The sequence below is a fragment of the Callorhinchus milii genome, unplaced genomic scaffold (genome assembly GCF_018977255.1).
Source record: "Callorhinchus milii isolate IMCB2004 unplaced genomic scaffold, IMCB_Cmil_1.0 Scaffold9, whole genome shotgun sequence".
Lineage (NCBI taxonomy): Eukaryota > Metazoa > Chordata > Chondrichthyes > Chimaeriformes > Callorhinchidae > Callorhinchus > Callorhinchus milii.
This window is the reverse complement of record NW_024704750.1, coordinates 15953825-16098003: the sequence shown is the minus strand read 5'-3', so window position 1 is coordinate 16098003 and position 144179 is coordinate 15953825. Positions and strand designations below refer to the sequence as shown.

At 40.6% G+C, this 144179-nt stretch overlaps 4 protein-coding genes across 9 annotated transcripts; 2 read left to right on the top strand and 2 right to left on the bottom strand.

Annotated features, from left to right (window-relative positions):
* Positions 1–22874: 22874 nt before the first annotated feature.
* LOC103178497 (F-box only protein 34) lies at positions 22875–29044 on the top strand. 2 transcript variants are annotated; one of them, XM_007893279.2, is made up of 3 exons: positions 22973–23009; positions 24170–24233; positions 26293–29044. In XM_007893279.2, the coding sequence occupies exon 3, from the start codon at positions 26303–26305 to the stop codon at positions 28493–28495; it is 2193 nt and encodes a 730-aa protein (XP_007891470.1). In that variant the 5' UTR covers positions 22973–23009; positions 24170–24233; positions 26293–26302; the 3' UTR covers positions 28496–29044. The 2 variants fall into 2 exon arrangements, with proteins under 2 accessions (XP_007891471.1, XP_007891470.1); XM_007893280.2 differs by lacking the exon at positions 24170–24233 and having other exon boundaries at positions 22875–23009.
* Positions 29045–31944: 2900 nt separating this feature from the next.
* atg14 (autophagy related 14) lies at positions 31945–43800 on the bottom strand. The gene is made up of 10 exons (XM_007893281.2): positions 43559–43800; positions 41414–41476; positions 41161–41203; positions 39945–40026; positions 37922–38159; positions 37411–37640; positions 36481–36598; positions 35091–35181; positions 34208–34293; positions 31945–33732 (listed from the first exon to the last, which is right to left on the bottom strand). Exons 1-10 carry the CDS (start codon positions 43792–43794, stop codon positions 33420–33422), a joined length of 1500 nt encoding a protein of 499 aa, XP_007891472.2. The 5' UTR covers positions 43795–43800; the 3' UTR covers positions 31945–33419.
* A 1238-nt stretch (positions 43801–45038) lies between these two features.
* Positions 45039–54531, bottom strand: tbpl2 (TATA box binding protein like 2). Its single transcript, XM_007893283.2, has 7 exons — positions 54487–54531; positions 52010–52434; positions 50061–50148; positions 48836–48927; positions 48530–48697; positions 46974–47068; positions 45039–45183 (listed from the first exon to the last, which is right to left on the bottom strand). Exons 1-7 carry the CDS (start codon positions 54529–54531, stop codon positions 45104–45106), a joined length of 993 nt encoding a protein of 330 aa, XP_007891474.2. The 3' UTR covers positions 45039–45103.
* Positions 54532–61576: 7045 nt separating this feature from the next.
* Positions 61577–119840, top strand: ktn1 (kinectin 1). Of its 5 annotated transcripts, none has more exons than XM_007893286.2 (44): positions 61577–61643; positions 75292–75837; positions 81026–81184; positions 81303–81482; positions 82403–82530; positions 83404–83526; positions 84790–84933; positions 87939–88033; positions 88305–88449; positions 89583–89694; positions 90268–90455; positions 92864–92932; positions 94101–94138; positions 94732–94822; positions 96088–96156; positions 96957–96994; positions 97079–97169; positions 98031–98099; positions 98856–98893; positions 98975–99065; positions 99175–99243; positions 99994–100031; positions 100109–100199; positions 101758–101826; positions 102925–102953; positions 103042–103132; positions 103392–103460; positions 104714–104751; positions 104827–104917; positions 105018–105086; positions 106217–106254; positions 107445–107535; positions 109068–109154; positions 109799–109888; positions 110333–110410; positions 111427–111507; positions 111593–111685; positions 112695–112766; positions 114394–114477; positions 114750–114833; positions 115989–116072; positions 117143–117235; positions 118080–118223; positions 118886–119840. In XM_007893286.2, exons 2-44 carry the CDS (start codon positions 75318–75320, stop codon positions 118919–118921), a joined length of 4197 nt encoding a protein of 1398 aa, XP_007891477.2. In that variant the 5' UTR covers positions 61577–61643; positions 75292–75317; the 3' UTR covers positions 118922–119840. The 5 variants fall into 5 exon arrangements, with proteins under 5 accessions (XP_007891477.2, XP_007891479.2, XP_007891478.2 ...); XM_042337926.1 differs by lacking the exon at positions 61577–61643 and adding an exon at positions 61741–61752; XM_007893288.2 differs by lacking the exon at positions 109068–109154.
* The last annotated feature ends 24339 nt before the right edge of the window (positions 119841–144179 follow it).

Below are 144179 nucleotides of genomic sequence, written 5' to 3'. Positions count from 1 at the left end.
TCCATAGTGTGGGGGCAGAGAGGCTGAAAGCCCGGTCACCGATGGTAGGGCGGGTCGGACGGGAGACATGGAACAGGCCGGAGCCTGATGAGCAGAGGGAGCGGGCAGGTTGGTAGCGAGTCAGCAGGTCAGAGAGATAGGAGGGGGCAAGGCCATGGATGGCCTTAAAGATGACGAGGATCTTGAACTCAATCTGAGTAGCTCAGTCATTTGACCACTGGACATGAGACCAGAAGGCTCTGGGTTTGATTCCTAATTGATCCACTCAGTCATTTACAACAACACAACAACAACTTATATAGCGCCCTTCACGCAGGGTAGCATCTCAGAACACTTTCACCTTTTCTAGGTCAAAAAAGTCCTGCAGAATACACAGTATAGCGAATAGAAGCCCAAACTCTTACCTTTAAAACTCTTGCCTTAAAATTTAAGATCATGAATAACTTGTTGTTATCCTTAATATGGAAGCTTGTTCTTAAAAAGAACTACAGAAAATCTGCTTCCAAACTAAGACTTTTCAGAGATTCTACATGTTCTTAAATTTTAAGATAATGGTCTTAATGTTACATCCACAAGGCTTCAGGAGAGGGAAACCCTGACTGATTTTTTCCTCTCCTTAATTCATAACGCTGAGGCCAATTCGTAACTTCAATTTGCACTTAGTACTGCCAGGTTTGAGATCATCAAACTGAGTAGAGACCGGAGATGGAACCTGAGACTGTAAAGTTGGTTCTGTTTCACACTTGGCAGCAGTTTCCAACATAGTCATCATAGGAGTTCCACATTATGTAGACATCTGCTTCAAACCAGAACATTTCTCAGCAACCAAATGTTAAAACCGAACAATATGTGTATTCAGTGGCAATGCAAATAGACAAACCTGCTGGCTGTGTACGCCAGGGGGAATTTAACAAGTATAGACTACTGTGAATTGTTTTCAACCTGCTCAGACCAGTACACACACTAACAAAACCTTGTGCCAGAGATGTTTTGTACAGGACAGCACTCCCATCTTGCATCTTGGTAAGAGAGAGAGACTGATAGAGTCACGAGCAATGAATGAGGGAATTCACGTGACAAATGTGCACAGATTGGTTAAACTAATTTCAATCTACTTATAGTGAGGCCGCTTGTGATAACCTTATGCTGTATTTCCATTAGTCAACAAAACAAGCAGTCATTCCACTTTACAGTGTGTCCTGTGAAGTGCTTTGAGACGTCCTCCTGGCATGAAAAACGCTATAACAAAGACAGGGATTATTATTATTATTATTACCTTATAGTTCTGAGGATGATGGCAGCCCTGGCCTTATAGGGCAATTCTGTAAAGTACTTGCTTAATGTCTTGTTCATAACCTGGTGGCCTTTGAGTCCCATTTAAAGAGGTTTCTCTCACCCAGAGACAGTGCAGGGCCCAAGCACCTTTGCTAGCCATCAACACTTTATAATAATAATAATAATGATCCTTGCATTTGATATAGCGCCTTATCACGTTGTTGAGACATCTCAAAGCGCTTCACAGAATGTATTGTAAAGCGGATTGCCTGTGTATTTCGTGGGCGAAACGTGGCAGCCATCACGCACAGCAGTGTCTCAAAAACAGTCATGGAGTATGGACTGAGTAGCAAAATTATTATTTTGGCGAGGGGTGTTGAAGTTACCCCCAGAAAAGCGATCTGCCAATCAACTGTTATCCATGTTCCAACTTCCTGCTAGGTAAACAGAGGCGAGTGGAGTGAGGAAACTTGCCTAAGGTTTTGGCCTGCCGGGAATCAAACCCAGGTCCTCTTGCTTGGGAGGCGAGCACGCTAGCCACTCCTCTATGGGCCTCCAGTTATTCACTGAAATGTTCAAACTTTCTCCTAACTGCTGGTAATGTATGATGGCCAGAAACAACTCACGAAACATGCCTTACACACAGCAGTATCGCACTGGTGCATTCTTTTACTGTTCTTCCAGCTGTTGTAGAAATTGCCTTGTGACAGAGGCAGAACTGACTACCCTTGGGCTGCAATGCTGAACTATTTCTTTAAGGGGAAATAAGAGCCAGACTTCCTGCTCCTGATTGCTCCCAGTGATCCCTGTGGAAAATTGATGGGAATAAGAGAAAGCTAGTGAATGACAAAGATCTTACATCAAAATAGCAGTAAAATATATGTGGTCAGGGGAAAGAGCAGGTAAATGGGGACTGAAAGGATTGCTCTTTAAAAGAGACAGCACAAACATAAATGCCCTTCTTCTGTGATGTAAATTTCTATGGTTCTGTGGTAAGCACCTGAGAGACTAATGCTACGACTAGAACTATTCATTACAGCTAGAAGGATTGGGCTGGCCATGCCTCTTTAGAACAATAATCGTTGTGTCTAATATAGTGCCTTCAACATTGAAACTTCTTAAAGTGCTTCAAAGGTAATTTAACATCCATCTGAATGGAACCTTGGTTTAACATCGCAAGAACAGAACCACAGACAAGGTAAGTTGGGCTTCCTTAGTCCCTTAGTACTGCACTACTTGAGCATTAGCCTAGACAATGAGCTCAAAGTCCAGATGTGTGGCTTGACCTGCTGACTCAGAGATGTGAATGCTCCTGTCTGAGCCAGGCTGACAATGAGCAGGGCAAGCACCAGCCAAACAACACAACAATACGGGATCTATTGAACATATTCAAGACTGAGATAGATAGATTTCTTATTGCAAAATGGATTAAGGGATATGGGGATAAGGCAGAGTTATGGTATTAGCTGGAGTTAGATTAGAAGATCAGCCATGATTGAATGGCAGGGCAGGCTCGAAGGGCCAAATGGCCTACTCCTGCTCCTACATGTTATGTTGCTATATTTCTTAACAAATTTCTCAATAAGAGATGTGTAATTAGAGAATTTCAGCATTTCAGTTATAGTCATAGTTTTTGCTTACGTGGAGTATAAACACTGGCACGGACTAGTTGGTAAGTATCATTCTTCTGTAACTCACTTTGTCATGAATGGTCTGAAGAATGTGTTCTTCATCACATTTGATAATTTAGAAGTTTGGAGTCCAGGCTGATGCATTTACTAAACCGAGATCCTGGCTATTCAGAGGGATGCTAAATGATTCCGTGATGCTATTCTAAAAGGGAAGAAGGAACAGAGGAAGGAAGAGGACAGGAGGACAGAAAAGTGTGGAGTGAACGAGACAGCTGTAAGCAAGCATGAAAAAACACTGCAACTTGTAAAATGATGTATACCTAGGGGATGGGGTGGGAAAACAGAGGAGACAGCTGAGGTTCAGATTACAACCAGATGTGCACACAATGCAGAGTTCCACCTAAGGCTCATTTGGAAACCCCTGCCAAGTTGTTAAAGTCAACATTCAGGCCTACAGGCTGGAGTGTTCAAAAAGGGGTGCAGCTTCTCAAAGTTAGTGTTGGGCCTGGCGGGAGTGGTCAAGGATAAAGAGGTCAGTCTGTGTGGATGTCACTCAGTGGTTAGCGACAAAACCCGAGTTAAACCCGAGTTTGATTCCCGGGCAGGGCAAAACGTTGGGCAGGTTTCCTTACTCACACACATGCCTCTGTTTACCTATCAGTAAGCAGGAACACGCTTGTTAGTCGATTAGTGGCCAATTCTGGGGGTAATAATTGCTTTCCCAAAAAATAATAATAATAAATTGGTCACTCAATCCGTGACTGTTTGGGGGACACTGCTGTGCACAATTGGCTGCCACGTTTCGCCTACAAAATATAAAATCAATTCACTTTACAGTTTATTCTTTAAAGCACTTTAAGACATCTTGAAGATGCAAGGGTTATTATTATTATTGTTATGTTGGGCAGGGACAAGAACAGGGCTGTGAGATACTCCACGGTCAAACAGCTGCTGACACTCACTGTCTGGGCTCACACATGGAGAATAGCCATTTGGATGACATACAGCAGGCCTGATCTGCCTGTGGATTTCTATCCCAACAATGAGTCAGTACCTTGAGGAGATGAGCGGGGTTGTTTCTTTGGTCAGGAGGGAGTCTGACAAACATCCATTGCCATGTCTAAGCATATCCAAAACAGGTTTCCACACCCACACTGATAACTCGACACTGCCTTAACTTATCACTAATAATAATATTAATAATAATAATCCTGGCATTTGATATAGCACCTTATTACATTGTTGAGACGTCTCAAAGAGCTTCACTGAATATCTGTTAAAGTGGATTAGCTGTATATTTTGTGGGTGAAATAATAATAATAATAATCCTTGCATTTGATATAGCGCTTTTCACGTCTTCTAGACGTCCCAAAGTGCTTCACAGAATATACTGTAAAGTGAATTGACTGCATATTTGTGGGCGAATGCGGCAGCCAATTGCGCACAGCAATGTCCCACAAACAGTCATGGATTGAAAATGATCAATTTATTATTGTTTTGTTTTTTTGGAGGGATTATTATTAGGCGTATGGAGTAAGGAAACTTGCCCAAGGTTTCGCCCTGCCTGGAATTGAACTCAGAACTCAGGGCGAATGCGGCAGCCACCATCCTGTCAATATCCTGTTGGCCGCATTCAATTATGTTTTTATACCTATGCCTAATACCCCACTCCATATAATGCGTTACTGAGCCCCTTTCCCTTGGAGTGCTGAGTTATCAGGAGTTAACTGTATGCATATAAATGTCTCTGTGTCTGAAATGGACATTGTACTCTTCTCCCAGCGGGTGAGACACACTCACTTACCTAATTCTGTAAGTGTTGAGCCATTGCTGGACTTTAACGAACTGAAACTGCCATCTTAAACGCTATTTGGGAAACTTCCCACTGCTTGTCCAGCTAGGATTACCCTACCTATTGGGACTTTAGGGAACCAAGTGGGAACAATCCTTGCTCCCAATGATTGGTCTGCCCTTCCCAGTGCTGCCGATGAGTCAGGTTGGCATCGAAAGTGCATTTGAGTACTGTAAAACTGACTGGCTTAGGCATCAGACTACTTAGACTGACACAAAATATTGACTCGATTCCAGTATTCTATTGCCACGTCACCTCCGAGCCAGCTCAGCCCTGAAGAGACCACACGTATTTCTCACCAAGAGAACTGGAGGGCGAGTTGGAAAGGCAGACAGTGGGCTTGAAAGAGAAAGGAAGAATGAGCGACAAAGAGAGAACAAAGCAGATTGAAGGGGAGAGAAAAGGAGAAGAAATGGAGATAAAAAGGTCAAAATAGACAGAGAAGACAGAAATAATAATCCTTACATTTGGTTCAGTGATGATGATGTCATCCGCAGACACGGGGTTAACTTCCACATGTATGTGAATGACACTCAACTCTTCTTCTCCTCCAGCTGCGACCCCCAGTCCTCTGATGTTCTGTCAGCTTGTCTGACCGACATCAAGATCTGGATGAGTGCAAATTTCTTGCAGTTAAATGGCAACAAGCCCGAAGCCATACTCTTTGGCTCCTGTCGATGTCTTCTCTCCTGCGGTTCCGACCTCCTCAACCTACCCGATCTATCTTAAAACTCTCCGAACCTGTGCGCAACTCAAGCGTCAGGTTTGATCCCCAGTTATCCTTCCTCCACCACATCCAGTCCTTGACCAGGACCTCTTTTCTCCACCTCTGCCACATTGCCCGTCTCCGACTATACCTCACTCCACAAGCTGCCTAAACCTTTGTCCACGCCTTCGTCACCTCTCGGCTGGGCTACTCAAATATCCTCCTCACCGGTCTCCCCTCCTCCACTATTCACAAAATTCAACTCATCCAAAATTCCACCGTCCGCATTCTCACCCATACACCGATTACCCCAGTCCTTGCCAAACTCCACTGGCTCCCTGTCACAGAGGGGATCGACTTCAAGATGCTCACTCTTGTGTTTAAATCCCTCCATACCTTGGCACCACCCTATCTCTCCAACCTCCTCTCTCCTCAAAGCACTATCCGCTGACTCTGCTCTACTGGCTCCAGCATCCTCCTTGTGCCTCGAATCTTCCATTCCACCATTGGTGGTCATGCCTTTAGACAGTACCCACTGAAGCTATGGAACTCCCTCCCTCAATCTCTTCACCTTGCCCCTTCTTTCCCCATTTTCAGCTTGCGCCTGAAGACCTTTCTCTTGGACCGCACCTATGGTCACCGCACCTCAGGCGTCAGGTTTGATCCCCAGTTATCCTTCCTCCACCACATCCAGTCCTTGACCAGGACCACTTTTCTCCACCTCCGCCACATTGCCCGTCTGGCTCAGCATCGGGTGCTACCATTGTTAAGCTCTCTGGGATGCCACATGGTGTGGAGGGTGCTATATAAATGGAAGTTGTTGTTGTTGATTGTTGACCAGGTCAGTGGGAGAAACACGCTTTACTGAAATTCACTTGAGTGCCAATAAGAAAATGAGAGAAATTAAAGGGGAGAAACGTATCTGTTTTTGTTATCTATTGCAGTTCCTTGGGTACTGCTGGAGAATTTAAGTGCTGCCAGCATTTTTTAGGGGGAAAAAAATGTAAGAATTGTATACATTACAAGTACACAAGTGCAAATCTCTTGTTCCAGATGTCTGCATGTCTTGACCTGTGCTCAGTCGATTGATTTGCTTATTGTTTAACTTTGGTCTTCACAGGTCACTAATGTGCTGCGAACACATCTTTTGTCCTAGTTACTAACTGTTAACACTTAGCATTAAAACTTCCAATGAATCAAACTTATCACAAAAGGCCAGTCTAAAGAAACAGCAGACGCTCTGAACAAGACATTTCACACGCCAGGAACATTAATGTCATTGAAAGCCATTAAATGTCATTAAATTGTGTAATAAATTTAGAACAAAGCACCACTTTTGAGGCAGTTACTTGGAATTAACTGCCTAAAAAGTGGTGCTTTGCTCCAAATTAAAGACGTTGAGTTTTGTGTCGATTTTACATTGCTATGCCTGCAGCATGGACTTTGACTGAGTGGAGGCACTGACAGGCACTGCCTTTTGTGTGACTGCTGCCCTTAATTTTCATGCAATTAATAATAATAATAATCCTTGCATTTGAAATAGCATCATTGACACACCTCTTCTCAGAAATATATGTTGTAAAGTGGATCAACTGTATAATTTGGGGGTGAAACGCAGCAGCCAATTGCACACAGCAGTGACCAAATTTAAATTTTGAAGGGAGGGATTATTACTGCAAGGTAAACTGAGGTGTGTGGAGCAAGGAAATTTGCCTAATGTTTCGCCCTGCCTAGGAATCGAATCCAGGTCTCTCGCTTGCGAGGCGAGAGCTCTATCCAATATGCTACAGGACTCCACATGAAGCCTGAAATGGTCAATCAAGAGATTACCTCCCAGCTTTTCTGTCTGATTCCACAATGAGAAACTGAGAAAAGCGACCAATCCTGGCATTATGAATTTCCTGTAGATATTTAAAGCTCAATTCATAATTAGATATTCATAATTATAATACACAATATTATTCATAATTTGAGCACACAGGATAATGATGATTCAGCAATGCTGCAAACTAACCTTGAACCTAGGGAGAATCCTTGGTTTACAAGGAACGTCCTATATTTACTGAAGCAACTGTTATTATCATTCCTCAGCAACATGAAACCCACCTGCAGTGGTGATATAATAGAACCAAAGGAATAAAACTCCCCCGATGGCTCGTAACATAAACAAAGATATACCATGTGGTGTGGTACTGAATAGTACAGATCAGGGAGGGCCCAAGTTCATTTCAGCTTTGTGCTGAGTTACACAAGTTCCTTCTGGGGTGGTGGTGGGGCCAATACAGGGGACTCCCAGGGCCACTAAAATTCAAGGAGAGCTTCCACTCCTGGTCCACCATTCAGTGGCTCTTGATGGAAAGTGTAGACATTGGGTGAGGGTAGAATCAGGTTCAGCAAGTCACATCCCTCATGATCAAAACTAACACTCACAATCTACACTCATGCACAAAGGATGATTGCTTACGTTTGACAGTGGGTGTGGCCCAGTATCTGTAAAACTATGCGACAGCGTAAATCAGAGACAAAAAATCTTAGTAATAACAATAATCCTTGCATTTTATATAGTACCTTATCATGTCTTGGAGACGTCTCAAAGCAATTCCCAGAATATACATGTGGAGTACTGTAGCTCAGTGGTTAGAGCACTCGCCTTGCAAGTGAGACACCTGGGTTCAATTCCAGGCAGGCAAAACCTTGGGCAAGTTTCCTTATTCCACATGCCTAACAATAATCCCTTCAAAACAAAATAATAATAAATTGGTCATTTTCAATCCTCGACTATTTGTGGGACACTGCTGTGCGCAATTGGCTGCCGCGTTTCGCCCACAAATATATGGTCAATTCACTTTACAGTGAAGCGTTTTGAGACGTTGAGAAGACGTGAAAAGCGCTATATCAAATGCAAGGATTATTATTATTATACTGTAAAGGTTTCAGGTCCAATTCTCCATCTCTGCTAAGTTATATCGGATCTCAGCTGAGGAAGCAGTAGTTGAGGTACTATAATTGGCCTTGAACGACACTGGAAAGCAACTTTGCTGTGGCCTGTTTTCCGCTGCCCTTATTTAGGCAGATGGGTCAATGCTTTTCCACATTTCTCTGTGTGCGTAGTGATATGTGATATAAATACATGTGATATAAATATACCAACTAGCTGAGAACATAGCCATTGACCATTCAGATTCTGAATGTCGACTGTAGCCGGACAAGAGACATCCAGCTCAAAAGTCATTTAATCATCATTGACTGAAAATAGCTAATTTCCTATTAATAATTGCTGCATTTGATATAATGCCTTTCGCATTGAGAGGGCATATCAAAGTAGGATGCAGTAACTGTACTTTGTAGACAAACATGGACAATTTGCACCCAGCAATGACCAACAAACAGCTATGAAGCCAACCTGAAGCCTAAATCCCAGCAATAGTCTCATTTGATTTTCCACGGTCATTCTTCAATGATATCAAAGGCACTCACTCTTTAAATAGGAATACTTGTTGAAAGTCAAAATGGATATTAATGGTGAAATTCATTCTTTAAAGATACCCAAAAGATCCTTTTATCTGGAAAGATTAGATGTTATAGAATCTTAGTGTTAAAAGTGATAATTGGAAGAAGCAGAGACAAATTATTAGTGTGCAGGTTTTAACCATATACAGTAGCATTGATTCAAGTTCCTAAACATGCTCTCTATGGTTACATTTTCACCATGGAGCTCTGCTATTATTCCCTGAGCACATTTAGTTCTTAGTTGAATTTCCTTACAAGAAGCAACACATACCTTGCTATTGACGCACTATTTCCCTGGCTCCCAAATGAAGAATCCCAATGGAGGGGGAAGGGTGGAGAAAGGAGAAAGAAAGAAACATGTTCACTTATTTTAGCCAATGGAAAGCACATATCAAGAATGCACATTGCAAATAATTGTGACGAAATCCACAGGTTCCGTTCTAACAGTAGAGGATTCAGACATAATAAGGAATTAGGAAAAGGGAATACTGTAGCAGAGCCCTGTTGTATAGTGGTTAGAGCACTTGCCTCTCAAGCGAGAGGACCTGGTTTTTGTTCCTGGGCAAGATAAAACCTTAGGCAAGTTTATTTACTCCAAGCGCCTCTGTTTAGCTAACAGTAAGTAGGAACCTGATTGTTAGTCGATTGTGGATGGTTAACTGGGTTAACCGTTTTAATTTGGGTTAATAAGCCCTTTTTAAAAAAATTGATCCCTCAATCCACGACTGTTTGTGGGATACTGCTGTGCGCAATTGGCTTCCCCATTTCGCCCACAAAATATACAGTCAATTCACTTTACAATATATTTTGTGAAGGGCTTTGAGATGTCTCAACAACATGATATGGTGCTATATCAACAACAACAAGATTACATTTTTATAGCGCCTTTCACGTCGGGAGGACATCCCAAGGCGCTGGACAGAGTACAGCATATCAGACCCAAGCTGGGGTCAGGAGGGGAGAAGGGAGGGGAGGGGAAGGGTTGGCCGATAGCATGGTCAAAGAGGAGCGTCTTGAGGTGGGACTTGAAGGAGGCTAAGGAAGGTCGAGGCAGAGTGACTGTGGGATGGAATTCCAGAGGTTGGGGGAGAGTGGCTGAATATCAAAGGCAAGGATTATTATTATACAGCAGAGGGACGTCCCACTTACCCTATCTCTCTTTAGGCAAATTGATCTCTAATTGGAAATTGCCATGAGCCACTGACGTAAGAAGTTTTTGAAGTCCACACCCTTTGTCCTCTGACGGAATTTTTACTGCTGGAGACATCATATCATCTGACACAGTGGAAACGAAAAGCAAGGATAAACTTCATATCTCCATTTATATATGGCCTTTTCCATTATCTTTTTTTCACACATGAAGGTGCCCTGTTTATATTGTGAATTATATTTAGTGCCAGAGTTAAAACTCCACTTTGGAACAAATTGGCCAGTGTAAATCTCCTCACTGTAATGGTAGGATGATTTACACCTCCAGCTCAGATCTGTATTAGCACAGCCTGATTCCATGTCAGAGTAAGCCTTTGATCTCTCCCATCCCCAGACAACAGGGGGATGGTGTGTGTTTGTGTGTGTGTGAGCGATGCAATGGAATTTCTGGTCTGAGGTCTGCAGCAGTGTAAACACTACAGATCTCCAGCTGGTAAAGCCTTTGAATCTCTCTGGGTATCAATACAATACAAATATTGAATTTACATTTGCTGGGGTTAGACATCCCCCTCCCCCACCAATCGGACTAATGAAAAACAAGCACAAGACAATGTTACTGATGTTTTTCTTCATATCAAAAGGCTCTCAAAGGCATCACAATTATTATCTCCTCTTAGGTCTTGTAAAGAAAAACCTGCACCCCTCAGGTATAGAACAGTTCCATTATAAAATGATTTACTTATTTTGTTTCTTGCCAAACTGGAGAACTGGAAATAATGTGAGTATTAATCTAGAATAGTTTATTTCAGACCTTTTATTTTCTGGAAGATTTTTTTTATTCCCTGTGAGACATTCTCTCTCACACTTCACACCCATTATCTCTGCAGTCCTTTGAGATGTTTCAGCATGATAGGCCTGTAATCAAATAAGAACATAAGAATATAAGAAATAGGAGCACGAGGAGGCCATTCAGCCCCTCGAGCCTCCCCGCCATTTAATAAGATCATGGCTGATCTTCTAACCTAACTCCATTTACCCACCCTATCCCTATATCCCTTAATCCCATTAGTTTTTAAACATCTATTGATCTTAGATCGATGCCAGAATAATTTATTATTAGGAACGAAACACAGATATATTTAGTGCCCACCTTATGTTTTTTTTGTGATAATTAACCAAAAAGAGATGTTTAGGATTTGGAGGGGTGTAGCTTCATGTGGAGTATAAATATTGGCATAGACTAGTTGGGCTAAATAGCCTGTTTCAGTGCTGCACAGTCTATGTGATTCTGTGTTTAATCTACATCTGCACAAAGTAACAGACTGGCTCAATTGATAGAAATATTACCTCTAAATCAGGAGGTTGGGGTCAAGTTCCATGTTGGGACTTGGAAATCATATATGTCTAAGATGACACTCCAACCCAGTGCTGGGGTGTACTGCATCATTGAAGGTGCTATCCTATGGAAGGGAGGTTTTAATTGAGGATTTGTGTGTTCAAGGGGAACCTGGAGAGGAACCTCATGCCAACTGGATTTGTCCTGGCCAACAATCCTCTTCCAGCTAAATTGGTACCTCACCTCCTGGCTGTGCACAAATTACCTCATGTCCAGGGATTATCGGAAATTATAATACATTTGTAGCTGAATTCAACCAAATATTAGCCCCATAGGTAGCCCAATAATATAATAATAATCCATGCAATGGATATAGCGCCTTATCACGTCTTCGAGACTTCTCAAAGCGCTTCACAGAATATACGGTAAAGTGAACGCGGCAGCCAATTTCATGCATTGCCTCCTGCGGGTGCCAGACCGGCCCATTTAGGTTCGTGCTTTTGAAACTTCAAATGGGGAACTTTTTTTTTTGCAGATTTCAATCGTAAATGCAAAAAGTAGGCACCCGCCCAAAGCTGTTGTTTTATCACGCCCAGTACAGCAACAAAAAACGCCCAATTGGGCGTGAACCCGCCCCATCTGACCACGTGGCCTGGGAACTGATCAGCTGGTATGGCTGAACACTCGATCCACGATCGCGGGACTGAGGCTGCGCGAGCTGCTGTTGCACTCTGGGATACTGGCAGACCGGTTTGGTCTCCTCCCCCTCCTCCCCCCCCCCCCCCCCCCCCCCGAGAGAGTAGGAGGAGTGGCGGCCGCCGCGGCGGAGGAGACGTTAGAGTCGGAGCTCGAGCCGAACAGATCGGGACACGGGGCGAAGCTACGGGAAACCCCGGGCTGTTTCTCTCCGTCTCTTTTCACACATACGGGTTCACTCAGTCCCCCAGTGAGGACCGACCGCGCCCGGGCGGGGTGGTCGGGGGGGGCCGGGGGGGAGAGTGGAGGTAGGAGAGGAGAGCAGAGCAGGGAAGACATCCACTCGACGTCCGGTGTTTGGCGCAGGTAAAAGCCGCTTGTCCGTGGGTCTTGTCGGTTGGGTTCGGTTGCCGAGCGCCACATCCCGGTCTAACCCCCCGCCTGCCCTTTGCTCTACACCCTCGCGGGCTCGCTCTGTCGGTCGGAGGGGCTGAGGGAGCAGGCCTCTCCCTCTCTCCCTCCCTCTCCTCCCTCTCCTCCCTGCCCGGCAGCCTATCTCGGTCACTCCCTGCCCTGTCGGTCCGGTCCAGTCGGTCGGGCGAAGTTTCTGGAATAAGCAGCTGTTGGCGTTTAAAATTTAAAAAGAAAAACCCAACGGTTGCGGCCGCGGTGTGTGTGTGTGTGTGTGTGTGTGTGTGGTGGGAGGGGAAGGGAAGGGGAAGGGAGAGATGGGCCGCAGCCTCGAGCTTTCTTTCCTCGCAGCACCTGTGAAGCTGCCAGGACTGCGGGCGGGCGGGCGGGTTGCCGGGCGGGTTGACCGGTTCGCGAACAAGGACGTTTAAAACTGCTTTTTTTTTTCGGGCCTCATTTATTATTATTATTATTATTATTATTATCGTCGTTGTTGTTGTGCTCAATGCGGCAGATTGTAATAATGATTTTCGGGAAGAAAACTCGGACCCATTATTTTGCCCCGGGGTTCAGGCTCGGGACTTGGTATTATTATTGTTATCATTATTATTATTATTGTTATTATTATTGTTATTATTATTGCTCGCTCGTCCAGATCGCTTCCTCGGGATTCAATCGTGGACTAAAAAAAAAAAATATTTGCTGAAATCCTTTTTTTTTTTCCCTGACACCCCCATCGACCGCTGTCCAGGACTCTTCTCGGTCGCATTCCCCCCCACACCCCTCGGCTCACCTTACACGAAAGGTAACCGCTGACACTGCAGATAGGACCTGCAATCCTCTTCTCTCACCACCCGCCCCTCCTCTCTCTCTCCCTCTCTCTCTCTCTCTTCCCCCCCAAAACAACCAAAACAAACATTCACCTCAACGCCCTTCCAGTTCAGGTCATAAAATGCCACATCCTGGTTTCGGGCTAAACGTCTCTTTCTTTACTGCGTTGTCATACAGATTATGATTTTTTTTTTTTTCGGTGCTGCTTTGCCATCCCCCTCCCCACTTGTCAGCTCGCTTTTATTACATTTGTGCGATAAGCGCGCTGGAATCTGATGCATTTGTTGCGTGTGACAGTCCTTGCATTTGATAGAGCGTCTTCTGGCGTCTTCGAGAGTCTCAAAGCGCTTCACGGAATATACTGTAAAGTGAATCGACTATTTTGTGGGCGAAACAAAATTTCGGACCCTATGGTCACCTCCGTTTGTTGCACTTTAAGTCCTCAGTTGTTTAAACTGTTCGTTTTGCATTTTTGTATTTTTCCCCGTCTTCTGCTTGCGTGGGAAGGAATGTATCTCTTCCCAGTACGGACAGTTCAAGATTGAATTCACTCATGAATGGTTGGTTGTTTGGGGGGCTGTGAAGGTCATAAAAGTAGAGATTGTTCTTACTTTTTTTCCACAGCTCTGTTAATGGGAACCGCATTGATGGATAAACTGAATGTTCTCTACTGGTTAGTTTCTTTTGAGAGAGGTGCACACTTTTGTGTATTTTTTTAAAAAGGAAGGCTCATTTTACAATTTGTTCGGAACAATTCAGTTTGTCATGGGACATAACACTCGCAGAAGATAATGAAGTGTCAAATTACCTACTTTACTGTGATTGATAAAAGCTCTTTCCATAATTAGTCTTGGAATGTCAAAATGGGGAAAAAAACTTATATATTTAATTTTATTCTAGACTGAAAGTTTAGCTTTTGCTACTTGTGTGTGAAATGAGTTTCTGGTATTTTCAAGACCAATTCTGGTTAATGTGGCCTTCAGTATAAATTGAGAATTAACACAAGGTTGACTGAATTTTGCTGATTCCTCATCAATAGCTGTTGGTGTGTGAATTAAAAGGTGCAGTGTAATTCCATTCATTGGTTAATGTGATCGGGGACTTCTCAATTTTTTATTTACATGATTGTGACATTTAGATCTCTTGCTATAATGAGTTCACTACTGTGTTTTCTGCATATTATTTTAATGATTTTTTTCCTTTTAGCCCAGGTGCAGTGTTGCTAGTGTATGGGTGTCTCTGCAGGAGATGGGTATGGCTTGATGATAATAATAATAATCCTTGCATTTGATACAGTGCCTTAACGCATCTTCTAGATGTCTCAAAGCGCTTCACAGAATATCCTGTAAAGTGAATTGACTGTATATTTTGTGGGCAAAACGTGGCAGCCAATTGTGCACAGCAGTGTCCCACAAACAGTCGTGAATTGAAGTGACCAATTTACTTTTTTTTTGAAGGAATTATTACCCCGGAAAAGCGATCTACCAATCGACTAACAACTGGGTTCCTACTTACTGATAGGTAAACAGAGGCGTGTGGAGTAAGGAAACTTTTCACCCTGCCGGGAATCAAACCCAGGTCTCTTTGAGTGCTCTAAACACTGAGCTACAGGATTCTACGTGTGTGTAGTTGGGTATGCAAGTTTATAAAAGAATGTTTTTTGAGTATGCTTATTGGAACATTTAAATAAATTAGAACTTCTGAAACCATTGACATTTTATGACAGAAATACCTGTTTTTAACCTTTTGTTGTGGTTTCCTTCTAGTTGAATTGAGTAAGGTTGGGATGCTGAGCACTCTGCAGATGTGTGGACTTTTTTGTGTAAACTGAAAATGAGGATTGCTCTGAAAATGAACAGTGTTATATAATGCACACTGTTGGGTTTTACAGCAATTATTGGAGAACAATACTGAGTGTATGTTTGGTAACCAATGAACAACAGTGCATTACTCGGGCTTGCCCACTTGTGAATGGTTTATAGTGAGTGCCATATTATCTATGCTTATGTAATCATTTAAAATGGAGTTTTGTGAATTTGGCAGTACATAATTAAACATGTCAAGCAAGGTTACTAGTAATTGTCATTTTTTTCAGATGCTGTAAACAGCTTTACATATTGAATAGCTGTTGTAAACGGCTTTTGTGAATTCCGTGAACTTAGTAAGTTCAGTTTTGTGTAGTTTAGTACCATTGCACATTATTATGTTGTCTTGGATGTTACTTGAGCAACATATGAATTTGCACCACGTTTTCCTTGTGTGAAGGCGATCCCGTGTTGGGGTATAATTCTGGCTAGAGAAGTTAGAAGCTTTGAAACTCACTGTATGTCATTCTTCATGTATAAGATTGGACAGCGAGTACCAGGCAGCTCTTTGGTTGTGGAGACATCACAGCTGGCCTTGATCCCTATTCTTGCCTTGATCGTCCTCCCAATGTGAAAGGTGCTATATAAATGCAATTTGTTGTTGTAGTTGTTTGCACTTTAGAGAAGGAGAGATGTTCAGGAGCAGAAATGACCTTTTCTTGAGGTGTGTGCTACTTCCTTCTCAATTGTGGGCTACTGATTGTGTTGCTCTACTGCTGCCCTTCTAAGATTGACTGTCGCCACAGTCCAGTAGTCAAACCCTCAGACCTTTATTTTTATGCTCAGTACCTCAGTATATGGTGAATTTACTAATTTGAGAAAAAAATGGCAACTATCTCACCTAGAAACAAGGATAAACCTTTTATCCTTGTGGGCTGTCCCTGATGCTGTTACTTTTGGAGGTGGTGTGAAGACTTATGTTAAAGGTAGAGGCAATTGTTTAGTTAATGCAGTTAGCGAGAATAGCTTGACTGTTAGCTTGTGATCACAGAATAGTGTAAGAAAAGATAAATAATAATAATCCTTGTATTTGATATAGCCTCCAGCGCCTTGGGACGTCCTCCCAACATGAAAGGCGCTATACAAATGTAATGGTGTTGTTGTTACATCATTGAGACATCTCCCAGGATGTGCTGTAAGGTGGATTGACTGTTTTGTGGGCAAAAAGGGGTAGCCAGTTGCGCACAGCAATGTCCCATAAAGTGAGTGACCAATTTTATTTGGGGGACTCGTGGCTAGGACACTGGAAGAAACTCCTTTCTCTTTTCAAATAGAGCCATGGAATCTTTAACATCCACCTGAACAGGCAGATGGGATCTCGGTTTTTAACGTCTCACCCAAAGGATGGTTCGTCCAACAATGCGGCACACCCTCAGCACTGAATTGGAGTGTTACCATAGACGATGCGATTCTAAGTTTTGATGTGGGGCTTGAACCCACAACCTTCTGATTCAGAGGCAAGAGTGCTAACACTGTGCCAGACGGACACACATACGATTTAGTTCCTGGTAATGGATAGTTCAGTTACTGGAAAACATGACTATGACTTTTGTTATTTTTAACAAAACTTGATTTGCACAGCTTGATATTTTTACAATTTCCCTAAAGTTTACCATTATAGAAATTACAGCTCTTTATGGTGGATGATTCCCCCCCCATATTCTCATTTTCCCAGCTATAATGCCCCCCCACCACTGGGCTCCTGGCTGGGATCAGTTAACTCAGCACAGACTGGGGATTGTATTAAGATCTTCCTTAAATTTATTCTTCAATACTACATATTATTTATTTATCCATTGAGCTTTGGAAGAATGCAATAATAATATTTGCATTTATTCCAATCTTTCACATTGGGGGTCATCTCCTGGAGCTTCACAGATTACTATAAAGTGTGATCGCTATTTTTGTTGGTGAATAGTGAGTTGCACTTTACAACAAATCTAGAAATGGATAATACTAATAATCCTTGCGTTTAATACGGCCCTTTAACACGTCGTTGAGACGACTGAAAGTGCTTCACAGAATGTATGTAAAGTGGATTGACTGTATTTTGTGGGCAAAATACGGCAGCCAATTGTGCACACCAGTGTTCCATAAACAGCCGTGGATTGAGTGACTGAGTGTCTTGTATCATTTATAATGTCAGAAGTAGTCATAACAATAGATGTACTGATTTAGAGGAGATATCAATATACTAATATGTGGTATCTATCCAAAGAACGTATTGATGCATATTTGGTTTATACGTTGTTTAGTCATTTGTAAGTGAATTTAGATGTTATCAGCACCTTGTGCACTAGAATATTTAAAAGTTAATGTAGGCTGGTTGATTTGATGTTAAGGTAGCCTGAAGTAAGGTCATTGCATTCCAAATGTGATGAATTCTACATTGGTAGCAATATTTTATATAAAAGTGATATTTCTGTAGTGTTGCAGCTGTTCATGAAATATCATTTTGCGAGAGGAAATTTTGACAAGCCCATTGGAGCCTTGTAAAGACTAGAGTCATTTTACATCAGTTTGTTACTTCATCCTTGAATATTTAATAACTTGATGTTAAATGTTAATGAAGTTTGTGTGGTGTCACAGGATCCTAAAATTAACTGACTTGTGAAAGGCTACTTGCACTGAGCACAATGTTTATTTTAGTGCTGAATATAATTCAATTGCTTGGTATTTGTTTGACTGAAACGGAGATTCTGATCCATGCAAACTTTCCTAATCATGTGATTAGACTCTCTTCAGATAACTACACAAGTTTCCTTCACATTTGTTATCCATTCAAACAATTTTGTTTCAATCAATTTGCTAATCTCTGGGGGCCGAGAGATTTGGTGCGAATCTGGCTGGCTTTCACTTTGGAGTGAACTTCCCATTGCAAACTCTTCACATTCTTGTGCTAATGCTAAAACAATTTCACATTTCCTCTCTGTTCAACACCAGTAACACTGTTGTCTAAATCTTCATTTTTATATGGGTGCTCTTTTCCTAGCAACAGTGAATATCACCACAGTTTGAGATCCATTGACTAGATTTAGGGCTATTATAATAAGCGTTGTGAATCCTGGAACTTGATTCAGTTGTGTTCCAGTATTGAGGATATGTACCAGATAGTTTCCAGAAGATCATTTTCTGAATAACTTTAGCTTAGTTGATTTAATAGATACTGTGTTAGCAAGTATTGTGCATTTCTTCTTTATATTTCCTGACTGAGGTTTGTGCCACTTAATCTGAATGCAAACATGAAAGCAGTATTCTATTGGGTGTTTGGAGAATGTTGGGAAATAAAAATTGTTATTTCAAGTTGTTCGCCCTTCTCTCTCCAACTCTCTTCCCCCATCTCCCCCCCCCCCCCTCAATATATTGTCAGGTCATAGGTGACTAAACAGTTCATTTTTTAATTTCAGAATCTGATTTTAGTAAACACAAGATGTACTATCAGAATGTTTTGTTGGCACTGTTGGTACAGAATCACTGGATGAGTTCCAGCAGCCTAATTTCTGAAGCTATTATTCGTATTGAAATACTGGGGAAATATTGGTATAAACAGAAATAGTGTTTCTAGATTCTGAATATGAATCCTTAAATTCCCTTTTATTGTCTATATAGTTACAAGAATCGTTTGTTAAATGCTTCTGGAGTAGTGCAGAGTTGTGACTGCAAAGTGGAACCAATGTGATTTGCTTTTGTGCTCATAGAAATTAGGACCCCAAAGCATTTATATAGTGCCCTTCATGCAGGGTAGCACCTGAGTGCTGCATAGTGGCAGGGTTGGACACTGAGTAAAGGGGGAGATGATCATTGGCATGGAGAATGAGATGGGTCTTAAGATGGGATGTAAAGTTACACGAGGAGGCTATGAGGCGGAGGGATTGAACCAGCTAAAGCCAGTACAACGCACCAATGTGCTTTCAATTGCTTTTTCATCTTGGACCACCTTACCCATTCAGGCTTTTCTCTTTCGGTTTGCCCAGTTATTGCGAGCCAAGTGGAAAGGATTGGTGAAATGTCTCCTTTCAATTCCTATTCATGAGCCAGGCATCAATTGTGCCCTGGAGTGCTGTGAACTTTCCTACTGCAGAAATTAGAATGAAATAAAAGATTTTAAGGCATTACAGTGATTGATGGATTCTCTGCTGATGATATGATGGAATATGCTTTAGCCAAAGGCAAGAATTCATTTTCATGTGGACTTACTAATTGTAACGCCACTGTGTGGGAGGAGTTAGGCCAGGTGCTTGCTCTGAGCAAGGGAAGATCAGTGGGCAAATCATCCCAATACATGTTCTTGCTTCTCCAAGTAACTGGCTGAGGAGTGCCATTGGTGGAGCTGTTTGAGACGTATGCCCATCCTGTCACCTGGATGAATAATCTGGTGTGAAGTAATGCAATGTAAAATGAAGAGGAAGGGGATGGAATTGCATTCTATGCTTGGTACAAAATGAACTACTGTATATAATGAGATGTAGATTTTTAGATCTTTTAGAAAATGTAATATCCAGCTTGTCGTTTTTTGTTACACATTTTGGTTTTTCAACAGATCTGGCTAATTTGGGGTTATTACCCTTCCAATTTTCTGCTGTGTTTTTAAGGCATTGTGATTTTAAAGAAAACAGTTTCTACATTTATCTACAACTGTTAGTGTGGGGAATAGGTTAATTTAAACTTCTGCTGCGTTGGCACATTCCTGTATGCTGTGTAAGGATGAGAGTGAAAAGATTGGAAATCAAGCAGCTGTCATTTGTAATAACCTCCAAACAGCAAGGTTGCTCAGAATGATTATGGTGGGTGGGGGGGGGGGGTCTTTGGAAGTTGGTGAGCAACATATTGATGACAACAGGCATGATTGAAGTCCTGAAATTATTTGCTTGGGAGATGAATTAGGCTTTTGTTTTTTTGTTAAAAATCCTCATGTCGTGACTATACAATTTAAATGCTGAATGTGGATTACATAAAACTTCTGTTGACCTTGGAGAGAAAACAAAGTTGAATTATTTTTGACCCTCATCATATGATTGGTCAGTTATTCTATATCAATGACATACTTCTCGTTCCTTGACTGTTTGTGCGATATTGTTGTGCGCAACTTACTGGCTGCTGCATTTCTCTTAGTTTCTTCATAGCATTGCATGTTCAATTGCGACTGAATGGGTTAGAGGCTCTTCCACACCATCCCTGTCTTTATCACAATTTTAGATATGATATAGTAATAGGTTGTGAGTTAACATCAATTTTGCAACAAAGTTAATAACTTGGACAAACTGTATATCTTCTGGCAGTTGTGTAAAACTATCGAGTAAATCTGCTTTCAGTTGAAGCACTTTAGGGAAAACCTATTTGGAGTTCCAACAACTATTGCAGTGACTGTATTAAGATCCAGAACTTTCTAGGACTAGTGTGCTGTCAGGAAATGAGCTTGCGTACCAGGTTTCTAAATTTCAGCTGAGGAAGTTGCACAGTTGTTGTGAATTTGAAGATTTTTCATTTGGCAGGAGCTCAGTTCTATACATGTATAATGCTAGCTGCTGGTTCCCCATAGGCTGAAGAAAAAACAGTCCTTTTAACTAATGGTAAATATAGCAATACTTGAATAATCTTCTGTACTCTCGAGATAACATTTATATAATAATAATCCTTGCATTTGATATAGCGCTTTTCATAACTTCTAGATGTCTCAAAGCGCTTCACAGAATATACTGTAGAGTGAATTGAATGTATTTGTGGGCGAAACGCAGCAGCCAATTGCACACAACACTGTCCCACAAACAGTCGTGGATTGAAGTGACCAATTTATTATTGTTTTTTTTCTTGAGGGAGGGGTGTGTGGACTAAGGAAACTTGCCCAAGGTTTCGCCCTGCCGGGAATTGAACCCAGGTCTGTCGCTTGAGAGGCGAGTGCTTTAACCACTGAGCTACAGGACTCCACGTTTTATATAGAAGTTGCAGACGATTGCAGCTAATAAGTAATATGTGAGAAGTTGCTCTTTGTTTTTAGTAATCCCCCACCCACCTGTACTTTAAGCTTAAAGACAGAGAAATAAAATCACCTATGACCTGTGATCGCTACCCAGTGAATTTATGCTGGAAAGTATAAATGCCAGTTGTGAAAAGGATCAGGCTTGACCATGAAGTTCCCACTGATGACAGATGCTGCCACATTCACATCAAGATAGGATACTTGTTTTTGGATTTTGATGGGGAAAGAAAAGCTTAAAGTTGATTCAAAACAGAATAAAAATATATTATTTTTGATTCCACTTTTTCAGACAGATTAGTATAAATTATGCGGCAAATATTAAAACTATCAAAGATTAAAGCTAATAGAAAATACTCAAACTGCTACAGGTACACACAACTAATGACAGTTTTAATATTACTCTGAAATGTTTCCAGTTTATCCCTTTATTTTATCGTTTTTTTTCCCAATACTTTAGTAGGTTGGTTAGGTGAGCAAGCAGTTAATGGTGCCTTGCTTTGAGACCCATCTGACAAAGAAGTTAATCTCCTGTCATCAGCTGAGGGTTACACCTAAAGCAAATAGCTTGCCAACAGTCTGTAGGTTTGGACCTTCATTTATCAGTTGACTATTGCTGCTGAGAAATTCCAGACCCAGAGGCCTGCCTATTTTTGTAGAGCTGTGGGTGGAGTGGCAAGAATGTAATCAGCATCCTGGGAGGCTGTCACTTTGTTCACAAGCAAGCTGAGCCGTATATAGTCATGCAGTGTTTGATTGGATACATTCAGGCATATGACTGTCAATCTTGACTGAATGTGTCTGCAGATATCTCTTTAAGGTGAGTGCTTGTATGTGTGCTTGCTGCAGAGCGATTAATGTTGGACTACAGAGGTGTTGCAACGCCTGGGGTGTAGAAGCAAGCGAGTAGAATGTGTTTTTGTCGAGAATCTGCACTGAATTTAAATTGAGACCCAAAGTCTTGTATAATATTGAGTAGTGTAGCATTCCTTTACTCTTGTTGTGAAATGCAGTGCTGGTCTCTAGGTCTCCAGAGAGTGCAGTATAAAACAATGTGCTGGCAATTTGTGCTCTAGTAACTGAGCCTTTAAAGAGTGTTTGTACTGCTTTTATCATCCTGCCTACGTATATTTTCGTTAGCAAGAGGGTAATGGGGGCTGATTAGCTTTCTAAAGGCTTTGTTGGTTTTGTTTAATTTTGACCGCAAGCTATTTTTAACCATTAAACAGTTAGATCATTTGGAACCGTGTTTGGCTATGTTGTAGCTGTGGATTTTCCCAGATTATGCTTTAACTCTTTGGTCTTCCCTAGGGATTGAAGGAGAGTGTCTTGTTTCCTTCCAGTATAAATAAATTAGTAGTGGTGATAAAACTTTTATTCCTATCCTGACAACCTTTATTACCTGTCTACAGATATAAGAAGCGATAGACAGGGAAAAATATGAAAGAATTAACAGCTGTGTGTAGCAGCTGAATTTAGTTTTATATTTCAGAGATTTTCTTCCCTCCCCCTTCTCCCCCAGGCGGGACAGTGTTGTAATGTTCTTTTCTTTTTTTTCAGTTTATCTCTGAAGATGATACAGCAAGATGTCGGGGTGATATAGTGGTCAGAAGTCATGCCAGGTTTCAGAATGTAGGAAATAGTGAAGCAACTGACAGTGTGCCTTACATTGGAATTGTCTCTGGCAAGGACTTCAATAAAATCCACCTATAGAGGAGCAGTAACAAACGGAGCAACAACAAAAAGTGCATCCAATTTCACTAAAGCTAAACTGTAAGTAACTGAATATTTAATTCATAGGATGCCAGAGTGGAAATACAAAAAGCTTTTGTGGTAGCTGATTGATGCACAATTGTTACAAGTAACAGTGTTCAGCAATAGTGAATGTCTGGAACACCTTCTGATTAATGAATATTATTCTTTCCACTCACAATAAAAGTGTTGGGTTATGGTCACAGGAAGTTGTGTTAACTTGGGTCTGTTACCATACAGGTTTTAAAGTGTAAGTGGGGCTAGGAGGGCTGTCTCTTGCTCGTATATGCTTTCACTGCATGTACAGCCACAGCAGTGATATTTAATCTAGAAATGCATTGGGTTATAAGAAGTTATGTATTGTAGGCATGAAAGAAGGAAATTCGAGGGGGAAATGAGTTCATTATCATGGTTTCTATTTTCAATTAAATTCAGTGGTCCAAATCCTGCCTTCTGTTATTATCCACCTGAGGTTACAGGCAGTACCTGTGTGATGTGTTGCTAAACAATCAATCCTCTGACCTAAATAGAGAAAAAAATCAAATGTTGAAATATCAACATCCAGGCTGATAACAAAATGGATTTGGATGAAGTTCTTTCAGCCCAGTGATATCTTCCTTCCAGAATTGTCATGTTATTGTCTTCCCAATATAGCATCAAGCTATTTCTTCAGAGTCCAACATTCTGGCTGCAGCATCATTTCTAGTAACCCTGTTCCAGTTTTTAATTACCCTCTGTGTAAAGAAATCTTTTGCGGTGTATGTCCTGAAATTGCTATTTGCAACACTGACCTATGCCCTCTTAATAAAGTGTTAATTGACTGTTTTTTTAAAAAAAAACTAGTAGCATTCATTTAGAGGTTAAAAGGATAGATACAAACTGAGAAACAAATAATCAGTTAAAGGTTGAAAGCTGTGCTTCAGTAGTGGAGATGAATACTTGTGAAGTATCTATGCAGAATTTCCTCCAGACAGTGAGTTGGGTGAACAACAACAAAAACTTGCCTTTATATAGTCACCTTTACACATAGTGGAGAGTTTGGAACAAATAAGTAGTACATTTTGTGTAGCCTATGGAAAAACTAACTATTTTATGGTATAAAAGTATACTTGGATTGTACTAGATTGAAAATGGTCAACTTGCTACTAGTGAATCTTTTTCCCCCTATTTTTTCTAACCAGGTACACTCAATTCCCCTTATACAAGTTGCTCCACTTTATCCAAGGATCCAAAAGAGACATGAAGGTGTGATTTGCACTGGATTTTACTGTAAACAGTGACAGTTTAAAAACATTGGTATACTGTAATGTGATTTAATCTGTTTATTGGTTTTGCTTTGTTGAAAAGCAACAGGAATGGAAATGCACATATTTCAAAAATATTTTTTTGATCTATTCGACTACATTGTTAGTTTTAAAGTGGGGGACTGTATGGACCGGATAATATCGGATGTGACAAGAGAGTTGTGTTGAAAGATGCAATCCTTAAAGAAACTGTTCAAACTGCCCTCGATTTCCTTCTTCCTCCCTGAGTAAGAGGGCACTAATATAATAATAATAATCCTTGCATTTAACATGGTGCTTTTCACGTCTTCTCAAACTCTCAAAGCGCTTCACAGAATATACTGTAAAGTGAATTGACTGTATATTTGTGGGTGAAATATAATTTTTCAGGTAAAGTACAATTCAGTTAATATTTTTTGAGTTCCGTTTCCAACTGAAGAGAAAGCTTCCTTAGATTTTTTGGGGTGGTGGACTAGACTGAACAGAATACATTTTATTCACAGATGTGAAGAATTAGTTATTAGATAGGAGTACAACAATCTTGATGGATTTGTGGCTTAACATGTAACTGGCACATGGTTCATATTCCAGATGAATAGATCACAATTTCCAATATATATAATTGTTGTGTTCCAGTAATACAGGACCACATCAACCACCAGCTTCCTCAGGGCATTCCAGGATTCTACAAGCGAAGGACATGGTTGCCTTGGTGCATTTGAGTGGCAGCTTGCGCTGCTGGAGCTATTGCACTTTATGGAATCCTTCCAATTCAATTCAGTCTGATCTACATTAAGAGAGTGTCCACAGATAAGTACATCTGTTGCACATTAAGATGCTAGGAGTCTTTCTGTAATGCAGCATTTTACAGTCATAAGTCCATGGCTGCTTCAGTGTAGACAGACCTAACCTTTGGCTCTGGATCCAAGCTTTTCAGGGATAAAACCTGTTTATGCCAAATCTAGTAAAGAAAAATGCTCTCACAATAAGCTCTTGAATTCTCTAGGGAAATTCTTCTGGGATTTTAAATCCTGGATGGTGGAGCTTGGAAATGTGCCATGTTAATTATCTGGGGTGGGCCATTCAGCTGCCAGATAGTATTTGTGGGTGCATTACCAGACCCCAATTTAATAGATTAGCAAATGTTTTATAAATGCCATAGTAAGATGGTGATTGTAGCAGAGCTTCATTCCAATAAGATGTCCTTTTAGAGTATTTTTTTGAAATCATCTCAAAAACGTTGGGTAAAAATGTTTTTCAAGCACTAGGAAGTTTGACCAAATAAACTTCAACAAGATGCTTGAATACAGATACAACCCAAAAAGATTTCAAGGAATACAAAACTGCCATTGGTGTTGTATGAATTCTGATGCAAAGTGATACAAAGTGACAGTAAATTTAACTAAGTAAAGTGAAGGTTGATTCAATAATTGTTTCTTGTTGCCTCAGATTTTCCAAATTGTATCATAGTTACTAGATTGTTCTGAATATTTAAATTACTTTATAAGGAACACTAGCCCCCACCACCACTAACATAAATTTTCATAGTAGTATTTGAAAAGGGGGAGTAAAAGTTGTAATGTGGTCAGTATAAAGTCAATAAAAATGTTTTGTATAAATAATAACGATCTGACTATCTCTTCCCCCCCCACCCACCATGGGTTCACTTGATTTGCAATACCAGCAAAAAAATCAAAGTTGGAAAAGGTGCACATTACATGATTAACTACATAGAAATTGCATCTCTTGGGCATAAGTCCACAACTTTACAATTCTTATCCCTGGATTTTTTTTATTGGCATCCAGCAGCCCCTGTGGCATACTCCGTTTTTGCTTAGTTGGTGATTGTAGGGTAAGTGACAATTTTGAAAATGTCATTTAAGGCAAAAACAAAATCGCCTTGCGTTCAGAACAATGCAGTATTAAGTCTGAAAGTGTTACAGTGTATCTGGTCCTTGATTTTTAAAATATAAAATCAAGTTTCCAACTATACAATAACTATTCCCCATTTTTACCTATAGGTTGGCCACTATGCACCTTAAGCCGTATCCAAAGCTTCCAAAGAAAGATGTCTCTCTAGAACCAAGCCAACAATCTTTTGGAGGCCTTCATTCAAGCCAACATGCGACAGTAAGAGTTGAAAGATGTCAGGCCACCTACACCAAACAGTCCTCTTGTGAATCCATTACAGTTAACACTGTGGCATCTCACATCAGTTTATGGTGCCCAAGACCCTTTGGTATCAACTCTCAAAATAAAATGTGCAATATGAAGAATCCATCCGATAATGCTACCTTTAAGGGAAGGAAGAAACGAATGTCCAAAATTACTTTGCCTCCTTCGATTCATCAGGAAGAAGGGGAGGTTCTACTAGATATTTGGGCCGTAATAAAACCTGGTAACACTAAGGAGAAAATTGCATTCTTTGCAGCACAGCAAAGTAACAGGACAGGATCTGTGAAAATAAAAGGCAATTGGGATACAGATGTCACAACAGCCAAACGTCGAAAGAAATCTGTTGATTTGGAGAAAATAAAAGTTCAACCAAATAGAGTAAAGGAGAATGGAAAGGAAGGTGACAGAAAGTCACCTCCAACAACCAGTAGTAGTGAGGAGAATGCATCAATAAATAGTGATGGGTTGTGTCATAGTAGCTCCCTTTCTGTAGCAGAAATGGTGGCTCTTCTAGAACAAAGAGCAAATGCTCTCCTCCCAGACTGTACCAAAATCTTAAACTCCAATATTAACATGCCAAGTATTGGGCATTCGACAGGAACATCCCCATCTCCAGAAGCCATTTCAGCCGCAGGATCAGATTTTTGTTTCAACCACAAAAGGCCCACTGAGAATAAGACGCAGGGTGAGTGTGTGCGAGTTATAGAAGTTATAGCTAGACTTGAATCCGAATGTTTGAAAAACCAGCATGAAAGGAATGGAGAGAGTCTGTCGAGGAACAACAGCTTCCGCAGAGGGGTGGGAAGGGTTTTGCTGACTGGTCCACAACAGTCAGAGCAGAAACCCAGCAGCGACGAGGTGGTTAGAACTTCCCCTGAGGTATCCAGATTCTCCAATGATCTTGTTGAAAGTAATGAACGACACCACAGCTGTATAAGCATGAGCCATACCTCCACTGCTTGCACTGAATCCTGCAAGGACATTGCACATGCTCTGGGTATTAATCTTTCTGGTGCTATGTTGGATCTTCCTAATAAAGTTACTCCAACTTGCAAAGAAACAAAACCATTCCGGAAGCGCACCAAAGGAGTTTCCAGTAATGATGGGATGCAAATGGAATATTGTAGCATGCCCTCCTTTTGTTGGGAAATGGACAATAGGTTTGTATCAAACTGTATTTTGCCAGGGATTAGTGTTGGCGAGTATCCGAATGATTTTCGTGTAAATAAAGAGTTGGTATCTAGTGTGGTGGATGAAGACGTTGCTATGAGACTGAATGAAGAGGCGGAATTTACATCAGTAACTGGATCTTGCCCGGAAGAGATTAGTTCCTGTGAGGAACCGCCTCCAGGAGAATTGTTTTTCACACTTGCACAGTCCCATGTTGAAAACTTGGATTCAAATGAAAAAACTACTGAAGAAATCCAGGAGGTTGCACAGGACAAATATGACACTCTGCCTGCTAATAAAAGAGCCTTTGAGGGTGCCGGTTTCCTGGAAGAGAGCTGCCCTAGTTTGTACTCATCTGTTGAAACCTCAAGCCCTTTATTTACAGAAACCTTTCCTCTAAGAAGGCAGGTATCTCATGAGTTCTTGGAAATGCGTTTCAAAATCCAGCAGCTTCTTGAGCCTCGGCAGTACATGGCCTTTTTGCCTCACCACATTATGGTGAAGATTTTCATGTTCCTCCCTACCAGGACCCTGGCAGCTCTTAAATGCACGTGCCATTACTTTAAGTTCATTATAGAAAACTATGGCATTCGAGCAACAGATTCCCTCTGGGTCCGTGACCCACGATACAAAGACGACCCATGCAAGCAGTGTAGAAAGCATTACTCCAAAGGGGATGTGTCCCCATGTCGGTGGCACTCGAAACCCTACTACAAAGTCTTACCTTATGGACGCTCATACTGGATGTGTTGCTGGCAAGCAGAGAAAGATTCACCTGGGTGTAAAATTGGACTTCATGATAATAATTGGGTGCAGTCTTGTAATCACATTCAACAAATATGTGAAAAGGTAAAGAAGAAGAATGGAGAGGGAGTGTGACTTTTTTTAAATGGTAGATCTGCTTTAGCCTGACCTGAGCTTGAGAGAATTCCTGTTGGATCTTCTGCTTCCTGTAGAAATTGGAATATTTTGTCAGTCCTGCACTGTTTACATTGTACAGTATGATCATATTGGCTTATGAGCCCGCATGTACAGAACTTTAGCAGCCGTAAGCTGTGAGGGAAGCGCAGTATTTGCTATATCATGTGTTTTATCGGTTTATAGTTTTGTGCTGTTAAATGTAGTTGGCACAACAACTGAACCACTAGAGCACAGCTATGTTAGTGTGGCAGTTAGTCAGTTTTGAATGTCGGTCTTTCTTTTGAATCGTTTGTAAATGCCACGTAAAATTACATTTGAATGAAAATGCAAAATCTTTTTGGTGAGGAGGAAAAACCCTTATCCTTGTACATCCTATAAAATGGACTATCTGGACAGTTTTAGAATTAAAGTAGTGAATTCTTGCTATGTGATGTCAAGGCAAGTGAATACATGCAATAAATAGCAGATACATTTTATTAGCAATGTAAAATTACAAGTTATGAAAAACATGGAATTGCTTGAAATTTTTTTCAATAACGTGGTTTGAGTGTTCAATTTCGTCTGAGTGTACAGCAGCACTGTTTGCTTTGGATTGATGTGTCACAAAGCTATTTGGGAGTCGTCACTTAGCCCTGGTAGAAGATCACTCAGTGGAATGCATTTTCTTTCATCTGTCCATTTCATAAATCTTATTTGGAGTAACAGATGGCTATTAAAAATTCACTGTGTACTGAGTGTTTTCAACAGGTAGAAACAGATACAGTAAACTCCTGATAACTCCACTGTGGCTCAACTTATCACTACCACTTAAGACATCATGCTGTCAACATCCCAGCCACATTCATTTATGTATTTATACATATGCGTAACCCACCACTCCAGATAACTCGTCACTGACTTCCCCTCCACCCCTTTTCTCCCTTGGAGTGACAAGTTATGAGGAAGTTTACTGTATTTTGCTTAATGCAAGTATTTCTACTTGGTACATAGGCCCTTTGGTTTCTTAAAAGTACATCAAGCACTTCTGTACCAATTGTATTTATTCAACAAATGACCACATCTGTTTAATACTCATTTAAATTGAAACAATTTTAGTATCAGAATTGTGCACCTTTTGTTCTAAAGCAGTTATGAGGTGGATGTTTTAATAAGATTAACCCATGTTCATACCTAACTAGATTGGAGTCCAGCTTCCAGATATATTAACATTAGACTGTGTAAAAGTATGTTTGCATTCAGCTGTATTTAGCATCATGGATTTTTTTGCTGGACAGGAACAAAACTCATTTTCTACAAAAAAAGCCATACCTCGGCTTGGTATTCTAAAATGTTTAAGGTGCAAAAAGATCTGGTTCTCTTTCCGCCCCCACCCCCACCCACCTTCCGTAATTGTTTTTAAACCTTGATCAAGAAAGATATCTGAGCAAAACTTTAAAACCACAGCCCAGTGGTTTTATCCTTTGAGTCACAATCGTGAGCCCCATGTGAATTTGAAAATCAGTTTTAAAAAATGTTTTCCTGTTTCCTTTCTCTTTTTCTATCCCTTTTTTAAAAAAAAAAGCACCTGCCCGATGACTGCATTTGATTGCATAGCATGATTCATGGGTAAACATTTTTAAAAAATCAGTGGTGATTCGTTTAGATCAACAAATCTATCTAAATTTAAGACCAAGGTACGAGAGGCTTATTTTTTTGGTGAGATCCCGAGGGAGAACAGCAGATTGTTTTTTTTAAAAAAATATTGTACTCTAACTGCATTTATTGAACATGTCTTAAAAATTTAAACAAATGGTGGTGGTCAAGATGATTATTGAGCCTATTTATCCTGTACAAAGAATGGTGCCTCTTCCTTTTAAAGGTTGTGGTTTCTTTACTGTTTCCAGAAGGCAACAGGATTGTTGGATGTATTTGTTCCTTTTGCAAAACAAGTCTTTAGAACTCCCTAAATGCTATCTTTAAAAGCTTGAGATACATGACTGACGAGTCAAAGTACACACCAAGTATGTTCCTGATGAGTGCAACTAAGGTTTTCTTTTTGCAATTGATATTTTCCTATGTCACTTTAAAATTAATAAATTATAGGAAAATATTAATTTAAATGCAGTAAATTGTAATGGAGACCTGCTTTTTTTTTAAACCACCTTTTGGTCACCAGTGCACTTAAATGTTTTTGAGATAGTGCCTAAAAATGCTCACCTGGTTGCTGCAGATTCTCGGTAACTTGTATGTCTGCACCTAGTTTTGCTCCAGAATGCGTCTCTTAAATAAGTTTGCTTCTTACTCCCAAACAAACTTTGAGAGCTGGATAATACAAGCATCTCTCTAAATCTGAACAGTTACTATACAGTTGCATAGCTGTTGTCATGTACTTTAACTTACAATTTTATAGTTTCAAATGTGAAATTGTAAAATCAAAGGCTTATAAATATCCCTGGTTGTAAATGGTTTGGTACCTATTATAGAAGTTCATTGTACCCCTCTTCTGGATTAGAAGTTTCAGTAGCCTTTCTTTCCAGGAAACGTTTATCAATATTGTGTTGGAAGCTGTATCAGACTCCAAATATTCCCTTTGTTAATAAAGAGTTGATTACAGTTTACTTTTCACTACAGCATTGACTTCATCTTTTGTTTTTTTTCCACCCATTTTTCATTCAGTTATATCCTGAAATGTGCTGCTAATCTTTTGAACATTTCTCACATAGCTGCACCTTGCCTAAAGCTATAATGAAGTCCAAAATGTGGCTATACGCCAGTAACCTACAGGAATTCTAAGTGATCGTGCTCTACTGCAGTTCCTGTGTGATGGATTTATGGTATCAGCACTACATGATGTATATTTTGGACCAGTATTGCCCTTTTATTTTGACACTAGGGTTGTTTTGCCTTCTTGGTGATGTTTTGTGGAAAGCACTTAATATTAAATGAATTCGTTTCCAATATGCAACAATAACATGAGTAGGTAGAGATTTTTGTAAGAGTAGTGATGTTCTAATTGTGCTCTTCAAAAGATGCCCAATACCCCACCCACAGCTGAGTGACTAATGAATTTGCTATTTTTTGAGGGCCTAGATTATTACTCATCTAACAATGCTAAAGGTTGAACTTTCCTATTAATTTTAGATTTAGATCAACTTCCACATGTATGCGGATGAAACCCAACTCTTATCTCTCTGTCTCCACTTTGACTCCCAAGACCACTGTCAGACGTTCAAGTGCTGGATGAGAGCTAACTTTCTACAGTTGAACATCAACAAGACTGAGGACCTCCTGATTGGCTCTGAGGCACTGACAGCATCACTATCCAAGGATGCACACTCCACTGAGCCAGTCCGGTACCTTGCCCTTGTAACTCAACTGTCCTTTCTACCCCACATCTGTGCCATGACCAGCAATATTCCCCAGCTCTGCCACTGCCTCACCCCTCAGGCCACCGAAACCCTCATCCACGCCTAGGCTCCACTACTCCAACTCTTCTCCACAAGCTGCAGATCATCCAGAACTGTATTGTATTGTTAGCATCTTTGCCATGTGATCTACAGGTTGGCTGTCTTCACTTGAAAGTAACTCCTGTGAAGTAATGATACTTTTTCCACTGGATAACATGGCGTTATATCAAATGCAAGAATTATAATAATTTATATTACAGTAGTAATTTAACTGGAATGCACACAAAGATCATTCCCCCTTAGCAGTCCATTACAACAACTGATACTTGATGAAAAAGAAAAACACATTGAAATAACCCTGCATGATGTGCAGTCTGATCCAAAAGTTATAAAAGGAGTGAAATCACAACACAAAATACTGAAATTCCAAGTCCTGGTGATGCCAGTATTATCTGGCTCTCCATTTTTCTGGTCATCTGCCCTTAAGTAAGCTGACTAGTGGAGACACTTACAAACAGCCAACCATTTAATGGCAGATTGGTTGCTGGATAAACTTTGGATTTTACAAGGTTTCTAATAAATTTAATTGTTTTCCCCATGTAAAACAAAACACCATTGAAATTAGATTACATATCAACCAAAGATTAAAAATTGTGAAAAATTGTCCACATTGATATTTTATCATAGCGGTGCCAAAAATCTAAAACAACCCAATTGATTATTTCAAATACAATATTCCCAAGTTTAGTTTTTTAAAACCAGCTCTTAATCAAGTTTATTTTACAGCACTTAGTCAAACAACGTGTAGGATTGTAACAAGTGAAGACTAATGGTATAGACCACAGAATCTCTTAAAGCTTTACTAAGGCCTGTCACTTGGCCACACAGCATTGTGAAGCTCCTTGTAACTACAGTACATGATTTGGGATTTATTAATGTCTGACAGCAAAATTGTCAACTCTCCTATTGCTGAAATTTAAATTAGGGAAACACTTTTGAGGAAACGGTATTTTGCTAGTCTACACAGCCGTCATTTAAAAATATATATATAAAAAAAATCAAAAAAGGCAATTTACTCAAAACTTCAACCAACTCCCACCACTGTAGTCTAAGTAAACTGACCCAGCAAAGTGGACAGTGGTAAAGTGGAACTTGACTCATCCGTGCAGGCAAGTCTGTAAAGTGTACTTAGCAGCCAGCATATAAGTTCAGCTTGGAAGAAAATACATAGAGCTTCACATTACAATTGATAATGTAACATGTATGCTGGGCAGGTCTGAATATCAAACACAACCTGGGGTTGCTTTACAAATAGAAGTTTTTCTTATACTGAAACAAAACCTGGACAAATGTTGCAGCTTTCAGTAGTTTTATGCTCATTCTGATCAGTATAAGCACAACAGTCTTTTTTGCTGCTGATTAAGTTAGGCAGTGCTCAAACAAGTGTTCTTCCCAGGTGTCTTGGTTTCATGTTTATATTCCACAGCAGCAGACGATCAGCGGTGGCCATAGTATTGTTTCCACCATGATGTAACTGATGCTGCCGCAGAAGATATCATACCACCTGTGCTGCTGGTGCTGGCGCTGATGGGTTGCGACGCCTGCATGGCCTGACTCTGCAACACTTCCACTGGCTGAGATGGGATGTCATAAAATCTGGGACTTGGCACAGTCTCCCAGTCTGTTCCCAAATCAGTCTCTTCGTCAGTCATATGTTCATCACCACTCTCATCCGTCTGACCAGCAATGCTCGGGTCCACCAGTTCCATTGAGTCTTCAAGATCAGTGCTGATTTCAAAAGGCCCAGATCTAAATGTTAAAACAATCAAGTCAATTTAGATTACTCAATAGGGTACAAGGAATACATTTACCAATCAACAACAGAGTGCTGACTGCACATTTTTGATCACTGGAAAACACAGCAGTCCAATGTGCAAATAATGATTTCCTTATTTCCCACACTTTCTGTTCAAAGTACCTGACCAAGCTGAAGAGCAAACCATCCACCAGTAATGCGAATCTCACTTTACATAGTTGCAGCAGCCTTCTCTATTACTAACATTCTCCAATGACCCATGTGTTACAGGTCAGGACAGAACAGAGTAGATGTTCAAGAATTACCCTTAATTAGACTGGGCACCACAGATAGGCTAATCCAGAGCCCCTAGTCCAGGAAAAAATGGCATTGCTTAGTGTACCTTGCTAATTAAATTACAGCCCTTTGGTAAATGTTTCCTCAAACAGACTTGCTCTTTAATCCTAAAACTACAGAGGTCCTGCTTACCTGCCCAGATTGCTATTTCCAGGACTGACCAGATGCATAATATTCCGGAGCGTGTGCAAAGGATGCAACAGCTCAGGGTTAACATGCTGTGTGTGATAAACAAAACATTACAAAACATCAGTTCATGTAAATTCACCATAGCTTTCACACCTCTAGATTTTCACACCTAAAAATAGTGTTATAAACTGATTTGCAAAGAACCATATTCAGTATAATACAGTACTTGCATTTGATAATAAATTAAACTCCCGATAACTTAACCCTTGTTTAACTTCTCACTACCATTACAGTCAACTTGCTGTCAATATTCCAGCTGTATTTATACCTCTGCCTAACTCAGCATTCTGGATAACTCGCCACTGAGCCCTTTTCCCTCGGAGCGACGAGTTATCAGGAGTTTACTGAAGTTAGTGTCTTATTATATTGGTGAGACATCTCAAAGCTCTCCCCAGACAGTAAATTGTAGTGACTATTTGAAGGCAAAAGCGGCAGCTTATTTGTGCATAATAATAATAATCCTTGTATTTAATTTAGCACCTTGCTGTCTTCAAGACGTTTGGAAGAGCTGCACAGCATATATTGTAAAGTGTAGTTACTGTATTTTGTGAGCAAAATGTTCACAAAGTGTCCCACAGACACTTGGGATTGTTAGCTGGAACACCTGGAAAAACTCCCATCTATTCTCAAAACAGTCTCACAGGACCTTTAACATCTACCAGCATTTATATAGCACCTCGATTTGCATTTATATAACGCCTTTCACATCGGGAAGATGTCCCAAGGCAGTCGGAAGCAGGTAAATCAAATCAGTTAACAACATTATTTTCAGTAACAAGCTATTTGAGTTAACATTCAGCCTATTTCATATTGAATGGTGTGGTACCTGGGAAAAGCAAAGGTGTAGGATGTTTGCATTCAGTTTATTCACTGCCCGAATAAACTTCTTCCTGCTCATATTCTCTTCACAAAACTCGCTGCAGATGGCAAAAACATGTCAGAAACATAAAACTAATAAGTGCTACAAGTGCTCACAACTATTTATAGTGGTTATAATAATAACAGTCCTTGCATTTGATTCTCCGACTGTACCTCACCCCAAATGCAGTAGAAATCCTCTTGCATGCGTTTGTCACCTCCCGCCTGGATTACTTAAGCACACTCTTCACCGGTCCCCAGCTCCACTATTCAAAACATCCAGCTCATTCAGAGCTCTGTTGGCCGCATACCTACCGAGACCAATCTCTGTACCCCCATCTCACCAGTTCTAGCCAGGCTTTACTGGCTCCCCATCACCGAACGGATCGACTTCAAGATCCTCGCACTCATTTTCAAATCCCTTCACTGCCTGGCACCACCCTACCTCTCCGACCTCCTCACTCCCCAATCCACCACCAGTCGCCTCCGCTCAACTGGCACCGGTCTAGTCTGAAAACCTTCCTTTTCGACTGCTTACGTTCACCTTCCCTCGCCCCTCTCCCCAAATGGCTTGGATTCAGGCTCCGTCACTGTTAAGCGAGTGGAGCGTGCTACACAAGTGCACGTTGTTGTTGATATAGTGCCTTATCATGTCGAGACGTCTCAAAGTACTTCAGAGAATATACTTTAAAGTGAATTGACTGTATATTTTGTGTGCACATAAGTACAAGGATAGAGTGCTCAGGACAAGGATGTTCCAAAGAGGATTTTAATTACTAAGAAAGAAAATTAAAAAAAAGCAACATCTGAAACAAAACTGAAAATGCTGGATGAAAAAAACACAGTAGGTGATATTGTAACGCCAGTGTCTGAAGGGTCAGAATGGAAACATTAACTACCCTTCCTCTTTCAGACCCAGCATTTTCTGGATTTGGAGCCAATTAACGAGTTTGCTAACTTTGAGTCTTCACTGTATTTAAAACCAGCCAACAGCATTGCACCAGCCAAGACTGGGTCACAATCTAGATTTGTGGATAAAGAAAAATAACCTTGACAAGACGCTGAAGAGCTGCCAGGGCCCCTTTCAGCAGAATTGAGAAGATTAAAGAATTCCACACACATTTGATTCAGTGCCATGGTTAACCTATGCCCATTTCATAAATTGTACATCCTAAACATCCACCATCTAATCCTGTTATCCTAAACAGCCATTATTTAATCCTGATTTCAGACCACAATTTCAAGGATTTTTAGGAAATTAGAACGAACGAAACTGGATAGCATTTTATCCAATATGGAATTCCATCTATATCTGAAGGTCTATCACAGTTTTTAATCGTTCACTTTTGGATACTTGCCTGTTGTAAAGTCTTTTGGGAAGATTTACATCCAGAATATGAGAAAGCGTATTTGCCAGTTGTGTGGCGTAGCACAGTGCCGCACTGATGGTATACGCGGGGTTACTCTGCTCCACGTCTGTATGTAAAAAGGCAACATAAAGCAGGGTTACAGATTGAATTGGGTTGACAAATACACATCCAAAAACCTTTGATGTCATACAAGAAACAAAAAATGAAACATTTGTTAAAACATCCTGCGATAAAATAAAATTCAATTGAACAATATATGCCAGCCTGAGCTGTGAAGCAATTATAAATTTTGTTTCAGACTGTCCTGTTCAAACAAGTGAATATTTAATAACATCAGGAATGAGCATCGGTTACATTGTTAACCATGTACTTTAAACAAATCATAACATAGAACAGACAATAAAAAGCATTAGGCCAAGACAATCCAATTGCAAACTGTTAAACATTACTTTCTTATTGTCCAGGGATGAAAGATTATGTAGCAGTAATCATCCCCGCATTTTATATCGTGTCTTTAACATCTCAAAGTGCTGCACAGGTAGTTTTGGTCAAGTGTATTAGCGTTAACTGTATTTGCAGCTAACGTGTGCAGAGCAAGGTCCCACAAACAGCCATGAAGCTCATGACCAATTTATCTGGTGGGCTGTTGAACAAGGCACAAGGAGAAACTTTCTTCTCTTTTCAAATAATGCCATGGGATCTATTTGGTACTCTTCATACCAAAATAAAGAGTTTGATATGAAGAATTTTCTTTACACATTTATTCACTCTCCCTTTACCTGTCCTGCAATGACAGCTCAATTCTCAATGCCTCCTCAAAAAGTTAGTGAATTATAGACGTTACTGCATCGTAACCTATGCAAGCGTATTTAACACCATTAAACAATGCTATGCACTTGAACTGTGCAGGAAACTCACCGGGTCCCTGGGCAGTCTTTTTCTCTTCCACCCAGTTATAATATGATGAGTAATCCCCATTGCTGGGAAGGTATATCCAAGAGCCTGTGATGCTTATATTCGTTTCCCCGTTATTGTCATCACAGATCCACCTGCCAGAGAGATAAGTTGTCCTCCTAGCCTCTGCCAGCTCGCTCACAGTACTTGAGGTCATACTGCTGTCGGATTCCAAGGCTGTATCTGCCGGATCCCTGGCAGTGCCAATGAAAGACAACCAAATACAAGTTGAATAATATTGCACACCGGCAGTGTCAAGGCATGAATTAAAATAATAATCTTTACATTTGATATTGTGTCATCCTGTTCTCGAGGCGCTTCACAGAATTTATTGTGAAGTGTAGTAACTGGATATTTTGGAGGTGAACGTGGCAGCCGATTTGTACACGATAATGTCTTACAAACAGCCATGAAGTGAATGAACTCTAAGGATTAGGTGGTTTGGTGAACATTTCTTAAAAATAATCCTTCCTACCTCACACTCGTTTTCACCTCTTGGAGTGGGAAAATCACACTGGTTAGCTCCAGGATATTTGACCAGCGATTGCCGGCCAACAGTTCGTGTCGATTGCAAAGGTCAGCATTTTTCTTCTCGACCAGATCCCCAAGTTTACGGATGTGTCTTTGAATCTTGTCCTTTTTGTCTTGATGTCGCTGAGCTCGCCGCTGCAGCTTTACATTGTCATCCTGATTTCTAAGCACTAATTCAGTATCTAATTTGGACACAAAATTAGATGTTAGTTGCACCAGTTTTTTTTCTCTCACTCTTTCCCCACACTTTTAATGACAAAAGAAGATGTCCTACACAAAACATCCACTGCCTTTAACCAACAGTTCTAAAGAATCACATTTATGGATTGACTGACAGATACCTGCATAGATACACAAGCAGAACTTCATAATAAGGTGGATCTTTTTAAAGCAGATTTATTTATATGACAGAGTTCTGCTTGTACCCAAGGACTTCCTGGTCATCAGATCGTTGTTGAAGTCACACAGGAAGAGATGTCAGTAGTGATCTGATCACCCAGAAGTCGGCAATTATTAATATGTGGGAAAACAGGTCAGTCCACACACTGAAATCAACAGGGTACCCGTCTTCTAAGAAAACCTGCCTTATAATAGGGTTTTACTGTATTTGGTCATCTGTTTCTACTATCCATTTATATGGAAACATATAATATTGTCCTTTTAAAGTTTTGATATAAAGACAATTGCTTTAAACTGTTTCTCTCCAACCAGTCACACTAGCACAATATCATTAACTATGGATAAACTCTGCCCCACCTTTTTTAAAAAAACTGTTTGAACAGAAACACATGTTTAACACATTGTGGGTTCTGCTCCCTAACCATTAACAACAACTGACTTAAGTCACGACTGGTTGAAAAGCAATCTAACCTCCATACTGTTCTCTCCATTAGTGTAAAATACAGAGGAGACATGACTAATAAAGCCTGTCAATATCCAAGGCAAGGTTAATCAGCCTAGTTTGGCTCAACAAGACCTGAGATGTCAACATGCTCCTAACTTTGCAAGCCAAAGCTTCAACAGACTCATGATCCTAACTGAACAAGTGCCTTACAACTAACCAATGGTATGCTACTCTTAGCTCAAAACATTACATCTTGTTTTAATAAACTTATTAAACAAGAAATAAACAAGAAATAGTGTTTTGAGTTAATGTTTTCATAAACAATGAATTAAACAAGAAATAAAGTTTTGAGCTAAGAGTAGCACACCAATGTAAACACTGATATGTACAGAAGATCCAACATACAAACGTATAAAATTGTAGTTTCCAATAACATTTGTGGAGCTTTTATACCAGCTCTCTGCAGTTTCCTGTGACCCACCCAAATGACATCATTTGCATTACTTAAGAGTGAGTTCATTAAGGCTGGGTTTCATCGAGGTATGAGTCACAATTTATGTAGTTTCAAACCGGGGGAGAAAAAAAACAGGTCAATTGAGGTAGCCTTAGCAAAGACCATAAACAGGCACGAAACATATAAATCTTAAATGGAACGAGTTTACGGTACAGGAATGAAAGGAACAAGGTACCACTGAGATTTAGACACCTGCTGCATCAACAGCTTTTCAACTTCAGGATAATAAGTTAAAAAAAAACAAGATAGAATTTCAGGGTGACCTGATGATGCAGCAGGTTATATCTCTGGCTAATGGCTAATCCATGCTGTTCAGAATTCCCCACGTGCGATTTCCAATCCCAGCCGTGCCAAAGTGAAAGAGGTTGCGAGTGGAAACTCGATGAACAGCAACTCATGCTACTCTCATACACCTCCCAGTGGTTGCTTATAAACAGCACTGGCTGAAAACTAGGATGAGATCGCTAGGCCTGCTTTCATCCTAGGAAGGTCCATGTACAGAGAGAGAAACAATACAAACAATGACTAAGTTTTCAAAGATTCCTATCAGAATTTCACCAAATGGATAAACTATTGTTAACCCATTTTAGCTCACTTAAGTTCTTGTACCTCTTTGGACGTCATCATTTCCAGAGGAAATCGCCTCCTTCAGCTGTTCAATCCTCATTTGGCAAGACATAATCTTCCATTTCTAAAAATAAAATAATTGGAATACAAGGCTTTCAAACAGAATTAATTGGAAGGTTAACATACAGAGCAAAAGTATTTTTACTCAAAGTGAATTGACTGTATATTTTGTGGGCAAAACGTAGCAGCCAATTGCACACAGTAATATCCCACAAACAGTCTTGGATTGACTGACCAAATTATTTTTATTTATTTTGAAGGAATTATTACCCCTGGAAAAGCGATCCGCCAATAGATTAACAACCAGGTTCCTACTTACTGCTAAGTAAACAGAGGCATGTGGAGTAAAGAAACTTGTCCAACCTTTCGCCCCGGGTCCTCGCTTGCGAGGCGAGCGTTCTAACCACTGAGCTACAAGATTCCACAATGTAGTATCTTATCATGCCGAAGAGACGTCTCAAAACCCTTCACGTTGTAAAGTCAAGTGACTGTGTATTTTGTAGGTTTTAGTTCATTTCACACAGGGTTTATTGCAACCTATGGTAACTGATGCATTATTTATCCCGAAAGTCTTTCTACGTCTTTTGATAATGAATCATTGTGCGGAAACTGTGTGGTGAAGCAGCTAATGTTTTGACACTGATAAATATTTCATAAAGGCAACTAACACAAATGCACTCACACAAACATTGAGTGAAATGCTCTTTCTTTCATCTCGAAGGAAGGTGCATCGCTCACTTTTGCTTTTATATTTCAAACCACTGAGGTCATGTGACTTCAAAGAAATTTGGCTGCAAGAATAAATGATGGATTTCTGCCACAAACAGCTTAAATAAATCACATAATTTTACAAAATTGGCTTTGGCTAATAAAAATATTTGAAAACCCAACTGGTTCTACATCCAACAGAGTAATTCATCATCAAGCTTTTCCGTTACCATAAACTGATTACAGTACAATGCTGAAAGGAAGAAATATCCAAATGTTTAAGATTAGATGAAACTGACAGATAACAGGTGGAATTGGCTTTTATACAACAACAAATTACACTTGTATAACGTCTTTCACATCAGGAGGACATCCCAAGGCACTGGACAGTCTGTGATCCACACTGGACAGGCAGAGTACGATGACAGAAGGGATACAAAATGTGAATATGGCACAAACCCTATTAAGCAATAAATAATAGATAACTCACCAACTCATCAGCTTTCCACTTTCCTTCAATAGCTTTGATAACTCTACAAAGTAAGATGAAAGGAACTGAAGCATAGTCTAGTCACCCAAACATGCATATATAATATACATGTAGAATATATACACTCTCATCCACACGGAAAACAGTTCCAAACAGCATATGAAAACATTGGCTGGTAATGAAGAAAACAGTAAAATTTTAGCCACACAATGAAAGCAAAATGTAAACTATAGATGAACAGTATAACTCTTACTGTTGCTGGTATTCATCTTTTTCATTTCTCAAGCATTTTAGCCGGTCCAGCTTGTCTGCATACCTGCACAGAAATAATAAACCTTAATGATGAAAAAACACAATTTTGCTTTAGGAAGAAAATAATGGATTACTGCAGTCTTATTGCATATTATGGAGACTGTCCCACCATAATAGAAGACAACAACCTGTGCTCAAGTGTTTTTGTAGGTCACTCACTTGTTCACACCAGAAGAATGGGGAATAAGCCTGATGTGATCATAGTAAGTTTAATCTAAAAGGTGAAAATGCTGTGAATTTGAAGATGCCACAAAAATACAAGTCCACCGTCACCCGAAAGAGGTGATTTTAGGCATCACTCTTCACCAGAAGAGTTCTGCCTTTCAAATACTGATTGACAGGGATCACTTGACAGCATTTTCTGTTTTCAATTGAATGACATACAGTAAATATACAACACAATCTCTCTAGTTCGAATAATGGAATGGGGGCGGAGGGGGGGAAAGGAGTGAGGAAAATCTAATTTTCATTCATAGTTCCATTATTCCAGTCTAAAGTGGGGAGGGTTGAAAGGTAGACAAGAACAATGGTGGTTTTTGAGAAGTAATTTCATATTGAGATTCTGCCGAAAAAGGCCCTTCCAGAATACCAACCCTATCTTCACTGATATAGAGCATCATAGTCTTTTAAATGAATCTTGGCCTCTAACACACTTCTTAGTAACATATTCCAGCTGTTGATTACTCTCTATGTAAAGAAACTCCTGGTGGCTGTCCTGAAATTGCCTTTTGCAACTCTGAACATGTGCCCTCCTGTCCTGCTCCCTGGCACAACTGAAAGTATTGTTCTAGATTTCTTTTATCTCATTTAGCATCGGGGTTTCACAAAGCTCATTCCTCTGATACCAGGAATCATTCTTATTGCTATCCTCCGCACATCTCCAGGGCTCAAGGACTCACTGTACCCCTTAGGCATGACTTCAGGTGACTCAACTAAACTCAACTCTATCTGTCAAAGTAGCCAAACATCCCATTGTTCAGATGTGAAGTTAAACTGCGATCCCGTCTGCCTTTCAGGTGGACACTACAGATCACAGGGCACCGCTCAAAATGAGAAGCGAGTTTCTCCTAATGTCCTGGCCAGCAATCCCCCCAGATAAAACCGGCCATTCACCTCATGCCTGTTTTGTGGGGGCATCACTATTGTCGTGCGCAAACTGGCCGCCATGTTCACTCACAAAAAACACACAGTTGCTGCATTTGACGGTACAGCCTGCGAAACGCTGAGCCGCTTTGACAACGTGAAAAGGTGGCCCCACCGAAAGCAAGGATCATTAATTCTACCCGTTCGGCTTCAGTTAGCTCCGACTCACATTGTTTGGGTACGAGGTGAGCAACTAACAACAACAATTTACACCTGCACGGGGCCCTTCGTCGGGAGGACCTCCCGATAGATGCGTTAGTTGTGGGATGGGATCTTTAAACAGGCAGACGGGACCTCGATTTAACGTCTCATCTGAAGAATGGCACCTCTGACAATGCAACGCCACCAACCCCACCCCCCCCCCCAACCACCCCCCACCCCCAACCACCACCCACCCCCAACTACCACCCCCAACTACCACCCCCCCCCCCCCCCCCCCCCAACTACCACCCCCCCCCAACTACCACCCCCCCCCAACTACCACCCCCCCAACTACCACCCCCCCCCAACTACCACCCCCCCCAACTACCCCCTCCCAACTACCACCCCTCCCAACTACCACCCCTCCCAACTACCACCCCCCCCAACTACCACCCCAGATCTCTGCCCTGGAGAGGGAGGCGAGGGAAGGAAGCGAGATGACAGGCTCTGAGCAGCTCTCTGTCTACTTCCCAAGTGCGTCTGTCTCTGACCGTCTGTTTCTTGGAACCTATGAAGTTGAAGGCTGACTTTTAACCAGAACTTTGTCCGTTCCCTCCGCGACATCAGCTCCTGTGGTGGCGGGTTGGAGGGGTAACGACCCCGACCTGGCTTGTCGGGGGCCTGACCCGGCCCGCGGGCCGGCTGGCACCCACCAACCCGTTTCCTCCCCGTTTTAGCGGACCTGGCGGGCTGTTATTCATCCTTATTATCATACACATACATTATAACACATATATATTACCTCTCCGAGTTCCTGCCGTCGAAGTACACGAAGTCCCCGGCCAGGATGCACTTGGCGCACGTCAGGCGCCTCCTGGCCGTGTTACAGAGCGGGCAGCGCTCCACGGCCACGTACAGACCCTCGGCGTCGTCCACCGAGTCGAGGAGCGGCAGGGCGAGCGGCAGGAGCGGCGGGAGGAGCGGCGGGGGCGGCGGCGGTACCGGCTGAGCTGCCCGCGGCCCGGGCGCCGACGCCATCGCGCTGCCCGCCGCCAGGTCACGTGTCTTTGTTGTTGACCCGGTGCATTGTGGGAAGCTCCCCCCCCCCCTCTCTCCCTCTCTCGGTGTCTAAGGGAACGTCCGTCAATCACTGCCACAGCCCCAGGCGCAAAATACTAAATAAAACGCCCCCCTCCCTGTACACCCCCAACCACACCCACACACCCCCCCCACCCCCCAAAAAAAAGCATTGGCTGACACAATATGTTTGATGCACTGCATTTGATTTTTTTTCTGGCCGCCCGGTGCCCGACCCGTACAGAAACCCATCCCCGTGCGAAAGAGGGGTCCAAACCCAACTGAGAATTCCGTGCATCCCACCTACACGCGGAAATCCCAGAGACGGGTTGTTGGAATGGAACGCGCACTCTCTCTCTCTCTCTCTCTCTCTCGCTCTCTCTCCCTGGAGGGACACCTCCTGCTTACCTAATTCTGGAAAGTATCAGGCGGCAGGTTGGCAAGAGCCAAGGCTCGGGGGACCCCGGAACCCGCGTTGAGGTCTCATCCCCCCAAATAACATTAGCCACTCACTCCACAGCTGTTTGTGGGACATGGCTGTGCACAAATTAGCCTCTGCATTTCACCCACAAAATGCAAAGTTAATTTACTTTATAGTATATCCTGTGAAGTGCCTCGAGTCATCTCAACGATAAGGTGATAAGGTGCTATATCAAATGCAAGTCATTATTATTGCACCAAATATAAGAGTTATTGTTATTTTTTATTAACAAGTCACTCAGAAATTCGATAGCATGGAGGTCAATTGTGAGTTTCTCCAGTATTTGTGCTCTCAGTACACACCCAATAATATCAAATAACAACCTTAATATAATATCAGTCTTTAGGCTAAGGAATATCTTCATAGAGGCTCCTGTGAACTGTTAGCCAGTGTCATCCACAGTGTGGAATAAAGGGTCCAGACAGATTGCTCAGTGCAAACATTCATATTTTACTTTACAGTTTAACCCCAAGAGACATCACATACACCATGAATGCAATTTAATTGCAACATTTTCAAAGAAATGTTTTTTTCTTCTACCAAAGAACATTCACAACGTCCTATAACAGAGGGCAAAATCAGAAGCTGAATGCGCTGGTGAGTACATATTTCCAAGAGTAGGTTTGAAATATAAAGCATATGATTGGAAAGCCATTGTGTTATTGAGGATACAGTGATCAGACATATTTATATGTGCGACTAGGGACAGATGTCATAGTGAAGTGGATCCTATCCTGATGTTTTAGCAATGGCACTTAGCTTACTGATACTGATGGTGGTTCCTTTTTGCTAGCATGCCTTCTTAAAGCCCTTTAAGATGGGATAAATGTTTTCAAAAGCTTCGTAGATCTCTGACCGGAATTTGGCACCTACAGAAAGAAAGAAAGTTTTTTTTGTTCAGAAAATGCATTGAGGGTGGGACTCATGCATCATATAAACACATATAACAACAACAAGATTACATTTGTATAGCGCCTTTCACGTCGGGAGGACGTCCCAAGGCACTGAACAGTGTACAGCATTTCAGACCCGAGCTGGGGTCGGGGGTGGGGGGGAGGAAGGGAGGGGAGGGGAAGGGGGGTGACCGATGGCATGGTCAAAGAGGAGGATTTTGAGGCAGGACTTGAAGGAGGCTAAGGAGGAGGAGTGATTGGGGGATGGAATTCCAGAGGTTGTGGCTCTGGAACAGTGGCTGAAGGCTTTCCCGCCAATGGCGGGGCCGGTGGGCCAGGGGACGTAGAGCAGGCCAGAGCCAGTTGAGCGGAGGGAGGGGGCGGGTTGGTAGGGAGGTTGGTAGGGTAGGGTAAGGCCATGGAGGGCTTTGTATGTGAGGACCAGGATCTTGAACTGGATCCTCTGAAGGATGGGGAGCCAGTGGAGTCGGGCGAGAATGGGGGAGATGGGGTCACAGAGTTTGGTGCGGGAGAGGAAATTGGCTGCAGAGTTCTGGATTATCTGCAGCCTGTGGAGGGAGGAGTTTGGAAGGCCGACAAGCAGGGCGTTTGCATAGTCGAGCCTGGAGGTGATGAAGGTATGAACAAGAGTTTTAGAGGCCTGAGGGGTGAGGTAGTGGCAGAGTCGGGCGATGTTACGGAGGTGAGGGACGGCAGAGCGGGTCATGGCTTGAATGTGGGAGAGAAAAGACAGTTGAGGGTCGAACAAGACACCTAGGTTCCTGACTGGCTTGGTGAGTTGAAGTGTGCAACCATGGAGGTTGATGCTGCCAAAGCCTGAGGTGCGGAGGCGCTGGCGCGAGCCAATCAGGAGGGCCTCAGTCTTGTTCACATTCAACTGTAGGAAATTTGCCCTCATCCAGGACTTGATGTCCGACAAGCAGTCTGTCAGAACAGCAGTGGTCCTGGAGTTGAGGGTGGAGGCAGAAAGATAGAGTTGGTTGTCATCCGCATACATATGGAAGTTGACCCCATGATGTTACCAAGGCGGAGCAACATACATGGGAGCTCACACACATCAAAACAATAAAATGCTATAACTAGAATGAAACAGCTCAGTTGAGTTTTGAAGACATTTTCCAATCTCCATCAATCTCTTTTACAACTCTAAACATGGAGTGATCTGCCTATTACAATCGTGAATAATTCCACGTTTTTAACATTTAGAAAATGATTTTCCTAGAATTAAAAGAAAAAGGGTGCAGAACTGAAAACTATTTCTGAGCCAAAACAGCCAAAGTTTGGAATTTATTGATTAACATCCCGGTTTATATTCCTGTCCTAATTTAAATTCTATTCCCAAATTCAAATGAATTGGCTCCTCATCTCATTGTTAATGGAACGTATCTGGCTTAGATCATCTGCTGTGTTTGCCAAAATAAAAACATCCACTTCATTTCTAAATCATTAATATTTTGAGAGGTTTATTTTTACGTGACAGGCGTTATATAAATGAAGTTTTTTTTGCTAGATAGGTCGCAAAGATTATTTACCTGAGGCTTACTGTTGCTTTCCTAATTCTGGCTGAGATTGGGAGTTGAGGTCAGACCAAGAAACTTCCATATCTTTAATGACTATCGTGTTAGTTGCTCCGGGATGCTACCCGTGTGAAGGGTGCTATATAAATTCAAGTTGTTGTTGTTGTCAGCTAGTGCTTTAATGGACTGAATGCAAGCAACAACTGTGAAGCAGATTTCAGTTCTTACCTGTCAGAACAACCTTGCCAGAAACAAATATAAGCAGCACAATTCTTGGTTTAACCATTCTGTAAATAAGACCTGGGAACAATTCTGGTTCATAACTGGAAATAAAAAACAAGTTACATTAAGGTGTGATTGAAGCCAGAGTCTCTACATCATTGCAAAAAAATGCTCATTGCATTATCTACATACACAGAAAGTTTTGTATAGAGCCAAACATCACCTTGTTGCCAGCTTAGTAATGAGGGAACACATTATTCGGGCCAACTTTTCAATCTGTTTTCCGCATCTAAAGCTGATGGTGGCCAAAATGTTAAGCTCATTAATAAAGGCAAAATTGGCCAGTCTATTAACTGCCCTAAACTGTGCATTTCTCCTGTGTAGTAACAAAGGGATCAAGCCGGACTTTGAAGCATGGAGAGAAATGAACACCGATACTTGTTATTTCCTTCTGTATATTTTCAAAATAAATGTTTTTTTCCTCTTTCTTCTCCAAAGGTGGTGGAGAATCATATGAATCTCTATGATTCCCCAATCATAGAGGCATAGCTTGCCAACACTTACTGCTCAGGCTCATATGGGAAGAATGGCCACTTGGGTAAAAAGCTCAAAGAACTGCCAGTGCCTGTGGAACTGTACCACAGCATGAACCACCATCTTCAGGAGAGGGAAGGGACTTTATGGGTTGGATTGCCATTTTGTGAATAGCAACATCTCATTTAAAATAGACTATATATTTTGTTTTTAAAAAATCACATCTCTAGATCCCACACGGTCACAACATCCGAGACTTGGGAAGTCGGCTAAACTTTGCCCAGGGAAGATTCAGCTTGATGGACTGAATCCCAGCCATTAGCTGTGGTGCTTCCAGGAGTTGCTGGTTACTGCAAACACCTCCACAACATACGTTACATTTCACAGTATGTCCTGTCATGCGTTTTGAGACATCCTCTCAACGTGTAAGGCGCTACATCGAAAGCAAGGATACTATTGCAGCAAAGGTCCAGCCCGTTGGGTGCAGAGTCAACAGTCTTAACATTGTGGTGGCTGCAAGAAGCTGCTAAACAGGAGAATGAAACCTTTAGGGTTTACTGTGTAATACTCTCACAAAAGGAGAGTCAGCAAATGAAATGAGGTAGCTCAGCTCACCAGCAATCCTGTGATGCACAATGTTCTTCTATTAATATAGGTTGTGCAACATCTTACACCTTGACGGAGCAAAAAGGCAGACAATAACCTATGCATTTGATATAGCGCCTTAGTTATCACATCATCAAGATGGCTCAAGTAATACCTCAGCTAAATATAGCACCTCCAACAAAACGGCACACCCTCAGAATTGCATAAGATTGTCTAGTGAGTTCAAAGTCCCAATGTGGGGTTTCCACTCGTAATCTAGACACTACTGTGCAGTGCTGAGGAAGAACTATGACTCAGAGGCAAGAGTGTTACCAACTGAGACAGGATGAAAACGAAGATGTGAAAACTTGCTCCTTAGTATATATTATTGTTAAAATATCAGACATTTTATAAGGAAGCTGGCAGACTGAGGTATTCCCTACCTGCTAAACTGTTGGTGAGTGAGAACCAGCCCTTCTAGCCTGATGGGAAACTTCACATCGCAACTTCCAACCATGTTCTGGATTTTAAATTCGAGAAACTTGGCCGGAAATCCCAATTTCTGGACCACACGTGCGTACTTCCTAGCTGCCAATCGAGACTGCTCTTCACTAATGAGAAAGTAGAAACAAAACCATTTTGATTCAGTTAAGCCAAGATCCTAGACAGAGGTCACATCGAGTTACAGGAAGAAAACAATGGTATATTGTCAAGAATGTCAGGCCAAATGACCCCTGGTTCCTCTTTACCTTTTGGCTCCAGTGCAGACCATCTTTCCTGAACTGAAAATCAGTGCTGTGGTCCTGGGCTCCCGGATACGCATAATCACTGCAGCAAAACGCTATTAAATGCAAAACAGATTTCAGCAATTAAAATATAATAATAATCCTTGCATTTGATATAGCGCCTTATCGTATCATTGAGATGTCTCAAATCGCTTCACAGGATATAGTGAAAAGTGGATTTACTGTGTATTTTGTGTGCGTAACGCGGCAGCCAATTGCAGCAATGTCAATGTCACACAAACAGTCGTGCATTGAGAGATCAATTTTTTTTGAGGGACTATTATCCCTGGAAAACAATCTGCGAATTGACGAACAACTGGGTTCCTACTTACTGCCAAGTAAACAGAGATGTGTAGAGTAAGGAAACTTGCCTATGATTTCAATTATATATTAGTTTTGACTATTATATTATACCAACCAAACACAGAGGTTACTCTTAATTTACAGAAACCAAAGTTATCGGTTCTATAGCTGCACCAAGAGGAATAATGTTTGAAGTCCTGTGTCAGCCTGGCTCAGCTGGTAACACTCTGAGTCTACCTCTGGCTCAGAAGATTGTAGACTCAAGCCCTACATTGGGATTTGAATTCAATTTGAGTCTAGGCTGGCACTGCAGTGCATTGCTGTGGAGCACGGCATTGTTGGAGTTGCTATCCTTTGGATGATATGTTAATCTGAGGTCCCGTCTGCCTGTTCAAGGGAAGGAAGTTTCCCGTGGTGTCACTTCATAGCCGTTTCTGGAGAATTGCTGCATGCAAATTTACTGCCACACTTGCCTACAAACACACAGGCCCTGTACTTCACAGAAATTTGCAGTGAAGTTCCTTGGGATGTTTTGAAATTAAAGAAGCTATATCAAACGCACAATTTTTTTCACTAGAATATTTACCAATATTAAAAAATACGAAATATTTAAAGCTGGAGGCTTGAAGCGCAAGATTGGGCAGGGCAGTGGGATTGAAAATGCAGCTTCCTCTGAGTGCTAGTGGAGACTGGATGAAAGGCATCCTTCTGCTCTGTAAATTTCTATAATTCAAGGCAAACTGCAGTTCTATTTGTAAGGCGGTTCAGGAGGGTGTACTATTATTTAAGGGCACCAGGTGGCGCTGCAGATCACATACAATATGAAATTCACAAGTTTATCTATGAATTAAAAATCCTACAGTGTTAGGCAGCTTAAGGCTGTTACCTTTGGGTTGTATTCTGCATTTCTTGCTTGCAGAGCTATTCTTTTCAAGTCCAACCTGCAGGCCAGGTTAACAGTGGAGACTATGTTCCTGTGAAGAAAAGCATTTGTATTATATTATATATAATTTGTGATCTTCCAATAAAATCTGCCTTCAGTTCCCCCACCCCCCAATAGATATGTTTGATGAACAACAATACAAAGTTTTGAGGTTAGGCTGTTTGATGGCCACCTCCCCAACCTAAGGACTAAAAGCAAGGAATAGAATTTAATTCAAAGCAGTTCTGGAAATATACAACTCACAAGAACAAGTGGTAGAAAATCAGTGATTTCTAAAACGCTAAATAGTTTCTCAAACTCATTTTTAAAAAATCTCCACAGATAAATGAAAGATCCTGCTGCTAGAGATTATTTTTAAAAAAAAGATCAGCTCAAAAGGTGGCTGGAGTCTTGGAAGAAAGGAATGAGGAACACAAGGAGTGAGGAGTGAGCAATATGGAACAATTGGAAGAGCGATATGTATAATAATAATAATAATGCTTACAAAACAAAACAGCTGCATTTGAAACAGCTAATACTGCTTGCATTTGATATAGTGCCTTTTCACATTGTTGAGACATCTCAAAGTGCTTCACAGAAAATACTGGAAAGTAAATTGACTGTATATTTTGTGGGTGAAAGCCATAGCCAATTGCGCACAGCAGTGTCCCACAAACAGTCGTGGATTGAATGACCAATCTTTTTTTGAGGAATTATTATCTCTCGAAAGCATATGCTAATTGATCAACAATTGGGTTCCTACTTACTGCTTAGTAAATAGGGGCAAGTGGAGTAAGGAAACCCGCCCAAAACTTTGCCCAGTCCAGGAATAGGCAGGGTAACAGGACCAGAAAAGATTGAACAGCCCAGATGGAGGGGATGAAAGGAGTTTGTACCTGGTTCCTAAGTGAGTAGAGCCACCTCGCAACATCTCTCCTGACTGGCAATCTTTCTCAGAGAAATTCTCAAATCCCCTGATGGAGCTATCAATTTCAGTACTCTCTCGGTTTTACTCCCCCGCCCCATGCCCTTTGATATTGCATCTCTTCAAATGCTGATCAAAAGCTTCCTGATAGCAAAGATTATGCAGAATCCTGTTAAGTTATTCCATTCAGTCTTAGTTTGGAAACTGGTCGTCCACATCTCTTTTTGGGGGCAAGATTACAACAGCCACCACATGTCAAAAGCAAATGTGCATTTTGTCCAAATTTATTGCTGCAAGAGGCCGCACAGGAAGTGAAACAATGATCCATTGTTAAAGCTACTCTATAATAGAGTAACAGTAAAAAGTATTCCTTCCCGTTTCCTTTATGTTTTTGGAAAAAGGATCACTCGTGAAGTATCTTTTTAAAATTGCTTCTTTGAAAACATGCAACAGGACACTAAGTCCCTTAAATTGAGAATCGGGAAAATGCCCAGTTATTCCACATTTCACATACCTAGTAAACTTTAAGCTCTCTGAAACACTACCCCGGTGTGAAGGGTGCTATATAAATGCAAGTTGTTGTTGTTTAAGCATATTATGTTGTGGAGTCTGTTTGGCTCAGTGAGAAAATAATAATAATCCTTGCATTCGATATAGTGCTTCATCACGTCGTCGAGATGTCTCAAAGCGCTTGGATTTACCGTAAAATGGATAGACTGTTATCTTATAGGTGAAACATTGTCAGCTTGACTCAATAATCTTGTCGAGCATTCGTGTCTCTGGGTCAGAAGGATGTGAATTCAAGCCTCATGATAGGAATTGAATTCACATCCGAGGCTGACATTCCAGTGCAATGTTAGGGGCAGGGGCTGCTCTATCAGAGACGCTTCCTTCAGATAAAACCTTAAGCCAGGGTGGTCCAACCTTTTGCCTGCTGAGGGCCAGATGCCCTTAAGATAAGACACCTGTCAAATAAAACGTGACTTACTGTAACTGGGGATATATCCCGGAGCTCTCTACAGGAGTCATGGGTTTGACAGGGGTCATAGGGAACAATGGAGTTGGGCAAACTGAGGATGGATCATCGAGACCCGAGGTGTCACTCGGGTCAGTTAAAGACAGGTACGAGTATGACTGGGTGTCGTCTCCCGCTCCCATTGTGCCCACAATATTGTTGTTATAGTCTCCCACGTGCAGGTCACTCTGTTCCAGGGTTTGACTCTGAAAGCCCGAGTCCTCGTCCTGCTGATCCGGGTCATCGCTGAGGAAACTGAGATCAGCCGAGGTCAGCTCGGTCTTCAGCTCCCCGAGGGAATCGAGGTGAGATGTATAGCAATGTTCCTGAATTGGCAGGTCTGAGTCAAAAGGAAGCATGGGGCTGTAGATTTGGGGAGTGTCTGTGGTGAGATTATCCTGAAACAAAAGACATTGAAATAGTGATTTACAAGTTTCTGCACATCTCTTAAATATTTCCTTCTACCTACGCAGCATTTCATATTACATGCAAGTCATCTGCACACAAATTTAATCAATTTATTCCAAACCATCACTTTTTGGATTGAATCATTGTTTATGCCTGTCTGCCCTGTGATTCAGTGGCTGCAAAGAGATACCGCCTGTGCCTGTTCAGACGGATGTTAAGATCTTATGGCCTGGCCAACAATCCCCTTGATAAAATGGAGCATTCTTCAATCTTGGATCAGCACTCTGAGACGCTCCCCTGCGTGAAGGACGCTATTTAAATGCAAGCTGCTGCTGTTTGTGGAACATTGCTGTGTGCAAATTGGCTCCCGTGTTTGCCCACAAATATGCTACACTTTATGGTAAAATCCCACGAAGCAATTGTAGGCGTCTTCTTGACGTGAAAGGTGCTATATCAAACGGAAGGATTTTTTCAAAATGTATTAATGTTGACATTCTTGTACCTACCTCACAGAATCATTTTCATTCCTTGAGTGGAACACATCCTCTACACAAACCAGTACAGTAATATTCTGTGAAGCACTTGAGACATCTCAACGACATGATAAGGTGCTATATCAAATGCAAGGATTATTATTAATGCTTAGGTAGTCAACAAGTCATTGCTCTTTTGAAACACTCCAGGAAGATATATCTAGTCCTGAGGCACCACTTTTTTAGAAACCCATATTTTGGTGCTTTAATATACACAAAAAAAACTGTTCAGTTACTGACAGCCCCTCAATCATACCCATCATTTCCAGGTCTAAGCAGGTGAGAGACAGTGAACATACATCTCAATGCTGAACCAAATATTTCACCTTCCTATTAACAAGAGTAGGTAGCAATTGCCAGCGAATTTATCACCTGGTGTCTATTAAGAGAACATCAACATCTATTAAGTAGAGGCAGAAAGAACGTGAGTTGGCTTGAACAAACTCACTCCCCTAAAAATGTACTTAAAAAAAGGCAAACGCTGTGGATAAAACATGTGTGACAATCTTGAGCACTTGCGTCTTAATAACTAATTACTTAATAATGAAATGTCCTTTAATAAATCCACAGTGTTACACTACCTGCCCAACGCTTATTCAAGTGTGAAAAAAATCCACAATTCTGGAGCAGGATGTACTATCTTGAACCACTGCTGTCATTTTCCAATAGGCAACATCTTAAAAAAGCTGTCAGAAATTTTTCCCCAAAGTTGCAATAATGACATTTGACATAGTTCAAAACGTGGCGAGTGTTTTATGGATTAATCCACTGTACGAAAGCGAGGAGTGAGGGTTAAGTGATATGATCTTCACCTCTGCAGGTCTGGTTGGTCAGGGTGAAACCCAAGTGGGAAAAAGAAGACAGACAGACAGACTGATCAACTTTTTCAGATGATAGGAGAAATATCGCCTCTCGTCTTAACCCTCAACTATTCTCTCGCCTCATCAATACTGTTCTCCCACCATGTCTAAGTCGATAGATTTAATTTCATTACATTAAATATTTTGTTTTGTTTTTTTCATTTCAATTTCATTTCTGTTTTCCAGCAGTTGTAATTACTTTTAATCGATGGCTTGCCTCTTAACGGGGTTTGTAGGTTAGGAATTTCACTCCAATCTCACTTGAAATGGACAAACTACATCTTATCTTCACCCCGAGGCCAACTGAGCCAATCCACTGGATCCTAAAGTTTGATGTACAGTGTTCCAGTTTGGGTCAATGGCATCATTTGGTAAAGGTCTGTATCCTACAGCAGAGTTAAAAAATCTGCTCCAAGACAGATAGATATCCAGCCTTCAGTAACACAGTGCAACACAGCAATCGATCAGCTTCATTTAGAAATTCAGTCATTTCTTAGCTCTTGCAGGATTACAAAAGAAGTGCTATATTTCTTTTTTTTTTGGGTGGGGGGTCCTTATAACAAAATAGACTAGGGATCACCTTACCCCTTTGTCTCTCAACCCCTTCCCCATTCCCACCGACCCACAGCCACTGAATGATTCCACTTACATCTTCAACCGACTGATCAAAATAACTTTCCAACGTCGGCTCCATGAGCATCTCTCTGGGTATTTTTTTTAAAAAATTCCTGCAAAAAGTAAATAAAGGCTTTTGCCTAAAGCATATCTTGTGGCAGAAAGAGTTGGTGTGAGGATTGCAGAGTATCCTCATGTGTTAGGTGTTAGTCTGAGTTAAGTTAGAGCCCCAACACCCCCTTTGCAAAAACGTGCAGTGGAGGGTGTGTTTTTTTTTGGAAGGGGTGGGGGGGGGTAAGTCTGATTGCATGTTCTGGGAGAAATCCCAGGGAATCTCTCTATTTTGCTGAGTCAGCATTTGTGTGGAGCAAAAGAGGTACGTTCAGCCCCAGACGTCGTGCTTTTTACTGCTTAAAAACGATTGAAAGAGTCAAACGGAGCAGGGAATTGCAGGCGTCTTTTTTTTAAAAAAAAACAGACGATATAAACGTATTTAAAGGGCTCTGGGTGATGGGGTGCTGCACAAATGCAAGTTTTTGTTTGTTTGCAATTTGCTTGCCAGCACTCAAGCAGACTTTGCTCTGGATGTTGTGAGTGTTACTGAGATAATGGTGTTATATAATGAGTCCTATTGTGGGGAATGGCTGGCTCTGGATGATACCAAGTGTGGTTGGCCAAAGCATCTGTGTTTTGTTACTTGCCTGTTGGATTTGGCACAGCAGCAACAACAACAACAGCAACAACAAGATTCCATTTATCGAGCGCCTTTCACGTCGGGAGGACGTCCCAAGGCGCTGGACAGTTGGGTCAGGACCCGACAGTGTCACTGTCACAGAATACATTTGACCGCCAGCGAATTCAGTGAAGTGTGTGAGCATGAAGGTTGATTTCAGTTTGTTGAATCCTTGTTTGACTTCTTCATTTTATCGGTTCAATGTTTTGGAAATGCAGTAGCAGTAATAATAAATAATAATCCTTGTGTTACGTGAATGTTGCATCTTAATTTGATTACGCGCAAGGAAGCATTCAGGGTCATAGATTCTCATGGCTTCTAAAGGTGCATCTTCAAAGCGTTGGAGCAAGCTTGCAATTGGGTGCATCTTAATGGAAGACTGAACAGAAAATCTGTTTATCTCAGTCAAAATGGTTTTCTTAAAGCATATGTTTTGCCTAAAGCAGACCTTGTGTTGGAAAGTTCAGGCTTTGGTGTAAGGAGGCTTCTCTCTCTTTGAGGTGTGTCTTGTATATATAAGAGATGTGTTGAAAAACAGCTCCCTGAAGGAAGTAAAGTTGATTGACAGGTATTTCTGGAAGTCAAACACAAACATCTTGTCATTGAGAGTCAAGGGCTTGTATTGCTATAATTCAACTCTCTCTCTCTCTCTTCCTCTTGTACCCCAGCTCCTGTTTTGCCTACAAGTTTAAAACAAGTGAGTGAATAAAAAAATAGGGAATGGTCAGAATTATCTCACAGAAGGAAATTTGGGGCCAGTTGGCAGCGAGAGAGAGAGAGAGATGTAGGATTTGTGTCTACACTTCTCCCATACTAGAGATGTCCTGATTTTGGCTGCCCTGCCTTCCTGTTAAGACGGAGAACCTGCAAAGCTGTTTCACTTTTCAGATGAACGACTCCAAGATAGTTTTAAAATAATATTGCGATGCCTGTTGCTTAGAAATGTTTTTGCTTTTGATTTCCTTGGTTGAAATTTCTCCAAGTGTTTTTTTACATTTTAGTCTGAAGAATTGGAAGAAGTTAGAGAATTGGACGGGAGCGACTTGTGAATTTTATTGCCAACATAAAAAGACATAAACCCCAAATTCTCTGTGGAAATGTTCACACCACAACTGGTGAGGATGCAAACTGGCTTCGGGTCAGGTCATCTTTCTGCAGATGTGTTATCTGAACTTAGTTTGTTTGGGGGAAGGGAGTGTGGAAGTTTAAACCACTGCAAATTTCAGACTGGATCTGGCCAACACACAGCAGCAAATGTTTTGGAAATACTGGGAAGTATTTGTTTATCAGTAATCTCCTGCAATTTGTTTTAATGGAAAAGGTAGACTTTCCTTATAAGGACAGTTCTACATTAACAACAACTTGCACTTATATAGCGCCCTCCACGGAGGGTAGCATCTCAGAGTGCTTAACAGTGGCGGAGCCTGACTCCGAGCTGGGAGTGGAGGGTGGTGGGAGGTGACCAAAAAGGACACAATTGGAAAGGAAGATTTTCAGGCAGGACTTGAAAAAGGGGAAAGAGGAGGCAAGGCAAGAGCAAGAGTGTTCCAGAGTTTCGGAGAGTAGTGGCTGAATGCGTGACCTCCAGTGGCGGAGCAAAGGGTGCAAGGGATAATCAGGAAATGTAACTTTAATCACACTCTACAGTGGAATCGAATAATAATAATTGTTGCTTTGGATACAGCGCCTTATCATGTTGTTAAGACTGCGTCACAGAATATATTGTAAAGTGGATTGACTGTGGTTGGGACACATCAGCCAATTGTGCACAGCAGTGAAATCTTATTTATAGTACTTTATATCTTGCAGTTGAGTCAGTTTAGAACATTTGTACAATTGTCACCATTTAAATGTTTTCCTTTTTCACCAGTGGTAACCATAACTTGCAGTAGATGTTAGTTGGGTGCTGCAGTATTTGACAACTTGCGGTAAATTCCTAATGATTAAAGGGTTTTTGGTCTCAGAACCAGAGGCATATCTTGTTCAACCAGACAACAAATGTGTTCTGAGTATAGGGCGGATTCCTAATGCCTGGGGCTGTAACCAGGTGTATAATTCAGGCTTGACGATACACATCGCTTCAGATTTTGGAAATGTGTTAGTTGCTTCCAGAGTGATTGTTTTCCTAGTTGCTGTTGGTGAACATTGTCTAGAAAACATCTTTCTGTTGCTTGACTGTAGTGACTTGTTCTTCCACCCCCACTGGACGCTGTTTCTTGTGTTTGGTGTGGTTATCAATCATTTAGCTCCATGGAATCTTCAACATCTATGTGAATAGGCCTAAGGGACCTCAGTTTAATGTCTCATTGCTGTGCGCACGTAGCACAACAGTGAGACATCCGCTCACAAAACATATAATGACTGCCCTTTGAAATATTTCGTGTGAAGCGCTTTGGGCCATTCTCCTGGTGAAGGGCAGCATACCAAATGTATTGTTATTTTAGCTAAAGGTGGCACTTCGAACGATGCAGTGCTTCCCCATCACTGTAGTGGAGTATCAGCCTAGACTGTGAGTTCATATTCTCAAAGTGGGGCTTGAACCCACAACCACCTGAATTAGAGGGGCCACTATTATCAACTGAGCCAGGCTGACAGCTCGATTGACACAGCCTCTGCTAATCACACTTTTAAGAATTAGATTCCATAGGCGCAGTTTGTGTACAGTAGTAGTACCCACCAACTGCATTGCATGAATCAATTTTATCAGGTAAATTAACCACAAATAGAGCAGCTCTCTGTTGTGGCCAAAACATAAGTAATCAGCTAGGATGATTCACTAGGTTGGTACCTGGGATGAGGGGGATGCGTTATGAGGATAGGTTGAGCAATTTAGGCCTATATTCTCTAGAATATAGAAGAATGAGAGGTGATCTTATAGAAACCTATAAAATTATTAAGGGGCATGACAGAATAGATAGTGGGAGACTTTTTCCCCTGGTTGGAGGAACTATAACCAGGGGTTACAGTCTTAAAATTAGGGGTAAGCCCTTTCACACTGAGTTGAGGAAAAACTTCTTCTTCACTCAGAGGGTAACGAATTTATGGAATTCTCTACCCCAAAGGGCTGTAGATGCTCAGTCCTTGAACATATTCAAGACTAAGATTGATAGATTTCCTGTGGATTAAGGGATATGCGGATAAGGTGGGTAGGTGGAGTTAGAATAGATCAGCCATGAGTGTAGGCAAACATTTGCGCACAGCAACATCCCACAGAAAGAAAAGGAAGAGAGGGGGAGAGAGAGAGAGAGAGGTTGGGGGAAAGAGAGAAGGAAGGGTGGTGGGCTGGGTGGGGGAGAGTGAGTATATTGTGTAGAGTACATTTATATAGCGTGTACATTGTATACTTGGCACCCCATCCCTTTCAATAAATTACAGAGGTGTGGGAAAAGGGCAAGTAAATGGAACTGAAAGGATTGCTCCTAAAAGAGCCAGCACAGACACACTGGGCCGAATGGTGTTCTTCTTTGCTGTAATTGTCTATGCTTCTATCTGATTTAAACTGCATCGCAGAGACATTGCAGAGACCATTGTAAGGCATGGGATCTTTCCATTGTACTTGGCCAAAGGTGGAGGTGTAATGCATTTTAGTTTGGTAGCTTGCGAGAGACCAGGGTTCGATTCCCGGCAGGGCGAAATGTTGGGCACGTTTCCTTACTCCACATGCCTCTGTTTACCTAGCAGTAAGTAGGAACCCAGTTGTTAGTTGATTGGCGGATTGCTTTTCAAGGGGTAATCCCTTTTAAAAAAATAAGTTGGTCACTTCAATCCACGATTGTTTGTGGGACACTGCCTCTCTGCAATTGGCAGCTGCGTTTCGCCCACAAAATATACAGTCAATTCACTTTACAGTATATTTCCAGAACTCTGCAGCCCATCTCCTCTCCCGCACCAAACTCCGTGACCCCAGCTCCTCCACTCTCGCCAGACTTCATTGGCTCCCAGAGGATCCAGTTCAAGATCCTGGTCCTCGCGTACAAAGTCCTCCATAGCCTCGCCCCACCCTACCTTTGCGACCTGCTAACGCCCTACCAACCCGCCCGTTCCCTCTGCTCAGCCGGCTCTGGCCTGCTCCACGTCCCCCGACCCACCCGCCCTACCATTGGCAGGAGAGCCTTCAGCCACTCTGCCCCCAACCTCTGGAATTCCATCCTCCAGTCACTCCGCCTCGCCCCCTCCTTCTCCTTCTGGTCCCACTTCAAGACCCTCCTCTTCGACCATACCATCGGTCACCCCCCTTCTGCTCCCCTCCCTTCCCCCCCCCCCCCCCCAACCGACCCCAGCTCGGGTCTGAAATGCTGTACTCTGTCCAGCGCCTTGAGATGTCCTCCCGACGTGAAAGGCGCTATACAAATGTAATCTTGTTGTTGTATATTCTGTGAAGCACTTTGAGACATCTCAAAGACATGATAAGGCGCTATATCAAATGCAAGGATTATTATTAACAAGTACCAGATTTCTAGATAAACCTTGAAGCCAAGTAATTATGAACTTTGTGCCCTTTTAACCATACTCAGCATTTTAACCAACAAAGCATCCTGGTGGAAGTGGTACAGTAGTACTAAGAATACTACTGACTAAATATCACCAGGGATAGTAGAAAGTAATCATAATCCTTACATTTGATATAGTGCCTTTCACTTTGGGAGAATGTCTCAAAGTGGTTCACAGGATGCATTGTAAAGTGGAGTGACTGTTTTTTGTAGAATTTGACCACAAAAAAATACACAAATAGGAAGAACATTCTGAAAGTGTTTCACAATTGATTACCGTCAAGTGTAGTGATTGTTTTTGTAAGAACATGCAGCGGTTCATTTGCATTAACAATGTCTCACTTACAACCACAAGGTGAATGATTAATCCTTAGGGTTATTAACTCTTGTAACACCAGATAGTGCTCTTTCTTTCAAAAGAAAGAGATGTTTGATGTGTTGCTTTTCACTCAAATTGAAGCAGTTGACTCCAGGGATTTTGTTTTGCAGACAGGAGGCCAATTGAGAAATATTTTCATTGTTTGGAATCAAATCTGACTCACCTATGTCAGAAACAATGTGGTTCAATCTGACTTCAAATCAAAGAGGCTGCCCACATCTCAGTATTAAAGTTATTACCCCCATACTTTACTAATTTTTAATCCTTGCTAGTTACCTTGAATTTTGTATTTTTAAGGGGAAAAAATGCCCAATGAACTTTTAAGCGCACTACATGCATACCAGGTGTACGGCACTGCACAATAAATCAAGCAGATACGTGTCCAATGGAAAGCTGTCTATACTTGTTTGCACTGAAACACGCAGTACCACCCAACTGGAGAATTAACCCGAGCCACATTCCTGTTAAGAGCTTCATACAATTAACAGTGGGATTAAAGGGAACTTGTAACAGAAAGATGCATTTTCTGTCAACAACCCCCCACCCAGCCCCCTCAATTCTAAAATACTTATTTAATTTTAACTGCTTTCTTGTTCACCTAGTTATGCAACATTGGAAGTTCAGTTGCTACGTCTGACATCCAGATAACATTACTGTAACGTCTAGAAAGATTAGGTAGCGTGATGGGGGAGAGGAGGGCCTTAGAAAATCTTAGCTGGGTTTCTGCAGGATTGACTGAAGATGGGTCATCCTTGGCTACACGTGAATGAACTCAATGTTGTACATTGCACAGAAAGAATATCGATTTTGAATTCTGTTTTTTTCCAGTTAAGATTATTAGTCCTACATCAGAATCCTATAGCTCAGTGGTTAGAGCACTCGCCTTGCAAGTGAGAAACCTGGGTTCAATTCCCAACAGGGCAAAACCTTGGGCAAGTTTCTTTATTCCACACGCCTGATAATAATCCTTCAAAAAACAAATAATAGAATTGGTCATTTCAATCCACGACTGTTTGTGGGACACTGCTGTGTGCAATTGGCTGCTGCATTTCGCCCACAAATATACAGTCAATTCACTTACAGTATATTCTGTGAAGCGCTTTGAGACGTCTCGAAGACGTGCAAAAAGTGCTATATCAAATGCAAGGATTATTATTATGTTGTTGGGGAAAGGAAGGGGATGCAGTTGAGCAAGGCGTCGGGCCTTGCTGTTCACATTGAGTAAGGGTGCCCTTTGCTCCGTTTGAGTAATAACAATCCTTGCATTTGATATCGTGCCTTATTAAATCCCATACGTGTCTCTCTGTGTGTGCGCGCGCGCGCGCGTGTGTGTGTGTGTGTGTTATGTGGAGGGCCACTGCGCCGACTGAAATTTCGGTGGCTGGAGTGTGCTTTAATGACGTTCCCCTTTAAGGGGGCGGACCCTTTGCCCCCCCGCGCGGTGAGTGGGTGAGGAGGGGGCGGGGCCCGGCGCTGATTGGCGGCCTCGCGTTGTCAAAGAAGGCGGACGTCAGCGCGGCCTCGCGCCGCTCAGTGTCATCGCCGCCGCCTCGGAGCCGCTTCCCTTCCCCTCTCCTCTCCTCCCGCAGGTCAGTCAGTCAGTCAGTCACACACACACACACAGCCCCGGCGCGGCCCGGGAGACGGCCCCGGACAACTCATTGCCGGTCGCCATTCCTCCCGACTGCCCGCGTATATGTGAGTGAGTGAGTGAGTGAGTGTGTGATGCCGGGCCCGGGGGGGGAGGGGGGGAGGGGATAGGCTTCGGAACGGTCTCTTTAAACGCCCCTCTCCGCCCCTCACACACCACAGCCTTTCTCCCTCGTCCCTCAATTCCTACACTCCCCTCCACCCCCCATTCCCTCCCTCTCCCCCCCCCTTCCCTCTCCCCCATTCCCTCTCCCCCTCCCTCTCCCCCCCATTCCCTCCCGCTCCCCCCTTCCCTCTCCCCCCCCTTCCCTCCCTCTCCCCCCTTCCCTCTCCCCCCCCATTCCCTCTCCCCCCCTTCCCTCTCCCCCCCATTCCCTCCTCTCCCCCCCATTCCCTCTCCCCCCTCCCTCTCCCTCCCCATTCCTCTCCCCTCCCCATTCCCTCCCCCCTTCCCTCTCCCCCCCATTCCCTCTCCCCCCCATTCCCTCTTCCCCCCCCATTCCCTCTCCCCCCCATTCTCTCCCCTCTCCCCCCCCCATTCCCTCTCTCCCCCCCATTCCCTCTCCCCCATTCCCTCCCCCCCATTCCCTCCCTCCCCCCCTTCCCTCCCCCCCCATTCCCTCCCCCTCCCCATTCCTCTCCCCTCCCATTCCCTCTCCCCCCCCATTCCCTCTTCCCCCCATTCCCCTCTCCCCCCATTCCCTCTCCCCCACCATTCCCTCTCCCCCATTTCCTCTCCCTCATTCCCTCTTCCTCATTCCCTCTCCCCCCCCATTCCCTCTCCCCCCCCATTCCCTCTCCCCCCCCCATTCCCTCTCTCCCCATTCCTCTCTCCCATTCTCCTCCCCCATTCCTCTCCCTCATTCCCTTCCCCCCCCCTCATTCCCTCTTCCCCCCCCCCATTCCCTCTCCCCCCCCCTCATTCCCTCCCATATGAGTGTTGTACGTGAAGGGCCGCCGTGTGCGCGCGCCTCATTGCCTTCGGGGACCGGCTTCCTCTTCCTATCCCTCTCCTTCCTCCTCGCCTCCCCTCCCCCCCTCCCCTCCCGGGTCCCGAAGGCGCTGAGCCCGACCCCGCCCCCCTCCTGGCTGTCTTGTTCCTGTGCTGTTTCTCTGTGCCCCCCCCCCTCCCCCCAGTGTGATCCGGACAGGAGGGGCAGCAGGAATGGCATCTTCTGCTGCTTTACCCAGAAACGTGGGCTTTGCTCCTTCTGCCACTCCTTGTCCCTCCTCAGGGGCAGCAGCAGCACTGCCCCTGTGCAGTTGCAGTAATTTGTCAGAGCCTTTCTTTATCGTCGCTGCTTTTTCCTCCTCGCCCAGTTTTGTTGCAGTACAGTATTTGACTTAAGCACTTCAACGCAAACAACGGGGGCTTTTGCTACACATTAAGGGTGAAGATTTGCGAAGCTGTCTTTATTGTTGCACTACTGTAATTTCAGTCTGTTCCCCCTCTTCTCTACACGCCCCCCCCCCCCCCCCTCCACCACCACCCCATCTATTTTCTGGTCAATTTTACTTGAGCTTTGAGTTTCAGAATATTAAGTGTTTTCTTTTTAAAAAAATAATTGTTTAAAGTAGGCTACACCCTCACCTAATGATTGATGGTTGCTGTAGTCTGGGTGGTGTTGCTGTACACCAGAGAGGTAGTGTTAATGCATATTTATATAGATCATGTGCAATAATGTCCATACAAGTGTAAGTAATATGATTTATTATAGTATATAGTAAGTGAATGGCTTTAGGGAGTATCATGCAATTTGTGTCAGCACATGTCGAACAATGGTAGTGCAGTATATGCAGGTATTTTAGTTCAGCTTTCTTAAGCGTTTGTTCTCCAGATGGCTGCAGCTTTCTACGTGAGGATATTGCGTACAAGCTGATAACTGTGTAGTATACGGTTTTGCAGGGAAGACCCTGGAGACTTCACTACTTAACGCTTTTCTTTCCATAGTTCTTGACCCCAGTTTGTTCACAATTAAAAGTACTTTTTGAATTTCCATTGTTTTCTGAGGAGAATGAAATGAAGGAAGGATTGCAGTTTTGCTTTGTTAATGAAGCTTTTTTATCATTGGGATGTAACAATTTTTAGCTGAAAAATATTAGTCTGACAATGTAAATTTTTTTCCAAGTGCTTCCTTTTTATTGGTGCCTATCTACTATCATTCTTTACGTTTAATCCTCTGCATTAAGCCAAGATTGGTCACTGAAAGTCATGGCTATTTTCGGAGAGGCATTTGCTAAGGCAATAGCTTCAACTATAATAAGATGAGAACATATACGTTAATATCTTACTGTATTTGGTGTGGATGTACTTGACATGAAAATGTTGCACTGTGCCTACGATTTAATCGTCCTGTGTTCCAAATGCTCTCATCAGATACTGAAGAGTTGCCTATAATCAGTGTCAAGTTGATTGGTTTTTTGAATCTTTCAGTGCTTTTGAATCCTTAGAAAGTAGATAGCAGTTTGTGTATCTGTCAGTGAGCCTTGTTTCAAACAAAAATGCATTAAAAACTAAAATATTTAACCATCAACTGTAAATGTTGACACACAGTGGTGCTACATGTGGCTGTCATATACTGGTGTGTCAGGTGACAATTATTCAGATTTCAGCTCTTGATGGTGAATTTTGACAAACATCTGTGGAGAGCATCAGTTGAACCTAATCCTATTATCTATGTAGCAAGGTCCTTTTTTTAATTTTCCCTTTTCTCTCTTCCCCCTGCGCACACTTGTAATGACTGAAACCAGTTAACTCGAAAAAGGTGGATATTGAGCCTGGGCCTTTCCTGCCTTTAGGGGTTATTGCTCTGCTGGGTGGATTCTTTTTACTGGTCCATTGGGGACCCCTTTGAACATCTGTTTACTTTGTAAAATGGTAATGCTCATGCCTGTGGCACTCGTATGTGTGGTGTATGAAGTGTGTGCTACAGTGAATGAGTGTCTTTTCTCAGCTGTTTTGAAACAGAACTGACTGGGGGAAGGTAATAAAGTGCAGTTAGCTTATTTTACAGAAATGTTAGTGAAGGCTATAGAAATGTTTTCCATGTGTTTGATTTATGGAAAAAGGAGAGAAAATAAGGCTCTTCGTTGTTTGTTTTAGCCTTGAAGGGATTTTAGAATGCATTGTGCTGTGTATTTGATGAAATTAATAAGCGACCGTAGTTATTTTTGTCACTACAGTACATTTAGAGATTCCAGACCAATGACTATAGTATGAGTTTGAGGATATATGACCTGAAGTAATCAAATATGATTGTTAATGTCTAATGAGCAATAGAATGACTAATGGGGTGAAATGCTTTCCAAATCATTGTGGAAGATCAAAGCTTTTTGAGGGATGTATGAAAGTTTATTAAATTTGTTCCATGTAGCAGTAAAAAAAAAGAGACAAGTTTAATGTTGGGGATATGTTTCTTTAAATCAGTGTTTCCATTGTTCCTTATGTCCCTCCCTATTTATTTCCTTTCCTTATTATTCTCTACTGATATTAGTGGCTGGCTTCCAGGCCACAACTAGAGCTATGTTTGCTTAGTCAGATCTAGCCAGGTGGAGAGAGTCAATCCCTTTTCTCTCAGGTATTTCTCTGCAGCAAATTGGTGAAAGCAGAACTTGAAAGGCTAGGAATCTAACCTATTCTCTACCTCCTTCCCTAACTCTTGATGTTACACTGATCATCCCATTTTTTGTGCTGAACCTACAATTTTGTAGTGATCTACCAGAGATTAATGAAGGAATCTAGTTTTGAATGCTACAAATGTATGCGATTCTCAAGGACATGGAGTGCATAGACAGCTGCTACTAAGGCAAAAACTTAACCAAAAATAGATTGAGTAAATTTGAAGCATTAAAATGAATAATTGCTGGTGCCTGCATGATTACAATCTAATCTCTGGGTTCAGATAATGGGTATAAACTCTAGAAACTCCACTCTTGTACTTTTTGATCTTGTGTGAACCCCTCGATTGGTACTGCCTGGTAATGTACAGGCACCTTATTTTGCATTTACTCTTTTGTAAATGAATAATTGTTTGGGCAATGTTTGGCCTGCTGATCTTATATATTAATGACCTTGATTGACAGACCCAGTGTAAGATCATTACATTTACGGATGACACCAAGTTGGGGAGGAACTGTGGAATCAAAGGAGGCAGCAAAGGTGCTACAAAGTGAACTTAATAGGTTTGCATATAATAATAATAATAATCCTTGCATTTGATATAGTGCTTTTCACATCTTCTAGACATCTCAAAGCGCTTCACAGAATATGCTGTAAAGTGAACTGACTGTATATTTGTGGACGATGGGCAAATGAAGTTTAATACGTATAGGATGTAAAAAATGGGAAACGCAAGTACTCCAAGGATGGGATAGAACTTGCCAAGAGGGAAGCTGAAAGAGATCTATAGTTGCTAGTTGAATTGTTGTTTTCACTATATCAAAACAATGGGAAGCAGCTAAAGCAAGGCAAACAGATGCTGGGCTCCATTGCAAAATCAGGTGATTTAGGTGCCCGGACATCATACTTATAATCATAATAATAATAGTAATAATAATAATAAAAATTAATAATAATCCATGCATTTGATATAGAGCCTTATCACGTCTTCAAGATGTCTCAAAGTGCTTAATTAATAGAATATACTGTAAAGTGACTATATTTTGTCAGCAAAATGGACTGCATAGTGCTCTGGTAAGACTGCAACTGGAGTGCTGCATAGAATTCTGGTCTCAGCAACATAAGGGCCCATAGGCATCTCACAGGAGAGCAATGAGGATGATCTGCAGTGTTCGAGGAATGAACTGTGAGTAATGATTAGACATCCTAGGGCTATTCGGGGTTGAGAGGGAAGACTACTCTGAGCGATCTTGTAGAGGGGAATAACATTTTAAATAGAATGGAAAAAGTAAACCCATATCAATACTTTATGATCCACCAAAGATGCGATGAAATGATCCTTGGGCCTATTTCAGACATAATGCATAATTATAATTATAAGACATAATCTTTTTAATCCAGTATGTTAATTTGCATGGGTTTATTTATGCTGTACACTATCCAGCGCCTTGGGACGTCCTCCCGAAGTGAAAGGCGCTATACAAATGTAATCTTGTTGTTGTCAGTGTGATCTTCATTGTAAAATCTTCACACAGGGAAGATAATTTTTTCATTTTACAAAATGCATTTTGGAAATAGCATTTCACTGTATGTGCTTGTGACTAGAGAATGGAGAATCTTAATACCTTGGTTTTAAAGAGAATAAAATAGCAAAGTTGAAGATTTTTATAGAATTGCCAACTCCTGAACTTAACCCATTTTACAGGCTATTTAAAGTGATTGCATTTGTTAATTTCAGTAGGTGGAAGACAGGAATAAAATGGTCTGAGTATGGTGGCTGAAAGCTTAATTATAGCTTTTTTTTAATAAAAGGTTTTGGAATAACTTTTACCTTTCTGTGTGTTAGACACTACAACAACAACAACAACAAGATTCCATTTATTGAGCGCCTTTCACTTCGGGAGGACGTCCCAAGGCGCTGTACAGTTGGGTCAGGACCCGAGCAGGGGGGAAATGGTCAGGGTGAGGGGAGGGAAGGGAGGGAGCGAGGAGGAGGTAGAGAGTCGAGAGGGGAGCTGAAGGCACAGTCAAAGATCACTAGATCTATATGTCTGGTTTTAAAGTAGTATTGACCCTTTTAATCCACGACTGCCGCGTTTCGTCCACAACTATACAGTTAATTCACTTTACAGTATATTCTGTGAAGCGCTTTGAGACGTCTAGAAGATGTGATAAGGCGCTATATCAAATGCAAGGATTATTATTATTATTATTATTTAATGACCAACAGCAGTTTGAACTTTTGTAGTGCCTTTCGTAAAGGTTCTCAAAGCACTGGCAAAGATTGTACTGCAGGTAGTGGCTTCTAGTGTTGAGCCTTTATTTCAGTTTTTTTTGTGTATGTGCACATGACATTATCTCCTTTTACTTTGGGAGCATTTACCCTTGAAAATTGGCTTGCTTAGCTTGCAGTCTTGCCAAGAAATTATGCTTTGTTCCTCTCCAGTTTCACAATCTGCCAATTTTTTTTGATGAATTTTGAATTTTACCCCGGTTTAGTTTTGGATTTGTTCCTCTTTTCAGTGTTCATCCTGTACTTCCACACTGTAGAAGTGCAAGCCTTTTACAATGAATAGTCTTTGGAAATTATTGTCTGAGCTGTGCAAGGTTAAGTTCATAATGAGTTGAATCATAGAATGGGTAATATACAGCATTTATGAAATTTGAGCAAGTTGCTACACTTTGCAATAAATATTATGCAGTGCTTTGAAATGTCTTCCTAACATCAAATGCAAGGATTATCCCCAGGACCATATAATTGAGATCTACATGGATGGCCAGTGGAAAGCCGATATCCAATTATCCAATTGCGGTATAGTGTACTAGTGGACTTGCAGTATCCCTTTCCTGTTGTATATGGACCTCTGTTTTAGCATACTCATTATTGAGAATGGTCGACTTCCTGTCGTTCTTTCTCACGTTCTATTTTTCCCCTTCTCTTGTTTAAATCCTCTTCTCTAACCCCCCCCCCATCTTATTTTGCCAGGAAGATACTTTCACCATTGGTTGCTGGATCTGAAATATAATAAAATGAGTTCCATGTGTTTTTTTAAAAAATGCTGCAATGTCAGATTTCCTTCTTGTAAATGGTTTACTGAACAAGTTCTTAAATGGAGATAGAAGTAGGTGAAATTTGAACAAGATGGGTTGTTGGAAATCCAGTTAAAATGTCACTTATTTATAGTTCAGCATGATTATAATTGGCATCTTATTTTTAATGATAAATGCATTCGGTGAATACTTGAGTGAAATTATTTTGTGCCCTATCTCACCACATGGGAGTTTATTTTCAGTTGAGTACAGTTGAATGATGATGGTATGATGAGGCAGTACATTTTGAGCAGCTGTATTATCTTGCTTTCAAACCAACATGGATTAATAATAATAATAATAATAATCCTTGCATTTGATATAGCGCTTTTCACGTCGGGAGGACGTCCCAAAGCGCTTCACAGAATATACTGTAAAGTGAATTGACTGTATATTTGTGGGCGAACGCGGCAGCCAATTGCGCACAGCAATGTCCCACAAACAGTCGTAGATTGAAAATGACCAATTTATTATTGTTTTGGGTTTTTTGGAGGGATTATTATTAGGCGTGTGGAGTAAGGAAACTTGCCCAAGGTTTCGCCCTGCCTGGAACTGAACCCAGGTGTCTTGCTTGCAAAGCAAGTGCTCTAACCACTGAGCTACAGGACTCCACAGGATTGAATAAATCCAGTTCAAATACACCTCATTTGATATGTTTGTACACCTACTGGAGTTGCATAAAGCTGGAGTTGTATTTTGGAGATTATTTTTGTGAAATAGCATTCAGTTTTTAAAAAGAAAAGTTTTTCTGCTGTGTATGGTTGGAGCAGGAACTAACTTTTCTATCCATAGAGAGGGATGCAGAAAACTGCTACTTTCTGAACAAGTGTTCTCAGAAGTAAATAAGAGGGCCCTTTAGTTCTGAGCCTCAACAAAAGTTAAATTGGAAATATTTGGTGTGGAAACATTATCACGTCTTCAAGATGTCTCAAAGTGCTTCACAGAATATACTGTTAAGCGAATTGACTATGTTTTGTGGGCAAAACATAAAATATAACTATTGCTAGAATTAGGTTTCCATATGCAACCTTTGAATCATATGTAACCTTTGAATCATATGCAACCTTTGAATCTAATGTTCATTATTAAACTGAATATTTCTACTTGTTGAGAATCCATAGCTTCCTCTCTGTACACTCTTGGAATAAAATTAGCAATTGTAAATGCTTGAAGGCAGTTTTTCTTCAAACTTTTTGATTTTTAACTCGGTTAAGAAGTGTTCTCGTTTCCTTAAGTGTCTGGTGCAAAACCCAGAATGGTTTAAGTACAACAAGTGTAGGTCACTTGTAAGGATTATTCAGTTTCAATAATGATGTATACACACACCATTAATATCAAGTGGGGGTGATGACTATTACATTTCTTGTAAATACAATAGCCTTCTTAATGCCTTCAGTAGTTAAGGTGACCTTTTTTCATATGTAATCTTGCCAAAGTTTAGCTGGTTCCCATTTTACAACCTCATCTAAGTGGACAAGGTTTTAAGACATGATTCTCAACTGAGCTCTGGCAGACTGTTCAGCCATAGAATTGTCGCAGACAATCTTATCTCTATTTGGTGGATACATGTTCATTTTGTTAAACAAGGAACACTTGATAGAGGGTAGGAGTGCGGGACCTGGATTTTATTTTGTTTCCCTAATCCAGAAGAGATTAAGTCATTTGTTGCACTCTTATTACTGTCTCAGGTGAGCTCAGCAAACATACTGGATCCAATCTGGGATCAAAAACTTAATATTGTGTTTACTTTGGAGTCCTGTAGCACAGTGGTTAGAGTACTCACTTCGCAAGCGAGAGACCTGGGTTTGATTCCCAGCAGGATGAAATGTTGGGCAAGTTTCCTTATTCCACATTCCTCTGTTTACCTAACAGTAAGTAGGAACCCGGTTGTTAGTTGATCTGTGGATGCTTTTCCGGGGATGATAATTCCTTAAAAAAAAGGTAAATTTGTCACTCAATCTACGACTGTTTGTGGGATACTGCTGTATGCAATTGGTTGCCGCGTTTCGCCCAAAAAATACAGTCAATTCACTTTACAGTATATTCTGTGACACACTTTGAGACGCCTCGAAGATGTGATAAGGCGCTAAATAAAATGCAAGGATTATTATTACTTTTGTAATATTATTGTAATTTTATTCAGGGTATTTGTTCAGCATTTTATTCACTCTTAGAATTTCATCCGATACTAGTGGAGACTTTGGACTAGTTAGACTAACTAAGGTTGGGTGGAATTTAACAACACAAACTTCTTGAGATTAACCTTATTAAAATGCAAAGTATTGCAGATGCTGGAAAAGACCACTTAAGGTAGGTGAGAAATTTGTTGGAATTACCTTGAATACAAAATGAGGACTGGTAGGAGGGGGAAGGAATTAACAATATCCACTACAGTATATAACTTCCTGAGATGAATGTGTGTCCCTTTTTCCATTTGAGCTTCTTATATTTTTCTCAGAAGCCAATTGCTTGGAATATGACTTGTGGTGAACGTGGGTGTCAGCCGAGCTCATTTAGTAGTTCTCTTGCCTCTGATTTAGAAAGTTGGGTGTTCAAGGCCCCGCTTTCCTTTCTCCATAATGCTGCCTGACCTGCTGAGTGTTCCCAGTGACTTCTGTTTTTGTTTGAGATTTACCTCGTCGTGTTTACTATTGAAAGCTAATCCGTTGATCCATTGTGATTACTAATTATCAGTATGACTAATGCATTCAGCAACAAATTGCATATAGTGCTTTTCACGTTGGGCGAACGTTCCAAGGTTTCCAGATCAGGAATGCACATAGATTGGGCTGGATGTACACTTACTCTTGTACGAATTAAGTTTTTTTTTGACACTGCATAGCAGAGATGTAGCTCCCAATTAAAATCATGTTTTTTTTTCTTCCGATCTGTAGATTTTATTCAGGCTGGTTAATATAGTATTTTTATCATTTAGCTTTACGCTCACAACTCAAATTACAAAAAGAGTGCGTTTACAGCCATGTTATCCCAAAATATGTCTCTTCAAAATCTTAAAAGCAATAGAAACCAAGTGTAGCGAATGTATTTTGAAGGTGAATGGAAGCCATTACAGTTGAGTTTGATCCTCATCTTCATCCAGTATTCATTCATGTGCATATACTACAGATTGTTGAATCCCTCTGAGTAATGGAAATTTTGGTGTGTTGTTTACTTTCCCTTCCATGGCCCAAGTAGAGCAGCATAGTCCTGAACTGCATAAAGAAACAAACTAAATAGTGAATGTGCTATCCTAATGGTCTATCAGTGTTATAGTATATAGCAGTATATAAGTGTATATAGTGTATAACTTCCTGAGATGAATGGGTCTCCCTTTTCCATTTGAGCTTCTTATTGTGTTTCTCAGAAGCCAATTTGACATCTTTCCTCTTGTGGTGAGAACGTGGGCGTCAGCCTAGCTCATTTAGTCGTGCTGCCGACTGATTCAGAAAGCTGATTCAGTTCTGACGAAGGGTTGTGGACCCGAAACTTTGACTCACTTTCCTTTCTTCATAGGTGCTGCCTGACCTGCTGAGTGTTCCCAGCGACTTCTGTTTTTGTTGCAAAGATTATTAAGTTTGTACAGCCAAATTAGTGTGTGAACAATAGGCGCAAATCGCTTTTCTCCACCCCACTAACTAAATTGTAAATCATTGAAAATGTATTAGATTATGTACATAGTATTCCAAATTTAAATAATTCATTTTACACCAGATATGAGATTAATTAAATCTCAAATCAATTTATACTTAAGTAACAATTCTTAAAAGCTTGCTGCACTTGACCTTTCGAAGGTTTGCAAGCATTACTGAACAGCTGAATTGTTGGAACCGCTTTGCTTATTATAATAATCCTAAAGGATATGACTTTTCTAAAGATAACCATTCACCTTGTCAGTGTCCAGTACTGAAGATCAGGTACTTATAAATCTGTGCAATTCTGGAAATGAGAAAATTGCATTTTGTGTTAATTTAGTTTCTATTTTAAAACCAAAATTTGATTTCACCTTGTCCCTGTTTAAGGTGATCTTGCCATCTGCATGCACAAGCATATAGGTACTGGATGCGTTGTTTGTTCAACAACAACAAATTGCATTCATATATCACCTCTCACCCGGGGGAGTGTCTTGGAGCACTTGTAATGTGTAATTGATATAGAATTTTGCTTTAGGGTTTTGTGGATGGTGTTCATCAAATTAAAAGTAAAGGTTTACACATTTGATCAAAATTATCTGTGCAAATGTCATTGTCATTAGCATTTCTGGCGCGGCTGCCTTTAGAAATGGAATTCTTGTGCATGGAGGGCATTTTGAATGCTCCGGTTACTGTATTCAGCAAATAATATAATTGGATCAGTTTAATCGGACAACAAGCAGGAAGCTAATGCTGAGTAGTTTTTAACCACTTGTAGTAGGTGTTGTATGTGTTTCCGTTCGGGTAATGAGGCCTTTCACATGTTGACTGAGTACACAATCTGATTTACAACAGAATTAGATCTACATAGCATATTTTGTGTCGGAAAGACTTCTCAAAGTGCTTAATTATACTGGATTGGCACCTGAGCTGGTGTGCTAGGATTATTTATTTCAGAGAGGGTGTTTTGTACTTTGAGGCAAATTATTTTGCCTGAAAGTACATGGTGGGTGAGAAAGGAATAGAAGGTTATGCTGATAGGCTTAGTTGAAGAAGGGCAGGAGGATGCTCATGTGGAGCATAAATGCTGGCATAGACCAGTTGGGCCAAATGGCCTGTTTCTGTACTGTATATTCTGCGGAATTTGCTCAGCTTAACTTGCTAAAAACAGTTCAAGCACATCTAACTTAAAGGGGACAGTTGTCGAAATTACTGTGATGAAGTGAAAAAATGATTATTTTCTGGTTAAAATGGATTAATTCTAGAATTAAGGAATTGAAGGAAATGTATTGACACTCAGGTTGACATTCCAGAAGATCCCTATATCTTTCAGTCTTGGAGGAGAGTTGGTGGTTTTTGAGATATTCAGAAAACCAATACTCTTCCTAAAAATGACAGGTCAGTCAGCCTCCTCTCCATAGCATGGAAGATAATTTAAGAGAATTAAAACATCTTTAAAATGACTGATTGTGGGGTGTTATTTGTAAGTGAACTGTGCTTTAATTATCCAGCTAATCTAGTGCACTTGGATTTTTATAAGTGGGGATTTCTAACGTAACCAGATGTACATCATCCTGACTCATGGAACTCTTCTTCGAAATTAAATTGTGACAGAATTCCTGTGACTTGCTGTTATGTACAGCAGGAATTCCATTAGAAATTTGTGCATTTTAGATTGAATTGTTGAAGAAATTATTTTATTGAACCTTGCTCTTAAAGCAGGATTCCCTCTGCTCTACCTGAGAAGGTGCCAAAGCCAGATTGAATATTCTCCCCAAGAAATTTACTTGTGTGGAAAAAATGTTAGCGACCAATCTCAACACAGCTCAAAAGGAATCAGGATTAACATTGCTGACACTGCCTGCTTTTAGCAAACATTGCAGGCCTCGTGCAGGGAAAATCCATCCCTGAATTCACAGAGACTTGAACTTCTGACAACAAGTGCTTCGGAAAGGTCCCAGGGATCTTTTTCTGCATGGTTGAAAATTCCACAGCTGCTTGCATTTGAAACTCAGTCATTCGGGTATTTTTGTACCCATGTGTTCTGTCATTTTAAATGAACAAATACAATGGCTTTGGGCTTTCATCATGCAGGGTTGGGAGGAGTTTTTCAAGTTGTGCCAGATTTCTGGCTGACTTGCACAAACAAAAATATCAAAATCATCCCACATGCTTGTGGGATTGCAGATGCTCAGAAAATGGCTTCTTCATTTTGACAGCAAACTCTTGTTTTAAAGGGTTTGTCCCAATCAAACCCATCTTCCAGTATCGACTGATATCTTTCAACAAAGTGTTGGTGCATCAATCTGCCGACAAAATGCACAGTCACTGTACTTTGCAGTAAATCACGTAAAGTGCTTTCAGGCAGTTTTCTGACATGAGTGGTGAGATATGAAATAGAAGGATTATTTTTATTAAATGTCTTTGAAACTCCTTAAACATGTTAATCTTTTGCCAATGCGGCTGGGAAGGCGGGGTGAAGAAAGGGAGCCTAGAATAGGATGTATTGTTCCATGTTTTTATGAATAACCTGGGATACATCATCACAACTGTATCAGCTTCCATTAATACTTTCTAAACTAATATTAGATTTACTATAAAGGTCCAGCTGTATTAACACGCCATGCTATAGGCCCATTGGTAGAAGCTTAAGTACTAAGATATTGTGGAGTTATAGTTAGATGAGGTTTCTCCAAGTTTATTTATAGGTTTTAAAAAGCTCAGATGGTTTCTGAATCATTTTGGATTAACATGCTGTTTATAGTTTAAACTTCATGCAGGTATGATTCTTGGGAAGGCTATGAATTCATTGCCTTAATATCCAGTTGTTTGAGTGATGAAGTAAATGATCATGATTGAATCTCAAAATTGCAGTATTGTCAAAATAGCTGACCTTGACTGCATGTTGAAGAAAAATCAAATTAGAATGTACTGGACTGTAGATTGCCTTTTTGCTTTTGTGTAAATATTTTGTATTTCATTTGCAAGCCACCATTCAGAAATTATCTTTCCACATGTTTTACTGCATCAATTTTGTGAAGAAACACCCAAGTTTTTCTTAAGTGAGCACATGTAGGCTGTTCATCCTCAAATCAGTACTTAAAATGTTTGTTTTATTATAATAGAAGCATACTGAAATAGTTGTGTTTAAGATGGGTTATATACAGTTCAAAAATCAGCAGTTCTAATTCATTCAGGTTGCATACAGATCTGCGCAGAATTGATCTTTTTTTTTCCCTCTTCATTTAGATACTGCAGTAAACATCTGAGCAGCCATGGAACTGTATGACTCTCAGTACCTCCTCATTATCATCCCTTGTGTGGTCATTGCTGTAATTTTCCTATTCTTCTGGCTGTTTATGAAAGAGACTTCGTATGATGAAGTTCTCGCTAAACAAAAGCGCGATGTGAAACCCATACCTGCAAAAGTTGACAAGAAGAAAAGCGAGAAGAAAAAGAACAAAAAGAAAGAGAACCCAAATGGAAACTTGCATGAGTCCGATTCAGAAAGTGCAGTGCGAGACATGGACTTAATGGATGTCTTAGGACCTGATGAAGAACCTCCGGTTCAGATCCTGTCACCTGTAGTTGAAACTTCATCTGGATTAAAAGAAAGGAAGAAGAAGGACAAGAAATCAGCCAGGTCTGTACATGACGAGACTGCAGGGAAGGATACTGAAGGATTAAAAGTTGTGGGAAAGAGGATGGAACTCCCAGTTTCCAAGCAGCTCACTCCTCCGGATGTTCAAAGTTCAAAGAGAAAGTCTGGACACAAGAAGCAGAAAAATGGCACAGGTAAAAAGTGTTTTAATTATCCAATTTATAACTTAACTTTTTGTTTCTAGTGCCTACAACCATCCCTTCACTACTCCACTATGTTTCACAAAAAATATTAAATGGCATAATTTGTTCAAGTAAAACTTGAAAAAGTGGATTTTCCTTTTTTGGTAAATTGCTTTTCTGTTTCATTGGAAACGGTATCAAAGCAGAAATATCAAGGTAAAGAATTGTACAAAATGATTTTTTTCCCCAGTGTGTTACTGTACAGTTTTAGGCACATTATCTGATCCAAAGCTAACTTGCACATTCATTACCAGTAAAGGACAGTAACTTTAATATGATAGGGAGATTACTGATGGAGACATCTGAAGCATTCTATGGAAGGATGTGGATTCAAACAAAAGGCAAGAAGACTTGAGAAGCACTTTGACTCAAGCATTAAGATTAAATAATGTGCAAAAGAGACTATATTTGGTGAACTCCAAATTCCAACTCCAAACTCCAGCTGCTAAAAGATTTCTGTTCTATTTTTAGTTGGTGCTTCCTCTGAACAGTTTGGTAGCTACCAGAATTTCACAAACCTCTCGGAAATTAAAGTGCAACGGGTGTTTGCAGAGCCAAGTACGGATGGGATTATATTATGGAATGGGGATAGTAAGTTTATTTAGAGCCAGGCTAGTATCTATTAGTTAGAAGTATCGGGATATGAAAACTTATAAATATGTATACACTCATCCCTGAGGTATAAAGTACCATATGTGGGTGGATATTATAAAATTTTGAAACCGTTTACATCCCATCAAATTTGTTGATTACAATCCACAACAACCTAAACCTTGAAAACTACAGTTTTTTAATTGGTAACTGAGAGGACTAAAGCATAAAGTACTGTTCATGACCAAAGAAGACATTGGATTAAGCTAAGATTAGGTTTTCCAAGGATGTAGATTATAGAAAGTGGAAACGAGAGGCTGAGGGGATATGTAAAGGATATATAGTCATAAGAGGAGAGGATCAAGGAGAGTGGGGTGAGCATGTTGGTCTCATTGCAACACACTGAAGATCTGGGGAGAATAGCATTGTGTTAAATAATGAGAATAGAGGCCAGATATGAAAGTTAGTTTTCAGTAATGGGAGGACGTACCGAGCTCCATGAGTTCCATTTTGAGATCAGTGTTTAATAGGCCAAAAATCTTAATACATGAAACTGATTAAGATCCTTGTAAGATATAGCATTAAAAAATGAAATCTACAGCACTACAACAACAACTTACATTTATATAGTGCCCTTCATGCAGCGCAGCATCCTGGAGTGCTTCACGATGGCGGATCGGATAACATGCCGTTCAGCCCATCAAATATTTCGACAGAACAAGGAGATTGCTTCAACCTAACCTTATCCCCATACACCTTCAAGCATCTATAAATTGTATTTATATAGCACCTTTCATATTGTCCCAAAGTGCCAGGCAAGTGAGAGTTTGCAAAGGTTGTGTCCAGAAAGGCGGTCATAAAAGAGATCCTGTTTAGTGACTCTACAACCATTGCACTCGATGCTACAGGAGTGTAGAATTGAAACATTAGCAAATAAGTGGATAGGGTTGGAGGAGAATGTCACTGATGTAGAGAAAGAAGAGAGTGGGGGATAGAGAACCGACCTCCAGAAATTCAGATGGGGGTGGGGGTTGGTGGAGTAAATGAACCATTAAAAGAACATTAATTTAATGATTTGAGAGAAAACCAGATAACCGTCAGTTTAACATTGAGAGGCTTTGAAAATGTATAATGTGGCTGACAAATGAGTCGCCAAAGAATAGAAATTGGAAGTATGTAAGAGACAAACTGATCCGTTTCAGCAGCCATGCAGAAAGCTTTATTTGTATAGATTAAGCTTGAACTTCCAAATTTATGGCAATGTTGGGAGTTGACAGCAGCATTCATTACTTTTGGGGAGTTCCTGATTCACATTTGTATAGCGCCTTTCACTTTGGGAGGACGTCCCAAGGCCCTGGACAGTGTACAGCATTTCAGACCCGAGCTGGGGTCAGAGAGGGGGAAGGGGGGGTGACCAATGGCATGGTTGAAGAGGAGGGTTTGTAGGCGGGACTTGAAGGAGGCTAAGGAGGGGGCGAGGTGGAATGATTGGGGGATGGAATTCCAGAGGTTGTGGGCAGAGTGGCTGAAGGCTCTCCCGCCAATGGTGGGGCGGGTGGATCGGGGGATGTGGAGCAGGCTGGAACTGGCTGAGTGGAGGGAGTGGGCAGGTTGGTAGGCGGTTTGGAGGTCGCAGAGGTAGGGAGTTGGTGTAAATGTAATAAATTGCAATTGATAGAGAGAAGATGCAGGGAAAAGGAAGAGTGTGGGACCATGTGTTCATCATCCCACATATGAAAGCAGTATTCAAATGTAATTTACATTTATATAGTGCCTCTCGAGGTGGGCGGATACCACAAAACACATCCTTCATATCTGAATCGTTGACCACCTGGGGCTTCACAAAGTTGATAGTTATTGCAGGAGTGGGGAGAGAGAAATTGTTGGAAAGAAGAAAACAAACTTCTTGGAGCCTGTTCTAGCAATGGAGTTGAGAGCATTCCATTCGAGATCAGTGGAGATAGGCCAAGAATGTCGATAGATGAAGTATTAAGAGTGGAGCCATCAATGATTGAGCAGTGATTGCTTATTGGTTAGAATTGTTAGTATTTGCTTCAGGGAAATGTTGGGATAAACATAGCTGAGCTTCCCGTGATTTTATTTTCTACAGTTCGGTGATCTGTTTAGCATAATTAGGCTTTTAGTTTTAAAATAAAATTTGAAACCTTGGTTGTTGGCTTTCCATTCTGGATTCTTTATCTGTGAAAATTTATAGCAGGTCGACGACTGTCCATTTTGCATTTGTCGAACTGCAGTTGAAGTATAGTATGTTTTATCATAGTTACGTTTGCTATGGTATAGTGTTGATCCTTGCCTTACGGGTAACTCACCAGTCTATTGACTGCCCTTAATAGCAAGCTTTTTACTGTACTATGAAATTGGATCATAGATTCATAGAACCGAAGGGGGCTATTTGGCCCATTGTGCCTGTGCCAGCTCTTTGACAGAGTTACCACCAGTACCACTCCACCGCTGTTACCCCATAGCCCTTCAAATTTTTCCTTTTTAAGTATTTATCCAAAAGCTAATATCGAATCTACTTCCACCAGCCTTTCAGGCAATGCATTCCAGACCGTAACAAGTCTTTCGGTAAACAAATAATTCTCCTGGTCTCCCCACTGTTCTTTTGCCAATTATCTTAAATCAGTGCCCTCTGGTTACCATCCCACCTGTCAGCGGAAACCGTTTCTCCTGATCTACTCTATCAAAACCCCTCAATTTTGATCACCTGTGTAAAATCTCCCCTCAACCTTCTTTGCTCTGAGGGGAATAATACCAGCCTCTCTAGTCTCCATATAACTGAAATTCCTCATCCCTGGTATCATTCTGGTAAATCTCTCTTGTACCCTTTCCAAGGTTCTGACATACTTGCTAAGTATGGTGTCCAGAATTGGACACAATACTTTAGGAAGGATGTCAGAGCCTTGGAGAGGCCTAACCAGCAATTTGTAAAAGCTCAACATAACTTCTTTGCTTTTAAACTCTGTACCTCTGTTTATAAAGTTATAATGTGTACCTGTAACTTTTGCTGTGGTTCAACGATGAACTGTTTGCCAGAGACAGGTAGTTTCTATAGTATATAATTTTGACTCATAGAACTAATTATATCCTGTCAGTCTGAGATACGCCCACTGAGTCCCATTCTGGATTCTGTCCCTCAAACATCCTGCTATTCTCTCAACATTATCTTTAATACCATAACTCAAGTTTTGATATAAATTTTAGTGGTACCTTATCAAAAGGCTTAGCACCCTCAGTATTTCCATGTCTATGCTCTGAGCAATTAAAAAAATAATTAAAACGCTATCTGCTCCTCATGAATCCATGGTGGTTGCCTGGATCAAATTATTCTTCAGGTGGCTTTTTTTTTCCTCCCCATTATCAACTCTTAATTTTTTTTCCCTGGGCTTGTAGTTCCCAGGTTTCTCATTTCCTTTGGTTTCAAAATGGTGTGAAATTTGCCACCCTCCAGTCAGTTATAATCATAGAATTGAACAGCACAGTAGAATGCTTCCTGTTTTAAGGACTTGTGAAATTTAGCAGTTAGAGCAACCACTGTATGGTCAGGAACAAAATCCTTCTTGCTTGGTGGCTTGTGCACTTAAGTTCCATCAACTTTGTTTACCACTTTACTGATATTTCTAACCAACAGCTGTTTTCGTCATCTACATTTGCCTCTTCCTCACCTTTTACTGTGAACTTTGTTAGTGAATTTGTCATCCTGTTACTCTTCACAATACTTCCATTCTACATGGCCCACGTTCACTGATTGCCCTTATTATTTGTGGTCTATAAACTTTTTTATTTTCTTATGTTCCTTGCTATTTTTTTCTTTAGTTCTCAGTGTGTCTGAGCTGAGTTGTGTACATTTTATCCAGGTTTTGTCTATTCTGTGCCTTGTGATGCTGGGTGTGTTTTTTTTAAAAAACTTTATATTTACCTAATGTTCTTGATAATCCATGCTACTCTAATTTGGACCCAAACAACAAGAACAAATGCAAGAAGTTTTCAGTACTATTCTATACAATGTATTAATAATAATAATGCTTGCATTTGATATAGTGTCTTATCGTATTATTGAAACATCTCAAAGTGTTTCACAAAATACATTAAGTGAATTGACTGTACGTTTTGTGGGTGACGCGTGGCAACCAAGTGATTTGCTGAGCCATCAAGGAGATCAAGAATTTACTTGCTTACGGCAAGTGCCTCCTTCTTTCTCCCCCCATAATTATTATCATTCTCTAATTTGTTTATCATCAGAACTGGGTTGAACTAAGTAACCTAATGATGAACTCACATTTTAGGTTAGTTAATCTTGCGATTTGAGCTTTACTCCCATGCTCTTTCCTGTTTGGGGCACCAAATAGTTTAATTGTATTTATGTAAACTAAAAGGAACATTGTGTGACTTAATATGTAAATATAAATGGATGATTGTGTTCTGTGAGACACACAGTATAATAGTTGTGGCATTCAGACTAAATTGATTCTGCAACTGTTGTGTTTCATTTTTTAAAGTGTCTTTTATTTTAATGGGATTTTTGTAGATGATGCTCAGGATGTACGCAATGCTTATATCAAAGAACACACTGAATCTCTTCAAAACGTTACGAAAAAGCAAGATCCAGTGGAAACAAAACTGCACGAAAGTGCACCAGGAAAACCTGCAAGAAAAATTCCTCCCAAAAAACAAAAATCCGAAGCGGGTTAGTACGATGCGTGTTGTTGTATGCCGTTTTACTCCTTTTTTTAAAAAAAAAACAACTTTTTCTAATTGTGTTTTGGAAAAAAAAATTAAAAACGAAACTAAATTGTTTTTGGTAGCTCCAGCTGTCATTGAGGAGGTCTTGATCAAGTCTGCAGTTTACGTTGCTTTGATGGATAATGCTGAGGCTAGTGCCTCTGGAGAAAAGAAGGATCCTGTTGACGTTGACAAATCCCAGATGATCAATAGTGGTGTGCAGAAAGCGAATGCCAAGAAACAGAGGAACGAATATGATAGAGGTTGGTGCTTGGCTTTTAAATTTTCTTCATGCTTTGTCCAATTACAAGGGTTTCATGCAATTATCCACGTTTGAGAAAACTGCTATTAATCTCCATTGGCCTTAAAGGAACATTCTCTTCTTAATGCTGTTTAAAATATCTAAGATTACATGTCCTCAATTTACAATCTGAAGAATAAAATGTTGATTGTATGTCTTTAAAAAAAATCTACATTTATTAAATATGTGTAACTTGGTTTTATATCCTGTCACTAAGTGAAAATTTATATCCGGAAACCAATTCTGACTCGGTGGTGATTTTGTGAACCATTTCTGTGAATGAGTCATGGGATCTTTTTAGTAATATTATTGATGCTTTCAAGCTATTACATCAGAAATTGGCATGGGGAGACTGTTGTGCGTTTTATTCAGAGCCTTTTGAATTGGCTTTCTAATTATGGAATTTTAACTTTGAAAATGAGAAAAATAACAGTTGTACCTGTTTCTGATCATATTCTTCAGTGCTTAAAACAGTTGCCATTGAATCTGCTTTTAGTTGTCTTTTACAATGTCTTCTATCTATTCTAATAAAGACAAAAGTCCGTCTGTGTCTGTCCAACTGATTAACATAGAGACATGATTTATACCTCATCGGAAAGGTCTTGCAAGGTGGAGGGTCATTTTTTGGGGGGATCTCCTATCGTGACCTAAACAAGTTCATCACACATGTTTGGACTCCAAGCAGGATCCCCCCCCACATGTTTTTGTAGAATGTTGAGTATTATTAGCGAAAGTTTTGGCTCTTGTTTCAGCTATTAAGATGTTAATGCCCTGAGTGAATATTAAAGAATCTTGGATTTATGCAAGTTAAGATAACCTCCAAGGAGGGTAACATACCCACTAAATTTACTCTGGTGTTACTTCATCCTTATTTTCTTCCAGAAAACGCTGATATAAAATTCAAAGACTTCATCTCCTCTTTGAAAATTATGACATTCAATGCAGAGGAAGCTATTTCTGTTGCTGAGATACTGAGAGAGAAGCCTGTGCTACAAGACGTTTGGCAGAAAGTAAGAATTGTTCCTAACCCTGATTTGTGTTGATCTGATGAGTTGGGCTTTGTTGAATTTTTTTCTTAGTTACAAGCGGGTGGTTACAACTCTGACAGCACTAAACCTGCTGACTGGGTTTGGTTTATTCTGCTTGGTTGTTTTTTTTAAAAAAAACTTGCTGCTCACTGAAGAAGCAGCCTGTAAAAGTGCAAAGAGTTTTACCAGAAATGCATTATCAGAGCAAATTGATAAAGAATGTTCAGAATGAAAAGCATTGAATTCAGCAATTTACGACTGAGATTGATTTTTTTTGGGGTGGGGGTCAGCCGGATGATTGATGTATGTGGAAATCTATCATCATTCTTATCCAAACCAAGCAGAGTTCCATGCTTGTCACGTACACATAGAAATTCCTGTGTATTGTAGTGAATATACAATCTCTGTCTGGAGTGCCTAATTGAGGAGATTTAGGCTCAGGCTGTTGAGAGCCAAGGCCTGGGGACCCCAAGAGTGTGTGTTTGAGCACTGCTGGAGTTGAACCAGCTAAAGCCCAAGCTTTTCTGCTGCTTGTCCAGCTAGGACCATCCAATCCATTTGGGCTTTGGCTTGCAGGGTTTAAGAAAACTGAATGGGATGACGCCCTGCTCCGAGTGAGGTGGTGATACAATAGATTAACTAAAGCAGCCTTCCTTTACATTTGAAGTTTAGACCTTTTACGGCTGCTCCTTTTTTTTAACTGAGGAGAAGTTGCTGTTGCAAATCATATGTATTTATTATTTGTGTACAGAATTATATTGTAAGTTTAGGATTTTTTTTGCAAAGCTTTCATTTTACATGTTGCTTGGGATAAAAAATATACGAAGGGTACAGACAATCGTTCTCTCTTTTCAGCTTGGAGGAAAATCTGATCTAGTTACTTCACTGCAGCATCAGTTGCAAGAAAAAGATAAGCTACTTCGAGCTTTTCAAGAGGAGTCTGCTCTTTCAAATGAGAAGTGCAAACAGTTCAGCCAGGTAATGCATTTAATGACAAGTCTGTAGTTACCTTCATGAAAGGTTTGTAGCTTCTCCCAAATGTACTGAATCTGTAACAACCGATCAATTTAAGAAAGGTAACTTACCAATATACATGGGATATAATTAAGAAATGGAAACTAAACAATGAAAATGGTTTAGGAATAAATCTAGGATGATATACCTCAAAGGGGTCTTAAAACTCATTCCTACATCCATACATAAATTTCTGATACTGAAGGAAAAGCAGAGTAACTCAATAAATTGTCCTGTGCATTACAAAGCCTAAAATTATAAGTCAGTAAGCCACGTAGACATCAGCAAACTATGCATGTTAATTGGTGTGCTTTCATAACCTGAATTTGCCGATGTGAAACGATTTGACGGTACAATCTGTATACTCTTGCCCTCTGGCTCAGTGGTGATGTGCCTGTCTGAATTAGTTTCAAGCCTAGCAGAAACTCAGCTGCAAGCACTTTTGGCAGTTGATCCTTATTATTTAGTGCAGCAATAACTTTCAGCCTCCCCTCAAATACAATTCACTTATTTTCTTGTTCATAAATTAAATCACTTCCATCTCTCTTGTTTTGTGAGCTGAGGAAAAATATTTGATTACAAGTTAATACCTGCTGTTTATTCAAAAGCTTTTTTTGATTATTTTGACAAAACCATTCAGGGATTTTGTTTGTTACTTTTAACCATAGCTTATTTAATTATTTTAAAAACTGGAAGTCTTATTTTCTCAGCTCAAGGTCTAAATATTGGTGTGAAACTTTACTGTCAATAAGCCCTGAATTACACCATTCATGTCCATTCTGTTGTAACCATGTAACTGTGGAGAATTAAATCTAAATATTTGAGAAGTATTTATTACATGAATGTTAATCCAGCTGTCTAAGTCTGAGCAATTATTGTGTGCACCCCAGTATTCACTGGACTTTCCTGTAGTGGAGCCTTTATATGCACTTAATGTTTGAGCATTTATCTGTTTGCATTTTCTGCAAGCTCGTGTGCTCTGTGTGCTCATCCCATTTGTATATTTTGAAAACAATAACTTTTCAAGTGGAAAAGTTGTTATGCAAGCTCTGTGTTTTATCTAGGATACAAAACACTTTTACCCACACCCTTCCATTCCAAATCCCAGCATTGGGATTTTTCGAATTCCTGACTATGTACGCTATAATGTGAACCCAAGAAAAATTGCTCAAGATTTTTAATGTGATTCTAGCACTTTTTTTAATATAAACAAAAATTCCCTTTTAGGAGTTGGTGACTGAAAAGCAGAAAGCCAGTGTTATTGAGACCAAACTAAGGGAACAGCGCTCTGCTCTTGAGAAAGAGCTTGGAGCTCTGCAGAACAAACTGCAAGTCAGCTACCAGGATCATATGAATGAAACTCAAATGCAGGTAATCTTTTAAGAACTTTCTCCATTATACATTCCATCAAGGGAACTCTTTCACGCCGCGGGCGGTTGGAGTATTGAATTCCATAGGGTAGTGAAGGCAGAATTCATTGATGAATTTAAAAGACAAATGGATAAATGCTTAATAGCCAATTGTATCGGGATATGGAGAGAGGACAAGGAGGTGGAATTGAGTTGCAGGTCAGCCATGATCTTGGAAAGTGGTGTGTCCGATTTTAGGTTGAATGTTTCTTCGCCTGTCCCAACACTTCCAACCAATGTGGTTTCACGTCAGAAAATGGTGTAAAATTCACAAGTTTCACTATTTGCATGTCTGATATATGCTCTTAGAATTGTATGATATGAATATTTTTTCAATTGCTTTCCTGAGACGACTGGAAAGCAGAGATGGCAACATGGAAGAGACCTACTACATAGTATTTAAATTGTAAGAATTTAAACCTATGTATTAATTGAAAATGCAAAAGACAAGCATTGAATCTAATGCCTTGAGGCAAACTGAGAAAGACCTCTGATTTTACTATTTGCTGCTTAATACTTTAGGGACCAAGATTTTTTTTTTGACAGACTGTAGTATTGGTCGCTATTCCTTTGGGCTTAGAAGGTTGAGGGGTGATTTGTTTGAGGATTTTAAAATAATAAAGGCATTCGATAGGGTAGATACAGAGAAACTATTTCCTCCGGTAGGGGAATCCAGAACAAGGGGACCTAATCTTAAGATTAGAGCTAGGCCATTTAGGGGTGAAATTAGGAGACACTTTTTCACCAAAGGGTAGTGGAAATCTGGAACTCTCCCCTAAAAGGCTGTGGATACTGGATCCATTCACGTTTTCATAGACTGAGGTAGATATTTGTTAGGTCAGGATATTAAGGGATATAGGGCAAGGGTGGGTAACTGGACTTGAGTTACAGATCAGCCATGATCTCAATCTCAAAAAGTTAGTTTGCAGGTGCAGCAAGCAACTAAGACGGCGAACGGCATGTCAGCATTCATTACAAAAGGTTTAGAGTACAAGAGTAGGGAAGTCTTGCTGCAACTGCATAGGGCCATGGTGAGACCACACCTCGAGTATTGTGTGCAGTTTTGATCTCCTTATTTAAAAAAGGACATACTTAACCTAGAGGGGGTGCAGCGTAGATTCACTTGGTTAGTTCCTGGGATGAGGGGACTGACCTATGAGGATAGACTGAATAAACTAGGGCTGTATTCTCTAGAGTACAGAAGAATTAGGAGAGATCTTATTGAAACATATGAGATTCTTAAAAGACTGGATAAAGTAGACACCGAGGGTCTGTTTCCCCTGGTAGGAGAATCTATAACCAGGGGTCACAGTCCTAAAATTAAGGGTCAGCCTTTTAGAACAGAGTTGAGGAAACATTTTTTCACTCAGAAGGTAGTGAATTTATGGAGTTCACTACCCAAGAAGGCTGTAGATGCTCAGTCCTTGAACATCTTCAAGGCTGAGACTGATAGATTTTTTAAAAATAGGGGGATATAGGGATAGGGCAGGTAATTAGGGTTAGGTCAGAAGATCAGCCATGATCTTATCGAATGGCAAGACAGGCTCAAGGGGCCAAATGGCCTACTCCTGCTCCTAGTTCTTCTGTTCTTATTATAAAATGACAGAACAGGTCTGAGGGGCTGAATATCTACTCCTACTGTTTCTATTGTTCAGTGTATCTCAAGTGCAGAGCTATAAAAACAACTATTTGTGCACAAACCTTTTTCTAAGGTTTGTTTTACAGCAAACAATTTTCATAACTTTCACTCAGTTTTCATGCGGCATTGTCACCATGGTAACTGCATTCTTTCCATACAGAAACATGCTTGTATGTTGTGTAGTCCCAGCAATATGCATCTGATTCACTGTGGGGAAGATAGTTCTATGAATGTTATACTGTTATAAAAGGGCTTCTGATTTTTGTTTTTGACCTTTTTTAAAATTAAAATTCTGATACAAAAATGGAATATCTAATAAAACTTGGAAAAATACCACAAATGGTTACTCAACTCCACAGTGAGGTTTTCTTTTCTCTCTTATTTGCTCTCAACAGTATTTTGGTGTGCCAACAGTGCATGTGTCGCTCTTCATTGCTCCCTCCTTGTGAAACGTTTGTGAGAGGAGGGAGATGCTGCGCATGCATGTGGCTACCTCTCTCCATATACATGTGCATCTTCTCATAACAGTAACAAAAGCCCTGAAAAACCCTGATTTAACATAACATGTAGGAGCAGGAGTAGGCCATTCAGCCCTTCGAGCCTGCCCCGCCATTCAATCATGGCTGATCTTCTAATCTAACTCCAGCTAATAACCTGACCCTGCCTTATCCCCATATCCCTTAATCCCTTTTGCAATAAAAAATCTATCTATCTCAGTCTTGAATATGTTCAAGGACTGAGCGTCAACAGCCCTTTGGGGTAATGAGTTCCATACATTCACCACCCTTTGAGTGAAGAAGTTCTTCCTCAACTCAGTGCGAAAGGGCTGGCCTCTGATTTTAAGGTTGTGACCCTTGGTTTTAGTTTCTCCAACCAAGGGAAACAATCTCCCACTATCTACTCTATCATGCCCTATGATGATCTTACAAGTTTCTATAAGATCCCCTCTAATTCTTCTATATTCTGGAGAATATAGGCCCAAATTGGTCAGCCTATTCTCGTAACTCAACCCCTTCATCCCTGGCACTAACCTAGTAAATCTACGCTGCACCTCCTCCAAGGTAAATACGTCCTTCCTTAAATGAGGAGACCAAAACTGGACACAGTTATCCAGGTGTGGTCTCACCAGTGCCCTATACAGTTGCAGCAAGACTTCACTACTCTTATACTCTAATCCTTTCATAATGAATGGTAACATACCGTTCGCCTTCCTAATTGCTTATAAACGCTCTTAAATTGTCAAAAACAAACCCTGAAAAATAGAAGACCTGGTTATGTATTAATCCATACCTTATATAAGTCAATCACTGAAAACGTTTATCTTGCAGTTTCGCCAGCTTCAAGAACAGATTGAGGCATTACAACAAGAGAACCGCATCCTGAGAGATGCTGTGAGCAAGGCTCCCACCCAATTGGAGAACAAGTGAGTTTCCTCAAACTGGAAGCTAAATCCAATGAATGTTGCTGTATGAATTTACTTTTTTTAAAAACAAAACGTAGTAGTAGTAATAATTCTTATATTGGTAATGCATTCACGTCTCACAACGCTTCATCAGATATATTGTAAAGTGTTGTCCTACATACCAAATACCAAATTTTCATTGGTATTCCTGAATTGGCAAGGAATAGTGGAAAGAAATGGAAGAGCCTGCTTTTAGTGTGCTGTAAATATTAACTTATAAACTGGAATGCAGACAGTCAACAGAGTTGAACAAACTGCGACAGGACTACGCCAGATTAATGAATGAATTTACGGAGAAAACTAACCGGCTTCAGCAGGAAGAGGTGCAGAAAAAGAATCTGGAGGTTTCCTACGAGCAGACTGTTGAACAACTGAAGGTATGAAAGCAAAACAAATTTTACTTCACACTAATGGAAACTTGGAAGAAAATACTGACTGGTGCAAAATTCTACAGGTCTAGGATTAGATTAGTGAAAAATGTCTGATGTTGAGATTGACAAGTGCAAATGGAATGGTGGTGTTTTTGTTGAACTGTTCTTGTAGCTCCTGGTTAGCCACTTATTGAATTATGTAGCAATTGACTACCTTTTAGCTGGATCAGCAATGGCTTGCAAGTGTCTGAGGGTTTACTGGCAAGTATATGGACTCAGTAGTTACCGAAAAGTGCTCTGAGCACAACCCTAGTAATAATACACTGAACAGTTGAACCAGAGGACACACCGTGCAATTGAAGGCATATAAATTCAGAACAAATCTGCGGAAATGTTACTTCGGTGAGTGAGTAGTAAACCTATGGAATAGGCTCCCTAGGGATAGATTTCTGTTAGGAAATAATATCTCATTATATAATTTGGGGGACAACATGTCATGCTACTACCAGGATGGTCAAAGGTGAACTGGGTGGACTTGGTCTTCTTTTGCCTAACAAATTCTTATGTTCTTAAAATTGAGATTGAGGAATGCTGAACCATACTCCATTTGTCAGTAATATTTCAGTCAATATTCCTGAGGTGAAGGGTATTGTACACTGACCTTTCACATCTGGGTCTGATTTGACTCCAGCTGAAACTCTTTGGGGGAGTGGATTCTTTCTCTGTACAGAGGTCTAGCAATATATGTTTGGGACATCAACACATTTTCTGGTGGGTTGGACTCGTGTCAGAAATTGTGCTGCTTTTGGCACTTGATGCTAAATTGGAAATCTCACTTGGTCAATACACAGGATGGCTAGTGTGGGAAGTGGAAATGTTGCTTTGATTTAATTGGTAGTTTCTCATCTGAGGATGGGAGTGGGTTGAAGCAGGTTGGAAGAAAACAACAGAGGTAGCTATGCCTTACATATTACTATGCTGCATCTGTTTTGGGAATGTTGGGTGTGTTACAGGGGCTAATTTTCCAACACATTGACCTTTTGACATCGACGGTTAAATGTAATTTTATTTTTACAGCTTCTCTTTACATTCGGGGCATGTAGTTATAGTATACTGAATTTCTACTTTTGTTTCCAAAGGCCCAACTGCAGGAGGAGGTTGAAAGGAGACAAGAAGATATGCAGAAGTATCTCAGGAACATAACTACAGAACATGAGAAAAGACTAGTAGAAGTCCAAGCAGCAAAGCAAGGTAAATGCTTTTATTCATCTTACTTTGGTAACATTTTCTAGGATTTTCGTAATGTAGTAATCAACACCATTCTAAATCTTCCTCCAATTCTTTCCCCTCCCTACTATCCGCATCTTCCCATTCACTCCCTCCACGACCTTGCTTCCTCTCTACTTCTGTGACCTCTGCAACCCTAACACCTCAGTTGTTCGCTTTGCTGGCCTGTTTCAGCACCCTTACCACATCCAATCCACCATTGGTGAGCGAGCTTTCAGCCATTTTGTTTCCCCCCCCCCTCTCATCATACATACACACAACCCGAACTCCATCCAGGATCCCCTCCGCCTTGCATCCACTGTTCTAACTGTCTCCCTTCTCACCTATAGAAAGCCATTAGTTTACACCATAGAAGTAACGTTCTGTGGTTTTATGTTAATCTGCAAAGCACTATCTATTGTGTGTGGACAATCTGGAGATGGATTTGTAGGTGTTTGATTCCTCCTTTTTTTAAAAAAAGAACAAATTGGAGGCTTTTGGTTACAAAAGTTTGAACAGTAAACCAAATGGGTGTTTGATCCATGACTTTTCTTGCAGATTTGCAAAGCAAACTGCTGGTTGCAGAAAACGAGATTGGGAACAAAAACAAGGAAGTACAGAGCTTGCACAGCAAGTTGACAGACAACCTGGTGTCCAAACAACAACTGGAAGAAAAAGTAGTGCTGCTGCTGGATGCAGAGCAAAAGCGAGCGAATACAGATGATGTCTTGAAGTTGCAGGCACAGGTATTGACTGGGAGATTTCATTTAGGTCCTTCAAAGCACCTTCGCCTGACAAATGCAAATTCTGAATAACAATTAGATAGTGCCTTTCATGTTAAGAGGACATCGCAAAGCGCTTCACGGAGGGCGGTGGTTGTAGGGGTGCAGTGACCAAAAGCATAGTTGAATACAAGGTCTTAAGGTGGGATTTTGAGGTGGGGATGGGGTCGAGGTGGAGATGCTGTGGATTGAGTTTCAGAATGGGGTGGGGGGCATGATGGGTGAAAGCTCACTCACCCCAAAGGTGGGGTGGATCGCGTGGGGGCCTTGAAGCAGGCTGGGTTTCGCTGATTGGAGGGAGTTGCTGGAGCAGTAGGGTTGCAGAAGTGGCGTAGGATGCGACTGGTGGGATTTGAACGTGAGGAGGATGTTCTTGAATTCCTCTGCTGTGTGAGATGGAGAGCCAATGGAGGCAAGGAAGGTTGTGTAGGGAGGAGTTGGAGTCTGGCAAGCAGAACCTGAACATCATTAAGCCATGATTGGAGGATCCTGGCAGCCAGAAGGGAGAAATTGTGGTGGAGATGGGCGATGTAGGAGAGTTGTCAAAATGTTAAGTAAAGTAAGAGACCTTTATAAGGTTTAAAGAACGGTTAGGGTCGAATATTGTACCCAGGTTCGTCCAGACTGGCTTTGTGAGATGAAGTGAGCATCTGTGCAGATCGATGCCATCAGTGCCTGAGGTGCTGACTGGAGCCAAGCATGAGAGCCTCAGGCTTGTTGACGTTTAGCTGGAGAAAGTAGAACTCGTCCAGGGTGTGATGACTGACAGGAAATCAATCAGATTAGCAGCAGTCCTGGCAGAGAGTAATGGTCCGATCATTTCCTTGCGGCACATTGTAGCTGAGATTTTTTAAAATTTTATTGAACAAAATCTTTGATTTCCGGCCTGTTGGCTTAAAAGAGGCTTGATTTAACAGCATATTGATGTATTGATTTGTAACAGAAGATTATGCTTGAAGGCTTAGTTGAGGAAGGGCAGGAGGAAGCTCATGTGGAGCTTAAACACCGGCATAGACCAGTTTGGTCGTATTCTAATGTATAATGATGCAATGGGATATGGGTTTTGTTCTCAGTCTTCTAGTTCACAAAAGACTGGAGGGTAAAGATTGCAGGGAGCTTGGAGCTATGACACCTATGGAAGTCTCTTCCTGGTATGTGCAGAAGTATTTTTTTTGCAGCTAATGTTTTTTGAAAATTGAGGTAGTTCAGGGAGAAAGTAGGCAATAACCTTAATGTAAAGTATATCTTATAGTTTTCATGTTTAATAGCTTCTTTCCCTCTTTGTATCGAGTAGCCTTTTAATGTCGATGAGGAGAACTTCTGTGGGGCCCAAAGGCAATTTTTTTCTTAATGGAACATGTAGTAAAGTGCATACACTTTACTGATCATTGGGGAATCCTGACTGAGTACCAGCAGCACCGATTCCCATATAATGTTTGTGAAAGACCATCTTTCAGGATGGGGAATTAAAAAGTCACTGGCAGTACTGTCATGCTTTAATTCCGTAGAATGCATTGTAGATTGAGTTTCAGAATGGGGTGGGGGGCATGATGGGTGAAAGCTCACTCACCCCAAAAGGTAGATCCAACGGTAGGAAATTCAAACTCTCTAGGAGAAAAATGTTTGCCCTTTTGTAACTGGATAAACAGTCCTGTATGCCTCGTGGAGTCCTGTAGCTCAGTGGTTAGAGCACTCGTTTTGCAAGTGAGAGACCTGAGTTCAATTCCAGGCAGAGGGCGAAACCTTGGGCAAGTTTCCTTACTCCACACAGAGCCTAATAATAATCCCTCCAAAACCAAAAACAAAAATAAATTGGTCATTTTCAATCTACGACTGTTTGTGGGACATTGCTGTGCGCAATTGGCTGCCGCGTTCGCCCACAAATATACAGTTAATTCACTTTACAGTGTGTTCTGTGAAGCGCTTTGGGACGTCTTCCCGACATGAAAAGCGCTATATCAAATGCAAGGATTATTATTATTATTGGCTTTAATGTCTGAACAGGTAGTTTTATTTGAACTAATTTAAGCAACAGTTTGGGCCTTTTGTTCTTTGCTCATTCTTAACTCTACTAGTCTGGTTAAATTTACACACCTCTAACTGAATCCTTTCGTATCTCAACCTTAATAGTTATATCAGCTTCGCTGAAGATTTTGAGTAAGTGGGGAGGTAATGACTGTAGTTGTAGAGAGCCCTATTTCTTAGTTAAAATAGAATAAAATGATATGATGAGTTTGACTGAGAAGACCAATACAGTTCTTCTGGAATGGGATCCAAGAGATTGCTACAAACACCCAAAATCATTGCACATTTCTTTTCTCATTTCATGTCTCATCTGTTTTTCTCTGTGGTCTTTTGCTTCACAATAAAAGGAACTTTTGGAACAGAAAGGAACCATGAATGCACAGATGCAAAATCTTCATGCACAATTGGCATCACAGGTATAGTGACCTTTTGCATGTGCGGATTTTGTAGTTTATCAAGATATAACATGAGGCATTTTTAATTTGGCGCATTGTTAGCTCACTTTAGAACAGAGTAGCTTATTGTACTATCTCGGGTTTTGGGATTTACTTCCGTTTTGTTTGTCACTTTGAACTGCTGATGCACGTCTTAAAGATAAAATATCCATGAGTAGTATCTGGGCCTGTTCTACTCTGCTGACTTCCCTGATTTCAGCTATGAACACGAGGGGATCTCTATCTTGGCCATGGCTGATATGTTTTTGCTCTCTGGGAGCAATAAATGTTTTTCATTATCATAGGCACCAGTATTGCTTCAAACTCCTCTTCAAATGTATGAAATGATATGTGGCAATTTTAGCAACCCAACCTTTTAGTCAGAGTTCAGTGCTGGATGCAGGGAAAAAAATGGGCAACACTTTGAGCTGGTGCAAGTATTTTCACTTTAAAACTGCATTTGCTTTTTCAAAATAAATGGATTAAACTGGTTCAAACTTTAGAAAACACTTGGAAAATGAGCATTTGTTGATTCATCGACTGACTTAAGAAGGATGTTTTAGTAAGTGACAAATCTGCAAAGCTTAATAGTTCAATTGCAGACAGTAGGAAGCACATTTTTTTATTAGTTTAAGGGAAGATACACTTTGGTCTGATATATCCATGCACTTAAAAATAATGGTCTTTTTATGCTGAAGAATTTATTGAGGTTGCTATTTAGCTGACCACATCCCTTCCTATTAAATGTGGAAGAGACTAAAACTTTGGTATAAACATTGTGTCAAATATAGGTGATTTGTGGCTCTAACATTCATTATACTTTTTTCATTTACAAATAATTGCTCATAGATGGAAAATGTTACATGTAAGTTAGCAATAGAACAACTATTTAAGTGCTCTGAGACGCTGCCTGGTATGGGGGGCGCTATATAAATGCAAGTTGTTGTTGATTACTAGTTTCTCTGTAAAATTAGTTTACACAAACAGCTCATTAATACAGCAGCTCCCACTATTACACATGCATTTATGTAAATGTTTTGGCTTCAATTTTTATGTTCCATAGGCAGATCCAGTTTTCAAAGCATGTATTAGAATATATTTGTAAGATTACAATTCTGACTTCTGAATTATGCATCTTGTTTTAATGCAGGCATCTGCGGTGTGTCTAGTGGAAGACTTGCATCAAACGTAAGTGTAAACCTTAAGCTGCCAGCATTCAGAGCCTATTCCTTTCTTGTTACCAGTCTTGCCTCTGCGTCAGAAGATTGTGGGTCTCCAAGCCGCACGTCGGGCTAGGGTGGCACTTGTGTGCGATACTGGGGGAGCACTGCATATTTAGAGCGGTTGTCCTGTGGATAAGATTTTAAACTGTCTTTCTGGGTGGATGTTAAAGATGCCATGACCCTATTCAAAAAGAGGAGTTTTTTCAGTGTCCTGAACAGCATTCTTCCAGATAAATTGGTCTTTCACCTCCTGACTGTTTGTGGGATGCTGCTATGTGCAAATTGGTGCCTCATTTCCACTTTTTATCAGGCATAAAACTAAGCTGTCAAACCGTATTTCATACCCAAGGCTTGTGTGATATTGAAGCTTGGGAATATCTTGTGGTTGACCTTGTCAATGTAGCGAACAGATAAATCTTCAATTTTTGGGGTCAGACTGTCACTAACTAAATAATGCAACTTAGTCGTCAGAAAGGTTAAAACAAGTTGGTGCTGGGTGGACTATTTGACTCTGCATAGATTTAAATGAGCTACTAATTTAACCGTTCATTTTTTTAGGATTGCAGAAAGAGAAAACAAGTTGAAGAGAATGGAAGAATCTTTGGAAAGTGAACGTATTAAAGTCGCAAACCAGGAACAGGAATTCCAGGTATGTAATATCGTTTAAAAGGAAAAATCCCCCCTACTTCAAAGGGATGTACATATTTGGCATAGTTATTGGTACGACTTAATGCTGGATTTATACTCTGGCTGCAATGTTATTATGTCTTTGTGGACTGATCTGCTTACAGTCCACAACCTGTTTGACTGGCTTGTGGTGGTATTTTTTTTCTATCGTTCTCACACAAACATTTTATGTTGTCCCTCACCTGGAGAGCCTACAGTGATTTTTTTTTTGGCAGGTGTGACTTGTTCAATGCTGTTTGCAGAACTATTTCTCATGTCTTCCTTTGCCAATTTTCTAACCTACTTCTGCATGCATTTTGTCGAATTGTTTTACATTTTTGGGTGTGATTCAATTAGCACAATCTGACTTGTGTGACTACTACTAATTTGTGTTCTAAAATTTATTTTGTTCTTTAAGGTTGAATTTCTTTTTCTCCATTGTAAGCTTGTTTCTGTCATGACACTAAAATAACAAAATGGCATAATCAAACACAAAATCACTTGGGATGTTGGATAGCGTTTTAAGGAAACTTGTTAGGATTCCAGGCTAGTTCTTTTCAAAATTTGTTCATTGATCAAGTCTTGAAAGTTTAGATACTAAGTGAACTGTGCCATACTTGATGGCATGAAGCTGCCTGAGCTGTTACCAGCAGCTTGGATATAGGTTATGAATAATAAAAGCACAGAATTCAGAAGCAGTTTCTATATTGCAGACAGGTTTGCATAATAATGGGGTAGGAGCTGCTTGGTGTGTGTCAGCCTGGCTCAATTGGTAGCTCTGCTTGCCTTTCATGTCAAAAGTTATGGATTCAGGTCCCGTGTTTGGACTTTTGAGCTCACATTGTCTGACATTCCAGTGCAGTACTGGGGAGTCCTACATTATCAGTGGGGCTGTCCTTCAGATGAGAAGTTAAACGAGGTCCCGAACTGCCCATTGAGGTGGAATTTAATGATCCCATGGCACTACTTGAAAAGAAAAGAGAGTTCTCCTGGTGTCCTGGCCAACAATCTCCCAAATACGTTGTCACTCATTCCATGGCGGTTTGTGGGATATAATTATGTGCAATTGCTTGCAACGTTCACCTGCAGGTTGTCAATACACCTCACAATGACATCCTGTGAGATGCTTTGAGATATCTCATTGTCAAGACAAGGTGCTGTACGAAATGCAGATTGTTTATTATAGATATTGTGATTTTATTTATATATGTTATGCAATTTTGAAATCTGCTTTTATTACCATTTAAGAATCTACAGAAAGCGAACAGAACTTTGACAAATGAAATACAAAAGCTGCAGGCTCAAACATCTGAACAGGTAGGTTTTGATAATAACCCTTGCAGTTAAAGAAATACTACATCTCATCACTCTTGTCCAGTGGTTTACATTTGAGTAAATTTGAGTACTTAATTATGGAAATACTTTTAGTAGAAAGCTCGTCTAGACTACTTGACCATCATGTGCAGTGCATTAATATTCTTGTGGCAAAAGGAACCAGTGGCTGGGTCCTTTATCTTTAGCTGGTGGATTGAGAAAGGTTCCTTGGGGAAATAATGCAGCTTTTGTGCATGGCCTGGGAGGGGTTGTGCTGCTGTTAGTTGTGCTGTAACAAGGTGGTATGTCTCCTGTAACTGACTTGTGGCTGGTCACGTTTTCTCCAGTCATTCCATAAGTTTGCTTTCACTGTATTAGTTCTTTTGCCACACTTTTATGGGCTTTGTCTTTCCTCATAGCATGGTTTGATTTATGTGTACTTATGCTCAGTTTTCTCTTCCTTGCCTGACGAGCCACACTTCAGTTCCGCTTGCTTCCTTTACTCTTCTTCCCCCCATCTTAAAGCCTATGGACACTTGGAGACATGTTGCTGAGTTTTTACTGATGAGTTCCTGCTTTTAGTTGAAAGACAAAGCTCACCATCTAGTGGGAATAGTATAGGAAATGTTCATACTAGGGTGAAGGGATTGGTGCTTTTCAGATGTTTCTGGTTATTACCCTTAGTGTATCGGCATGCTGAATGCCTGCTACATACAAAGGTAGAGTGACCAACTCTTGCCCTAAAAGGGTTCTGAAATCTTTAGTCCAAATTTCTATTCTCAAATGTATTTTTCCTTGTCCAGGCTTCAGCTTTATATATGGTGGAACAGATGCAGAAAAGGTGAGTCACCTAGCCATTTGTTTGATACTAATCTGATTTTGTCAAGCTTGCTCTCGTTTGATGCATGTTATAACTTTTTGACAGTATTGAAGACCGGGATGAAAAAATAAAAACAGTTGAAGAACTCCTAGAAACCGGACTTATTCAAGTGGCAAACAAGGGCGAGGAAATCGAGGTACATCCGGCATTTCAACAAGCTAGAACAATGCTTAAACACAGCTCTTTTGTAGCTTGAAATATATGTGGGAGAGAATGTGAGTTCTTTCACTGTGTTAGTTCTTTGACCATGAGTCAATTGGCTTTGTCTTTCCACATTGGGTGGGTTGTCTTAACGCTGCATAGCACCATAAATGGGTGAGTAGTTAATTTATGACAATGGTCCTGTCATAACTGGCACACTGGGAACAAAGAGGATGTCATGTATGTTATTGAACGCTATTTTTTAAAAAAATAGTAGACATTTTCTTTGAACAAGATCCCTGAGTTTAGTTGCTTCCTTATTCTGGGTCTGATTATTTCACTAAATAGCTACATATCTATGCACAGCAGTGACTTGTTGATGAGCTGTTTGATTGTGGGGATTGGGGGGAAGAGAGAAGGAAGGATGTGCATCACAACTGATTCCCGATCCTGTTCCCACACATGTTTACCAATATTTTACTGCAGGTGCCATACGATATAGATCAAATGACAAAAACCCAGATAATTCTCTTTCCTGGTCCTCCAGGAGTGTTGAGGTTAATTTTAGAGCCCCCTGACTCACTTTGTCGCTGAGAGCAGCTAAGTCAGTATTGATGTACAGTCTAACCCAAAACAGTCATCAATTAAATGACCACAGACAGAGGTGGGGGTGGAAGGGGGATTGTTTCCTTCCACATTTTGTGTTATTGGCAATAATAATTAATGATGTGAAGATAAATGACAGATTTTTAAAAATACATTGAAAGGTATTCCTTCCTCCTCTGCCACTTTCATATCTCGGAATTGACCTAAAGTGACGTTACAACTAAATTTTTACTGTTTTTCATTCCAAAAGGCCTTGGATAAAGAAAATAGGATTTTAAAGCAAAGGATTCTAGCGCTTGAAATTGAAAAGGCTGCACAGGTAAAGTCTAGTTTAATTTTGTGAAACCCAACTGGTGTAATAATAAATCTTTAGTGCTGTAATGTTATCCAGCTTCTTGTTGGTGGTTCAGACTTGCACTTGGTCTTAGATTTAATTTAGAAATCAAGCTGGTTATTGCATTGATCTATTAACCCCTTGCTTACATTGTAATGGAAACTTATTTTTTTAAACGGTTGTTATTCAAAGTGTATACACTCAATAAAGTGCTTCTCCTCTGATCAAAATAAACTTGGTATATTGTGTTAGGCATGTCCTATTTTTGTAATCATTCCTGTAATGTTAATTGTGAGTGCTGCATTTGAGGTTATGTATAAACTACTTGTAGCTGTGTGGTGGTGTTCAATAGAAACACTTGCCCTCTATCTTGAATGCTTATTTCCAGAAGGGAAAACAAAGGTAAAATAGATTTGGATTTATGTCCATAGAAGTAAAGGTGAAGCCATTAAACAAGGACCTTGAGTAGAAATGATGGTGTTTGGTAACCTGCCAGTAAACAAGCTAGGTGTAACCTGAGAAACTTGTTTATCTTTTGGAATGAGTTGAGGAAAGTGGGTATTTACCATTATATAATAAATGAAAAGAATTCTAATTGCTAACTCAATTTTTAGTTGGTCTGAATGTTTTTAATTGGGGTTATATGTTCTTAAATTGGTCTCTCTTAAAGTTTATCTGTAGTATCAATACTGTATTTGATTTGGATTAATACCCTGTGTTTTGCTGCTCTTAATGTTTTAGGTTTCTTCTTCATCACTGATGGCAGATCTTCATCAAACGTAAGAACGATAGCAAGGTCTTTTATATATTTTTTTATACAATGGTTTTGCACGTATGTTGATGCATGTTTATCTCTGCAGCATTGATGAGCAGAATAAACAGATTCAGTCAGCTAAAGAATTGTTGGAAGCCGAGAACATTAAAATGGAAATCAATGAGAGAGAAATCCAGGTATTTCTCCATTTATAACAACAATGTGTTGCCTCACCTAGTTTCTTTGAAGTGCTGATTGCAGGTTTGTTTCATGTGTTGATGTAAATGGTCTATTTTGTCCTCAAAGGCTTTAAAGGAGGATAATGAGATGCTTAAACAGGAAGGACAGGAGGCGCAGTTTCAGAAAACTGAATTGGTAAGAAATTGTTTTCTGACCCAATCATACCAAGCATAAGCTGTTTTATTTATTTGTGCATGTGTATATATATTATGTATATATATAATATATATAAAAAATATATCATGGTCTAGGTGGACACTCAAATGCAGTGCTGCATTTGAAGATGCCGTCCTTCAAATGAGTTAAACTGGGTTTCCGAGTGCCTGTTCAGGTGGAAGTTAAAGATCCCATGGAACTATTTTAAAAAGAAGGGAATTTCTCCCACTGTCCAGCCTAACAATTCCTCAAGTTTTATTAAAACAAAGTTATTCAATTCATGAACTAGTTGTGGGAAATTGGCTGTGGTGTTTGCTCACCAGTAGTCATTATATTTCAGTTTGAAATGAGTCACCTTGACAACATGAGGTTCCATATCAGATGGAAAGATTATTCTATATAATTGGTGCCAATCAGAATTGAGCTGACCTTTGGAGTCTTGGCTCCAATTCACCCCTTTTATGTACATGTTACATTTGATATTTTAACCATTTAATTTTTTTTCATTTGTTCTTGGGAGGTTGGTAACGTTGACATTTGCCTACAAAATAATCGTTACACTTTATAGTAAATCATGTGAAGCACTTTGAGATGTCCACCTGACAGGAAAAGCGTAATATCAATTCCAAAGATGATTGTTATTGATTTTGCTTATTAAAAAAGTTCTGTGCAATTACTGACCAGTTTCAGGTACTCTGAATTTTGATCTTTTAACTTCTGAACTCCTAGGTTTCCACTGCATCAAAACTGGAACAAGCTGAGAATATGTGAGTATGTCCTCAGTATGTTCAATCCAAGTTTAATCAGTGATGCAGGTTATCTGACTTGCATTTTATTCTTACAGAATTAGAAAAAAAGAGCAAGAAGTTAATTCTTTGAAAGACTCGTTGTCTGAGAGTGCACAAGCACTTTCAAACAAGGCAACTAAAATACAGGTAAGATGTTCAGTGCTATAATTATGGAGTCTTGTAGCTCAGTGGTTAGAGCACTCGCTTCACCAGTGAGACCTGGGTTAGATTCCCAGCAGGGCGAAATGTTAGGAAAGTTTCCTTGCTCCACACGCCTCTGTTTACCTAGCAGTAAGTAGGAATCCAGTTGTTAGTTGATTAGCGATACTATCGAATAATTCCTTAAAAATAAATTTGGTTACTCAATCCACAACTGTTTGTGGCAAACTGCTGTGCACAATTGGCTGCTGAGTTTTGCCCACAAAATACAGTCAATTCACTTCACAGAATATTCTGTGAAGCACTTTGAGACGTCTTGAAGATGTGATAAGGCACTATATCAAATGCAAGGATTATCATTATGCAAGGCATTGTGTTGACTTATGGTTTAATTTTTTTTCATTCTACTCTTCCCCCCCCCCCCAGAGTAATTGAACCACTTTCTAGCGTACTCATTCAGTATGACTGAGCAAATTACTGTGCGCTTTGTGAAAACAGCCCAGGTTGATGGCTCTCATTGCTCGAACAAAGAAAGTTGAGGGTGGTCTTGATTTAAAACTATAAGGGGGAAATTAGGGAGAAATTATTTCTACAGGTTGGTGATTCAGTAACTAGAGGGTATCAATTTAAGATGGTTAATAAACAAGAATTTTTTTCACCACAGAGTAGTTAAGATATGGAAGGCACTGCAAGGAGTGGTAATTGAGACAACATTTATATTGCCTTCAAGAGGCAACTAACAGATAGCCACAGGGGTATGGGGAAAGGGCAGATAAGTGAGACTAAAAAGGATTGCTCTTGAAGTCGGCACAGACACGATGAGCCAATGGCTGTCTTGTGTGTTGTAAATTCCTATAGTTCCCACAATAACATGGCTGCAATATTGCGGGTCTGTGGCTGTGATTGCTGACTCTGGCTGGAAGGGCTCCGTTGTATGACACCACGATAGGACCTTCTCTAGAAATTTGAAGCACAGAAAAAGGCCTTTTGACTTTCATTGGATCTTTGCTGGCTCTTTTAAGAGCAATCCTTTCACTTCAGTTACTTGCCCTTTTTTCCCATATGTTGTCTTCTCCCTTTCAGATATTTTTCTAGTTTCCTTTTGAAATCTGATATGGATTCTATCTCAACAATTGCTCCCAGCAGTGCTTCCCATATCCTAATTATTAGGCACTCTAAAACTAAAATGGTTCGCCATGTAACTAGACATAGATCTTTTCATATGATCAAGAATTTATAGCATTTTAAATTTTAACCAAACTTAAAAGTAGATTATACTCAATGGGATTTGTTACATTTTTCTGTTTGGCCATTTTTAGTATGGAACAAACTTAGTGACTTAATTGTTCAGAGTTGTTATAAAACAATTATAAAGTCAGTCTGTGTACACTAAAAGGAAATCTTTTGTATAGTAAAAGGTGGTTTTTCAAATGGTTCTCTATTTCACAATAATATTTGTATGTCTGGCATCCTTTGAGAATTATTTTTGTGTCCCTTCTTGAGTGAATTTTGTGAGTGACTAGTTCTTTTAACTTTTTTTAAAAAGGACCTTGAGGAACGAAATGAGAAGGTGATACTACAAATTACTGAATTACGGTATCAAATGGAGAGCCAGGTAATATATGCTTGTATTCTGTCTCATTCCCAGTTGTGATTTCACTTGACTATATTACAGCTGTCCGTCCCTTCCCTGGCTCAATTAGTAGCATTATTGGGTCAAAAGGTTGAGGGTTGAAGGCCCACATTAGGTCTTCAAACTCGGTTTTTAGACTGGCGCTCAGTAGAGTATAAAAATCCCACCCTACTATCTCTTGAAGGGGGTCGGGTGGGGGGGCTACTTAACAGATATGTGGTAGCCAGCATGATTGGATGCAATACCATGCTATTCAGTATTAATACGGCATTGCTTCAATGATTGAAATTGCTCCACTGTAAAAGCAAACTTCCAATTTTAATTCTGGTCAGTCCTATCCAATCTGTTTTTTTAAAACTAGTTGGCGTCTGTCACCAACATGGAGTTTCATAGCTTTGAGATAGTTCGACCTGATAGTATTTTTTTGTAGATGGAATTGAGTTCCTTTATTTGACAGCAGTTTTGTTAAATTGACTGCTTGTCATTTGTTCTCGGGGTGGGGGGAAAATATTGGGGAGTTTAGTATGGTGTGGAATGACTATGTGCCCTGTGATGTACACATCACTGACATTATCTTGATTATGATGCAAAGAAAGAATTCAGTAACTGAGGACTGTATCTTAAAGTAACCTACGTATATGTTATTTAGGTAATGATTAAAAATTGGAGACCTATATTCATATATTTGAATCTCCAAAGATTTCAGTAATGTTTAATGCAGCCCCCTTTGGTAACTAATCTCAAGCTTCGTTTATAAAGCCTCGTTTATCGAGGAGCACAGTTCCTTAAAATGATTCAGTTAGCACACTGCGCATTGTATTGCCTTTAAGGAATTTAACAATTCTCCCTCCAACCTTGCTATTATGCAGAATAGTCGGGGACTTTTTAATATGTAGGTGAGAATCATGGGACCTCACAAAATTGAAATTGTTCACTTGTGAAGTTATTGCACAACACTCCCTCTGCATCACTTATATTTTATGTGTAGTGCTTGGGTAAGACATGCAGTGTGTGGAAAGCTGTTATGGCAAATGTATTTACTTCAGATGTTCTTGGCGTAATAAGGTTTTGTTTGTTTAGGTCTCACTGGCGGAAGAACTGCAAGAAACGTAAGTTGTTTGAAATGTTTAATTAATTTATTTTAAAAATTCTGTGCAACACATGTGTGTTAATCCAGATGTTTCCACCACTCCCTAGTGTTTTTGAGCAGGAAAGAAAAATCAATAATGTTGAAGGCCAATTGGAAGTGGAATTGTCTGAAGTTGTAAACCATCAACAAACAATTAAGGTATTTTTTAAATTAATTTTTACTTCCCTCACCACGATTTTCACATTAGACTTTGCTGCTGTGAAATGCTGCCATGCATGGGTGGTCAATTTGTGGCCTGGCCAGCAGGTTGCATTGCATGTGCATAAAATAGTCACGGGGGGGGGCACATGCTGTAGAATAGTTCATGCAATGATAACATGCAGCTTGTGTGTATGATTCACACCCATTCACTTATTGCCATCTGTTCAATGCTTTTTTTTTTTGCCGTCACATCAAGGCATTGCAAGAAGAAATTGAGACACTCCAGAAGAAAGTTCAAATTGCTCAGCATCAGAAAGCTGATCAGGTAATAGGCTCATGATTAACAAATTGCTTTATTTTTGTTGAACAGAACACAAATAATAATAAAAATTACATTTGATAGAGCGCCTTATCGCGTCTTCGAGACGTCTCAAAGGGCTTCACAGAATATACTGTAAAGTGCAGTGACCGTATACTTTGTGAGCAAAACCTGTCGTAAATGACCCACAACCCATAATACACCTAAAGATGTGTAATTTAGCAGCATCAATTTGTCATTTTGTGATGGACAGTGCATTTTACATGGTGCTTGTAATAATGTAGTCTTTTCAGGCAAGAGTAGATTTGATGTGGACTACCATCCAATTTGTGTCCTCTTGCTCAGTTGGTAGCGCTCTCTGCTCTGAGTCGGATGGTTATCGGTTCAAGCCCTATGTTGGGACTTGGAACTCAGCGCTTTTTGCTGGCTGTAGTTTGGCCAGCACTGGCCTATATGGATGGTTTGTTCCGAATGCCTATCACCCTTTTACTTTTTGAAAAAAATTAGATTATCGTTTGGAATGCAACAAAATAATACCCTTTTCATCAAGCTAGAACTGGTAACCATTCTGGAATTTGGTTCTGTAATATCAAGTAATACAATTTTAAAATTTCAGCAACAATATCAAGTATTGCTGAAATTTTAAAACATTTTATGATCCTAATCCTGGATGAAAATTACTTTTTTTTTCTCTCCACTCTGTCAACTTGTAGGGTTTTCCTCCCCCGCATGCTCCTCAGAAATGAAACTAGTTATAATGTATGTTTGTTCAGAGTTCATTGCTGTTATACTCAACACTTGTGTACAAAGTATACCTGAGGTGCCAAATTGTCATGTACTGCGTGAGGTACAACTTCAGTTAATGCTTTCAATCTTGCTTTTACCCAAATCTAAATGAAGAACGAAATAATTCCTTTTTGCTGCTCACAGTACCTCCACTCTGTAAATTGATCCGTAGAGAGAGAGAAGTTTCAAAGCTAAGAATAAAGGATTTTTAAAGTGATAAGTGGAAAATGTTGATTCCATGATCTTTATAGGCTACAGTGATTCTATTGAAATTCTTCATTAAAGCAGTTTCTTGAGATTCTGTCAAGGTTATTGTTTAGTAATATTTTAGTCTGCAACATTATTCTAGCAGGTTGTAATATTAGCAGTTTGTCTTAATATTTTGAAGGTGTCTTATCTGAAAAAAAAGTTCAGGTATTTGAATAAATTATTCTTTCTGCTTGGTAACACTGAGGTTCCTTCTAAACCCTTAGATTTCTGCTGAATCAAATGTGAAAGAGCTTGAGAATATGTAAGTATGCTTGGTGTGTCATACTATTTCCCGATCAGGAACAGGCATATTAAATAACTGGCGTTTTGGTTACAGGATTGGGAAGAAAGAAAAAGAAGTTTACTCTTTGAAGGTTGCTCTGGAAGATAGTAGTAAAGAATCCACTGGCATTGTGAGCGAAATGCAGGTAACCTGTAAAGTGCTGGAAGAGCCGTGATGGTATCTTTTATATAAAAAAAAGTTTTAAAAGCTTCAAAATGTTAATTTGCTCTTTTTGTTTAAAAAAGAGTGTGGCCCATGAAAACACAATATTGAAAATTGAGATTCAGGAGTTGCACAATAAAGTTGCAGAGCAGGTAAGACTTGTTTTCGCCTGCAAAATAGTTTTTTTTTAGTTAGAAAAGTTTCCTTACTCCACGCGCCTCTGTTTACCTAGCAGTAACTAGCAACTTGGTTGTTAGTCAATGGGCGGATCGCTTTTTCCGAGAGTAATAATCCCTTAAACAAAATAATAATAATTTGATCACTCAATCCATGTCTGTTTGTGGGACTCTGCTGTGTGCAATTGGCTGCCACGTGTCACCCACAAAATATACAGTTCACTTCACGGTATATTCTGTGAAGCGCTTTAAGATGTCTCAAAGATGTGATAAGGCGCTATATTAAATGCTTTTATTATTGTCTTTCTGCAATTGTGATTCATGCATAGTCCAATTAATCACCTTGGAGCATTTTAACTTTCTACATTTGTTTCACAATGGCATTATGTTCAAAAGACAATTAAAGACTTCAAATAATCCCATTTGAACATACCCAATGAATATTGCTGTCTTCTTACAATCTCCATTCAGCTTGAGAGCCTTTTTGATTATGCAAAACTAAAACGAAGTCTGACGACTGGAAAATCATATGCAGAGCTGACCAGCCACATTGAATTCCCCAGACCCTGTTATGTCTGTTCATTTCATGCTCTACATATGTCAGTATCTTTGCACTAGCTATTTTTACAAAGCTATACTTCACCAGACCTATTTTTAGAAAGTCAAACCAATATTAGAAGGCAAGCATGAAACTGGCATGTGAACTGCAAATGGATATCATGGTTCCACAAGGCTTGCTGTGTGAATGAATATAATAATAATAATCCTTGCATCTGATATAGTTCTTTATCATGTCTTCAAGACATCTCAAAGCGCTTCACAGAGTATACTGTAAAATGAATTGACTGCATTTTGTGGGTGAAATGTAGTAGCCAATTGCGCACAGCATTTGTATAAAGAGCCCTGCTCATCTGAATTAATTTGTCCCGAATTATGTAAAAGTTCATCCTTTTCAACAATCCTGACATTGTGCGAACAGAACTTTTTGCAAGTTGCGTCTGATTGAACTTCAAGAGTGTTACTGACACTAATATTTTGATGCAATGCTAATGTTTTTATGTTGGAATTTGGATTTGGTTTAATTCACTTCTGTTTCTTTGAAACAGGAAGGTGAACTTCTCAAGAGTGAACTTCTACTGAATGTGTAAGTGGGCCACACAGCCACTCTTTCCGTAATATACTTGTTAAACTTGTGTTGTTATAGATTAATTTTAATACAAAACGTTTGATCAGGGCTAGACTTTATGTAAGCCTTGCTCTTGTCAAGACCGAAATAGTGCAGTATCTGCTGAAAACTCTGAATGGAGAATGTTAGATAAAAACTTGCATGTTATTCTGTGGCATAAAATCTTAGCACCCAAATGCCTGAATTCGTTTTAATGAAAGGAAAATATTTTTTGGTTTGTGTATAGAGCAAATTCTGTACATTGGATTACCTGGTCACAACCTATCCAGTGTTCGAGGATATTGATGCACTAAATTTCTGAGTAGAAGATTAAATATTTGTAGGTAGTTTAAAAATTTGGCTGAGCGCTGAGCAAAATACTGCTCTTTGTAATAATGTATTAACCCCAAACTTGGAAGAAACTTTGACACTGAAATGTTTTAGTCAGTCCACTTTAGAATGTATTCATGAAGCTCTTTTGAGATGTCTCAATGACGTGATAAGGTGCTATATCAAATGAAAGTTATTATTATTATCCTTGTGATTCTGAGATTTAGAAAATGAGCTTGCACCCATCTGCAAAGCTATGTGCTCACAGTATCCTGACCAGTGAAAGGATATTCCACTGCAGAAGAGACCATTATGGACTTCCAGGTTACCCAGCATACATTGGTTGCACTTAGTAAATTCTATTTGTGTGCAACATAAGCAGTGAAAAAAATACTTAGAATAATTATAGCATTATAATTGAAGGATTACTTTTTTTCCCCCTGCACTTTGGAATGATGGTTTCTACAATGGAAGTCTACAAAATGATACCTTCTCTAGTGGAATATCCTTTCACTGGTCAGGATACTATGAACACGTGGCTTTGGAGATGCATTTTAAAATGGCACAGTCTGGTTTATAGATTAGTTTTGTTAGTAATCCTCGGGACAAATTCCTTTGGTTGCATATCTGTATCCTGCCCTAAAGAGCAGTTAAAAGCTAAATGGAACAGAGCTGTAAATTTTGTTGTAGGGAGAGGAATGTTTAAAAGTAGGTCACTTGATCTAAAAATGCTCCTGCCTGTAAGTACATATCCGTACCATGGTATAATGTCGATTGACAAATACTTGTGTGGAGGAATCCCTCAAATTTCACCGCATGTTTTTTTTCTTAACTTTTAGATTGGGCGATAAGGATCAAGAGCTAACTACTTTGCAGCAAAATAATGAATCACTAAAAGCAGATGTTGAACATCAAAGGAAGAAAAACAATGTAAATATGATTCAAGTACATGGCTTTGTGGACAGCCATGTCATGTGTAATCATTGAGGCTTTATCTTCAAAGTGACCTCTTGTTACACCAGATGCTGCTTAAGTATTGAATTTTTGTGTGTGTATATGTGTGTAATATATATATATGTATATAGTACAGAACAATTGAAGGGGGGAAATTACAGTGATTTATTCCTACAGGTGTCAGAACTTATCATTGTATTGGGTGGGGGGATTGATTGACCCAATTCAAAGAAGAAAAAATGGTTAAAGCAGGATTGAGATTGGTGTACCAAATATTTCTGGACTGAGTTGCCATTGGACAACTGAGAATGAATTGGGTATAATGCATTGCGTGAGGAAGGCAAGGTGATCCAGTGTATATGTGGGTGATCCAGTGAGGGTGAGGCGAGGGTGATGCTACATGTGGGAGAGGGCGGAGGACAAGGTGAAGAGGAAGTCACAAACATTTAAATATGAATTTTAAAGTCAATATTTGAAGTTGCACACTTGGGACAGGGCACTTACTGTTCTTGGGCCCAATGAATAGCCGATTCTTAGAGAGAAGAGAAATGCAGTTGTATTTTCCAAAACTGGTTTGCTCATTTTTGTGGAATTGTGTACGAATACGAAATTTGCTTAAGAACTTTCCACCTTTCTGGCTTAGTTCTCTACAAAGGATTTACAACAGGTGAACAACAGGTTCATGCAGAAAGATTTCTGAAAGTTTTCTTATTGGTACATGAGTTGCTGTAAACACACAATCCGATTTAAAGATAATTCCTCTGTACCAATAGGGCCAGAAAATATCACTGAAGTGTTTATTGAGCCAGAATATTAGTGATGGGTCATTTTGTTCTGTTGCAAGGAATCTGCACAATGTGTACTTTCATTGGCCAATCTGTTCTATCTTAACTCCTTGAAGATTGGGCCCTTCAGGAACTTAATATACTGAGCTGCAGAGATTATAGTCATATTCACAGTGCTGTAAACGTTGCTCTGAGTGTATTCGGGTCTGTGTGTGTGGTTGGGAGGAGCTTTAAACTGCTTAGAAAACACTGAAGTGTTTATTGAGCCAGAATATTACCATCTTCGAATACAGAATGGGAACTCCTGCAATCTTTGTTGCAATGCACTTTGGCTGACTCCCAAATAATGGGTTCCTGGGAAGGTCTTCTGCATTTGTGATCTTTGTTTTGGTGCTTTTCTCTTGTCTTATGTACTGTCCTCACTCCACTTATGTCTTGATCTGTGCTACAGACTATTGCCTTGGATTTGGCACCAGTGGAACCATGCAAGTCTATAGTGTTTCCCAATTTTTTTTCTTACTATGTATATCCTTTCTTCAACAGAAGATGTAAAATTATTTCCCAGCTTTGTCCTCTCAAACAATTGGAATGAAGATTTTTTTTTAGTCATTGAAATCACCATTCTTAATTCCCAGAATACATTTAACGCCTCAAAAAAAAAATTGTAAACTCCTTACAAAATATCTCTGGTGAACTGAAATGGTTGTTTCTAAAAATAATTAGGAACTTCGGGAGAAAAACTGGAAAGCAATGGAAGCATTGACATCAACTGAAAAACTGTTGCAGGATAAAGTGAACAAGACAGCCAAGGTTGTAATACACGTGGAAAATTTTGTACAGTAGATAACTTCTGCTGCAATCTGAAAATTGAAAACATTTAAAATTTAGACTTTTTTTTACATCTAATCTTTCTGCACTTTTGCTTGTGGTGTTTTAATTTCTCGTGTTGTGCATGTTTTTTGTGTGTCTTGTTTTAAACTTAACAGATGATTGATTCTCTGATGCTGTTTTGCTTGCCAGTTTTTGTTCCTTTCTCTTCTCTTCTTCCCAACCCCCCCTTCACTATTTGATTCTCCCTGTCTTCTCCCATGCCATTCTCTGTACCCCACGAACAGTCAGCCAACCTGCCTTCAGGCCTCTGCCAATGTAGCTCTTTAACCAGCTACTACTAGAAGCTGTACAAAAGGGGGTGAATAGCGAGTTGGTCTTGTTCCTCCTCCCCGTATCTCCATGGGGGGGGGGGGGGGGAGTAATTTTTCTGCTCAATATTTCCCAGATTCCCAGATTCAAGAAATCTCAAAAGCTCAAATCCAACTTCCCTGTTGCTTGTGGCATGGCATGTTGGTACACCAGTGTGCTTGCGCCACTGCTTGCTTGCTAGCCAGCCACTTTAGGAGTATGTGCTTTTAAGGATGCACATTCTAACATCCAGATGTGTGTTTTTCTTGGAACAGGAGAGCAGTCAGCAAGTTGCCGCCCTCCGGTCAGAGACAAAAGAAATGCTGCGAAAGCTGTTTCCAAGGGTGTCTGTGTCGTCCAACTTGGTAATTTTTTGTTAATAAAGTGTTTACGTTGTATCAAATGTGAAAATCGTGGAGTTTTTTTTACCACAGTGGGTTAGAATGGAACAAAGAATGTAACTTAGATCACTTATTTTGACTCCGCCTGAGGTCTTTTGTTTGCTTTGGAGCCTGTATTTTTAAATCTTAAATTAAGGGTGTCTGTAAATCCTGTGTGTGCTTATTACATTTTCTTAAGTCTGCCAAATATTCTGCAATCTTAGCATTTTATAAGCACCCTCATTTGTTTGGTTTGCATTTTAAGGTTAGTGTTTGAGAGTAGCTGCTCAAAACTGCTCGCTAACACTTTGATATCAACCACTTGTGTTAGTCTTGTATTGATGTATGAAACCTAGTGTGATTAAAATAACTGGTTAAGCAGAAAAGCAGAAAAATGGTTTAATTCAGTGTCTTCTGACTTTACCACAGGATTATTCTGATTGGATGGAGGCATTCGAACGTCAGGCACATAAGGCTTTATCTGAGAAGCACAAAGAAGGAAAAATGGTTTGCATATTCAGAGTTGTTATGGTGTACACTGGACAAGAATATCCAATGCAAGAGATTACTTTCCACCTTAGATTAATTACACTGAATGTTTTCATTGCTCTACGTGCCATATCACATCTAATCCATTTACAAGAATAAGATAAACATAGCATTGAGTAAAATGGGAATCCTATTGGAAAGCACGTTGCTGGCAGCATGTAGTGATGAGAGTGCAATTAAGTACCAGATTATACATTATTTGAAATTGTGGTTAAAGAAAAACTGAACATTCAAGTCAATATAACTAACAAATGTTTGCACTGCTTTTGTCCTAAGTGGATAGTTTATTAAATGCTGTTTCTGACCAGGCTATCAGGAAATCCGTAAGTTAACGTGAGCAAATGCGCTGTCCAGACTGCCCCTGCACTGACATTGTGGAGGGAAATCTCCCTGTATGTTTGGAGCCAGTGATTTGTGCATTTTTACCAGTGATCTCAGGCCTGTAGTGCTAAACAACCGTGCTAGTTTGTAAGGCCGTTTGGGTGACTGCTGTGAAAAATTGGAGACAAAAATGTACATGTGGGTGTCCTGCGTCCTCTGAGGGCTTGGCTGAGTGAGGTATGTTTGGATAGAGTTGAGGGGAACTTCATTCTGCATCTAACTTGCAACACTACCTGAATTTTTTTAATATTTCATTGCACTTTCAAAAATCAACAAAAAATTAAATAAGTAAGCAATTTGGTCATGTCTGCTCTGGGTCTATTTCTGCTGAGAAATCTGAGCATGACTCAGATGGTTGAATATTTGGGTCATGGAGTAAATATTAATGTTAGCAATTGAATTTCTCCAAATACACATAATAAGAGTGTAATTGAAGCATTTTGAAATGGAAATGAATGTTGTCTTAAATGCTTTGGGCGGCCATCAAAGAAAATCCTGAATGTTGATTTGTGATCTGGAAAGATGAGAGCAAGTGGGTCAAAGGAGCTTCTTCAACTGTGATCTCATCTTGTGCGTTTTTTATTCAAATGTAGGTTACAGAGCACAAGCTGAAGGAGAATGAGGAGATGTTGCAGTTGGAATGTGAGAAATACAAGATGGTACTTGCAGAAACGGTGAGTTTTGCACCGATGCACAATTACAGCATAAGTTCGTCTTCCATCATTGCTATTTTCACATACAAATTTATTTTACCCACAGGAGGGAATCTTGCAGAGGCTGCAAGACAGTGTGGAAGAGGAGGAGGGTAAATGGAAGATAAAACTGGATGATTCCCAGAGAGAGTTGTTGCAGGTAACTTTTTTTGGTCAGCTGGTTATCTGACACATGCGGGAACTCATCACCATGTTTAACAGTATCCAAACCCAACTGAGAATTCCAATGCATCCCACTTAAATTGGTCATTTTCAATCTACGACTGTTTGTGGGACATTGCTGTGCGCAATTGGCTGCCGCGTTCGCCCACAAATATACAGTCAATTCACTTTACAGTGTGTTCTGTGAAGCGCTTTGGGACGTCCTCCCGACGTGAAAAGCGCTATATCAAATGCAAGGATTATTATTATTATTATTACACATGGAAATTAAAGAGATAGATTGTTGGAATGGAATGCCCACACTCTCTAGAGGGATATATCCTGTCTACCTAATTCTGGAAATTAACCAGCTTGGGCAGTGCTATGATTCAATCCTAGAATTTAATAATAGTATCCATGCATTTGATGTAGCACCTTATCACCTTATTCACAGGATTTACTGTGAAGCGTAGTGACTGTATTTTTGTAGGCAAATGTGGCAGCCAGTTTGTTCACAGCAGCATCCCACAAACATGCTATGAAGTGAATGATCATTTTGAAAAAATCTGGGATATTTGGCAGTACAAATGAGAAACTCCCTTCACTTTTCAGGAAGTGCCATGGGACCTCTGTTTACCTGAAGCACGGTACCTCCGTCCTTCAACCTGGTCAAGCGTGCTGAGAGAAACTCTGGAAATTTTATATTGTAGCAAAAGTATATAGAAATATTGGCCTTATTGTTCTTGATTACACCCTTAATCAATCACAGTGCATTAGTCTGTCTTCACGTGTTGACCTTAACATGGCATTGGATAAAAGGAGCCACAAAAGCTAGAAATCTTAAGGATCTCTGTCCCTTTCACAGATCAGACAGCCTCAAAAAATTGAAAGGAATTTATTTCTTCCCTGTATAAGACACAAGATATAAAATGTGGAACATTATAAAATCACGGTCTTTACATGTTTCCATTTACTGTGGTTTTTAAACTCTTGCCTTGTTATTCTAGATGAAGTTGAGAATAACTTCTTTGGAGGATGAATTGCAGAAGGTGAAGCGGGAAGGCCGAGAAGCAGAAAACGTAGGTTAAATGTTTGAGACCTGAAGACTTAATGCTGCACTTTGCACCTGACTATTTGAATACTAAGTAGTAACATGAGGTGGGGATTTCCCTGGAGTTGCTGAGTTACAGATAATGGTGACTTACTTATTGTTGGTCAATGTGCTGAGTATGTATTTCTTTCAGTTATATTATGTCCACTTTAAATCCAAACTTCTATCACCTAACTACTGTTAAAGCAATGGTTTGAATTTAATGGTACCTTTCCCCACCAACTTTACACTTTAGGTCTATGAGATTGAATTTATGACAGTGTATACAATTTAAGGGCAGTTTCGACCGAGTGAGAAAAATGTTGATTGCAGATTATAATCTCGTGTGGAATGACTAAATTGTTCTTTGATCAGATACTCAATTTCCTCAAGAGAATTGTATGCATGACTATTTTGTCCACTTCTGTTGCCCCTTGTTGATGCTGTGAAAGAAGTTGAGTGCTGCCTTATTGAATAGTGCCCTACAAATCAGGAAAGTATTTTTGCTCATGCTGTTTATATGGCCTGTTTGAGTGCATGGTTACAATAATCATAACAAGCTTAGGGATGATTTTTGGCAGCAGTCTAGTTATTCCACTATTAAGGGACAGCTTCCTGCCTCGATCTAGACAGGTTCCCTAAAGTGATTTTCACAGTTTATAACTGGTTGTTTAGGTGCAGCTGCCAAAGAAATATTTTGCACCCAACCCCTTTCAGTGCTGCTTGAGAATTTGAGAATTTGTTTGTAACCTCCCAGCAAAAAGATTACATTTTGAGGTATTTATCAGTCACTATATTCACGGAATTCAAAGCCATACCCCTGTGTTTGTTTAATCTTCCACTTACAATTTAGATTTAGTTTAAAATAAACAAGAATGCCAAGAGAGAGAGATTGAATCAAGTGTTTCATTACTCCAATGTACTTTCGCTTGGATATTAAGCAATGAGCACTGTCCCTTTGACAGTTCCAGTAAAATGTCTTCAATGACTGCAGCTGACCACACCTAGCATAGAGGACTGTCATTCTGGATCCTCACCTGTGTTGCTTTAGCTCTTAACGGCCGTCCTACCCTCAACGTTACCAGCACTACTGTTAAGACAAAAGTATTAAAAAATTAAGAATGGGAAACCCGAGGTGGTCCCATGTCATGCGGTCCATTGTCGTACCCCCCCTCCCCAACCAGTCATCAGAGACTGAGACACTGCAACTCACAAAGTGATCCCACTAACTGCTGATGCACACAGGACTAAGTGGCATGGCAAACCAGTGCTCCTAAGTCCACCCAACCCCTGCCAATCAATGACACCAGCCAAATGTGTCACAACAACTTTCATTATACTCATCTGTAAGTACCTTGTAACTTGCATTGTATAACCAGTATAACTCCTGATCTGAAAGTGTATTTCTGTATAACTTTAATAAGTGTTTGTACAAATAAATAAAAGGGGCTCTGGTTACAAGAGTCCCACTTGTAATGCAAAACCCAGGTGCAGATAAATTTAACTGTTGCAAGAATAACCTGCAAGTCTCCATAGCTGGCTATGTGATAAATGGAGAAACCTCATAAACAAGAGTTTGAATTATCGAGCCGTTCATGTTGAACTTTTTTTTACAGCTTATAAAACGCCGAGATTATCTTACTTCTGAGCTGGAAAAGGTGGAATCGGAAAGAGCCACTTATGTAACGGAGGTCCGAGAAGTAAGTTAATAGATGAATATCTTGGTCCTCAATATTTTCACAACCTTTTTGATTTAATCTATTTCTTTAGGCTTGTGGAAACTTTGAATCAAATAGGTGATGGTTTTATTAATTAAGTGGAAACTCGTCTTTCAAAAGGTTCCTTTTACAAAAGGGAAGCCTGCTGAACAATCAAACGTCTCAAACATTACAAGCAATTTGTCAGCAGAATTTAAATATTTCTGTAATCCATCCCGTTAACAGTTTAAACTCGGTTTTAAACTTCATTTCAGCTGAAAGTTCTGCTGACTGAATTGCAGAAAAAACTTGATGATTCATGTGCTGAAGCAATAAAGCAGAACGAAGAACTAAATTTGGTAAGAAACTCGCTTGCAGTTATTGCCATAAAATTTAAGAAGCAATTTCTTGGAAAATCAAGCACAAGTAGGAGTGGCTACCCATAACATTGGGAAAGTGCATGGAATCTCCCTTACTAATCTTTGGCTTGTAACAGAACCTAATGACCAATGCAGTTTAATGCTTTCACTAGCACAAACTTAGTATTTATCTCTTGTATGCCGCTTTGACAGCATTAACCCAAGGAGTTTATTCCCTCTACAAGGTTTGCAGGAATAAGATGAATGCAAATGAGGTTCAAATTGATGGATATCTAGAGTAAAATTACCAATGTGAGGCTATGGGGAATGAAAGAGAAATTCATGGAATTTCATAATCACCACCACATGTTGTCCCCAGAGCTTCTATTGCACTACCGTTGATGACGTTGATAACCCTGACTTTCTTTTTTTTGTGCAATGTGTTCAAACTGATCACTGTACGTTTAGCCTAGTATGAATTGCACAATCACTTATTGCAGAACAAGCCACAGATCCTTATTAGACTTTTTTGATTAGAGGTAATGATGATGAGAAATTCTCCCTATCCTGTGTCTAACTCAGTTGTTGGCATTCTTGCCTCTGAGTTGGAAGGTTGTGGATTCAAGCCCCACATCAGACTTGAAACTAGTAGTTTTAAGCACACTCCAAGACAGTATTTGGGGGTGGGGTGTTGAACTGTCAGAGGGCGGGGTGCTGTCCTTCAGATGAGATGTTAATAAACCCAGGTCACATCTGCCTATTCAGGTGGACGTTAAAGATCCCATGGCACGATTTGAAAGGGAAGGGAGTTTCTCCTGGTGTCCTGGCCAACAATTCTCCAAATAAAATTGATCATTCATTTTATGTTTGCTTGTGGAACATTGCTGTGCATAATTGGACGCATTACGCATTCTCCCACGAATATAGTAAAATCCTGTCAACCACTTTACGATGTCCTCCCAATGTGAAAGGTGCTATATGCCAAATGCAAGGATTATTATTAATCCCTTGACTGTTGTGATTTACCTTCTGTTGCCATTGTCAGCTTTTTACGACTCTACAACTGCCTTCACCAACCAGCTTTAACAAATCTTTCACACAAAATAAAATCTGGAATAAGACATTATTTCACACACGTTTGTTTTCACTTTCCAGCTTAAAACTCAGTTAAGTGAAACATTAACAAAACTAAAAACTGAGCAGCTTGAGACACAGAAGGTGGTTTCGAATTTACAGCAGGTAAAATTCGGCACTTGCTATCTTGTGTATGGTGTAGAATGTATCAACTCTTAACTTAGACCGCTGTAAGCATTTTTGTTCAACTGGCGTAATTGTTGCTTTTTAATACTTGTTCATGTATGGATGTCTCTGCATCCTTAGTGTCCTAAAACTTTAATCTTTTGCTTTTAATTCACTTTGATATTTAAATTTATTTTTGAAGTGAATATTAGTACTGAAATTTTGTATTTCAAGAAAAATAATGAAATGGATGGTGCATCAAACTCCTGCATATTTTGACTCAGGTGTTGGAACAAAATAGCAGCATTACATAAAGACATGACTATCTTTATAGACATGTTCAACGATGTGATATGGCGCTATATTAAATGCAAGGATTATTTTTATTACGCAAACCTCTGGAACTCCATCCCCTTAATCTCTTGGTTTCATCCCCTTTATCTGCCTTAAAGTATACCTCTTTAACTATGCCTTTTGACACCTTTCTCCCCACCCTGCTCGATGTCTGTCCCCATCACTGTAAAGCACTTGGATGTCTTTCTATGTTTTAAGCTGTTGTTGTCTGTCAGCAGAACCATACTTAGTGACATGTTTGCTACAGGAAATGCTTTGAAATGCAAAGCAACAGAGCAGGTTGCTCAGTTTGGCTTCACTTTAGATACAATATTTTGTTTGGCAATGATTTGAAAGTAGCCACAGTGTTCAATGTTTTCTATTATTTCCACCCCTGCCCCCCCAATTTTTTTTAAAAAAATTAACTTGTGGCTAACCAGATGGGCTAATCTTTCTGTTCCTATAAATTCCTCTTGACTTTCTGAATCCAGTCATTTCGATTCTGAGGTATTCGAATAAAAATATCCCACAATTCGTGAAACTCTGGCATAATGAGTACAAATACAAAAGTATTGTGTCTCGCAGATTTATTTAGTCTTTATAGATTATAGCACCCGACAACACCTCACACAGTTTAGCTAAATCTCTTCCATCTTCTGCTCGGTGTCTTTACATTGTCTTCAGCTTCTGTTTAGAAATGTTTTACGTGGCACAGATTTAAAACATGTGTTTTACAGGCTCAAGAGTCCTTGAACACTATTCAAGCAGAAATAGCAAAATCGATAGAAGATGGCAGTGTCGTAGAAAATAGTGAAATTTCAGACGTAAAGGTCAGTATGTGTCTAAATGCATGAAATTATGGGGTAAAGTGCAAATCAATGATAGAAAAGCTATTGATGCAATTAACCCTTTAAGTCAATATTATCAGAGTTAAATGAGGTCAGTAATTCTTAGCAAACTTTTTCCTGCATATCTCTTGGTTTTGTTTTTGCTCGTGTCTGATGTTTCCAGACTGATTGTTACCCGATTTTCTTCGGAGAAGTCATTCCATTGATCGCTTTTTAAATAGTACAGCTATGTGCCTCCAGCTGTCAGCCATATTTATTCCTTTTTATTTAAACTTGTTGCAGCATCTCAAAGCATATTTGCATACATTCATACTCTTCAATCTGGTCTTGTACGTAATGTACTGGCAATCTTAAATTTGGTATACCCAAGAACAGAACAGGTGTTTAATGCGGCTAGATTACACTTGTACTGGTCAGTAAATCACAGAAAATTACACTGAAGCCTTCAGCTCCCCTCTCGACTCTCTACCCCCTTCTCGCTCCCTCCCTCCCCTCACCCTGACCATTTCCCCCCGCTCGGATCCTGACCCAACTGACCCAACCTGACCCTCCCGACGTGAAAGGCCCTCTATAAATGAAATCTTGTTGTTGTTGTTGTTATTTCAGTAATGTCTAGATGTAGCCAATTTAATTGTGCATCCTTTGCTGCTGCAAGCAATTATGTAGTGTGTACCATCAAGCGATTTTGGAGGTAGCCTTATTTAGGTTGTCCCACTACCAAATTGCATTACCCAAGGTGCTGAGGATATTGCTGGGCTCGAAGGAATGATGTTCCTGTGACCTATAACTGAGTAATCTCACCAATGTGAATCTTTATTTCTTTCAGGAGCAGCTAGAAACAAAGGAGAAGATAACTTTGAACCTTAATCAGGATGTAATTCACCTACAGCAGTTACTACAAACTCTCCTTCAACAGCTTTCAAAAGGGAGGGAGAGCTCTCAAAATGTAATCGTACAACTTGAAGAAAAGGTAGATATTTGGCACTGTTTGCTTTCCACATGACATCCAGTGGAGAACAGGCATCCCACTTCACAAGGCACATTAAATACTCATATTTTTTGAGTGTTTTTCTGCTGGTAGATTGGGGGACAGAAAACTAAACCTGGGTATTAATCATAGAATCTTATAGCACAGAAGGAGGCCATTTGGCCCATCATGTCTGTGCTGGCTCTTTGAAAGAGCTGCCAACTAGTCCCACTCCCTCGCTCTTAACCCATCATCCTGCAATTTCTCTCTAAGTACCTATCCAGTTCCCTTTTGAAAGCTACTATCGAATCTGCTTCAAACACCCTTTGAGGCAGTGCATTACAGACTGTAACAACTCTTTGCCCCTCAAATATCAAGTCAGGAAGTGAGAATTTGATGGAGTAACAAACTTTATTCCTTCCAGAAATTATCAGTTTGAATCCAAGAGAATGGAATGCTCTGTCTCTTTGGCTTTTCACTTTAATGGAAAATAAATTAGGAGGAATGTTTTGGAAATGCTGTTTTCTAAGCAGTTCCACAGGATTCAAAATGTATTGCAGAATGTTTTGCCTGTTCATTGTAAAGCCATGTTTGTGAATCTTTTGTGTTGTAGCTTATAGTACAAAGCAAGTAACGTCTAATGTAACTTCTTTTTTCCTTTCTAGGCGACTAGAGTGCTGAAAGGAGGGACTTCTGTTTGAGATGGCGCTATGATTTGCACCGTGATTTGCCAAATTAAAGCCTTATTTATGTTTTTCACCCTTCCTAATTGTCAAACACTGAATAGAGCTTTACTTTTTTTAAAAAACACACAAATCTTGGATTAAACTACTGAATTCAAAAATACTGTAGGGCAGCTGGAGAGTTTTTAGTTTTGTAAAACATGATATCAAATCTGTACATTCCTGAAGCACTTAGGTTAAATTTAAACATTTGCTAAACACCAATGTTGACTACCAGCAGATAACGTAACATGGGGAGGAGGGGGAAACCAGGTGATGAAGAGACTTGTTCTTACAGCTCATTTAATTTCTTGATTTCAAAGTGAAAACTTTCAGGGCTAGCTGCCTCTGACTTTCAGCTTCAAACACTCTGTTTTGTCGCTAGCTTAATAAATCGGTTGAATTTTGTAAAGGTGACACTGAATAAAGGGATGCTTGTTTCTAAAGTTAATGGACTGAAGTTTCATTCGGTTACACTATCACCCTTGCCCAGCGTTTTAACTGTAGTGTGGCCATAAATGAAATGTTAATGTAGACACCAATATGTCAAATGGTTTCTATACGTGTTTTTTTTCAGGTTTGCACACTAACCCTCTAAACTACATGTTAGTGGCAGATATCTAGCTCTTGCTACCTCCCACCTTTTGTGTAAACAGTGGGCTTGAACGATGCATTTGAGCATTCATTGGCTTACGTGCCCAAACGACTAGTTTGAGATGGTTTAGTACAAATGGGTGAATCGTTCGGATTGATGCTGCTTTGATCTTTTTACTGTTTTCTTTCTGATTAGAATTAGAATTATTTACATTTAAGAAAATGCCGTTTTAAAACAAAACTTAGACTGTAAATAAATCCTCTATGTATAAAAAAAGGGAAAAATAAAAAAATAACTACATCCTTTATTTGTAAGATGGTCACTTTGTTCGATAGTGCAACATCTGGAATGTGTGTTGTGTGTATTATTCTAACCCGGGTCCCTAACCCTTGGCTCTTGCCAACCTGCGCCTAATACTTTCCGGAATTAGGTAAGCAGGATGCGTCCCATCAGGGAGAGAGTGCGCATTCCATTCCAACAGTCTCTCTCTGGGATTTCCAATATTTTACGGTAAATCCTGTGAAGTGCTCTGGGTTGTCATCCTGACGTGCTGTATCAAATGCAAGGATTATTTTTATTATTTGAAACAAGAGCAATTTACCTCTGTATTTTGACCAACAATATTCCAGTTTAGTCATTCACTTCATGGCTGTTTGTGGGATCTTGCTGCGTGCAAATTGGCTGCTTCATTTATCTGCAAATCGTCCTTACACTTGACAGCAATTGCTTTGGAGATGCTCAGATATGGGAACTGTCTCAAAGAATTCTAATAGAATTATCTTAATTATTTAATAATTCATTTCATCACATCAAAGGGCTTCATTAGAAATTATGTGGCTTATTGTGTAGGAATACATAGTAGTTAATCTGACCCTGCTACTTTCCACAAACAACAATTAAATGAATGACCAACTAATCTTTTTTTATATTGGCCAGGACACTGGGGGAATTCTCTTCACCAAAATAGTACCTTTAATCTCCGTCAGTGCAGGCAGACAGTACCTCGGGTGGTTTGCTGAGTATTGCATTGGGTGTCAAGTGTGCAAAGTGCCAGTTCTATCCAAATGCCACACATTAGCTTCCGCATTCACACACAAATCACTGCACTACAGTATATTCCTGTGAAGTGCTATAGGACATCCTGCTGAGATGAAATGCACCAAATGTAAGGATAATTATTTTGCAAAATCTGTATCTGAATGATGGCAATTGGAATCTTTATCAAGTCGAGTGGTAGGAACTTATGCAAATGGACATCCTTTCATTTTATACAGGTTTACGGTTTCTGGTTTCAGTATGTTTATCTGAAAATCGGTCTGCTCAGTGGTCTTATACAATTTTTCCAATTATTTTACCTGTGCAAAAAAAATTGACACCAGCAAATTTGTTGACCATAAGTAGCATTCTGAAATACATCAATCCCTGTGGAACCCCCTGTCCTTTCTATTCTCTTTCCTCCCCTCCCACCCAAAAAAAGCACAACTTTTTTTTCATTTATTCACTAATCACCACCTGCTTCCTATTTGCTAAACCAGTTTTCAATCCACATGCTACAGGAAGGAGCATCTTGACTGATTATCCGTCCGGCTTGGAGGGCGCTATATAAATCCAGGTTGTTGTTGATTATAGGAAATAAATACTGGAACTTCCGGAGGGAGTATGTTGGGATTGAGGCTTCCTGAAGAGAAGTAGATAACTTGCTTGCTCTTGATTTAAGGATAATGTAAACAGAGGATGATTATGATAATGGGTTGATCCTATTGCAGTTCCAACTGGATAGCTGTGGCCAGCAGAGAATCCCAGCATTTAGACTTGAACTGTGCTGTTCACGGTAGGTATTCACAACCTTAACGCATTTGCCGTAATCCAAGTGAGGAATTAAGTTGCCCATAAAATAGTCACATAACTTATATTATCCTGTGAATCGCTTTTTGAGACATCCGATGTAATAAGGCTCTACACCAAATGCAAGGATTACTTATTACTGGGGATTGGATAGACTTTTTCTGCTTGTTGCACTAATTGTAAGCACCGAAGAATATGAGGGGTGCTCTATTCCAATAATTCAATCGTGTCTGAAGAGCATCCTCTCCTTTTCCAATGTGGTGAGCTTTCCAATGTTGTCTGCCGCCCCACCTTGCCCCTGAGTGAGATTATTGGATATGTTGCGACAAGGTGTTTTTCGTTCTGGGAGACGAACAAGACCGTCTCCAACTTCCAGTAGGGATGGTTATTGAAGAGGAGCCTTAAATCTATCGGGACTAGTCTTGAGCAAGAGGCAGAGGTCAGGTTCTTGCTTGTGCCTCTTGTACTCAGGTGGGGGGGGATGTGTCTGCTTTTGCATGGCACTGTTACCTTTTGAATGGCATTATGTTTTATTGGACTTTAAGGTCAATCTAGACTGGTTGGGGGCTGTGCTACATTGTTGGAGCTGACATCCTTCGATTGAGCTGTTAAACCAAGGTCCTCACTGCCTGTTCAAGTGGACGTTGAAGATCGCTACTCCGAAATAGAAGAGTTTATCCTGGCCAACAGTTGCCCAGATTAAATGGTTACTCACTCCATGGCTAACTTGGGACATTGCTGTGTGCAAACTGAATGGTACGTTTACATATAAAGTACAGTCACAGCACTTTACAGGAAAACCTGTGAAGTGCTTTTTGTTGATGTGATGCATTTTATTTTGAGATGATACTTTTATTTTATCCTTGGAACATCCTTCCGACATGAAAGACGCTATATAAATGTAATTTTGTTGTTACTATGTCAAACAGGCATTATGTCACTGGTGTGCTCTATTTTCCTATCTCCAGTATAAGTAGGTTGCCATCTGCTGGTAGTGAAAGGAAGTCAAAATACAAAAATAAGGTGAAATTCTCTTTGACAAAGGGGTCATGGTCTTCTTCTCACACATGCATGGACAGTTCAGATTTAACAGAATGTTAACTACCTGGAGGTTGACATTTTTGGGGTATTAAAGAGTCCTGTAGCTCAGTGGTTAGAGCACTTGCCTTGCAAGCGAGAGACCTGGGTTTGATTCCCGGCAGGGCAAAACCTTGGAGCAATTTCCTTACTCCACACGCCTGATAATAATCCCTCAAGAAAAAAAACAATAATTTAATGGTCACTCAATCCAGGACTGTTTCTGGGACACTGCTGTACGCAATTGGCTGCCACGTTACACCCATAAATATACAACAACAAGATTACATTTGTATGGCGCCTTTCACAAATATACAGTCAATTCACTTTACAGTATTTTCTGTGAAGCACTTTGAGACTTCTAGAAAACGTGAAAAGTGCTATATCAAATGCAAGGATTATTATTATTGAGCTGTTTGAGAGATTAAGTAGTGTTGGATTATTTATAAATTAATAATAAATCTTGCATTTGATATAGCGTCTTCTGTCATTGAGACATCTCAAAGCGCTTCACAGAAGATATTGTAATGTGGATTGACTGTTTTTTGTGGGCATTATTTGTGTGCATCCAATTGCATTAATCTGAGTTAGTATTGTTTTACAATGTGGCCAGAGGGCAGCAGTAGTCTTCTTCTGCTCCTGTACATTTCTATGTAAGAATATAAACAAAACTAAAACAAATTGGAGCAACTAAAGGCCCTGGAGGACGGACATCTGTTCTGAAGAGGACTAGATGCTTTCAGAGGTAGGTCTCCTCACTCAGCATGCTGTATCACACAGTGATGGGTAAGCCTCGCTCACAGTCCTGCCAACCTGTACTGCTTACAAGAAACTCTTCTTGCCCCCATCGAAAGATTAGTTTCATCCCTCTTTGTAAGAAGTCGCTGATATTGATTTTAAATGCCTGAAGGATTTTCCTTCAGTGCAGACTATTTCTAGCAACTTAGTGTTCCAGGAGCATTTTTGTGAATTTAATTGGAAACTATGGAAAATGCAGCCTTTTATTTCATCTGGGTTTTGGCACCGATTATAGTGATGGTAAACTTTCTGCAGTAAATCAATACTGAATTGTGAAGCATTTTTCATACCATAGAATAGTCTGTACTTCTAGTGAAACATTACCTGTCCTGGCCAACAATTTCCCAAAATAAAATTGGTGAGTCACTCCATGGCTGTTTGTGGGACACTGTTGTGCGCAATCGGCTGTTGTGTTTCACCCACAAAATACAGTCAATCCATTTTACAGTATATCCTGTGAAGCCCTTTAAGATGTCTCAACAGCATGATAAGGTGCTATATCAAATGCAAGGATTATAATTGTATACAGCTTTTTTGGACAAATTTGTATCTGACATGTCTGACACTCTTAAGGCCCATCACCATCCTTAAGAGTATTCAAACCAGACAGTTCCACGCATGTCACCTACATACGGCCAGTTCCCTGTGTCTGGGATGGAATGCTCACTTTCCCCAGAGGGACACGCCTTGCTTTTTTTTAAACTCCAGAGAGTGTTGGGCACAGGCTGGTGAAACCTTGGGGACCCAGGTGTGTATGCTGGGGTACCGCTGGAGTTTTAACCAACTAAAACTTGCCGTTGACAGTAGTACAATCTGGCAAACTTCCCGCTGCTTGTCCACCACCCAGGCCCACCCTACCCATTACAGATTTGGCTTGTAGGATTTAACAAGAACCAAGTAGGAAGGATCCCTGCTCCCAGTGACTGGTCTGCCAGGTTCGCTGGTCTCATCAGCAGTGCCCTAAAGTCCTGCAGATCTGTTTAGCTCCAATGAGATCATGGTCACCTTGCTACCCTTGACCCCCGCTCACTCGTTTGTCATTTGACATTTAATGAGCGGAGGTTTGAGTCCTCACTGGGTGAATGGCAGGCACTAAGAAAAACTCCCTGTGAACTTCCTGGTGAGCAACTTAGCTCAGTATGAAATGTATGAATTGAAATGAAGTGTGAAATGAAGTGTATGAAAGATCCCAAACTGATCCACTCAGAATCCTTGTTCTCTCTCTTTCCCTGAACACTGATTCATTAGTAAACTTCAATCATCAACCACTGGAGAATACACGGCAGCTTTTGTCATTTTGAAAAATAAACTAGCAAAGAGTTTCCCTTAAATTCAACCTTTAATATAGATCAGTCTATCGATTGATGTAGAACTATTTTTGTAAGCCTCTTAAAAATCTCGTGTGCACAGCAGTTTTATATAACTAATTACGTTTGGCTTCTTGTTTCACACTCGCTCCATTTCAAGTCCTTAAAATCTCTGAAAAAATTCTTTAATAATATTGAACTGAAGTATGTAATTTGGGGCCTTTTAAAATTAAAATCGAAGGCTGTCCTAAAATCCAAACATGGTGTATTCAGCTTCTGTTACATAGAGCACAGTATTATGGTGCACTTGATTCATTTGGATAAACTATTTGAAACTTAAAAAGGTACAAGGAAGGAGCATAAACAAGATTAATGTATTTAGCTCCAATGGATGAGCGATCACCAGCTTAGACTCAATGGGATAAATAACCTCTTCTGCTGAGATGACTACAAATTTATTTTTCTCTCCCTGCCACGTTCACAAACCATGCAGTTATTATTGATCCTAGTGTAATAATAATCATCCTTGAATCTGATATAGCATCTTATCATGTCGTTGAGACGTCTCAAAGCGCTTCACAGAAATACTGTAAAGTGAATTGACTGTAGATTTTGTGGATGAAACGCGACAGACAATTTTGCACAGCAGTGTCCCACAAACAGTCATGGATTGAGTGACCAAATGATTATTTTTTTTTGAAGGGATTATTACCTCTGGAAAGCAATCTGTCAATCGACTGTAACGGCCAGGTTCCTATTTACAACTACAACAACTTAGATTTATATAGCGCTCTTCACGCGGGATAGCGTCCCGGAGCGCTTGATATACTTATTGCTAGATCAACACAGGCATTATGGAGTAAGGTAACGTCCCTAAGGTTTCGCCCCAACCATGAATTGAACCCAGGTCCTCTAGTTTGCGAGGTGAGTGCTATAACCAATACACACCAGGACTCTACGTTTATGCTCCTATATTTGACAAAGAGCAGGTGGAGAGGTTTCTATTCAGAGCTGCTGTTGCAGTGCCTTTGGTGCTGAACTGTGTGGAAACTGATAGAAGCTGCTACATTTGCTCTCTGAGGAGTAAGGTTATGCTTCAAACTAAACTTCTGCTTATGCAGTCCAAGGAAACGTTATATTTCACCACATGTGTAATATATATGCATGCACTTTCTCAGTGCGAGCAGAGCAATGCAAGAATACTATATCCAGCACCTTCATCCTTCCTCGTTTTAAGTGAGTTAAAACCAGCGTATTAATTTCCAATTAGCTCAGGCTCTCCCCACAGCAGCATTTGCAGCCTGCTCTGGCTCATTGTATCCACAGCATTCATATTTAATCATTTCCTACTCGTGAACAATAGCTGGTGATTGGATTTCCTATACCAGCACATTTTCTAATAGGTGAGAAACTAGTTAAAGGGTACTAGAGCAAGTGTATGTGCCGTTACCTCCGAAGCAAGTTAATTAGGAGCCAGATAATTGAAAATTCAGCATAAAGATTTTGAGTACGAAACAAGAACAGACCTACAGCCCATTGAAAACAACTCTTCCTCAGCGCATATGTAATCTTCCCATCAGAATTGATGGGGGGGCATTTAAAAATGAATTGGACAAGAACAGATGGAGAAGGGTAGTCCAGGATATAAGGAATTGGGATTAGGATAGAAGGTTTCGACGAAGGAGTGAGCAGCGATATCATACAATGAATTGAATGGCCTCCTGTTTCTTTCGATGGTTCTATATTAACTAGCTGCTTATTTAATCACCGAAGGCAGACCTTTTTTTTTTGCTGAGTCCTCCTTTAGAGATTTAGATTTCAACATGTTATGTCTTCCGTTCTACGATATGTATTCTCTCATGTTCTCTTATGATATTCATGTCACTTTCAATGTCTTACTTAGATTCTACCCCCTTCAGAATGAATTTTCTTGCTTTGTGTAATAGCAGTCCTCCTTGTTTTGTGCATGTAACTTGTAGTTTAGTGTGTTGACGCACTCATTTTCCTGTGTGGAAAGGATCCTAGCTAAGAGGGCAGCCAATCTTCTCTAGTTCACAGTGCTTAATTTTGCTTTCTCTGAAAATATCTGTTTATGTGTATCCACAGCGGGAGGTGTATGTAAAACTCAGTGGAAAATTTATAGTGACATTTCTGATTCTTGCAGAGTCTGCTGTCTTTATTGAATGATTACGTACGTGTAATTGCTGATCGCAGAGCACCTATTGACTTGAAATATGTCTTGTTGAACTTAGTCAAAGCAATCTAATAAAGCAATGAGAAATCCCTGCACGAAATAAAATAAATAATACTAGTTTGGTCACTTCAATCCACGACTGTTTGTGGGACACTGCTGTGTGTAATTGGCTGCCGCGTTTCGCCCACAGAATATGCAGTCAATTCACTTTACAGCATATTCTGTGAAGCTCTTTGAGACGTCTCGAAGACGTGATAAGGCGCTGTATCAATTGCAAGTATTATTATTATTTTTATTCAATAGCAGCTCTAACAAATTCTAATAAAGGTGCAAAAAATTATAGTTTATTTCCTTCCCCAGAGAAACCCAGCCACAATGCCCTTCTGAGGAATGAGAGTAACTAACTTGTGTGGTGTGTGTGTTTTTTAATGGCAGGAAAGGGCTCTTACAGCACTATTTAAATATAGTATGTTTAGCTGAGTAAACGGAGCATTTAAATGTGGTTTCACTTAAATGAGCAAACACTTATTTAACTTAACATGCATTTTATAAGTTCAAATTCCATTGTGTTGAAGGCAAAATCTCTTTATATTTTACTTTCATAGCAGGTTTATGATTAAGTTCATTGCTCTGTTTTCATACTGCAGACCAAGGCTTCAACAGATGGTTGGTTAATGTGATGCTGGATCCAGTTACTGATATCTTTCATTATAAGTGAAGAAACCTGCAGTACTGATGAGCTGTATATCTTGATACGACAGAGGAGAAAGAGATTTAAATATATTGCCCACGTTTCATAAAATTATTTTAAAGATCAAAAATGTCAGCAGTGTGGGAGAGTGTGATTCTGTGTCTGATGTGTAATCATTCAGATGAGATGTTAAATCAAGATCCCTTCTCCCTGTTCAGGTGGACTTTAAGATGCCATTGCACCATTTGAAATGCAAAGTTTCCTCTGTTTGTTCCGGCCAACAATCCTCCAGGAATAATTGACTATTCAATTTTTAAAAATTTGGTCCCTCAATCCTCGACTGTTTGAGGGACATTGCTGTGCACAATTGGCTGCTGAGTTTCTCAGTGTCACTTATCAGTGTCGGCTGGCCACCTAAAATGCTTTATGTGTTTTAATGTGCTGTAAAAATCGTTTCTTTCCAATGGAGGATCTGTTGGCATTGGTGCAATGTTTGTGCACTTCCACATTCACCCACATGGGGACGCCTTATACTATAAGAAATTATTACTATATCTGCTCATTGTTCAGATTTCAATGGTGATTCAAATGGTTAACCATAACCTTTAAGAATGTGGGGGTGGGGGAGAGAGCACTGATCTGAATGTTCTCTTGACTGAACAGGTCCTGAAAGCAGTTTTAGTCTTGATGCAGTGATGCAGAACTGGGCAGGATACAAGTCTTGGGAGCTGACGTAACATTTTCGTCGCATTGTTTGGATGAGGGATGGCCCTGCACTAAAATAGCTGCTTGATTATAAAATCAATAAGCAATTCATCTGCGACTTTCCTCTAATTGTGGCCTTGTGGTTCCAGCATAGGGAGCAAGATGGGATGGGACGGGACGGGAGGAGAGAGGAGAGAGAATTAGAGATCTTTCCCCTCCCCTTTCCCACATTCATGACACATCCCCTGAAGACATGCCTTCGTTCTGTCGCTAGCTACGCTGTGGCATTTTGCCCAAGTGGCCATTCTTTATGTGGGAGCCAGATGGCGAGTTTCAGTGTCGCTGCGTGCATGTGTCAGTCATGCCCACTGTTTTCCCCATCTGATGCTCACAGAGTCTCACAGCAGGGATCTCTGGATAGAAATTGGAGGCAGGAACCTTTGTTGATGTCATTTTGGCTTTTCCTATTTTTTTTCTTTCGTTGGCTGGTTATCTGACACAGGCTGACACTCATCGCCATGCTTAAGAGTATCCAAACCAGACTGAGTTCCATATATAGACATGGGAATATCCCTGTGTCTGTAATGCACACTCTCTTCCCTGGAGGGATGCACTCTTACTTGCCTGATTCCAGAAAGTATTAAGCAATTGTCAAGAGCCAAGGCTTGGGCACCCTGACTGTGCGATGGGGCAATTGCTGGAGTCTAACCAGCTAAAGTCACGTTACATGGCCTTCCCCAGGATATAGGCGCTGAGACCAACAGTTGCACCCTTTCTGCTGTTCTGACAGATCAGCTAACAGCACAAAGCGGAAAACAAAACCCTAACCTTCCAGTGATTGAGTTGGTATCAGTAAGGACCGTAGGCTGATTGAGCACATTCTGGGCTTCTTTTGAAAATTCGGAATGCTGGAAGCCAGCAATAAGATCTTCCTCCTAATTGTGAAGAGTTTGCTGTTCAGTGACTTGTTAGCTAGCTTTCTTACTGAAATTCCACTGAGCCCACACCAAACAAGGACTTTCACCTCGCCAGACTCGTTCATTTCAGAAGAACAACTTAGTGTCTCGCCAAGTCTGCAATACAAATGGGAGCTTCTCTCCAGTGTGACTAATCTGGTGAACGCCCTGAAACCTTTTTTTACGCACACACACAAAAATAAAATTAACAGGATTGCAATGTTCACAGGAAAGCGAGCAACTCAACAATCCAAAACAGCCTTTGAAATGTTTTGTGTCGCTGTGTTTGTGTGGTCTGTAAGCAATTTAGAGCAAAGCCTCAGGGAAGTAGCTGTGCAATTTTCCCCATGGTGGTGAAAGGTCAAATGCGGAGTGCTCATTACTTGCTGAAATGAGGCTGATGCAGTAGCTTTGGGCTGCACGAAAACTGATTTAACCATTTGGTTTCCCAGTACAATTCTTGACTGTGGTCAATTTCATGAGATTTACACCCTTGTCACACTTCCATTGCACTTCCAGCTGTACATTACACAGTGGTCGCAAAAGTGTGCAAGTGCTGCATGACCTATTATGTGCCATGTGTAAACTCCTGTGCAAAAAGAATTGTAGCCTTGGTTATGTAATGCATTAACCAATAAATAGGGTTGGTTGGTTAGTTAGTCACACGATTCGTTTTCAATATCTGGGCTGTGTTTGTTATCCGTATTGTGTCCAGTTTAGGGCACATCAGGATAGCAAATGAATGAATAACTCAGAAGAGTGATCTTTTCTCATGCAGAGTTTTGTGGGGTGGGGTCACCTCAAAGCACTTCACAGAGCTGGCTGAGAGCCCGAGATGGGGTGGGGGGAGAAGCCCAAAAGCACAGTCGAAAAGAAAGTTCTTAAGGTGGGCATTGAAGGTTGGCAGAGTGGGGACAAGCCCTCTTAATGGTGCATGAATGTGGAGAGAAGTGGGGACAGAATGGCTGAAAGCTTGCCCACTGATGTGCCGCCCCTTCCCTTCATAAAGGGAAATGAAATGAATTGATTTGTATTGAAAAAAATCCCTATAAAACTGAATTTTTTTGCGATAAATTTCATTTCACATGGCAATAGTGTACCTTCTTCGGTGTGAATCTTTCTTAATCTCTCTTTCTCTCTCTCTCACACACACACACAGACACACACTCTCGCAAGTCTGATTATTAATAAAATTCTGAAAATGGTCCTTTGGACGGGAGTTGTTGGCGATGCAACCAAAGTATCATTTCTTGTCACACTCCATGCAGATTGTCACTGATGTGTGACGGAAAGTACATTAAGTTGGAAATAGAATTTCCACCAAAAATAGAGACTTTTGCAAATCCATTTATTTCTGTTTTGAAGATTGACTGAGTGTTAAATTGAGCCCAGTGAACGGCTGACGTTCCAATTGGAAAACATAGAAGAGATCAAAGAGCCCACACTGAGCACCTCACCGTTATAATAAAATAAATATTTGCACCATAATGATCTTTTCTTCAATAGATATTGTTGTCATTTAGTGAATGCTACATTATTATTTAACACTTGAAAAATTGGACATGGGATTCTGATTTTTGGGTTGCAGAATATCAGATTTTTTTGAGTTCCTGTAGATCTTCTCCCACTAAATCGCAGAGTGACACCACTTTACGGTAAATCCTGTGAAGCGCTTTGAGAAGTCGCGACGACACGATAAGGCACTATATCAAATGCAAGCATTATTATTTGATTATCTTCATGCAACCATGGGACATGGTACTTCAGAGGTATACATGCAGAGATAGCATTGAGGGGTTTATATTTTGTACATTTTTGTTAGGAGGACATAGAGAGGAGATGTCCTATGGCTTTGGGGCTGAATTCTATCTTGCTCTTCTTAAAGAGACAATGCCCTTGTCTTGAGGTTTAATTTTTTTCTGTGTTCCCAGCCTGGTGACCCAACGGTATGTGGAGGCAATCCAAGGAATGAAGACTGATTTTACACGATTGGTAATCTCTCTTTCCACATTTAACAGTGATCCACTCCATGATTCCTGTTCAGGCATAATATACAGTACATGGGAACATCCCGTAATGGACACTGAGGATGAAATGTGTACCAGAGAAAATACAAAATGTTTAAGCTGAATGTCACCTTTCACCAGCCACCTCGCTCCCTTAAAGCACAGGTGCGTGCTGCTGAACACTCCTGGCTTAAATCAGTCCATTGGCAGATCTGGCTGGACCTTATCAAATCTTACCGCTCTGCCCTCGCCTCTGCTAAATTGTTGTTCTACTCCAAGACAATCTCGGAGGCCAAGGACAACCCCAGGCTCCTCTTCTCCATCACCAACCGGTTCCTCCGCCCACCCTCTCATTCCTTTCCAGTCCTCACCTCTAATTGCCAACTGCAAGGCAATGCTGAACTTCCTCGAATCCAAAGTCGAGGGGATCCGCACAGCTGCCTTTGCCCTTCCATCTACTACACCCTCCCCATCTCCCCCTCACACCCCAGGCCCTACCCATCCCTCCCTCCACACCTTTGAACCTGCCTCCCACTCTTCTCTCACCACCATTATATTCAGAATGAAACCGACCGCCTGCTCCCTCGACCCCATCCTACCCTTCTCCCTACCTCCCAGATCCACCTTGTTGTCCCTCCACTCACAGACATTGTAAACCTCTCCCTGTCCACTGGTACAGTTCCCACCCCTTTAAAAACGGCCATCATCACTTGTATCCTTAACAAACCCTCCCTGGACTCATTCCTGCTCTCAAACTACTGCCCCATCTCCAACTTCCCTTTCCTCTCCAAGGTCCTGGAGTGAGTCGTTGCTTCGCTGCTTCCTCTTCCATCACTCCCTTCACGAACCCCTCCAATTGGGTTTCCGTGCCGCCCACAGCACAGAAACAGCCTTGGTCAAAGTGACAAATGACATTTTGTACATCTGCAACCAGGGCTCCCTCTGCCTCCTTGTCCTCCTTGACCTCTCTGCTTCCTTCGACACCATTGACCGCTCTATCCTCATCCACCACCTCTCACCTCAACCTTCATGGTTCTGTCCTTGACTGGTTCAGATCTTACTTCTCACACCGTCTCCACTTCATCTCCACAAATGGTTTCTCTTCTAGCACCTGCACCGTCTCGTGCGGCGTTCCTCAGGGCTCTGTCCTTGGTCCCATCCTCTTCAATATCTATACGCTCCCTCTTGGTGATGTAATCCGTAGACATGGGGTCAACTTCCACATATATGTGGACGACACCCAATATACCTCTCTGCCTCCACCCTTGACTCCAGGCCCACTGCTGTCCTGACAGAATGTCTGTCAGACATCAAGTCCTGGATGAGAGCTAACTTTTTCTTCAATTGAATGTCAACAAGACCGAGGCTCTCCTGATTGGCTCCCGTCAGCGTCTCCACACCTCAGGCATTGACAGCATCACCATCTATGATTGCACAGTCCTCCCTAATAAGCCAGTCCAGAACATTGACATCTTGTTTGACCCTCAACTATCCTTTCTACCTCACATCCATGCCATGAACTGCTCTGACATGCATTCATAATATCCAGGCTTGACTATGTCAGCCTCCCCAACTCATCCCTCCATAGGCTGCAGATCATCCAGAACTCTGCAGCCTGTGTCCTGTCCCGCACCAGGCTCCGTGACCCTATTACCCCATCCTCGCCCGACTCCACTGGCTTCCCATCACACAGAGGATACAGTTCAAGATCCTGGTCCTCACCTTTAAAGTCCTCCATGGATCTTGCTTCTCCCTACCACTGCGACCTCCTAACCCCCGACCATCTCAAGATCTTTCTCTTCAACCGGGCTTTGATCACCCGACTTCCTCCCCTGCCCTCCACCCTCCCCAATCCCAACCCCCAGCTTGGGTTCGAAACACTGACTATCCGGAACCTTAGGACGTCCTCCCGAAGTGAAAGGCGCTATACAAATGTAATTTTGTTGTTGTTGTATTTGCGCAGTAGTAAATACACCTGTGAACCAATTGGGAAACCCTGCTATATTGTATAACTGTGTACTGACTTAATGGTGCCCGGATGTGAGCTGTTAAATGTTTCCCATGTAATTTGTCTTGCATGTTGTCTATCATACATGTATGATAGTACAGAACAAGCAATTATTTGAGTGAATTAGCAAAAACTGCATTGAACCTGTTAAGACACCCAGAGTTGGTGCCAGACCTGCTCAGTTGTCAGCATAGTAGGGGGTTCGATATCAAATTGCAGGGATAATTAAGGATTACGATTATTTTGAAATGCACATTTATTCAACGAAGAGAGCCCTTTGGGCTCATCATATCTGTGCCATTACCATAGATGCTCCAGTTGAGCCTGAGTACTCCCTTGCTATTAGCAGCTCAGACGATGAAACTGTATTCAGGTGCTTTCCTTGTTCTGCAGTGATGTAGCACTATTGCAGCAACACTGAAATTCTCCACACAAATTTTAAAAATGGTACTAATTAAATATTAACAAGCGTCGGCATGGTAATGGGAGGAAAAAGCATTTGTATTTGCGTGTTAGTGCAGTAATATCACCGGGCAAACGTCAATGTTCCTTAAACAAAAACAGATGTCGCTGAGAACACTCTGCAAGTCAGGCAACATCTATGGAGAAAGGTAAGTGAGTCAACATTTCAGGTCAACGACCCTTCATCAACATTGACTCACTTTCCTTTCTCCATAGATGCTGCCTGACCTGCTGAGCGTTCCCAGCGACTTCTGTTTTTGTTTCAGATTTCCAGCATCTGCAGTATTTTGCGTTTTGTCGATGTTCCTTTGCTCACTTCAGTGTGTTCAAAGCCCTGTTCTATGCGGAGATTTAGTTTGGCACTAACTGGTATACTTCCCGACTTGACAGAAGCAAAAAAAAACTCACACTATCCGTACCAACTGCAACAAACTAACTAATCTAATGGCATGTTCTGTAAAGCCTTCCTTACACGAGCAATGTGAGACACAAGAGAATACTGTCAAGGTCGTAACACAATCGCAAGTGTGTTCGCTGAATGATACAAGAACTGATGTATCTCTGAATCAAGCTTTGTCTTTGAAATACGTAATTGATTCAAACCGACTTGCTCTAGATCTTGTCAATGGTGGTGGTGTAGCCAAGTCATTGGGGACTCTGTTAAAGGAACAGGAGCTTCTTGAACCAACTCAAAGTATTAGTGATAGAAGTGCATGTAAGGGATTACTTACCATCAGAAATGAATGAATGAAAGTGCTTTTAACGCTAATTGCGGCCAAATGCTTGGAGCAGTCGTAATGAGAGTGATATGAGACCTGACAGATCTCGGATTGAAGCAGATTGGAAGCGTTATCTTATATTGGTAGCAAACGCTTTGTTCTAATGCAACTGAATCTATTAAATCTGATTCGAGTTATTTTGGGAGAAAAGCGACAACAAAGACAGCTGGTATCTATGCTTTGTGCCTTCCCTACTGAATGAGAGTGGAAATAAAGTTTGTCTGTAGAGAATTTATGACAAAGATAGCGAAGATTCTGTTGACTTTCAGAGATGGCTGTTGAGACGTGTGACGTCATCCCCCTCGGTGACATCATCCGCAGACATGGGGTTAACTTCCACATGTATGCGGATGACACCCAACTCTACCTTTCCTCCTCTACCCTCAACTCCACGACCACCGATGTCTTGACAGCTGCCTGTCCGACATTGAGTCTTGGACGAGAGACAACTTTCTTCAGCTCAACGTGCGCAAAACTGAGGCCCTCCAGATTGGCTCACGTCAGCGCCTCCGCACCTCAGGCGCTGACAGCATCAGCATCCAAGGCTGCACTCTCCACCTCTCAAAGCCAGTCAGGAACCTCGGGGTTCTGTTCGACCCTGAGCTGTCCTTTCTTCCCCACATCCGCACCACAACTGGCACCGCCTTCCATCACCTCTGAAACATCGCCAGACTACGGCACTACCTCACCCCTCACGCTGCTGAAACCCTGGTTCACGCCTTTGTCACCTCAAGGCTGGACTATGGGAACTCTCTCCTCGCCGGCCTTCCCGGCACCTCCCTCCACAAGCTGCAGGTCATTCAGAACTCTGCAGCTCGTGTACTGTCCCGCACCAGGCTTCGGGACCACATCACTACCACCCTCGCTCGCCTCCACTGGCTCCCCATCCCCCAGAGGATCGAATTCATGATCCTCATCCTCACCTACAAGGCCATTCACGGCCTTGCTCCCTCCTACCTCTCTGACCTACTATCCCCCTACCTACCTGCCCGTACCCTCCGTTCCTCTGGCTCTACTCCACATCCCTCGCCCCAACCGCCCTACCATCGGTAGCCGGGCCTTCGGCCTCTCAGCCCTTAGGCTCTGGAACTCCATACCCCAGTGCCTTCGCCTTGCCTCCTCCCTTTCCTCCTTCAAGGCCGGTCTCAAGACCGTTCTCTTTGACCGTGCCTTCAGCTCCCCTCTCGACTCTCTACCCCCTCTTTGCTCCCTCCCTTCCCTCCCCTCACCCTGACCACTTCCCCCCTGCTCGGGTCCTGACCCAACTGTGCAGCGCCTTGGGACGTCCTCCCGACGTGAAAAGCGCTCTATAAATGGAATCTTGTTGTTGTTGTGTGCACTTTGTGGCTAATGCAGTGTAGAAAAAAATTATATCTTATTTTCAGCCCCAGCACAGATATAAAATCAAAGCTGAAATATGTTTTCATTTGATGGGAAAATGATTTCCAGGTAAACCAAATGTGGTCTGATCTTTATTTGCTGTTTTTTTTATTCTAAAAATTTCAATGAACAAGAGGCAGCGCAAATGATTGGGTTCAGGTTAGATTTTTCCTACGGTTTTTTTTCTTTGCCCCTCCTCTGCTAATGGCAGCAAACTCTTCAGTCATTTCACCCAAGTCATTTCTCAAGCCACGACTGTTTGTGGGACACTGCTGTGCATAACTGGCTGCCACGTTTCGCCCACAAAACACACAGTCAACTCACTTTACAATATATTCTGTGAAGCACTTTGACACATCTCCAAGATATGATAAGGCCCTATATCAAAAGCAAGGATTTTTATTGTTAAGTTGTTCATGTATGAGCCTAGCCAGTGAGTGTCTGCATTGGTTTTGTGCGGGTGGATGGATGGAACAGCAGATGTGTTACAGTTCAGACAGATTCCTGTCCTCGTGCATTTTCCAGGTCGGGTTACTCAAGAGAGAGAGTGAGCAACCTGAAATGGGGGTAACCTTGACTGGTTATTTAACTCCCTCCCCCCCACTTCCCCTGACTCAAAAGCATTGCTGTTATCCCCACTACAACTGCTGACATGGCTGAAACGATAACTTTCTTTCATCTCGTTCTCACTATTGAAAATGTCTTTGACTTTCAGTCTGTAAAATAACTCAAAAGACTTCCTTAGGGGGACTGCTGGTTGCTGCTGTTTTCAAGAGAGAGAACTGTGGAAGGGCTATGAATCATTATAATGTTAGCAGCTGCACAGTGCTGGGGGTGGTTTTGCTGTTCCGAATGACATTGCTACATCCGTGGTCTTAAAAGCAAAAGAAATGAGGCTTCTGAGGGTGCCTTTAAAGTGGATTATATTTCAGCAGAATTGGGGCTGTGTTTGGTTCAATAAGGAGACGTCCTAGTTATGAGGCACCATCTGCCTAGGTTCAGCTGATGGGTTTATCTCAGTGTCCGGCTTTCAAGAACCAGTGCTTATGTATGCCAAGGAGAGCTCTTTCCGTGCTGATTTATTTGTGAATGATAATTCCTTCCATCAGATCTGATCGCTGTGATTTTTTTGAGCGCTCTGTGATGCCATCCCGCATTAAGGGACACTATATAAATACAAGTTGTTGTTGTTATTTGGAAGTGGTATTACCCATCTGCATATTTCATCCATTGCTGCTTTTCACCATTTAGCTACCGATCCTTTTATTGATGACAGCATATTCTTTTTATATTAGCGTGGGGACTTGAAACTAGATTTAATCCGTAGAGGTTCTACCCTCATTGTGCTTTGCTCCAATGCCATGCCAGTGAGCCACTTTGCAAGAATTAACATGCATCTGACATTTATTGTTCGTTTCCAAATGGTTTCAAACAATGAAATACCGAGTTTCGTTTGGCGACCGTTTTGCACAATGTTATCAAACAAAAAGCACTGGTTTCCTTTTAAAACTGTTTTGTATTTGTGTAATATCTGCCATGATCAATGATACACGTTGTTTTCTCATTCCAACTCGCTCCTCATCCAGGCTCAAAAAACTTTTCTGGAAATGATCGACGTCCTGTGTTGCAAGCTGTGTTGACCTAAAATCTTCATACTGAGAATTTAGTTCAGTCAATATATATGATTACATCAGTTGTACTGGAGATGGCTGGTCACTGCTGTTTTGAAGAGAGAGTCACGATAATGTTAGCAGCTGCACAGTGCTGGGGGTGGGGGTTAAAGTGGATTTTAATTCAGCAAATAAGGAGATGTCCTAGTTATGAAGCACCAGTTTGAAACTGTTGATGTTTCAAACAGTGTACTAGAAAGTGAATTGACTACAGTTTGTGGATGATACACGGCAGCTAATTGTGCACAGCAGTGTCCCACAAACAGTCGTGGATTGAGTGACCAAATTATTATTTTTTGATATTTTTAGAAGGGATTATTACCCCCGCAAAGCAATACGGCAATCAAATAGCAACCGGGTTCCTACTTACTTCTAGGTAAACAGAAAAGTGTGGAGTAAGGAAACTTGCCTAAGGTTTTGCCCTGCTCGGGAATCAAACCCTGGTCCTCTCACTTGCGAGGTGAATGCTCTCACCACTACTCTATGGGACTCCACATTATTAATTGTCCAGTGTCGTGGCCTCAACCACCCTTCCTGGTAACCTGTTCCAGTTGTTAGTTACTACCTTCTAGGCTGCCAAATTCAAATGGCAGCTCATTTCATTGGTGTTTATGGGACGTTGCTCATGCAAGTCACTGTATAACATTCACTTTAGTTTCTAATCCATTATGTCTTGTAAATCACTTCGAGATGTTTATTTTAGCATCTATGAAAAGCACAGTATAAATGCAAGTTATTATTAATTTAGACAGGCATATGAAAGAGAGGGGCTTGAAGGGATATGGGGATAAGGTGGAGAGGGTGGTATAACGGAGTTGAGCTCTCTGCTCTGTGAGGCTGTGCGGCCTCACTGGGCCGAATGGCCTCCTTCTGTTTCTACGTTTCTATAACCGGTTGAAACATAGAACCAGCTGCTCGGTTTGGAATAAGTTGCCAGATAAAGACGCTGGGTAATGTTGCAGAGTATTAACCTTATGGTCTGTGACACATAGATGGACTTACAGTACAGGAATCTGAATATAAAACCGGGTACTGCATAATGTAAAAGATGAGAAGTGTAATCGAATCACGGAGTTCGGACATGAGAACATGCCTTTCCCCTTGACATATGTGGAAAACACCAGCGTGGAGCTAATCGGTTGAATAATAATAATAATCAAAAATAATCCTTGCATTTGATATAGCGCCTTATCACTTCTTTGAGACATCTCAAAGCGCTTCAATGGCCTAATTGTGTGCTGTAGCTGTCCATGATACGTAATGTACCAATAACCAGCTACCTATTTGTCAAAGTGTTGTTTAATTCTTTGCTTCGCATCCTAACTTTAATAGCCACATGCTTTTTATTGTGTAGTGAAACATGAAACTAACTTGAATACAAATGAAGTCAATATCTTCCCCTGCAGCGCTTGGCTTCAGGCCATGCCCCATCACGTGGTCCCTTTCTCTAAGCAATTTGATTTTGTTCAACAAGGTTCGACTGGGCTGAAGAGCAGCTGTTTGAGCGGCCAAACCACATGACTCGACCACCTTCAGTTTGTTCAGCGTGAGGTATTTATTGATGAGCAGCTGCCCTGATGCTTTGTGGAAAGATGAGTGCAATCTGACTTCCTTTTATAGCAATAATAATAATAATAATCCTCACATTTGATATATTGCCTTATCACATCGTCGAGATGCCTCAAAGTTCCTTCACAGGATATACTGTAAAGTGGATTGACTTAGTGTATTTTATGGGCAAATGCGGCAGCCAGTTGCGCACAGCAGTGTCCCACAAACAGCCATGGAGTGAGTGACCAATTTTATTTGTGGGATTGTTGGCCAGGACTGAGAGAAACTCAACTGCAGCCATGGACTCTTTACCGTCCACCTAAACAGATGGGACTTTGGTTTAACGTCTCATTTGAAGGACAGCACAAGCTCAAACACAGAACTCCTCACTGGAATCAAGTCAGGCCAATTAATAAGGGAGAGAGGGTGTCATTATGGATCATATGATTTAGACCCTACACTTGATATTTGAACATTAATTTTTATTATTTAAATTTTAAACAACCATTGTACAGATGGGGGAGGATGTGAATTTGCTATCCTATAATGCTGTCCTAGATTACCCTATAGTTAGAAGAGAAAGAATATAAAAGGATTCGGGGAAAGAGTAGTATCTTGGGGGTTAAAACAATTAGATTCAGTAGATAAGATAGTACCAACTTCATCTCAATTGGTTGAGTGACCTCTTCCTTTGCTGTAATTTATACTACTTGAATTTATTTGCTTGATTGAAGTTCTCAAAGGGTTTGGATGGAAAAAATGCCGTTCGGCCAAATTGATCTTATGCTACCAGATTCCCAATGCTACCACCCTCCTGGTATCTATCAAAGAATGCTTCCTGGTGTACTTTCTTGGATGATCCATTCTCCTGCACTGCAGCATTTATAGTAAAACAAGGTTTTAAGTCATTTCTATCCATATTTTGGAGGAGAGGATGCTCTCAAGTACTGTGGTTGACTTGCCTTGCTGGCAAATCATGAACGCAAAGCCATAATGGTCTTTGGTGCAGGAAAAGGATACATTCACTGAAAATCCTAATTGATCCATAAATCAACAATAATGTAATGTTCACATCATCCCTTCTCTACTCCCAATATTTTGACTTGGACAGTGACAATGGATTTCATTTAGATGAAAGAGCTCAATATTTGACTTCAAATGCAACATTTGCTGTTGTGGGATTTGTTTTGATGCCTATAATGAGTTCTGGTCAATACTAACACAGGCATAATTCTTTTGAGGTAGCCTGGGCACCTAACTATCCTCAGGCTGGTAACTAATTGCTCTATTATTTACCTCTTTGTGCACTTTCCTCTGGTCAATGTGAGTGATTTGGTGTAGTAGGTACACAACCAAATCTTATGCCAATGCCCAATTAACACATTCATAAGTTTGTACCAATTGATTCAAGATTATCTCCACGTTGCTCATTTAGTAGCACTCTTGCCTCTGGGTTACAAGGTTGGCTGGGAATTCATAGTTCAGGCTGACTCTCCAGTGCAATTCTGGTGGAAGTGCTGCATTGTCTTGTTTGAGATGTTAAACTAATGTAATATCTGCCTGTTCGGGTGGACGTTGAAGATCCCATGGCACTATTTGAAAAGGCAAGGGTATGTATGTGTTTGTGAGTGTAGCTGTGTGTGTTCCTTCTACATGTATGTGAATGTGTATGTGTGTCTCTCTCTCCTTTGTCTATGTGGGTGTGTGTCTGTGTGTGTGCGTATGAGTGTGTGTCTCTCTCTGTGTGTGTATGTGTATGAGTGTGTGTCTGTCTCTCTGTGTCTCTGAGTGTGTGTCTCTCTGTGTCTGTGTGTGTGAATGTGTGTCTCTCTGTGTCTCTGAGTGTGTGTGTGTGTGTCTCTCTTTGTGTCTCTATCTCTATGTCTGTGGGCGGTGCTGGACCCTGAAAAGCAGGAAGTGATGGGCTCCTGTGGCCCTGCAGTCAGGACACTGGTCCTGAGTGTCTGCTGTTTGGCGTACCTTCAGACTCTTTAGGCCAGTACTGCTCCCATCCTGTGGGCCAGCCAATTTTTTAAAAAAGAAGTTAATAAAAGTGTTTTGAGGCAATCCTAATAAGTGTTATTTCCTTATGTTTAGTTTTCAGGAATGAAATGAAAAAATGTAGGTTGGCAGTAAGATGTACCTCAATACACCCCCACCCCCTCACGCCCCACCACAATTTTTCACAAAATTAGCAAGTTACCCTTATTTTTTGGCAAATATTTCTGCACTTTTCTATTGGCTCAGGTTATGACTAACATTTTTTTTGTTCCGTTTTCCCTATTGATAAAGCGTTTTACTGGGTTGGTCCAACATTTAATAAACAACAGTTTATTGAAAGTCACTTTGAGCACACAAACCATTTTCCACTCACCTCAATGTGATCTCTTTTGTTTTATTGCAATACAGCTTGATACATTCTACATTACAGCACCACAGCTTGCCTCAGCTACCCAGAAGTAGCATGGAAATATCCCTCGCCCTTTTCACTTAGCACAGATGTGAATTACCCTACCACTAACCTCTATGAATATATTACCATGTGAATAGCCTGGTCTATTCATTTAATCCTTTAATCCGTTCACACCTGATTTACAATATTTGTATAACCTTTGCTGCTACTTTATTACCCCCCCACTCTCCCGCTCCCAGGGGAAAAAGGGACATAGTGACGTGACATTGAGCCATCTGTCTGTCCCTGGATAAATGACAAGAGTAAAGAATAGTTTCAAAAGGCCTACCCCCAAAGTTATAGGCAACTTCCCCAGACAATACGTTTAACTCCCTTTCAAGAAAGGGCTTGATCTGATTAACAAAAAATCAAGCGATTCCATTGCTGACTAATTTGAATTTTAAAGTGACGCTTGTGCTTTTTTGAGTTCCCCTAAACTTTACAAGTTTCTAGCTGCTGAAATCCCCGGCTTTCAACACTTCATGTTTCTTGATATAAAACATTACCCACACTATAGACAGACAGCACTGTGAATTGAGCTTGAAGGCTCTGTGAATTGGAACAGATACGTTTCTGGGTTGAGGAAGCTTCGTTTTTTTATCTTTCATCTCATTTTCTTTTACAGTGGCTTTTATTCAATCTTCATTGTAATTTTGTAAGTATTGTACATGTCTGATAGCTGCTATGAGCTGACGCAGTGCGGTGGTTTGTGCGGTGGTTTGTTGAGTGCATGATAGTTTGATATAGTATTTCATAATACTTACAATAGTAATAATACTGCATTTGATTGATATAGCCTTACCACATTGTCCCAACATGCTTCACAGTGTTTTTATTCTGAAGTATATAGTGACTGTGTATTTGCAGGCAAACACAGCAGTCCATTGACCCACAGCTATGTCCCACAAACAGGCAAGAAGCGAGTGGCCAATTTTATTTGGGGAATTGTCGACCAGGACACCGGGAGAAATTCTCTTCACTTTTCGAATAATGTCATGGGTTCTTTAACGTCCACCTAACAGGCAGACAGGACATCGGTTTAAAGTCTTTACAAGGGAAAGGGAAGGATGTTGCCTTAGGAAAAAGTTAACCCGTTGCCTTATCTTTTTTGAGATTTTGAGAGAGTTTTCTCAATTTCTGCACTTTCTCCAGGGAAAATTCCCTTTACAAAACCTAGATCTGGATTGACTGTTCCAAATCCAGAATCCAGTACTGGTCAAACTCTTTCCAGTACATCGTTGTGAAGGAGTCACTTGCGGAGTCCTGTAGCTTATTGGTTAGAGCACTCCCCTCACAAGCAAGTAGACCCGGGTTCAATTTCCAGGCAGGATGAAACTTTAGGCAGGTTTCCTCACTCCACACACCTCTGTTTACCTAGCAGTAAGTAGGAACCTGGTTGTTAGATGATTGGTGGATTACTTTTCCGGGGGTAACAATGCCCTCAAAAATAATTTAAAAAAATAAATAATGATAATAATAATTTGGTCAATCAATCCATGACTGTTTCTTGGACAATGCTGTGCGCAATTGGCTGCCACATTTCGTCCTTAAAATATACAGTCAATTCATTTTACAGTATATTCTGTGAAGTGCTTCAAGATATCTCGAAGACGTGATGACATGCTATATCAAATGCAAGGATTATTATTATTATTGAGGAACAAAGCCTACTTTAGCTAGAAGTAGCTTGAGGATTATGCAGTGATTATGCAAGGAAATTGATGGCAGCGGTGGGTAACTGCGATGCATTTGTATTCTATTTCCTTCAAAATAGTCATTCACAATAGTGCGACAGTGAAATAAACCCTTTAAATTCACGTCTGCACAGCACAGCACCACATTTCACTGAGCCACAGTGTTAATGACTGCAATGAAGACCTTTGACAGGAGAAAGGAGCCAGCTGCCTTCTGTTATCCTTTGTCCTCACAGACTGACAGGGTGTAATGCAAACCAGTAATTGTACAATAGGCGGGATGTTGTGGTGTCACAGCTAATCTTGGTGCCTGTTTCAAACCACACTGAAAAGATCTCAATTGTTGCCCCTATGTCCTAGTCAGATTATTTTCCTGCAATGCAATCGTGGCTGCATGCTGCACATTTTCCCTGATGTCCGCAGGTTGAAATCTGACCAAAGCAAAATCTATAGAAAGTCTTTTCCATATTTTTTTTGTGATTCCATATGATATTCAGGCAGGAATTTTTGCTGCATTAGATTTAGATCTAATTTATTAATTTATTAACATTAGATTTTGCTCCCTCCTGTACCTCCTCAAAGACTCGTCTCAAAATCCTTCCTTTTCGGTCATCTTTCCTCCTCCACCCGCCTTGCCCTCCACTCCTCACTGATCCTAACCCGCAGCTCGGGTGCAGTGTGAAAGGTGCTATGTAAATGTTATTTCTTGTTTGCTCTGATCTTGCCTTTTTGTTGTGGGCTTTGTTTCTCTTGTTTTCCGTCCTCGTGCTTACCTCTTGCGGAAATGTTGTCTGATATTTGGAGACGTAAAGAGCTCTGGGACACTTCCCCATGTGAAGGGTGCTATATAAATGCAAGTTGTTGTTTTTGTTGTTTTGACTCGATTGGGATAAGCTGCTCTAAAAATGTAAGTTCTTACACTCACCAGTGGGAGTGTGCCAGCCTGGCTCAATTACTAGCACTTTTGCTTCTGAGTCAGCGGGTTGTGGGTTCAAACCCCATGTCGAGACTTTGAGCTCACAGTCTAGGCTGACACTCCAATGCAGTTCTGGGGGAGCACTGCATTG

Excerpts from the sequence above, each read along its gene's own strand:
- LOC103178497 (XM_007893280.2), top strand. The coding sequence starts at position 26,303 with ATGCACCTTAAGCCGTATCCAAAGCTTCCAAAGAAAGATGTCTCTCTA.
- atg14 (XM_007893281.2), bottom strand. The coding sequence starts at position 43,794 with ATGGCGTCGGCGCCCGGGCCGCGGGCAGCTCAGCCGGTACCGCCGCCG. Across the intron at positions 41,477-43,558 it reads GACGGCAGGAACTCGGAGAG|GTATGCAGACAAGCTGGACC; the intron begins GTAATATATATG and ends ATTTCTGTGCAG. Across the intron at positions 36,599-37,410 it reads AAAGACTGCCCAGGGACCCG|ACGTGGAGCAGAGTAACCCC; the intron begins GTGAGTTTCCTG and ends TTTTACATACAG.
- tbpl2 (XM_007893283.2), bottom strand. The coding sequence starts at position 54,531 with ATGGAGCCGACGTTGGAAAGTTATTTTGATCAGTCGGTTGAAGAT. Across the intron at positions 48,928-50,060 it reads ATGCAGAATACAACCCAAAG|CGTTTTGCTGCAGTGATTAT; the intron begins GTAACAGCCTTA and ends TGCATTTAATAG. Across the intron at positions 47,069-48,529 it reads ACTCACCAACAGTTTAGCAG|TTATGAACCAGAATTGTTCC; the intron begins GTAGGGAATACC and ends TTTTATTTCCAG.
- ktn1 (XM_007893286.2), top strand. The coding sequence starts at position 75,318 with ATGGAACTGTATGACTCTCAGTACCTCCTCATTATCATCCCTTGTGTG. Across the intron at positions 102,954-103,041 it reads GCGGAAGAACTGCAAGAAAC|TGTTTTTGAGCAGGAAAGAA; the intron begins GTAAGTTGTTTG and ends ACCACTCCCTAG. Across the intron at positions 114,478-114,749 it reads ATGTAACGGAGGTCCGAGAA|CTGAAAGTTCTGCTGACTGA; the intron begins GTAAGTTAATAG and ends ACTTCATTTCAG.